Source organism: Labrus bergylta, chromosome 2, assembly GCF_963930695.1.
Source record: "Labrus bergylta chromosome 2, fLabBer1.1, whole genome shotgun sequence".
NCBI classification, from domain to species: Eukaryota; Metazoa; Chordata; class Actinopteri; order Labriformes; family Labridae; genus Labrus; species Labrus bergylta.
Window position 1 is genome coordinate 21,242,528 of NC_089196.1, and position 122,248 is coordinate 21,364,775.

At 39.8% G+C, this 122,248-nt stretch overlaps 9 protein-coding genes and 1 long non-coding RNA gene across 26 annotated transcripts; 5 read left to right on the forward strand and 5 right to left on the reverse strand.

Moving 5' to 3' along the window:
- Positions 1 to 1,030: 1,030 nt before the first annotated feature.
- LOC109997691 (uncharacterized) lies at positions 1,031 to 12,363 on the reverse strand. Of its 5 annotated transcripts, none has more exons than XM_065948583.1 (12): positions 12,201 to 12,363; positions 9,314 to 9,832; positions 5,709 to 5,756; positions 4,810 to 4,854; positions 3,932 to 4,267; positions 3,595 to 3,627; positions 3,339 to 3,404; positions 2,934 to 3,044; positions 2,604 to 2,708; positions 2,284 to 2,400; positions 2,075 to 2,165; positions 1,031 to 1,976 (listed from the first exon to the last, which is right to left on the reverse strand). In XM_065948583.1, the coding sequence occupies exons 1-11, from the start codon at positions 12,243 to 12,245 to the stop codon at positions 2,109 to 2,111; spliced, it is 1,482 nt and encodes a 493-aa protein (XP_065804655.1). In that variant the 5' UTR covers positions 12,246 to 12,363; the 3' UTR covers positions 1,031 to 1,976; positions 2,075 to 2,108. The 5 variants fall into 5 exon arrangements, with proteins under 5 accessions (XP_065804655.1, XP_065804644.1, XP_065804664.1 ...); XM_065948572.1 differs by having other exon boundaries at positions 3,339 to 3,407; positions 12,201 to 12,361; XM_065948592.1 differs by lacking the exon at positions 3,932 to 4,267 and having other exon boundaries at positions 12,201 to 12,360.
- Positions 12,364 to 21,780: 9,417 nt separating this feature from the next.
- Positions 21,781 to 24,117, forward strand: LOC136177180 (uncharacterized). Its single transcript, XR_010664815.1, has 3 exons — positions 21,781 to 21,946; positions 23,805 to 23,866; positions 23,977 to 24,117. It is a non-coding gene; the product is annotated as an uncharacterized lncRNA (long non-coding RNA).
- Positions 24,118 to 24,203: 86 nt separating this feature from the next.
- On the reverse strand, positions 24,204 to 41,548 carry erap1b (endoplasmic reticulum aminopeptidase 1b). 6 transcript variants are annotated; one of them, XM_065948615.1, is made up of 24 exons: positions 41,352 to 41,547; positions 40,281 to 40,801; positions 39,464 to 39,602; positions 39,125 to 39,259; positions 38,896 to 39,016; positions 38,153 to 38,307; positions 37,892 to 38,005; positions 37,617 to 37,748; positions 36,911 to 37,042; positions 35,723 to 35,806; positions 34,653 to 34,813; positions 33,770 to 33,849; positions 33,474 to 33,657; positions 33,068 to 33,224; positions 32,433 to 32,617; positions 32,151 to 32,312; positions 31,846 to 31,986; positions 31,286 to 31,367; positions 29,258 to 31,068; positions 28,986 to 29,074; positions 28,531 to 28,638; positions 27,116 to 27,194; positions 25,806 to 26,088; positions 24,204 to 25,663 (listed from the first exon to the last, which is right to left on the reverse strand). In XM_065948615.1, exons 2-19 carry the CDS (start codon positions 40,769 to 40,771, stop codon positions 30,898 to 30,900), a joined length of 2,826 nt encoding a protein of 941 aa, XP_065804687.1. In that variant the 5' UTR covers positions 40,772 to 40,801; positions 41,352 to 41,547; the 3' UTR covers positions 24,204 to 25,663; positions 25,806 to 26,088; positions 27,116 to 27,194; positions 28,531 to 28,638; positions 28,986 to 29,074; positions 29,258 to 30,897. The 6 variants fall into 6 exon arrangements, with proteins under 6 accessions (XP_065804687.1, XP_065804695.1, XP_020482029.2 ...); XM_065948623.1 differs by adding an exon at positions 27,309 to 27,369 and having other exon boundaries at positions 28,986 to 31,068; XM_020626373.3 differs by having other exon boundaries at positions 28,986 to 31,068; positions 34,653 to 34,810; positions 41,352 to 41,548.
- A 1,213-nt stretch (positions 41,549 to 42,761) lies between these two features.
- Positions 42,762 to 52,523, forward strand: naaladl1 (N-acetylated alpha-linked acidic dipeptidase like 1). The gene is made up of 19 exons (XM_065948648.1): positions 42,762 to 43,088; positions 43,467 to 43,639; positions 44,023 to 44,144; positions 45,661 to 45,780; positions 46,420 to 46,612; positions 46,821 to 46,914; positions 47,010 to 47,114; positions 47,592 to 47,677; positions 47,775 to 47,894; positions 47,979 to 48,064; positions 48,329 to 48,392; positions 48,879 to 48,946; positions 49,050 to 49,141; positions 49,524 to 49,617; positions 50,223 to 50,304; positions 50,520 to 50,693; positions 51,001 to 51,088; positions 51,195 to 51,287; positions 52,099 to 52,523. Exons 1-19 carry the CDS (start codon positions 42,889 to 42,891, stop codon positions 52,274 to 52,276), a joined length of 2,232 nt encoding a protein of 743 aa, XP_065804720.1. The 5' UTR covers positions 42,762 to 42,888; the 3' UTR covers positions 52,277 to 52,523.
- Positions 52,524 to 55,004: 2,481 nt separating this feature from the next.
- Positions 55,005 to 82,082, reverse strand: LOC109997698 (atos homolog protein B). Of its 3 annotated transcripts, XM_065948672.1 has the most exons (11): positions 69,102 to 69,770; positions 68,359 to 68,517; positions 63,075 to 63,261; positions 62,586 to 62,784; positions 60,777 to 62,123; positions 58,575 to 58,633; positions 58,106 to 58,205; positions 57,394 to 57,552; positions 56,411 to 56,479; positions 55,902 to 56,107; positions 55,005 to 55,597 (listed from the first exon to the last, which is right to left on the reverse strand). In XM_065948672.1, the coding sequence occupies exons 5-11, from the start codon at positions 61,947 to 61,949 to the stop codon at positions 55,444 to 55,446; spliced, it is 1,920 nt and encodes a 639-aa protein (XP_065804744.1). In that variant the 5' UTR covers positions 61,950 to 62,123; positions 62,586 to 62,784; positions 63,075 to 63,261; positions 68,359 to 68,517; positions 69,102 to 69,770; the 3' UTR covers positions 55,005 to 55,443. The 3 variants fall into 3 exon arrangements, with proteins under 3 accessions (XP_065804744.1, XP_065804735.1, XP_029136689.2); XM_065948663.1 differs by lacking the exons at positions 68,359 to 68,517; positions 69,102 to 69,770 and adding an exon at positions 81,697 to 82,082; XM_029280856.2 differs by lacking the exon at positions 68,359 to 68,517.
- A 1,840-nt stretch (positions 82,083 to 83,922) lies between these two features.
- cenatac (centrosomal AT-AC splicing factor) lies at positions 83,923 to 89,454 on the reverse strand. The gene is made up of 11 exons (XM_020652254.3): positions 89,184 to 89,454; positions 87,953 to 88,119; positions 87,583 to 87,681; positions 87,418 to 87,484; positions 86,803 to 86,865; positions 86,299 to 86,366; positions 86,078 to 86,192; positions 85,938 to 85,968; positions 85,005 to 85,106; positions 84,494 to 84,626; positions 83,923 to 84,270 (listed from the first exon to the last, which is right to left on the reverse strand). The coding sequence occupies exons 1-11, from the start codon at positions 89,298 to 89,300 to the stop codon at positions 84,156 to 84,158; spliced, it is 1,077 nt and encodes a 358-aa protein (XP_020507910.2). The 5' UTR covers positions 89,301 to 89,454; the 3' UTR covers positions 83,923 to 84,155.
- A 104-nt stretch (positions 89,455 to 89,558) lies between these two features.
- LOC136177186 (zinc finger protein 664-like) lies at positions 89,559 to 92,654 on the forward strand. The gene is made up of 2 exons (XM_065948718.1): positions 89,559 to 90,010; positions 91,050 to 92,654. The coding sequence occupies exons 1-2, from the start codon at positions 89,839 to 89,841 to the stop codon at positions 91,907 to 91,909; spliced, it is 1,032 nt and encodes a 343-aa protein (XP_065804790.1). The 5' UTR covers positions 89,559 to 89,838; the 3' UTR covers positions 91,910 to 92,654.
- A 426-nt stretch (positions 92,655 to 93,080) lies between these two features.
- On the forward strand, positions 93,081 to 96,833 carry LOC109997678 (oocyte zinc finger protein XlCOF6-like). Its single transcript, XM_029280848.2, has 2 exons — positions 93,081 to 93,365; positions 93,469 to 96,833. Exons 1-2 carry the CDS (start codon positions 93,194 to 93,196, stop codon positions 94,911 to 94,913), a joined length of 1,617 nt encoding a protein of 538 aa, XP_029136681.2. The 5' UTR covers positions 93,081 to 93,193; the 3' UTR covers positions 94,914 to 96,833.
- Positions 96,834 to 98,490: 1,657 nt separating this feature from the next.
- On the reverse strand, positions 98,491 to 100,788 carry LOC109997680 (zinc finger protein 234-like). The gene is made up of 2 exons (XM_020652253.3): positions 100,475 to 100,788; positions 98,491 to 100,332 (listed from the first exon to the last, which is right to left on the reverse strand). Exons 1-2 carry the CDS (start codon positions 100,644 to 100,646, stop codon positions 99,011 to 99,013), a joined length of 1,494 nt encoding a protein of 497 aa, XP_020507909.2. The 5' UTR covers positions 100,647 to 100,788; the 3' UTR covers positions 98,491 to 99,010.
- Positions 100,789 to 101,110: 322 nt separating this feature from the next.
- Positions 101,111 to 109,286, forward strand: LOC109997679 (gastrula zinc finger protein XlCGF57.1). Of its 6 annotated transcripts, none has more exons than XM_065948703.1 (4): positions 101,111 to 101,987; positions 102,146 to 102,550; positions 104,379 to 104,413; positions 107,972 to 109,286. In XM_065948703.1, the coding sequence occupies exons 1-4, from the start codon at positions 101,816 to 101,818 to the stop codon at positions 108,854 to 108,856; spliced, it is 1,497 nt and encodes a 498-aa protein (XP_065804775.1). In that variant the 5' UTR covers positions 101,111 to 101,815; the 3' UTR covers positions 108,857 to 109,286. The 6 variants fall into 6 exon arrangements, with proteins under 6 accessions (XP_065804775.1, XP_020507907.2, XP_020507906.2 ...); XM_020652251.3 differs by lacking the exon at positions 104,379 to 104,413 and having other exon boundaries at positions 107,925 to 108,764; positions 108,922 to 109,286; XM_020652250.3 differs by lacking the exon at positions 104,379 to 104,413 and having other exon boundaries at positions 107,925 to 109,286.
- Positions 109,287 to 122,248: the final 12,962 nt, after the last annotated feature.

Consider the following 122,248-nt stretch of genomic DNA (forward strand, 5'->3'; position numbering starts at 1 on the left):
TGGTTCAGTTGGTAGAGTTGTCATCTCTCAAACGGAAGGCCGGGGGGGCGGTTCGATCTCCCGCTCCTGCAGCGATGTGTTCTTGGACAAGACATTTAACCCTGAATTACTCCCGCTGCTCCGTCAGCGGCGTATGAATGGGATAAGTTACTTCTGATGGTCTCACTAAATAGCATCCTCTGCCATCAGTGTGTGAATAGGTAGGTGCGACATGCGGGTGTAAAAGCACTTTGAGTAGTCAAGACTAGAACAGCGCTATACAAGCTCAAGTTACCATTACCAGAGTAATGTTGAAATAGTTAACTGACAGTAATATTTACTGTTATGTCCACTCGCTACCTGTGTGCCTTGTAATCATTAGAAACTCCCAGAGGCTAAGCCCAGGGTTTTACACTTAACCTGTTTGTTGTCAAGCAGGGGCAGGCCACTGTGGAGAAAAACAACAGGAAGCTGGATTGTGTAAGTATTCAACCGGAAAAAAGGTTAAATGGCAATCTCCTGCAACGCATGAATCTGTTCTTCCTCATCATGGTGCACGTCAAGTCCACCAAACAATATTCAACCAGCTTGTTCTATTAGTGCAACTAGCTCATGATAAGTTTAGCTTGGGGATCACTTCATAGTCATGGAATAGATGAGTTTACTGCATGCCGTTTATATCCGCGACAGATGTACATGGGTTTTTTTTTTTTCTGTCAAAATGAAACGTTTTTTGTAAGGAACGTGCAAAAATGTTCCTTCAACAGTTTTTCTTCCCCTGCGTAAATGTTAGACACCACTATGTTCTGGCAACAATAAGCAATGAAAGCAGTTTAACTTGTTGGCTAGAACAGAACTGCAGTTATACAACCACGATTTTTTTTTCTTCTTGCAGAGAATGAATAAAAAGCCAACATGTGAGTGGGGTACAAACATGCAGCAGCTTTATATAATGTTATCTTTGTCATTTATATTGTAAACCTCATTCCTGAAACATTTACGTATTTTACAGATGAAAAAGTATAAAGAAAGTAAAACACGCAGTCTTGCATCATGATGAGTTACAGCTTTATTTCAAAGGTGGATCAAGTCAGTCTATCAACAGCCCTGTTCAACAGTGATACTCCTAACCAGGTCAAACAACATTTCCCTTTCAGGGCACAGACTTTGAATAAGTAACTGTAGCACATCATATGGTCTATACAAAACAGTTTAAAAAAGGAGAAAGTGAGACAATAATAACGGGAAAAAAAACAAGCCCTCAGCTCGTCCCCTCCAACTCTGTCATTCCCCAGGACTGATGGCCATGAAATTGTAAACTCTAAAGCTCCAGGATGCGTTTTAACATCTCATTAAACTTAGAAAGAATCGGCACTTATTGAGGCAGTGAGGAGAACTGGAGGACAGAGTGGAGGACAGAAATGAAGACAAGAGGAAAGATTGCAGTAGCGTCGCTGAGTGAAAAGGGCCCTGTGAGTGAAATCTTTGAGTTAAAAAAAAAAAAAAAAAGTGATCTTCCCGTTTTTATGAATGTAGGCTCAGGTATTAGCTATAGCCACAACTAGTTTTTTTTTACATGCAGTGAGTGTTTTCAGTGGAAGCAAAAGTTCTTGAGAGTTTGGACCTAATAAGAAATATCAGGCACTGCCGATTATCTTGATTTAGGAATCCAAATCACTCAAGCACGCCTGCGTCCACTGCCGATGCAAGTTCACTGTGCGTGCTTTTGGGGTTGAAATACAGAAAAATGAGTTGTTCGTTTTCATTTCCTCACACCAATGACAACCGTCTGTTCAGCTGCCTTTTTAGCATTTGGACATCTGGTTTGGTGTTTTGACAGGAACAAGGGCCGGAAAGGCACTTCATAGTGTGGATGTCCCTTCAATTTCCTGGCAGTTCTGTCGTAAGCCCTACAAAAAAAAAAAGGAAAAAGAAAAAAAAGTCGGCTGGCTGACTCCCTGTTAAGCTTTGAGTCATTCGGATGACCAAACGGGAATCTGAAAGAGACAAAGAAGCAGTAAGGGGCCTGCTCAGTGTTCAAGCTTTACATTTATAAAAGATTCAATCTTTAAAGGATGGATTTTGAGAAACTTACAAAGACAAAAAAGTTCCTCCAAGCTGATGTGTATTTAGCCCTCGATGGAGACCTCTGGAACAATGTGTCCATTCAGTGATGCCTCAATCTCCTGAGCAGAAAACAGGACAAACTGTATTATAAATTGGGATATTTGTACATGTGATCTTCCTAAAGGAAAAAGTTTCTGTTTTGAACTTTTTCCTTTGCCCTAAATTTAGTCCCCTTACCGTTGAGCCGATCTGCGTGGACTCAACAGCGAGCTGCAGCTGACAAGGCATCTCACAGATTTCTTTCTTAAACTCTTCTGTCATCACGCTGAGACACATCTGAGCAGCTGGGGCGTCCTACAAAGGAAAGGTGGAGAGAGAGAGGGTCACGTTAACCCAAAAAAAACTTTTTGGATTGGAGAATGAATGAAAACAGTAAGACAAGATAACACATAATTAGTATTCTGTCTACAAATTAACAAGCACTATACAAATCAAAACACAGTACAGCTATAGTAAGCCAGACAATAAAATGTTCTAGATAGTTGACAGTGACTCACAATGATAATTTCCTCCTCTGGGGCAGCAACAGGCTCAGGCTCCACGGGCTCAGGCGCAACAGGTGTCACTTCTAAAGTTTCTGATTGAGTGACTTCAATGATTTCCTAAAAAATAAAAAGCAGAGAGGCTCCTGTTCAGAAAACTGATCACATCAGGCTTCAAAGTATTTCCTTTATTGCATAAACTAACCTTTACACTAAATCATCTTTAGACACATTGGATCAGAGAAGCAATACGAGGGAAATATTTTGAACTTCAAAGATTTTTTTTTGCATCTTAATTTTAACATTTCTGTGTCTAATGATTAATTCCTTCTGTGCATTTCTCACCGGCTCGACAGCAGCAGACTCAGCGATGGCAACCTCCACTGCTGAGGCTGATTCTGTGACAACAAAGTCGTCAGCCAGACTCTCTGGGATTTCCTGTGTGGCGGGAGGAGCCTGGAGAACAAGAGGAACATAAGATGAGAGAGATTTCAGGTTTTATGCAAAACACGCCACATGACATAAGACAAAAGGGAATAGTTAGCAACACCCCAAGAGGAAAATTCCACTGAAGCCTCTGAGCTCCAGCATTCATTAGTGCACATCACAAATGTAAGAGCCAGATGGTGTATTTTAAGTCAAATTGAATATGGATAGAAATAGCTGGCGACCTTATATCATGATTCAGTTTACAGATCATTTTAATGGAATAACCCATTGATGTCTGATGCATCAAGGTTAGCTTTTTACCTCTACGACTTCAGTTACGGGGGCTTCAGCCTCTTCTACCGGAGCCTCGGGGAGGGTGACTGGCACCTGCTGACATGACAGAAATCACCTCGTTATTATTAGCTCAACTATGAAGACAATTTCTATATTATGACTAGGTATACAAAAGTTGAATTTCCAACACAAAGCTGCTAAATGTAATGAAAAGTAAAAACTGTTATCATTTCTTTCAACCTTAATATGCATTTCTTAATGAGTGAAAGTAACTTCTTCTCACCTCTGGGATTTCCACAGCTGGTGCGGGATCAACCTGATTTAAAAAAAAAAGATAAGTTACCCACCTAGGCTGTCAGTATTTAAAAATAATGTAGTTCTCTTATGTTTGATATAAAAAAAAACTACAGCAACACTCTTGAATGAAAATGAACTGCTGGAGAACTTTCAAAACAACCAACAATAACTCTTCATGCCACACAAACAACAAGACGCTCACATGATCAAAGTGTAAAAGACAATAAAGAGTCGAAAGCACACTTTGTAAAGCTTTCTGTTCTTATAGTGAAGCGTTCAAGAGAGAAGAAAAAAGGTTTTATTTTTTTAAATCACTGTGGCACCTCTGTTATCGTTTCAGGCTCAACAGGGACCTCTGGTGCCGCTTCTTCTTCAGCCAGAACTTCTATTTCTTCAGCGTCATCCTCAGGAGGAGGTGCAAGACAGACTGCCACCTCTACAACCTCAGGAATCACCTCGATGACCTCCGCTACTGTTTCTGTGACCTCATCTGCAATAGGCTCAGCAGGTGCTTCCTCCACTGGTGCTTCTTTCTCTTCTGTCTCTACTACGGTGATCTCTTCTGTGATGGCCACTTCCACCTCGGCCTCAATGACTGCAACCTCCTCTGCCAAGGCCTCGGCCACCACTTCAGTCTCTGTCTCGCAGACAATAAGAGTCTGCACATGCAAACCAACACGGCACACGTTAAAAACACATGCAACATGCAACAAGGGGACAAATGAAAGCCTGGCAGATATATTTTCTAAACCTGGTTTTAAACTTCAAGAAGTTCAGATTCCTGATTTCTGGCCAATGACATGTTTTTTTTACCAAAATGACTGCAAAGATTCTTATTCTGAAACAACTTAACTGAAATTGGTTGAAAGTAAAAATGCAATCTAATCTTAAATCCAAAAGACTGTGTCCTCAGCCATGTTCTGCTCCATGTACTGAAAACATTACTTTCGTTAATATTTCTGATGTGCCCAGGCATTTTTTCCCCCATTATACTGTAAAGTCAAATCTGCCAAGATCAGAAAACATACATTTGCATATTGATATATCATGCTGGGCCAACATCAGCCATTCAATATATCTGACAGGTAGGCAAGAATTTGTCAACATGATTTGATGTTCAAAAACAGGCTGGGTGGACTCTAGGATGTAAAATGAGATTTATAATGTAAGGCCATGCTGTGATTTGAGAAAACATTCTTACCTGTTCGGTCTCTGTGACTATGATCGGCGTCTCCTCTGTCAGAACCTGAAGAATTAGAAGAAATAAAAACACTTCAACAAACTGTATAACTGATGGACAGGTGAAAAGACGATAATTTAAGATCTTTTGATTTTCTGGAACCCTAATAACTTAAAGTAATCATACGATTATCTGAAAGCGCTACAAGCTGTAACTTTAGATTGTTTTGAATCATCTATTGAAAACCATTTAAGGTTACGACAATGACTGGATTTATGAGCCGTTTCGACATCCAGGAAATTTAACCGTAACTGCCGCCTTAGCTTCTGTCCCGTCTTGTTTTTCCTGGAAACATTTTGAGAAGGTGAGAGAGTTGTGATGTGAGACCTGTGTTATGTAAGAGAAAGGTGTGAAGCTTAACAGAAACACTTTTCTATGGAGTGGATTGTCTGTCCAGTTACTGCTGCTAGAAATGTATAAACCTGGGTGGAAACTCTAGAGTTACGAACACCAGAGTAAGTCATAAAGCATGAAACAGTTCATGCTTTATATAACTACATGGTAAGCTTGAATGGACACCAAACAATTGTACAACCGATTGCATTAGCGGGTAATGTCACTACAACAAAGATTTGTGTAAAATTAAGTTATTTTAATCAACACTGTTTTGTTTACTTTGCTGAACACTTTTAAAGTTGTCTTTGTAAGGAAACGGCTTCAAAATCAGAGCCGGTTTAACTTGAAATGTCTTCACGTTGAGTTCTACTCTTCTCAAGCTGACACCTGTGAAACAATTTGCCCCTGGCATCTACCACAACTAATTACAGCCCAGAGGAGATTTTTGTTAATAGGACAGAAAAGGGGCCAATTGTGAGTGTGTGTGAATATAAATGCAGGTTTGTTTGTTTTTGTTTATTTACCTCTGTCACTGCAGGGGCCTCTACGGAAACCTCAGCTGGGGGTGTGATCTGTAAAGGACACAAGAGAAAATTGTTAGGATCCATATAGTGACAGAATTCCACAATTAAAAAACAAAAGCTGTGCATGTTTTAACATCAAACATGAGGTGGCAGAGTACTTCTCATTAATGAGGCAGCATGGGATAACGAACTCTTAAAGACCACATTGAAAAATCTTTCTACACTTGATACATTTTATATGGCAAGTAGGTCAAGAAAATTTCTATTTATGGCAGAAGTTACCCAGATTTAAGATTTCCTGGAACACTGGGCCTAAATGGCCACTGGAGGCACCAAATGTGCATCCGAGTGTGTTGAGCCAAAGTGGCATCTCAGGGAGCAGCACATAAATATTGGAAACATCACAGTCTGACAGTGAATTATTTAGAATGTCCTATACTAGACTGTCTTAATGTAGGACAAAGCTTCTACTGCTAGCTAAGAATGGTGTATCAACCAAAGTCTATAAGAGTACAAAAGGCTCACAGAGCTCAGTGCAAATGCTCTAGTTTACACTCCATTTACTTGACCTGCTCCACCTCTTTCTATATACACTTTACATCTAGGAGGTAAAGAAACCTGTCCTCTGGGAATGCAACTACTTTTGAACAAAAGCCAAGCGAGCAGAAATGCATGTATGGTTGAGAAGGGTAAATATATACTCCTGCTATAGCTTTAGGGGGAGGCCGGGTATAAGGGAGAGAAAGGAGGAGGGATGGAAAGAGGGAGGGGTATACTATAGCTTCCTTTGCTTAACAAGGAATGACACACACCCGCACACGTTTACCAAGTACATTTAGTATACACTCCCCCCTCCTGTGGGTCCCAGCACCAGAACACTGTGTACAAAACTGATCTATGCACAGATCCAGCTTCAACAGTCTAACTTAGGAAGAAATTAATCACAAACTTAAGCAGATCTAGAAACAGCACATTTCTACACTGGCCTTATAGTGTTTTTTTCTACAACAATATAAGTGCGGAGCAGTTGCTATTAAATAATATTTGCTCTCCAGTCACTGTTAGCATGCTTAGAGTGGCTTTTTTATTGTTAGCAGGCTTAGACAACTGTACCCCAAGTCAGGCCTTCACAAAAAGTTTGTCATGGACTTTTAAAAAGGTTGTGGCAGCTGTCTGTAAGCTTCCAAAAAAACCAACCGAATACCAAAGGCTTAACTACACAAATGAATACAGATACACACAGACCAGGCACATGTGCGCCCCATGTCCAAACATAGAACTCAATACCCCACCTTCTGTTTAATTCCCAGTACTCCCAGCAAAGACCCAGTGATGGGTAAACGAGCGCACGTGCTCAGAAGAGTTAGATGCAATAGGACAGGAGGAGGGAGGAGAAGGGAGGCTAGAAGAGGGGGGGGGGGGAGGGAGCACAGAAAGGAAATGAACAAGTTATGGAGGGGGGAAGTGAGGAAGGGTGAAAAGGGAGAGTGATTTTACAAGGGAAAGATGGATGAGGGAGTGAAGGGTGGGGGTTGGAGCTGGGGGCAGCTGGAGCATAGACCAAGCAAGCTGGTACAAAATGTTCAGCCTGAGTGGCAGACACACCCCCCCCGCCACAGAAACATGAAGCACATTTAGGAAATTTGGGTGGTGGGTTTGTTCACACTCACCTGAGTCTCAGTGGTGACGCCAAGAAGCGGCGGAACCGCCTCTTTATCGCCCCAAAGCCAGCTGAACACAAGCCCCATTTGTACGTGCTCTGATTCTTCTGATCAACTTACAAGTAACTGACAGAGGGACATCCGACTCTCGTCTGACATGTGGTGGAACCTTTCTATAGCAAGTTATCTATTTTCTGGAAGTCTTAATTGAGAAAAGTAAACTTTGTTTCTACTGCATGTGTTTGCAGCTATGTCCAGTGCTGACTAAATGGCAGATTTGCAAAAGGACATCTGTGTTTGTAAGCGTCTGAGCTGAATCTGGCACATCTGCAAGCAGTGAAGGAGCAGAAGAAGCAAGGCAAGAAGGGAAATGAAAGGTGGTGTGGGGAATGAGAGAGGGAGGGAGAGAGGGAAGAAGGGAGGGAGCGAAGGTGGGAGTAATGGACAATAGGAGGGAAGGGGGGTGGATACTGCCACTGCTCCACAACCATACAATTCTAGGCACTTCATCCCTGAGAGAAACGTGGTGAGGTCCCATTTAGCCCCCAGTCATAGAGCATAACTCCTAAAGGTTACGATAAATCAAGTACGCAACTGGAGGAGATTACTTAAGGTAAAAGGTTTTAGGTAAAAGAGGAGGCACTAGGCACTAGGTGAACAGTTAGCCCAAATGTCCACACCACTGATTTAACCTCCCATCTTCTCTTACACCAGTCCTGGGCAGCATGCAACATATCATACATGTGACCAACATACATGTGTACCATATGTGGTCATCACTCAGTGACTGGGGAGCAAAGACCACAAATGCTGGTGTGTGCACACAGATGCATGTTACATGTATGTGAGCAGCCTGTGTGCGGGTTTGCACATGGCCTGCAGGCTACTGCATGGAACAGAACATTATGTTCCCAAATAATGTACATGATGGCTGCATGAATCCATGTGATGAAGACCATGTGCTAGCATTTTTAACTTGCAAACAGTAATATAGATTTTACAATTAATAACATAATATTGTATGAGCTATCCCCATTTGGTAAACAGCTCAGCATAAATGAAAGAGAGTACTTGTGTAGTTATTATGTAATTTCAAGTTACAATGAAATTGCAAAAAAGTCATGCATTTGGGACGGTACGATATTTTAACCCATTCTTCAATTGACTAAATTCAAAACAACCCTATAACAGTATCAAAAAACAAACTGATAAACATCAGCATTATCATTTCAGCTAATCTATTCTAGCAGAAAAACATTTAAAATCACAAAAATGCATCACAACATGCATTGGTTTGCTCAGACCCCCAAATATATAGACTACAATCTCTCTCCTACTTTCCCACTTTTTGCAAAATGGAACACGTTGTTCCCTCTGCCTTCCACCGCCAACTACGTACCCCTCCCCCATGAGGAACCAACTACAGCACACATACCATTTCACCACACATCTTATCTGGGCATCCTGTAAGAGTCACTCTTACAGACATACAATTTAAGGAATTAGCAACTCAAAAAGGCCTGTTCCCAGCAAAATTAAAGCCAATTTGTCAATCATTCAATTTACATATTACAATGGAAAAAGTAACCCCGCCTGCAAGTGCATTGATTTTAAGGAGGCTACATGGTAAGCCTGTGTAGCACATCTAACCAGGAATGAACCAAGTTAATGATTTGTCTCAAAAGGTAAAAGGCCAAAACTGCACCAAAACTGGAAGAACCAGGCAAGTACACTTTCAGAATCTCTCCATAAACAGTGTTCAACACCTGAACATAAGCATTCTGATCTCACAGGGTGTTTTGTTTCCAGGTCCTCATTGATTGGCTTATTTGTTGGAGGACTCCACTCAGAGGCCATTTGAGATTTTACTGAAAAATACAACACTTCAATGTAACCAATAAGTCTTCAGCATCCACCGCTGTTATAAAAGAAAACACTTCTTACCTCAGGGACAGGTTCTGTTTCAGGAATGATGGGTTCAGCCTCTGGTACTACTTCAGCTTCAACTATAGAGGACTCTTCTGGTGCTGGCGCAGTCTCAATTTCTGATGTCTCAACAACTGGTGCTTCTTCTGTGACCGGTGCAGGAACTTCAACCTCGACTTCTGTAGTAGTCTGTTCCACCACAGCAGACTCGGGCTCTGGTACCTTTACCTCGACTGGGACGGGCTCAACAACAGGTTCTATCACAACTGGTTCTTCTTTTGGTGTTTCAACAACGGGGACAGCAACAGGAACAGGCTCTGGGATCTTCACTGGAGCTGGAGCTGGTGCTGGAGCTGGAGCTGGAGCTGGTGCTGGAGCTGGTGCTGGAGCTGGTGCCGCTTTCTTTTGGACTGGTGCTGGAGCTGGTGCCGCTTTCTTTGGGACTGATGCAGGGGGAGCACTCACTGCAATAGCCGGGCTTGCTTTGGCTGGCGGGTCTGCTGCATGCTGCTCCTCGAGGGCTCTCCTCTGGGCCTGCTGCAAGAGGACAAAGACAAAAAATTATTAGAGATTATGAAATCTGCCTTGATGGGACTGTAGGAGCCACACGCTTTCTTCATACTGCAGTTATGACTGCTGCCAATAAGTTATTTTATGTAATACAATTAAAGGACTATATCGTAAGATTAAGTTTTTAGTGGAAAAATAGTAAAGACTTTTTGAGTTTTGTTGCTTTAGGTACTATAGAGTCCCTTATGTTGTTATTTCAGTCTGTGGTTCATTCCAGCACCTTTCTGTCTGCAGGAATACCAGGAATGCCACCACAGCCAGATGCAATGTGTTTTTTTCCCAACTCTGGACAAAACACCCTCAGGCTTTTGATAGAGGTTTTAGAGTGTAGACTGCTGGAGGGAGGGGCTGGATAACTGGGAGTGGTTCCAGCAAAAAAAAAGCTAGTTAGATAAAGGGAGCCAATTAGTTGAATAAGAATGGTCCTGACGGGTCTGGTGAAGCGGGAACGGAAACCGTACGAGTCAGCAGCACCACTGGACAGCCCGAGGGCCAGACGGTGGACCTAATCACATTATAATCAGGTTATAATCAGGTTACAATCACTCCCTGAAATGCTTTTGTTAGGCTGGCAGCAGTAAGCATTCACAGCACTGTAAGCCAACAAGGCATGTGCTGGTGTGTGACTGGATATGTCAATGTCCATCAACAGAGTTGCCGTCAAAACAACCCCTCTCGTCGCCAACAAATACCTTGTCAACTAAAAATTTAATTTGTTCCATTAATAGAAGCCAATTGTGTTCTTAGTGATGAGCGATTCAAGTCTGCGGGTGCTTGTTTTGCCATAAAAAAGCACCCTACTTGATGTCTTTAAAGGTCTAGCAGATGCTGCCCTATAGCTCTGATATCTTTCAAGTAATTGGTGATAACAGCCAGCTGTAAGTAACCCTTATCTGTCCATGGCAGACAGAGAGACACAATCTGGTAAAGTCCTTCCAGTCCAGCCACTACCATATAAAGTGGGTTGGTGCCGAGAGTCAGGGAGTATTAACTCACTGAGTCTCAAAAAGAGAGATGAAGTGGCTGAGAAGGAATGAAAACAAATATCTAAAAGCATACCTAAAAAGTTCAAGGAGTGTGCTTCAAGAGAGCTTTGAAATTAGATTAACAAAGCGTGGTTGGTAACAATAAATTAATATGACTGAATAGTTACTAGAGCGCAGTGTTTGGTGATGCAGTGACCTTTGCTCTCTGAGAAAAGGTATTTTGTGTGTAACTCTCACTCAGGATAGACCCCTCCTCTCACTGACACGCCCACTGCTCGTGTTTGGGCACTGAATGTTCAGAAGTAAAGTTTCTACCAGTTCCCTAAAAGTAGGGGGATGGGGCAGGAATCGCACATCATCATGGTAGTGGGCTGCGACTCAAGCAAATTAAATTATGCAATATGTGATGAGAGTCTACGAGGTATTTTTTGTGTTTAATGACAATAAAGCATATGATGCTAAATTCAAATCTGCATCGCATCATCGTCCCATTTTCTCAGGAGCGACAGCAAAACGCACGAGGTCCAATAAGTTTGTTTCTCGTATATTTGAGTACAGCCAGAAGCACGGGGATTGCTTACTACTGAAATCGATTACGAGTCTCTATTTCGTTGCATCTTTTTTTTTGTTATCGTTGTTTTGTTTTGTTTTTGGCACAGTTTTGTTTCTGAGAGATGTTGTTGCTTTTACGCACGGAGCTTTGTGCGCTCCTCGGATTTCAGTGCGTAAAAGCAAAAGCGAGTGTGTGACTTCTGTTTTTTGTTTCATTTGTGTTGTTTTGAAAGAAATTCTTGGAACAAATTTTCTTCTGATATGTTTTGTTTTTTTTGTAACCAAACTAGTAGTGTCTTAAATAATAAGATTTGTAACAAGGGTAGGTGTAATAAGCAAAAGCTTCAGCCTACGCCTTTTCGGTCAAAATGTTTTTGTTTTTTCTTGTGACCGAAATAAATGATTACTACTACTACTATTTAGAATGAATGACTTTAACTTAATTTTATTAACGCAATTTATTCAAACAATTCAAAGAAAACGTTTTTCGTTCAAATTCTCAAGTTACATTTGTGAATTCATTTCCATTTAAGCTGTCGTTAAGACGCTGAACATAACATAGCAGTTGTGCACCAATAGCAGGGAATTTTAGTAGTGTTACTCTGTTGTTGTGAGAGTGGATAGGAAAAAGGGTTTTTTGATTTTCTTATTAAATAGATGCATTGATATTAAAAACACTTCTCAAAAACTCTCCACATGGTATATTTTTGGACAAAATTTCGAGAGAAAATAATGTCTAAATTCACTGAAATCCGCGTGTTTTGGTGAAGATGAAATGTGCGCCCGTCTCCACTTACCACCCTCCTCATGCGGCGCTTGTTCTTCTTCCTCTTGCTGGGCATTTTGGTGGTGTGCTGAAGAAAACGAGACAAACCAAAGAGAAGGAAAGAGCAAAGAGGCCGAGTGAACAAAGTGGATCTTTATAGAGCCCCTGGTCTCTCTGTTACCTTTGAACCGAACCTATGGGAGGACTGGGATGGAAGATGGGGGGCGTGGAGAGACGCACAGAGAGACACGCATGCAGGCGTCTCCCCCCACCTAAATCACATGCACGTGCGCAATACCTTCAGTGAGATGGTTGTGTCAGAGTTCGGCTACCTATTGGCTGGATGGTGGGGGATGTTATGTAACCCCTCTATCCCCCCATGGACTCGCACAGTGACACACCCCCTTATTCTGGATCGGTTTGGAATATTTTTTTGACTCCAGCACATGGCGACGACACCACGTGCACCCTAGCAGTTTGTTATATATTTTCTTGTCCTGTTTCTGTTTTGATCTTGTTTTAGGATATTTTCATTTTTTTTTTCTAACATACAAGTCATAAAACAACCTGTTATTTCATAAACATATTTTTTTTCTTGAGATAAAACCTACAAAAGGAATTCAAAACAATGTGTGCCTTCATGTCATCTCTTTTGAATTCGTTAAAATGACGGAGCCAGAGAATAGTTTTCATTGTGCATGGCTCATAAGGAGAAAGAAAGCTTGTAAATGTGTTTACGCACACCGCCCCCTTGCACTGCATCAGTTGTGAGCTCCCATTGTCTCCAACTCATGTAATTAAGTCAATAAATGTGCGCTTTTCTTTGACATTTGTTCCTCTAATCGTACTCAAGCATTGGCATTTCATTAACATGCTTCTACACTTCACATTAAGAGGAAGTTTTGAATTCAGTTTTCATTGTATTGAAGGATGTGTAGTAATTGTTGTTAAATGCAAACCGAGCGTGCAACTGGATTCACTACAGCATGGTGTGAATGACGCACGATGCAGGGTGTGCATGAATTACAGCACATTGACATGCCACCTGCACCTACATATTGAACTGGTGAGCTTATCGTTGCAGCTGCAGAAACTAAATGACTGTCCCTGTGATGTTTTCAAAAGTCACTGTTACTATTAGCCTTTGTCAAGAGACCAAAAAACTATCAGAGTATTAATTTATAACTGTAAAGTAAGAGCTCAAGATAAATGTAGAGATCTTTCAAAGTTGATCATTAGAAAATGAATAAATAATAATTATAATAAAAAAAAGTAAATAAACATTTCAGGTGCGTTTTATGCCATGAGTTGCTTTACACAAGTCCACTGATGTTACAAAACATGTACGCTGGAGCAGTTTTCACCTAAATGAAATCAGCCTATCCCTTTAAAAGCCCATTAAAGTGCATTATTCATACTCTGCTCTTTGCTATCATCAGCCTGTAAATGCACTCTCTGAGTCTGATGCTAATACAGCTGCACCACATGCATCCAGTAATCATTAGAAAGGTTAGCATGCATAGTTAGCATGCTAACTGGAATTCATTTATTAGTTTTGAGATGTGGCAAAGTTTCAGATTGTGGTCTATTCTTAACTTGAATCATTTCATATGTAATATTTTCTTCCTGTGTGTTTTTCTTCCATTCTGTCTGTTTTTATTTGTTTACATTTGTTTCCACAATTTCTGTGAACAAAACTTGTATTTTGGTCAGTCATTGTTCCTTTATTGTTTGTTAATTTAACTATAAACCCTTTTCTACTCTACCTCTATACCACTTAGCGTTGCTTTGATGTTGTTGTTTTTTTAGCCCATGTGTCGTGTGCAGGTGCGATGGATCACGTACAAACCAATTGGGTGTCGGAATGGTATATGTTTACTTCTCATCCAACCACAATCAAATTCACTCTATCCGGATGGCGCGATTTATCCGTCTATAGATTCATCTGCATAGGTTGTTTTTTTTGTGTGTGTTTTTTTGAACGATGACAAGCCGGAATGAAAACAAGCCGAAATGAAACAGGAGTAACGAGGCTATTTTTAAAATGTAAGGAGTAGAAAGTAGGCTGCAGATAATTGTGTGAAAATGTAAGAAGTAGAAGTAAAAAGTCGGCTGAAAAATAATTACTCCTGTAAAGTATAGATACCCAAAATTTCTACTAGTAACTAGTAACGAAGTATTTGTACTTAGTTACTTGACACCTCTGATCGCTGTCACTCAGCGTCAGACACCACATATTTTAAATGTCTCTGTCTGCTTGATTTACTGTTTGAATTTTGCAGTCATTTGCAGATTTTGCATAGCACATGTTACAACTGCTGCAGGGACATAATTCCATGCAGAAGTCACAACCTCAGGAACAACCGCTTCCAAGCTTTGATCAGTCAGTGTTCAGTGGTTGTTAAACACTAATCTGGTTACCCACTGTTCTATTCAAACTTGCTCAGATTGTTGTCACATTTGATTTGGTTAGAGTACAGCACAGTAGATTTTTTTTTTTTTTTATCTTCAATGATATGCATTAAAGCGTCTAACCAAAAGTGTAAGATCAGTCAAGTGCAGAGAAATCTGCAACCATATTGGGGATGTAAACATAAAATAGACAGATATATGAACATGCTAAAATGCTATGGTAAACACAGTATGAACAGTGTAAACATTTGCAGTAGGTCCAGTGGGTAAAACCTGTTTACATGACTTTAGAAGGTTTGGCAATCAGTATTCATCACTCATGTGAGGATGTGTTTTACAGAGTAGATGAATTTACGGTAGAACAATGACAACAAGTCAATTCAATCACACAGGATTTTATAAAACAACACAGCTATTTAGAATTAGCTTTAACGGTGAGATCATTTTAATTCAAACACTTGAATCAGTCCAGTTTCCCTCCTCCAGGTTATTATCAGTGGACAAAGAACATAAAGTGTATGAGAGAAGTACTCGTCAGATTATTGTTTCACATTGTGTGCAGTCTCGCAGCCTCACCCCTTCACCACCCCACCCCACCCATCTATGTGGCTCACCACAGTGTGGAATTTCTCGGATGGCTATCACCCTTCTGATTTAGTTGATTGGGTCAATGTAAAGATGGTTTTGATACGCAAGTAAGTTAACCGAACTTTTTGCAAATAATTACTCCAACTATTCAGTAAAAAATAAATTAAAAGTGCTCTTTATTGTTATGGAAATTACTATATTAGTAATTAGTTACTATAGAAACTTGTTCTTTGTAGCAAATCCTGCAAACATGGTAAACACAACCTAAAACCTTTTTGAGAGGGTTGAGCCAATAAACCATTAACCAAACAAGTAACCAAACAACCGCCTCCCTCCCTTTGTGTTTGACCAGTTTATAAATGAGTTAAAATCACGAGAAAATGTCCTTCACCCAAAACGCTGCCATTTTTTTCCGTTAAGAATGACAAAAGGAAAGCACAATACTGGTGTTGTTTGTTTTGAAATGTTCAGGTCCAACATCAAAACCTGGTCCGTCATCAATCTACGTGTGTCACATAAGAATGTTCTGCTGCTGAGCAGTGTCAGTTTGGCAGGTTTGTCAGGTCATACAGCTGGAGGGTTAAAGCCGGGGTATACAATTTGGGAGAAAACCGTGAAAGTAAACAAGTTTTGACAAGTTCTTCTCTTCAGAAAATAGAGACTTTTTGGATAAACTGTAAACTGTTTTATTTAAAGCTAGAATTCTCCTAATTTGTTCTGGTCGAGGTTTCAATCCCACCTCAGGTCTGTTTAACAGACACCTGGCTGACCACACTACATACGTGGAGAAGAAACAGCCAGACTCCCTGCTCAGCATTCTGGGGGATTTTAACACAGCAAACCTCACCTACTAACTTGCTAACATACAGATAGCATATAAAGTGTTCCACCAGAGACACTTAACACGCTGGACCACTGCTACACAGCTTTAAAAGGTTCATATCCCTCTGTTCCCCATGCAGCTTTTGGACTCTCTGATCACCGTTTAGGTCATCTAATGCAGACCTACAAGAAATTAAAATCACCTAAGCCTTAGTGATGATGGTTAAAGTTAAAGGCCTGCTTTGTCTGCACTGTTTGGAGTGGTTTTGAACTCACTGACACTGTGACATCATGCATAAACTTTTGTGAGGACGTGTGTGCAGACCAGGACCTTCTGCACATATAACAACAACATACCAGAGTCTACACCACATCTCTGGCAGCTGTGTCACACCAAAGAGGAGGCCTACAGGAGTGGGGACCTGCTGTACAAGCCGACCAGAATCAAGCTGACAGAAGTGATCAGGGTAGCTAAGAGGAGCTACAATGAGAAGCTCAAACAAAGCTTTTCTGCCCATCAACCATTCCAACAGTTTGGAGAGGCCTGCAGGACTTACAGGAAACCCCCACGCAGATAACAAACAACGGACTGGTTGAAAACCTGATTCTGAACAGTTTCTACAGCAGGTTTTCGCACCAATCGCCAACCTCATCCCAGTCCACACTGCTCAGCCACTCCAACTTTGATCTACATGCTGAGGTATCTGCATGTTGAAAACAGTTGCTTAATGCCCCCCTGTTGATTTGGGAAAGTGAAAAATGCTCATTTGAAATTCGTGCAAAAAACATTATTCTTGGGGACCTAAACACAGCGAACCTCACCACGAAGTGCAAACCCGAACACTTTGACTGCATTGCATTTTATTTTTTTTTTAAGCTACTGCCACAGACCTTGACGAACTCACTGACACGCATACTACAGCTTTTGTAAGGATGTGTGTGCAGACCAGGACTTTCTGCACACACAACAACAACATACTAGTTTTCACCACATCTCTGGCAGCTGGAGGCTAAGGAGTGGGGACTGGGACCTGTACAAGCAGACCAGACAAAGGAGATCAGGGCAGCTATGAGGAGTGACAATGAGACGCTCAAACTAAGATTTTCAGCCGACCACCCTCCAAAAGTTTGGAGGGGCCTGCAGGAGTAACTTCAGGAAACTACCATCCCCCCACCCTGCAAGTTACAATAGACAGGTTGAAGACCTGAACAGTTTCTACTGCAAGTTTTCCACACCACCCAGCCCCTCCAACTGTGATCTACACGCTGAGGTGTCTGCAAGTTGAAAACTGTTGCTTGACACAGCCTGATGATTTGTGAGAGTGAAAAATGCAAATTCGAAAAATCCTGCAAATGTTTATCATTAGCAACAGAGACGTTTTATTTAAACGGCAGGAAAATGAGGAGGAGAACTCTCCTTTTAAAACAGTGGAAACGTTTGCTTTAAAGGTTTGTTAATTGTGTGTTCTTTCAGTATCCAGGCAGAATAGTATTACGGCCTCTGCAGGCTGGTTATGGAAAGAATGGAATGTTGGTCGTCAACCAACACCCCTCTCAGGTCAGCTCCTTAGTTACCACCCCCTGCCTAACAATGCACACACACGCACGCGCAGACATGCACACATGTAGAGTATAGTAAACAAACTTTACCTGAAGAGGAGTGGCATTTATGAAATTATCTATCTCAAACAGTTTGAATAACTAGACTTAGTAAGCAGAGTGTGTTCGTAGTATTTAACTAATCTTTTGACAGTGTCTGTGTTCTGTGTGCACTAATTTCACTTCCTATTGTTTTCATCTCTAATATTTTTGTTTTTTTCATAGTTAACTGTGTGGGATTTCTATGTTTCAGATGTTCTTTTTCAGATGAGATCCGACGTACTGTCCAAAGCAGTGCCTGAGGCCAGGTAAATAATATCAGCAAGTAAATAAGCAAACTCCTCAAAAACATAGATTAAAAAGTAGTCCGCTTCAACAAAAAGAAGACTTTAAAAGTCACTTCTTTGAGATACGACTATGTGCAGACAAAAAATTTCAGTAACACTTGAAAGCGACTTTATTTCATAAAGACCAAAAAACAGCAGCTGGACTTTTCCAAAGACCCTCAGTGGCCCTAATGCCCACCCAGCCTAACGTAGACCGAACATTATGTTAATGCACAGTCTACAAATTGAACTCATTGAATCACATTAATAGAAATGCACACATTTTTACAAAGCCTGCACATGCATGATCATTATCCAGTGTTTTGCACATTTCTTTCTATAGTTTCAACACCATATAACTTTCATTTCTTTTACACATGACAGTGTTGACCTTTTTTATGTTCTTGACTTGTGAAGTGCTTTAATTTTTTGATTCTCTAAACATGCCTATTGTATCCATCATTATGCGCAAAAGTCCCTGTAAATCGTACCCCTGTTCCAAAGAAAGATGATACCCCCTTGACCTCTCTCCCTCTCTCATAACCAACCCCCTTCCTTTCCAGTGACCTCTTGCCCTCTTGAATTCCTCAAACAGGGGCCCACACTCAAGACTTGTTGCACATACATGGTGTATGAGCCCGAAAGTGCCACTATTTTTGTTTTGACGTGAGAGAAAATATCACATCAGACTATGGTGCCATCATGATGTCATCTTAATGTTAAGTCTGAATGTTGTCACTGATTCCAGTTCAATTCTTAATTTCACATAAAAAAAACCAAGAAGGATTTTAATTGAAGGTTATCAGCAATAGCACAGACAAGAAGGGTGAGGACAGGTTATACCATGAACTTGGAAGGTTGGAATCCTTTTTTAAAGAATTGAATAGAACAAAGTCCCCCCCCCAGCCACACACACACACACACACACACACACACACACACACACACACACACACACACACACACACACACACACACACTGGGCTGAATAGTTGAGTCAAACTGTCAAGTGACGAATTTAGAACGGCTCCACAAGCCAGCCAATCCCCATGACAACCAGCCAACCGTTTCTATTTTTTCTTCTTTGAAATTCTACTCACCTGTTGTTATCATTTACAGAAGACTGTACGGCTCCTGCATGGAACTTTTGGTTTGTTTTGATTATGGTGCCCCCCTTTAACAAAAAATAGCATCTTGTCTATTTTCACTAGTGTTTTATTAACCAAAAGAATCATGCAGCTTTGGTCATCAACCAACCTAAGAAGAAACTTATGGAAACTAGGTCATATGCTAACTAATGACTTCGAGACCACAGTTTTTATAACTGTTTGTCAACCCCTGGCCAAACTCTCCATTCCATTGCAATCCTCTCATCCAAATCTAGTAATTTCTCTCTCTCTTGGAAACCAACCAAATACTGAGTACGTGTTACTAAAAGGCAGAAACCAGTGGCCTCAATCCATGATTTATACATTACTTTTTCTTTGTGTTTGTAGACCATATATTAAAGTTCACATGAAACCTAAATAGTTGTTAAAGTTTATATATTTATCCTACATGTTACTGAATTCATACAACAGTATTTGGCCTGAGGTTTTGTAGGTGTTGATTGCAATATTTTGGTTTTTGATTTCAAGAAAAGTTGTTGACTCATGCAGCTCCATTGAAACGTGATCTCCCTCCCCTATCACAAGTGACCTACAAGCCAGTTGTCACCCCTTTTGTTTACCTTTTAATCTTCCCACATTTAGTCTCATTGGCTTCTGTTCATGCCAATCAATAGCTGCAATAAAATAAAATCTTGATTTAAAATAAAATCGTAAATATGCACAATCAAATAACATTCATGAAAATGTGTAAAAAACAGTAAAGATATTCTGCTAAGCAAAGCTGTTGAGATGATACTGCCTTTTGTAAATCAACAAAGGGTTACAAATAGACAGATGGTGCTAAATCTATATAAGCATATATCAGTGTAAGTCATTTGTCTATAGGACACATTTCTGTTGTTTTGATACTGAGCGAAGATACACACTTACAAACCGCACATGCATGGACAGCTCAGAGTGTTCATAAATAGCCACAGCCAAACTGGTGATGGTGATGAAGTCCAGACAAAGACAACAGTGTGGGTGCAAACTCATTGTGAACGTCATCAGACAGTGTTGTGCCAGGAACTTCTCCAGTCCAGTGTGTATTCATATACGATAGAAGAGTGTGGAGGAAGACCAACTACAGAGGAGAGAAGGAAGGCGTAAGGAGAGAGATTGGCCCATCCTGCAACAATAGCAGTAACTGTCCAGAGTTATCATTCAACAGAGAGCAGACTAACACAAACACAGGCTTACAAACATTCCTTACATAGTGCATATACCTCCAGCAGCTCTGTTGCTCGGACACTCTTTTATATAAGACTGACACGCTCACATGCACAGGCATAAAAACATCCCCTCCATTCCTTTTATTATTATCCATGCGTCTCTCTGCCTCTGCAGCCCTCAGGGGGATTTCTCCCTCTGAGTGTAATCTATTCTTGTGTGCTGCTTGTCTTTACCAGACCAGAAGTATTCAAAGTCAGAGACACCAAAGCACTCTGATAATCTGCTACCTTTTTGCAATACAGCAAATGAATGTGAAAAGACTTTAAGATAAATGACCTTTATGATGTGTTTGTTTCCAGCCCTGCAGCTTTGCTCATTTGACCATAGAGCAGGATTTCTGAAACACTGATAGACAGACTTCTCTGGAGCTTGAAGTGGACACACTGACCTCGTAAACTGCCCACATGTGTGTCATTATCTGCACACAGGCTCTTGCACAGGCCATGCGTCACTCAAGCACACAGAACAATGTTTTGAATTGTGGTCTGACAATAACAAGTCCACTAAACGATACAGACAGAAACAAAATCCATTGTATGGACAGGACATCAACATAGGGCAAGCACTGTTACCATAGAATAAAAAGTCCTTGAACGAAGTGGTTCAAAGGGCTTTTGGAGGAAACCTCGAAGTAAGAAAATATTGAAAATATGAACACTTTCAAACTTCATTCTGCCTGTAAGAGTTAGTTCAACTATACTGTGTACACAAGTGTGAATGAACCGAAACAGATCCAACATCATACAAATCTGTTCACCTGTGTGGATATGTTTGGAGGGGAAGGAAAACCTTTCTTATATTGTATGTGCTAAGAAGAATACCCCCCATCCTTTCACTTTTGTTTATTTATAGACAAGGGGAGTGCTTGATATGCAAACGGCCCTGTCCACAGCTACCAAAACAAAGAACATAAGGAGCTTGGATTACAACACAAACAGAGGGAGGGTGACTTCATTCTTTACTTAGGAAGCCATAATTCCTCCAATATATCCCTACATGGCCATTAGTTGTTTGCTGCTAAATTGAATGTTCCAAACATAATATCTTTGAAGCTACAAGTTGTTTTGATATAACCAAGTCTCAGAAAGTCTGAAAGAAATAGAGTTGCAGGGTAGACCCACAAATGTTCAGGAGACCATTTGTGGGCAGAGAGTTCAACCCTTTCTGCTTTTTCAGTGTGTCCCTCTTCCTCCTTCAACCCCTTTCATATATAGGGGGTGTGAAGGAGGAAAAGAGGAGGAGGATGGATCAGGAGAGAGAACGAAAACAAGGATGAAAATGAGAGAACGCTCACAACACCGGTGATGTCCTGGCTCTTGCTGCCCAGCAGTCCACATGGTTGAGTAGTGGGGCGCCATGTGGTAGGATATGGTAGTATCGGCGTTTTCACCGGCTAGAGCTTGCATCAGCGTCTGTTGAAGGAGACAATGCTGTTTTGATTGTTGTGGCAACTAAGGGCCATATGTAACTGGGAATAGGGGCATACTTGGGATGAGGGGCATCTTCACTAAGCTCTTATTCTTTTATAAGGGCACAAGTACCTTATGTTTATTCCAAATCAAGTGTACAACCATATGGCTTTGATGGAGAACAACAGACATGAAGAGGGAGGCCCAGAAAGAGAAAGGAATATCATGAGAAAAATAGAGGTAATGTATGAAAGTTGATGAATTGATCCCCTGACCTCAGACAGCCCTCTTGGCTGGTGGGAAATGTGTTTGTTCTCTGTAATTATTGATTAATAATATAAGGTAATTGTGTACTTGTCTTAACATATATAGTCATACCCTTAAAACAAGGCTTTTTCTATTCTCCTTGTGATATATCATTGTGAAGTGATATTAGTGCAAAAAACATTGCATCATTCATAATATAAAAGGTCTAACTTTTTCATTCCAGTTTAGATTTGCATCATATTTACCTCCATGTCTCCAACTGTAGTATTGCCCCACAGTACCATATGTTTTAAAAAGATATATATAAAAGGCATCTTGTATGTGCTGAAAATCTGTGTAGCTGTCATTAAATTCATCCCTCCTCAAAGCTTTGGAAAGCTAGACCTGCTAGACCTGTATTTTATTTACTGGTGCCTGCCAGAACAGAAGATTTCTGCCTTTTAATAAGGCAGTTTTTTCTTACCGCTGTAACTTTTTGCTGCTTTGCTAAAGTGCTCATGATGGATAGGCCGGATCTTTGTAACATAATAATGAGTAAGGTCTTTTTACCTGCTCTTTTGTAATGTTAACAGACAAAGAGTAAGGTATTTTATCTGCTCTTTGTAGTGTCTCGAGATAACACTTGTTATGAGTTGATGTTATACAAATACAAATTGATTGAGTGATTGAACACTTGCACACACCCTAACATTGCCCTCTAGTGTTTGATTTGCAGATTGTGAGACATTTTAGAATTATTTTTTAAACAAAATAAGTGAAATATTTTTTTTTATTTTGTCTGAGCATTTTCAAGATAATTGCAAAAAATGTATATTTGAGTATATGAGTTTATTTTTGATGTGTCTGAATAGATTACGGAATCATCTGCTAAATGTAGCTAAATGTCTCTCTAGATTGCAATATGTCTTGAAGATGAACAAGAGAACAACAAATGTATGGCTGCGACAGTATGTACGGTTGTTTCCCCCCAAAGACTTGCAGAAAACACTCAGCTCAATAACATTATATTTAGATCCATAGAGCTCAACTGTCCCAGAGTTTGCTCTTGTGATCAGGAACAGCTGCATGTGTCATACAATTACGATGAGTCTAAAAATGAGCACAGGAAGAAAGATGCTCTGGGATGTGCACAGCCACATACATACACAGTCTTACACATGCTTACCACACATACAAACTGCTCTTTATGTGTAAGGAATAGTACAGATATTTGTAAGACGAGAGGACTTCTCCTGCAGAGGGTGGCAATGTAGTCGCCTTGAAACAGAGCGAAAAGACATGTCATCGACCTTTTGACATATATAGGATTTCAAATCATGTCCAAATGTCCGTGACACATGTTGGTCCATGTGTGGCTGAATGTCAGCCTGCTGACATAGACATTTTCTATTTTTTTTACACTTTTTCATTGCTATAAAGCTCCCGTGAGAAGTTTTTAGCAGGTAACGAAAATTATTCAATAAATACCGATGTGTCTTTATTAGCTACATAGGCAAACAAGACCATCAACAACAAGATTGATCATTTCGTTATAGGATTTTTTAATGTTCGTATCCACTGCTGCTGGGTAGGTGTGGGACAACAAGAGTTTCAGCAGTTATAGAAGAAACTGCCTTTATTTATATTTCCCACAGCAAAGATTCACAGTGGGTGATACATTTGACTAACTAAGAGACCAGGAGAAACTATACCATCATAAAACATGTCTCACACATGTACACATGACCTGACTTATTATTTAACCAAACACAGGCAGGCCAGATCTATTCAGCAGGCCAGTCTGTGTGAAACAAGTGAATAATTTATTTTAAACACGACACTTTCTCTACAGAGGGCAGGACGCCATGGTGCTTGAGCCCCTTTTTTGACTGTGTGCACATGCCTGCTTCTACAGTATGTGCACTTTCATTCGAGCAGAAGGGTTTTTTCTGTTTAAAAGTTACAACGAAGGGCTTATACTTGCATTTAACGTTTCTCTGTCTTGTCGGCTTTTACATTCACAGGTATCATCAAATCTCCTGTGAGGACTTACAGTTTGTGTGTCGATTCTGGCGCCCCCTGTGGACAAAGAGTTATCTTATTTCGATGCTGATCATGCCCATACGCACATGCATACTACATCAGTGTGATGATGAGTTACTCTAAAGAGCCTTTCAGACAGAACGCGGTGTGCAAAAGTGCATCATCTGAAAACAAATTAAAAAAACAAAAAAACACTGAAACACTCCACTTCAATAAAAGTGCCATATTTATTGTGTGTAAAAAAACAATTTCATAGTATCATCACAGTGAACATCTTATATATCCACATAGAAGTTTTGTATAGAATAACAAGTTATTCTTATGTTTAACCTTTATTTTCCTAAAACTTTCAGTGATACTGACTTTGGAGAGACACAGTTGTTTAGACGCTCAATTCAGAGATCTGTCAGTAGACCAGCTACTTTACATATATCATACAAATTTGTCCTGAGAATTTAACAATTCCAGAGGGATAATTGCTCAGTCAACATTTAATATAAAACATTTTTATTGTTTGATTTCAAACAAACTCTCCAAACAGCACTCCTCTCTTTGTGGACTGTTGCAACAATACTGCTTAAAGGGAAATACTGTGAGCCACCAGGACAGAGTCGAGCGACACCGAAACTAAAATAAAGATAACAAAGGGGAAATAATAGTATGATAAATGAAAAACAGAAAATTGCTGTCAAGTTTGTCCCCCTTAGAATACGTTTTTTGCAATAAACCAAGAAGTTTTCCTGAGAGTTGAACGGCTACCCTGAAGAACATTGTGCTTCTCAAAAAGCTTTGTCTCTCTGGGTTTGTCTGAAGTTCAATAAAACTTAAAGTATATAATGCATTCACTTTTTACACATATATTATTTCTTTCATTACACAAAATACTCTGTATAACTATACAGATCAAAAACTTTACTGAAGATGGCCTTGAATGTGTAATTTCCAGATGATATGAAAGGATCAAACATTAGTTGAAGAGGCAAGAAAACGTGTAATCAAAAATATGACTTATACTATTAAGAAGAATGGATTCATATTTGCACCTGACCGTAACCATATTGCATAGAATTAGTAAATGTAGCCCAATGTCAAACTCAGGGCTTGGGAATGGTAGTCAGGGTGGCTATGCCCACTTCTTACACAGTCAATAATATTCACCTATAATATCATTAATACTCCTACAGGGATTTTTGACACCTTGTGCTGATGTCACAAAACAACCATTCAAACCAGAAGCATAACCTTTCAGTTGGCTGTCATAAAAATGTTCCAATCATCATTATGTGGGGATAAAATCTATTTTTGGGTCTTAAGTGTTTTATTGGTTTGGAGGATGTGCTGTATAACCATCCATATACTTGCCTTAAACCTGATGACATCTCCACAGTTTTGGTTCCCTCTGTTTCATTTTCATAATCTTTAGTATATTTATAATAATAAAAACAACTTTGAAACATTAAGAAATGCAAGCTCACTCGAGTCCATGAGGCAGTTCAATGATCAAGAGTGTCCATGATCTCAACACAGGCACAGTGTAAGAGTCCTGGCTTATTGTTGTGTCTGTGTTTGTAGCTGAGCCAATTCTACGTGAGGCGGAGGTGTGATGGGATGCACAGGAGCGCTGTACTCTGTGTAGGCAGGTGGGAGATCCTCAGGCTTAAATGCCAGCTAGAAAACAGAGAAAACAACACAAAATTCAAAATTAAATAGCAGGACATAAAGAATCAGGCGGATGTTACACATTATTTTTCCAATGAAGTTGAAAGTGCATCAAAGTCAGGCTTATAAAGCTTTTTGATTTTGTTTTGACCTCATTATATGAAGGTGGTGGCCCGCTGTTTGCAGCTGTGCTGTATCTTGGTGGATTTTGGACCTCCTGGCTGTATCGAGGTACCCTGAAGTGGTCTTCAATGTCCTGCTGCGATATGCTTCTGGGGAAAGGGATGAAATATATAGAATGGGGACGGCCTTCCTGCTCACTACGTCTCAGCGTCTCTGCCTCTATCTGCTCCTCCCTTATGCGGCTGCATGCTCTGCAGAAGGTGGTGCAGAACAGGACGGTGAGACCGAAGCCTAGGAAGCCAAGGAATATCCTTGAAGAGGAAGAAAAGGTGTAGAATGAGAAAGATGGGCATGGGTGCAAAACAGAGGAATAAAGAGAGAGTCATGATGATTTTCGGGTGAAGAGTAGATGAGGGTGAAAGGAAACACAAGGAGAAATATTAATTGAGAAAGTGTAATTTAGAAGTACAACATTTTCTACACAATGAAGCAGAGAGTATGTAAATTAAAGCCTTTTTTAAAATGAAAAATTCTTTCTAGATTTTATGTGAAGTGCTATAAAAATGGCGCTAATTTCAGGGTCCATTGCAGGATATGATGCATAGACGACATTTTCAGAGCATGAGACATGTACATCTTTTATAATGATTTAAACCTATTGAAGTGTATCTTAGTGCTGCTCAACTTTAACCTCTATAATTGACATAATCGGTCCTTCCCATTTCATCATCATTACATTTGCAGCTGTTAATATTAGACTGATCAGTCTATTATCATACTCAGCTGTTACTGCTAATACTACTCTACTGTACACATCATTTTACCATTATAACTGACACTGTATGTAAATATCTTATTTGTTGTTGCTCTGCTTGTCTCTATCTTTCTCCTTCTTTCTGCATCTCCCTCTGCAATTTTCAAAGCCCAACACTGCTTCAGCCGACTGTTGTTTAATGTTTGTCTGCTACAAAGATTCTTTAAGGGTAGGGTTTTAAAAAAAAAAAAAACAGAATCCCACTGTGACATCAGAAGGAGAGGAAATGTGAAACAGAGCTCTTTTCTCTGTGTGGTAAGACTTGTGCAGACCACCAACAAAGGACTGGGTGGATTTATTTCACCTTTTGTGGGTCTGTAGACACTTACCTAAATATATGTTCAAAAACACTACAAAGGTGGATTTTTCACAATATGTCCCCTTTAATGTATTATTTCCATCAGCAGTATCAATGGCACAGCTCAGCTTTGTTCGGTATGTGAAACAACTCAATATAGATGTCAACCAAAAAAACGTGTTGAATAAAACCCCAAAACATAAAGATGAAAAGACAAGCCCCTTACTCTAGAAAGGGGAGTGGCATCCTCAAACTGTGAAGACAAAGTCTGGATCCAAATGAAGATGTAGTCAGAGACACAGTACCTGGAGGAGGAAACACACATTAAATATTCATGTTGCCTTATATTAACATAATTTATCACCTAAAGGAATATTTCACCTCCATATAGCTGCTTAACTTTATAGACTTGAACACACCCTCATGACGACTGCGTCACAGACGGCTGATTGATGCTCTCTGAAACTCTCTTGTCTTCTCCTGGATCAACAGGGAAACATACTTTGAACTTAAGACCCATAAATATTCTTTTTTAAAGACACCAAAGTCCAAGATTATGTTATGACCTAACTCTACATACGGGCAACAGACTTACAAAAGCACTTCTTGGACAGGAAAAGAGTTTTCCAGTAACCTCATATATGGTTTTAAAGTCCATCTTCATTACTGCCCTAGTTGGTGATATCATGTAATAATTTAATGATCACTTTAATCCACTGTGCGTGGACACATATCAGGTAATCATCAGTGACTGTATATTGAGGCCATAAAATTGAGCACATTGAGATGATTTCTCAGCAGGTTTTCCTCAGGTAGCGTTAACCTAAAGGGTCGACCAATTCACTGTTGACAAATGTCTGATCCAAGGTTGTAGATTTGCTGACAAAAAGCAATCAAGCAGATAGACATTTTTTATTTTTTAGAAAATGTTAAAAAATGTTCCTGGCACCATCTTAACTTAATAATATATAATATTATAAAGTTTATTTATAAAGCGCTTATCACAACCAATGTCACAAAGTGCTTTACAGGGTCTAAAAATCACCAGCAGTAAAATGCACAATAAGAAAATCCTATTAAAAGCATGAGAATAAAACAAAAGCCCAGCAATCACCCAATTAACAGAGAAGTAAATAGAAACAACTAAGACACAAATTGGCTACAGTTAACAATAAAACAAATGCAAGTAAATAAAAAATCATGGATGAAACAAGGATTATAAGAAGACCGTTCGATAAAAATGTGTTTTTAAAAGTGATTTAAAAGAAGACACTGATGTTGCTAGTCTGAGTTCCTCAGTTCCACAGCTGAGGAGCTCGAGCTACAAATGCTCTGTTTCCCTTGGTTTTTAAGTTAGTGGTTAGACATATTTCCAGCAGGTCCACCATTACCAATAATTAAATGCTGAATATATTATGAATAAAAAGTGAGCAAAACCAAGACATAAACAAATCACATGAGAGGTGAGGTCAAAATTCACAACACATGATCAGAGAGCACATTGGAACAGGGGTCGATTGTGTAAATACTGACTAAACAAACAAAGTGTCCAAGCTCAAAGTATGTCATTTTTGTGTACTTCATAATACATCCGATTTAGGACACCGAATTTAAACAGAAATAAAATCTTCAGTCTCTTACCTTTAGTCTCTCCTCAGGTCTTTGAACTGAGAGGGAAAAATCACAGGAGCAGAGTGCAGTCTCTGTTGTGGGTGTGCTGATGAGAGGTTGGTTTGTTTCTTTGTGTGTCTGTGTGTACAAGCATGGCAGTGAGTGCAAAGCCCAGCATTCACATCAGCCCCTGTTACACCTTCAAAAACTCAAATATTCTTTGTTATATGAAGAGCGTGTGTACGTTTGTTCTGTCTTAACAAAATAATATGTATGAATAAATGGTGAAATATACTGGAATGTGTGTGTTTTATTAGTATGTGCTAAAGGTCCATCACAAGCATTTATGACTAAGTTACAAGACTTAAAGTGACAGCTACCGCTCTTTGAAAGGCTTCAGTGGAGAGGTAACCAGTGGAGAAAAAGCAGTGAAATAAACGTTTTCTTTACCAGTTTTCTTTAAATAGTCAAAAATCAAAACTTACCTGGATGTTCTGGAGAGTAAAGGAAATCAAGAGCACTCTCTTCTTAGGGTCCCTCAGTGTTGTCAAGAGCACAGAGCTGGGACGGGTGCCTTAGTCAAAGCAGCAGGTCAAGAGTTTAAGATGTGTATGGAGGGGGCGCTGATGGCCTAACGGTAAGGTTCCACCTCATATACGTAGGCTATATCTGCGTATATCTTTAAACTCAAGCAGTTAAGCCCTGATGACATCACAGACACCATAAAAGGTTATTTCATCAGAAAACACACATTCACCGCCAGTCGTGTGTTGGTACTGATTCCTCAACAAATCGTATAAATGATACTCCTATAGGGGCAGCCCTCCAATAACTCAGAAGTCTTCTTCTACTGCCGCAGAGAAGCCCTTCCTCAGTGGACTGCAGACTTGAAATCTCTGTTCCAGGGTAGTTAGTTTGCACACAAAATTCATCACAAAAAAACATTTGCCAATCCCTTATGTTTGTTCATATACTTTGTGAGCCTGTGTGTCTGTGTTTGATCAAACAGAAGCACTTATAGGTAAGCAAAATGACTGTAATATAAACAACAGTCTGGCAATGATCTGCCATCAGAGAAAAAAAAAGGTGCAAAGGTATACTTGTAACCGTCAGGTTTATCAACAAAGATAAGAAATACACATGAACATCACTTAAAAATGACTGAATTGATGCAGTTTTTAATTCATAAAAAATCATTCTGGCTGTAAAACGCCAACCTCTACTAAACAGAGGAGGGGGTTTACAGCAGCAGATAAATAAGACTAACATGTTATTCAGTGCACTTGCTTTTGCCATCTTTAAGAAAATCAAGAAATGCTACCAAGAAGAAGCAGTAGTCTCAGAATTCATTCTTATATAACCAGTGTTTCAAACTAAAGCAAACAGTGCAAAACAAGAGTCATTGTGATGTACCGTCTTTTAGGTAGTACAAGCTCTAACAGCCTTTGTACCAAAGAATGGCAGAAGGCCTGCTTTTTGGTTTTCTTCCTAAAGAGGAGAACACTTTTTTTTTTTAATGTTGTTTAGATTTTCACATTTGTTAGATGGAGTGGTCTGGTGCCAAAATATTTCTTGAAGATGAAACATTTGTTGTACAATTCTTCTTGTACGACACTAAGTACAGATTTGAAGAATGTTCATGATGCTTTCTGCTGCACAAATGAAAATTACATCAACAAAAAAAAACATTCACAAAAGGAACTTTTCATTCAAATTTGTACATCCTTAGGCACATTTTTTTTTTTTTTTAAATCACACGTCAACAAACTAAACAAACACAGAGACACCCTTGATCCTTAGGAGTCATGACTACCACAGAGTGCCTTCATTAGAAAACTAAAATCCCAAGAATAACCTTCATTTTTTAAACAGAAAAGCGAGTAACAGCTCTTTGCCATTAGGATACTCTTTAAGGAAATCTGTAATTACTTAGATCCCTTGAACCTGGGAAAAAAATCTCTGCCGGTAAAAAATGCTTTCAAAGCCACAAGTAAGTATTTAGTGACTCGTCAGTCAGGTCTGTCCAGGATAAGGTGATTTATTACATGCAATGAGGTGTGTGAATGGGTTTGATTGAGTATGTGTGACCTGCGGTGTAAAAGAGCTTTGAGTAGTCAGAATACTAGAAAAAGTCAATTTCCCATTTACCAGGTGGCATGAGTTTAAAAATGATTTCTTTTTTTTGGTTTCCTATTATCTTTATGGGGAAATCCAGAGTTGCTGGTGCTAAAATCAAATATAAAGTATTTTTGTCCTCATACTTAAAGTCATCAGTTTTTGGGCTTCAAGTCTGAGATGCCCTAATTCTGCCAACAAGCTTTCAAATATCTTCTGGTTTGTGCCTTTAACAACACAACTGTCCAATTTAGACTTTAATTTAGACTGTTCCACATACGGCTATAAATCTTCATGCAGGACTCTGTGGCCACGTTTGTCCAGCCAGGCCTGAAGTAGAGGGACGTTGGTGTCCATCCAGCGGATGTTATCCTCGATGGTCTCGTAGGTCTGCCGGATACATCTCATCTCTGAACCCGTCTCCTCAGTCAGGGAGCTGAAGAAGCTTCTCACCTGAACAAAGGTTGGTTGGCTTAAAAACATATCCAATATTTGATATGACATCCAAAAATAAGCCTAATCAACAACAGTGACTGATAAGAGCAGAAAGATAAACTTACTGCATTAAGTCATTAAGTCAATTACAGTGTCCTTTTGTTTCACTTGCACAGGTTAGCTTGTGCAAAAGCTGTGCAATCATTTTCTAAATTAGGCCCATAGCCTGGCTTACCTCATCTAACTTCTCCCTGGTGGAGTACTGGTTTGTCACCCCAGTCACAAGGTATGATATGGTGCTGGAGCCCAGGTCAAATCTGTGGCATCAAAGTAAACAGAAAGTTTAACACACACATCTCTGCTAACATGTTGTACAAAACAAAGATTTTGCATACTAATTGGAGTTAGTAATAAAGACATTTTTTGGAGTTTTCAGTAAAAGCTCTTGAACTAGCTCCCTATGATACTTCTACTACAATGTTACAATTCACTTAGCAGACGTTTTTATCCAAAGCGACGTACATCATAGAGTAAGTACAACACTAATCCATTCATACACCGCCACCGAAGCAGCGGGAGCAATGCGGGGTTAAGTGTCTTGCACAGGTTAGCTCAGGCTCAGCTGGGGATCGAATCCTCGACCTTCTGGGTGAGAGGCGACGACTCTACCAACTGAGCTACAGCTGCCCATAATGCTGCCTAATATGAAGTATTTTTTTTGCTCACACATAGTTGCTTAATACAGGTTAAATCAGAGAGGGAATATGAATGATATGCATTATAGGGCCGACTGACTTCTTGATCATTGTGTGCCAGTTGGCTTTCAGGAATTCCCAGCCCAGTTGGTAGCCATAAGGGTTCTTGCTGACAGTGACGATCACATCTGGGAGGTCCTGAGTTTTCATCACCTCACCTTGGAGGCTCTGCTCCATCATCCTGCAGACAGGAAATATAAGAAAAGCAATAGCAGAGTAGAATGCAGGAGAAAACAGGAGGAAAGAGGCAAAGAAAAAGTAAATATACAAAATGAGTGTCAGAGATCAGAGAGGAGCTGAGATGGATGACTAAAAGAAAAGGGAAGGTACAGTAAAAGTACCCACCACTGGAGCTTGTCCTTCAGCGGACTGTACGCCATGGCAGACTTCATACGGCTCCTTACAGACATTTGCAGAGAACTGCGATACTTCTCAAAGAGGAAGTCCCACCCCTCTGGTGTTCGAACTCCAACCATAAACACTGCCATAGTGACGTCGACAGGGAGGCTAAAAAAGAAAGAAAAAAAGGATTACTCTCTTCCAACAAATGATTATAAACAGACACAAGTTCAGCTATTACTGCATAAGAAAAGCTAAGACTGATAGTTTGCTGTTCAGACTCCTGACCTCATTTTGCCATCCGAGTCCTTCCACTGGCTAAAGAGCTGGGTGGCTTTCTTAACACAGGGGGCGTAGTTCCTGACACAGCCAAACAACAGCAGGTAACTCCTCAGCATGCGCTCTGACACCGAACCAGAGTCAGTCCACTCCTGACGATCCATCAGCCCGTGGAACAAATCCACAATGTAGCCCTGAGAAACACCAGCAGTCGTTTTATCAATCAGAGCTGTGCTAAGTAGACACACTCCAACATGTGTATCCAAAATTGACACAAACTGTAAGTTCCTCACAGGAGCTTTAACAACATGTTAACTTGCATTTTGTCATGACTTTGGACACTATACAGGCAATAATGTTACATTTTCAAATATTTTCCAGTTTCAGGCCTACATCCATCCTACATTTTATACTATAAAAAAGCTTTTTTTTTTTCTTTTTTTTTTTAAAGAAAATAACAAATATGAAGATATTTATTAGAAACTAGAAACTGGAAACTACTCATTTGATTTCAATTTTTTTTTAACGAAATGTGTGTTTGCATTGTCGTTTACTCTCTGAGACGATTTTGTCTCATGTTGGCCCACAAATCATATTTTAGATTCATTACATAAATGCATGTATGCTGATATGTCTTTACTAACCTTCATCTGGTTCTCCAGAGCAGCCATGTCTCTCTTCTCCATCAGTTTGTAGAGAGGAACGAGTTCTCCAAAGCCCTGAGTCACAGCCATGATCTCAGTCTCTCTGGACAGATACAGAGACAGCTCCAGAGCCGTGTCCAGCCTCACCTTCCCGATACTGCAACACACACAACAGGGCTCATATCAACACCATGCTGAGGTCTTGTCTTGTCAATCATCTAATTACAGGTAACATTACAAAAGACAGATTTGGGGGACTTGAGCGAAGGTTTTGCAATAAAAACTTTTACCACCGAGTTGGTATTTGGACTATTCTTCTTGTGGGAATGATCACCGTGATCGAAATGTTAATCCCTGCAAATCAGATTCCTTCCCTAAACTATTAAAAGTAAGATACATGACAGACCTGACCAGCTGGAAGACATTGTGGATGAGGCTTGCACGGTCATTGCTGCTCAGTGCTGTGTGGTTGTGTTGCAGCACTTTGATGATGGAGTTCCATCCCTGGCCTGTGTAATGGACCATGTAGTATCCACTCATGTCCACATTGAACTTCACCCAATCCACCTCCTCGGGCAGGTACAGGACGTCTGTGTGGAGGAAGAGTAAAGACAAGCTTTAAAGTAAAGAGACGTGTGGTTATAATGGATATATGGATAAACATTTAAGAATCTGTCATATCACACTGAGAGAGACACTCACCAGTCTTTGTCTTCAGCAGGAAGCGGTGGATAGTGCTGGAGGCGCTGGTCATGTAGGTCAGTGGGATCTGCCAGAGGAATCTATTCAAACCAAAGGATAATCCAAAGAAAATTAAAACTTACAAGTTCAACATTGAATATCTAAGATGATAAATATAGACTTAACATCATGTGTGTGAACTATGTATTAAGTGAAGATGAATGTCGGCGCTGAAAAGTTTTTCTTTGTAAGAAGTTTCCACATAAAAATGTATCACTCTGTCAATACATTTATCAACTTCTAAGTTAAAGCAATACTGTGGAGCGCCATATAAAAAATAACTAAGGGGGTGCACTAAGTGGTTGGTACTGTGGTCCCCCCGGGTGGGTGGTCTGGGTTTTGGTCCGGGTTCTGGACCAGCTTTTTCCCCACATGTTGTCACACGCTCTCTCTCTTCCTAGTTTCTGACTATCCACTGTCCTATCTCTGAATAAAAAGCATTAAAAGCCCCAAAATACACCTTAAAAAAGTGAATGAAGTCATACCTTTACATGAATAAAGTCTTAAAATTACAAGATTAAAGTAATAATACAAGAATCAAGATGTAAGAGAGGATTGACGTAGTCCGACAAGAAAAGCGTGATAATGTTATGAAAATAAAGTCTTAAATGTCCAAAGTTTACAACAATACAGTTCGTAATTCAATGAGAAGGAAGTTGTAATTTTATGTGAGAAAATGTATGCTCTGTTAGCGATGTTAGCTTAATGCTATTTTGCAGGGTAACATCAGAAGACAAGCCGACCACCTGCACTATAATGAAGAAGTTTTTTGTTATTTTTAAATTTATACAAGTTTATTATAATTCAATAAAACACTTTAGGACTTTGTACTCAGACATTTTACCCTTCAGTGAGGGAGGGGTCATCTGTCTTCAGGTAACGCTCCTGACTGAGCCTGACCTCCCGACCTCTGACCTCCACGGTGACCAGTGGGAAACCTTCCTGCAGTGTCCAGGTGTCCATGATGGCCCTGACATCCAGCTCGTCACCAGAGAACCATTTCTGCTTTTGTTACACAATAAATGATTCAGCATCATAAATACGGACAAATAAGGTAAACTGTGCCATGGGTATTTGATTAATTTGTTATTTTTGCAGTAAGAAACAAAGAATGATTTTTGTGGGATAATAAAAAGAAAGCAAAAACTGTATTTCTGCTAGAAACAATAAAAATGACATGTTAAAGGGGCTATATGTAACTTTTTACATGTATAAATCGTTTTTTTTTATCGCCCATTAATAAGCGAACGGTTAACTGATGTGAAAAAGTAGATGTTCGCTGTCTATCTGTGTTGCCTGTATAAAAACAGGGTCGTATTTTCAGAGAAAGCTCCAGGAAGTGACATTTTATGCACGTTCTCACCGTCCTCCTCACTCCGCTCCACTTACAGAGATCAACAGTACAAACTCATCACACACTCCCGGTCTTCACCTCCACAGCCAGAGGCCGTCTTCCTCACACTTCTATCCGCCCTAGGAGATCTCAAAGGCAGACAAACTCATCACACACTCCTGCTCTCAGTCAGTGCCTGCAGAGACTGTCGTTTGTAGGATGGCGAATGAATACAGACACACAGACTCCTTCACAGACTTTCACATGTGTATGACCTCTTACCTCCTCTGTAAACATTATGCCGGTAAATATCCAGTGTTTCACGGCCGATGATGATGCTCGTTTGTGTACGTAAGAGCACGTACGACGAGCACACGAGGGAGAGCGAGCAACAGGTAACTGGTGCAGTTCGCCTAACGGCCATGCGGTCTCACTACAAACGCAGTATTTTTAAAAAGTTACATATAGCCCCTTTAAGTTTGACAATGTTTGATCACAGTAGTAGTATAGACGGCCTGGACTCTGTAAGCTGAGTCGAGGAGCTTTGTTGAACATGGTTGCTACAAAGCATGAACACTTACAGAGGCTCCGGACAAATGGTTACGTTTGGAGCAGAATTCTTTGAGTTTCTTTCCTCCTTCATGCAGATCATCAGAGTTGCAGATCTGGTGGAGAGATGCCACAAAAAATCAAAACACAACCACCATTGGTAGACACATGTATATGGAAGCAAATAAGAGACATAATTGTTTGAATTTTAACAGCCACTGAATGTTAAATATTTAAATTTAAACACCACTGAATTCATAGCCTTGAAATGTTTTACTTTGAAAACAATGTATCTGAATTTATTTGTCCTGAAAAATTCAGAGCCAAAAATTCAAGTGACATAATTTCAACAACAAAAAGATTCAGTTTACTCAAATTCAGATCTAAAATTACAACTTGAAAAAATTCAAACTATAACATGAGTTCATCTGGTCAAATTCAGATCCAAAAAAGCCCAGTATATAAAGTGCATGTTCTGTTGAATTTCAAAATGCATACATTTTAATACTGATCCATTTTCTTGAGAAAGTCCCTCAGAGGTTAAAAGATGAGCTTTAAATTTGGGGTTTGAAAACCAGAACTAGTCACTCAGAATGTGTCAGTTGATGGGAAGTATTACAATTTCCCTGAAAACCATCTCAAATGTGAATAAGTATGTTTCAATTATGTTGTACGACTGTTAAGTATGTATGTTAAATATGTATGTTAAGACTGTGTTTACAAGTTTGTGCTACATGTATGGAAGCAAATAAGAGACATAATTATTTGAATTTTAACAGCCACTGAATGTTAAATATTTAAATTTGAATTAATTGAACTGAATTTATAGAACTGAAATATTTTACTTTGAAAACAATGTATCTGAATTTATTTGTCCTGAATTCAACAATTTATAATTAAGATCCAAAAATTCAAGTGTCATAATTTCAACATTAAAAAGATTCAGGTTACTCAAATTCGATTTGTCAAATTCAGGCCTAAAAATTCAAGTTGAAAAATTCAGATCGCAACATCCGGGCTACCCAGGACCGGATAGGCAATCGAGCCTGAATGCAATCGAACGGACTTCTGGCCAATCAGAGTGCGGTCTGTCAGTCATTGTGATCCACGCATTGTGAACATGCACTGTATACACTGGGCTTTAACAGGGACGAACTATATTTAACTCAAATCTAGCCAATCACTGCTGTGTTTACTGTACTCCATCACACAACACTCACATCAGTCAGGCTCTCCCACAGGTGGCTGTTGACAGTGTTTTGGTAGCTGTAGCGCTTCAGGTATCTGATGATGCCAATCTCAAAAGCATCAGGAGTCAGGAAGTCCCGCAGCATATTCAGAATACAGGCTCCCTGACAAAACAGACAAGGCAATAACTTTAGTCATATAACAACTTTAAAAAACGATGTTTACAAAGTGCTTTGACGGACAAAGCAAGGGTGGGAACTCAGGACAACAACACAATAAATATTAACAGCCAGGCCAAACAGAGAGAAGTCTACAAATTAATATAGATGCAAAACACAGGAATAAGAAAGATACAACAGGCAGGTCTCAAAAGGCAGTTCAAGCGATACAATTAAAGGCAATTTGATGATGAATGATAGATTTCTGTTTTGAAATGTTATTTTTAGACTTGACAGGTAAGGTTCACTTTAGGAAGCATTAAATAAAATTATGATGTATAGAAATGACTCCCTTTCAGTCTACTTTAAATCAAGTTCGCAAAGTTCAAATACCGCACTGCATCAACACCATACAGCTGGTTTTGTTGCGGCATTTAATTGAATTTTTATTGATAGGGAAAATGCAATTAACACAGTTCTTTTGAACTGATGTGTTGCACAGAGAGTTTAGAGCTTTTTGTAATTCTAAACTGCTGCCCCTTGTTGGGTCTTTACACACAGTGTAATCAATAAGGCCGACCTTGTCGTATGACACATCGTCAAACATCTCCTGGATCTGTGTTGGGTTTTCCACGTGGGTAGAGACTGGGTGGGAGGAGCTGAGGGAGTCTACCTCCATGGCCTCAAAACATTTCCCCAAGAAGAAGTCATCCTGGAAGAGAGTATAAGTTTACATACGTTTGAGTTTCTTTCTTGTTTACTCTAAAAACTCCCTAAAATGTTAGACAAGAGATATATATGGAGATAGAGTATAATGAAGAGGTTAGTAGTCAGCTTTCTATAATCGGCCCTCACCACTTGCAGCTCTGGGTAGGTGATGTCAAGAGAAATAAACTCCATGAACTTTGCAAAACCCTCGTTCAGCCACAGGTCATTCCACCACTCCATCGTCACCAGGTTCCCAAACCACTGCACAAGGAGGAAAACATGTAACAAGAGTTTCATTTCATCATGTTCAAGAAGTGAAGTGCTGTTTAAACTGCTCTCAGGATAACTGATGAAGTTAATAACCAACAAACTTTACTTCTAAAAACTAAAAGGACGCAGACGAGCTACCTGGTGTGCGAGCTCATGAGCGATAACTTTGGTGATCCCCAGTTTGTCTGAAGCCGAGGACCTGTCGGGGTCAAAGAGGAGGCCCGTCTCTCTGTAGGTGGTCAGACCCCAGTTCTCCATTGCACCCGACTGAAAGTCAGGGATGGCAGCCAGGTCTGCAGGGAACAGCGAGCAAATCAATAAATCAAAACGTGGTATATTTCTCCTCACCAGCTGGCTCAACTAAGTGTTGTTTTCCCTCCAGATGAAAACTGTTCTCCTATTTCCATCCATTTTCAGGAATTTCTGTAACATTCCTACAGCTTTTCCATTCCATGAAGACTGTGACATGAATACATGCTAATTGTGGGCATGTTCACTGTTAAGAGCCTTAAATAAAGTTAATATTAAATCTCATTTACACATACACTATATGCTCTCCAGTTAACGTGCCTAAAAAAGTGGCTATGTTGGTTATGTTCTGTTAAGTATTTTTGGCTGATAACATTTAACAAGTCTCCTCTTCAGCTTCAACATGCACATCACAAAAAGATAACTTAAAAAACTTGAATCCAATCTTTAGAAGTAATAACAGCAACAACAGGGATAATGCAGCCGCTCCCAAGGCCGCACATTGGGGGGGGGGGGGGGGAGGGGGAGCTTTGGGCCCACATCAGTAAAAACATAATCCATCCTAAATTTGAGCAATGATAACACAAGTTTGATTTACACCTAAATACTGATAGTTATGTATTTCCACTAACCCTGTTTAGGAAGAGGGTAAGGAATATCAAAATAGTCATCATAAAAGTCCAATAGCTTCACGGCAGCATCCAGAGCAAAGGCTGTTTGGTCAATCTTCTCAGCTACAGCGTAGACTGAAATCTAATGGAAACCACAGGAAAGAACAAAGTGAAGAAAAAAAAAAATGTGGAAAACCACGAGACACATATTTATGACTGTATAGCTTTAAGTAAAAGAACTCCTTCTCACCTTGACACCGTGCTGGGTGGTTCTGCTCACAGACGAGAAGTCAGACACAATGTAGGCCACCAGGTAAGTGCTCATTTGAACTGATGTGTCAAAGTGATCCTCGAGCAAACCACCAGGCAACTCCACTGTCTTCACCTAAGAACCACCGGATGTTGGGAATTAAAAGGGCAAATCAGCAGTTCAATTAAAGATAAAGTACAGTGAATTAATTCCCTTTTAAAAACGTTATGCCTCTCTGATGTAATGTAAGAAATGTTAACAGCCAATAGAAAGTAAGGTATTAGCAATAACTCCCCATTAGAGCTGAAAGTCAACAGATTTGTCTTCCTCCTTGTGTACCTTGGGCATGTTGGACATAGCTATGTGGCGTGGCTCTCGTATAATCCTTATGGTGAAGTTGGCTTTGAAGGCGGGCTCGTCGAAACAGGGGAAAGCTCCACGGGCAAAGGTGGCTTCAAACTGTGTGGACGCCAGAACCCTAAATGTGCGAGTGGAAAATAGTTTAAAAACAAGAGATATTTCTGTTTACCAGACAGGCTGTGGGAAGACTGGAAGTATAATTAAAGCTGCTATACGTACAAAACATTTAAAGAAGTGCTTTAGCCGCACATTAAACATTAACACATGAAATGTGTTCAACATTACAAACAGTATCTGTGTTTGTGTCAATTGTAGAAATGTGTCAGAATATCATGGTCTATTATATGTATATATATCCCTTGCGCTTATATTCTGGTATGTCATGTTTTGGGTTGTTGGACACTTTGCTAGTTTACAATTTAAGCAAAGGTGGGAACGAGAAATCAACAATGGAAAAGCCTGAAGTTGTTCAAGGCCACCTACTATGTGAAGCTACGATGGCCGTTTAAAACAAATACTGCCATTTTTCACACTAATGAAGTAACTCACATGGTTAGAGATCAGTTTGAGAATCACTTTATGACTACATTTCCCATTAAACCTGGGAATCAGGTGGTACATTTGTCTACAAAAACAGCACAATCACATTAGCCTTATTTTGAAATATGCAACAAAACATGTGTATCAAATCTCTTTTTTTAAGTTTATATTGGTATGTCAAACCAATGTGGCCCTAATAAACTGATGTCAAGATGCTTTTAAGAAACATAGAATAGTGTGTCATTATTGCCCTTACCGATCCTCCCCGCTGCTGGTGCGGTAGCTGCCCTTGTAGAAACCATGGAAGCTGTCAGACAAGTTTGCAGCAAACTGTAGCTGAACTTCATACCTCCTCCCTCTGGTCAGAACAGAGTCTGACCGCAAGGCGAGCTGGTGGAAAGGAGGATACTCCAACACCTGCAAAGGCCTCACGCCTTCAGGTGCAAGGAGCAGCACGTTGGATATTTGCATCTTCTTGGCATGGAGCACGATTGTCCTGGTGTCTTCAAGCACGTTCAGCTGGATTCGAACAATGCCTGTAAAGTCAAGAGTGGTGAGGTTTGGGTGGATGGAGAGGTCATAGTGGAGGGGGGAGACAGTTTTAGGGAGTCTCATGTGGTGCCAGGGGAAGGGCTGTCCGTTGGTTGCCACTGGGACATGCTTGGCTTGGTTTTGATTGGGTAACTGGGCACCGGATGAGGGGGGAAAGGGAAGTGAGAGCAGCAGCAGGAGAGGAGCCACAAACATGGTGATGGAGAATGCAGGAGGTTCTCTCACCTATAAAACAAAAATACAAAACAACTTCATGTTTATCTCAAGGAATACAATTTTATTTTAGCCTACAGTTTTTACATTTTAGATAATAGGTGGTCCTCAATTGGACCTGGTAATAAGCGAATAATTCTCAGATGTTCAATCATTGATTCCTCTATTTTTAGTAAAAAAAAATATACCGATAGCTGACAAACAAACAGCTTTTAACAAAAGGCCAACGCATGTTAAGGTCGAAGTGCAACACTTTCGATTTCACACGAATTTCCATTCATTATAGGTCAGGATTCCTTTACCGGAAGAACAACATCCTAATTCACCAAGCATTTATGCGTTATTGTTTTAATTATACCTCTTACCATTGTTCAATAATGTGAACTTTAGTGTAACGAAAGTTAAGCTTACCTACCGTGTTTTTTTTCGGCACACCGTTTCAGGCACAAAGAAGTGAAAATGAAACTTAGGAAGCAGGAGTTGCATGCTGGGAGTTAGGCTACCACAAAGAAACGTCAACAGCCTATCACTTAAGGTCGTTTAGTGTGTCATTGATACTTACAGCTGTGTGGATAAAAACGGTAAATTCAACATTAGATGCTTCCAAGATGTGTTTTCATGTCGACAGCTCCTACAGACAACCGACAAAAACATGAATTATAAAAAGCAGTGCACGACCGGTATATTTTCCATCTTCACATTAATGTTTAATCTCCATTAGTGGTTACTAAAGGACATCAAAGAAAGAAAGCTACTGTGTAGGAAATAGGAGGAAATTAGACCTTCCAACAGGAAGTTCCGTGTTGTATTGGACTGCGATGATTTCACCACTAGAGGGTACTATTGCTGTAATATACAATATTTTGTTTTCTATCCAATGACAGTCCGTTGTCAGGACTCGATGCATTTTATATTAGAAATCTATGCAGGGCTACGTATTTTATAGATTCATTTAAAAGGAGGTAAAAAAAAAAAAAAATTCAAGGTATTTAAATGTAAGAGTCAAAGAAAAAAAAAAAAATAAAGATGGTTTAATTTTGAATCAATAAAGTAGTATCTCCTAAATTAAATACTCCAATTAAGGTCAATTTCCAGTAAGCCAAACAAATTACACCTATCATACCTGTTCATACAAGGTGTTTATGTAAACATTGATCATTTAAAAAAAGAAAATGTTGTTGTTCCAATTATCATCATCAATTATCAATAGTTTTTAGAAAGTAGATTTTAGTTACAGGTGTACTGTATCTTAAATTAAATGTACAGACACACAGAAAGACCATACAAATATAATAAAATATAATAAAAGTATTAATAAAATGAGAATTGCAACAGAACTTACAAAACAAAAAGTTATTATACTCTTTAATAATTTTAAGTACATTTTTAGACATGTTTTATTTTTTTCTAGCTTAATTAACTTTTTTTTTTTCAAGTAAAAAAGCAACTGGGTTTTAGAATAGTCAAAATGTGCAAACAGTTTTCTAAATCAGTCCAGAATACCCTGGAACAAAGAAAAACAGAAAGGAAATGCAAAGTGCAAGACTTTGATTGCTGTCAACATGATAAGAGCTTTGATTCTTTCAAGGCAAAGTTTCACACGATTCTCATTAAACAGGTAACATATTACACTTGAAAAAAAGAAGTCACAAGCCATCCTAGCAAAAAAAAACATTCAGGATCCACGGCACATAATAAAAGACTTTGAATTGCGTTGCATCCTTAAAATTACTACAAGAATGTGTTTCAAAATGAAATCTTTTTTTTCACTGTTTTATTTATTTGTTTTTAGTTTTCTTCTACTTTTGTGTTGTCTTGGAATCATTATCACACCAAGTATCAAATATAGTCCAAACATTTAGAGCACAGTCACAGAGAATGAGCGCTGACATTGAAAATACATTGACAGCCTCCCTCACAATCATACACACAAGGACAAAGTCCAACCCATCTGCAAACATTAATTAGTAAACGTCCCAGTGACTGCTTCTATTTCTCCTGGGAGCTGCAGCTGTACTGTTACAGCCAGCATTCTCTCACATAAGTAACACCAAAACAATTGGAGGACGCTCCCTGTCGGGACAACTTTCAAGAAGAGAATGATGAAGCAGGTGTTGATTGGGATTTTGTGCGGAGCTGTCATACTGACTGTGGGGATTCTTATTGGAAACTATGGTATCGTAAAGAGCAGCAGCTCTGCACCGTCCTGGGTCAAAGATGTGGTGAAGGATGTGGATGAGAGTTTTATTGAGAAGTTCTTGTCTGAGGTGGACAACATTCAGATTCAGGAGAACCTCCGGTGAGTTTATGAATGACAAAAGTTGGATTTTGTTTGGCACTTAGTTACGATTTTATTAGGTTTTCTTTTTTGTTCAAGCTATTATAAATATGTGAGACCAGAGAGTCTAAACAGGAAATTGAGAAAAAAGATAATTGAACAGCCATGTAGACCAGCTTGTGTGTAAGACTAATACGGCCCAAAACTAGAATTCAGGAGGGTTCTTCTATATCTGTTATAACATATTTGTAAATTTTCTTGAAAAAATACAAGACCATTGAAGTGTGTGGTTGTTATAATCCTCCTTTGGTAATCTCTTTAGATTATTTATTGCCCTTTTAGTTTTTAGACAGTCAAATATTAGAAACATATCAAACCTCTACCCATCATCCTCCACAGGGAGCTGACCAAAGTGCCCCACATGGCCACCACAGCTGGAGACGAGCAGACCGTGCAGTATATGCTGAAAAGATGGCAGGACCCCAAAACCGGTCTGGATGAGGCCTGGAGAGAGGAATACATGGTCTACCTGTCATTTCCTGACCCCAAGAAACCCAACAAGGTCACTGTAGGTGAGTTACATCTCATTTCTTTATTTGTGTGTTTATTTTAATTAAATTATCCTTTTGCTACAATTTAAGAATGAGACGGATTTACAGAACACAGAGACACATAAATAATGTTGTTATCTGTTTGAAAGCTGCAGTTAAAGTGACATGAATAGCCCAGGAGGTTGAAGTCCTCAGGGCAAAGTGTTACATTTAGACCACTCTTCTAATCATCTTTCCTATAAAACAACTTTTTCTGGAAGCTATATTTCAACCCAGCTTACTAAACAAACTGGAACTAATCTTTACAATTGTCAGACATGGTTGTTGTTTGTTTTTGTACCATTAGTGACCTGCTGATATTCACTGACCCCCAAACAGAATAGTGACTAGATGTTTGATTTCAGTGAGCCCGTCTGAAACCGTGCTGCACACCGTCAGAGAAAAAGAGAAGAGCTACACTCCAGACCAAGATGATCCTGAGGTGGTTCAGCCATACGCTGCATACTCCCCTGCTGGAAACGTAATGGTAAAAAACCTGCATCCATACAGATCTGAAACACTGTCTAAAGATCTCTTAGAGATGCCTGACACAATTCTTCCATGGGTCTTCAGTGGAATTGTTTCAATATATTTTTAGGAACAAGCCGGAGAATTCTGTTTGGACAGATATAAGTGCAAACCAAACTTGCTTCACAAACAGAGTGACTGGTGCCAGCTGTATGCTGCTTGTTTTAATTCCAGCCATTGTTTTTGTAATCTAAGTTATTTTTATTGTGTTTTTTTATTGTACTTTAAGTGATTTTATTTCTTAGGAGGTTTTTTTTTTTTTTAGGTATGTACTGTATATGTCTAAATGTTCTTTTATGTCACACTGCTTGGGGCTGGGAGAACAGCATTTCATCTTTTTTTTTCATGTATGCAGATACATAAGGAACATGACAACAAATAACAGAATTCTGAATCTTGAATGTCATAAAATTACATATCAAACATAACAAAAAATACAGTTAGGCTGTATATGGCAGGATAGATAAAAGGAGAAGTCTGTTTATGGGAATTCCAGTGTCATGAAGCATACAAGCTGGAAAGTCGGTTAGTGATATTGTAAAAATCACATGATTGTCACATCTCTGAGTCACACTGCAACTTACCCATCACAACCTTTGATACCTGTTTCTTAACTGGTCACCCTCTCTCACAGGGACAGAGAAATGTCACTTCTCTGTTAGTTAAGTGTCTGTGTTTGATGCTCATGTCATTATGCTCAAGGAAGATAAGATCTTTAGAAATACATGTAAACTCCTGTTTTAAATAATGTTAAAGTGTATCTTAAATATGTAGATCTAAAGCGTGATTAAAGCTGATTTTTTTCGATAAACACTGAATCTCTGTGACTCCACTATTCGATGGGTCATGACAGTGTCAGAGACTGTCTTGTGTTGTACGTAAACTATCCTTACTGATGACTTCTGGGCAAGTTAAAGTTCCCATGGAAACCAAGGTCGGAACAGGAACGTTGTAGACAAAATAATCTGCCACAGATTTGGTCTCTTAAGGTAACTTTTTGACATACAGCAGACTGTAGGTTAAACAACTGTTAATGATACTTCATACAGAGAAACACTTCGCTGTTGGACAAGACTATTCTTCTTGGCCAAGCTACAATAAATATTTCAGTTTAAGTCATCAATGTGTCCTCGGCATCTTAGAATCCTGGCCGGGGAAAAAATGTATGCCTTCTTTCCATAAACCATTTTTCCATAAAACCTTTCAGTATTGAGTTAACTTAAGTCAAAAAGTAATAAAATATTTTCAAGGCTCCATACCAATTTTTTTTTTTTTTAGCTAAAGTCATAATACTGGTTTATCAGTGGAGCAGATTTGGAACCAACAAGACAACGATAAGATAAACTCTACTGTCATTGTAAGGGTTTTTTTTAGTTCACCTTTCTTCTGCAAAAAACTCCATGTATTCTGTGGAAAACTTCATTATTACCTATATTGCTTCTTGATCTCTGATGACTTTTTTCTGCTGGTTTTAGGGGAAATTGGTGTACGCCAATCAGGGGAAACTAAGTGACTATCAGGAGCTGAATAAGACACTGGACCTCAGTGGAACCATCGCTATCACCAAATATGGTGGAGCAGGAAGAGCTGATAAGGTGAGTTTGTGCTGTTAAGTGGATGTTCTCTATTGTATTATCCTGTTAAAGTCTGATTATGTTTTCTAAAACATGAGAAAAAATAAACAGTTTTTTTTGCCAAAAGTGGCAGTTGAGCTCTGAGTGCTTTGGCAGGTATCATCAACAAAGTAAATATCCTTGATCTTTTAAAGACATTTTTATTGAGGTTATAAAACATGGAAAACAAAGAGGTTACATTGTCTTTATCTGTGAGATTTTATTATTATCTCTTTTCGTAATTACTACCTACATTTAAAGCTCCCTATCACTCCCAATAAGGAAGCTTTAATCACGCCAAGAAGTTGGATTGTAAAAAACAATTAGGCCCGTTTTTTATTGATCCTTAGTAAATCATAAAAACGTTTACTTTGAAAAAGAGATTCAGAAAATTGTTCACAGAATGTTTCAATTGATGAATCTTTAAGTACACAAATCAGCAAATGGCTTGTAAATATTATTGATTTGCTAAATATTATTGGGATAAACGTTTTGTTTTTAGCCTTAAAAAATGATTTTTAAAAAGTTAAAAAATTCTGATTTTGGAGAATAAATGTGTGAATTAAAAAAAGGATCTGAAGAGGAGATGTTAAAATAAAAAGCCATGTGGGTCTCTTCCAGGCCATCAACGCAGCACCCTTTGGCGTCGTTGGTGTGCTCGTTTACACAGACCCTCTGGACATCAACGATGGTCTCATGTCTGACATTAATGAGACTTATCCACACTCATGGTATCTGCCGCCCTCTGGTGTGGAGAGAGGTTCCTTTAACACTCACTATGGAGACTTACTCACACCCTACCTGGCAGCTAAAGGTAAGCAGTGACATGTGTAATTGTGGTTCACAATGTGCAGGTTCACAGTAGTGTTATAAATAAATGAAATGTACATGATGTATGTCTGTAACTTTGTTAAATTGTGCTGCTGACAGTCTTGGCTGAGACAATCTTGTAAAAGAAGAAATAGTTTTTTAAATACACTTTAAGTAAATAAATAATTGTACTTTCTTTACTCATTTCTCAGAGAAAACCTACAGAATTCCAGTTAAGGACATTACTGGGATTCCTCCTATTCCAATTCAACCAATCGGATTTGAGGATGCCTTCATACTTATCTGGTTTGTGAAAAGACAAATCTGCTTGTAGAATTAATTTGGCCCAAAATGGTTGTTTAAGAACTTACTCTTACATGTTTTTCTATTGGTCAATTCAGTGAGCTTGGCGGAAAAGCAGCACCCAAAACATGGCAGGGAGGATTCAACTGTACCTACAACTTTGGAGGTCCAGGGTTCAGGAGTACATCAGATTTTAATGCCAGGTAAGCAACTACATGACAAGTTTATGCATTAGAGGAATTCTTATCTTAACTAGTAATATCATTTTTTCGAACAAATGTATCCTTTGTATCCCAAAACAATGTTCAATAACGTTTTAACACAAAAGCACAACAAACGGCACTCCCAGGTTAAGTGAAAACATGACTCGCAAATGAACCATTTTGTTAGAGTGCTGAAAGGTATAAATGGGCATTCAGAAAAAGTTTTTAATTTTACAACATCATTAAAAATATGTTCCATATATTTTATATGCTTTAAAAAAAATTATTTAAATAAATGGAACACCAATTATTTACTGTTTATTTTCCGTTCCAGTAATATTTCAGAACTTTTACATCTTGGATATAAGAGCGTGAAATTTAAAAACTTCCACATACCTCCTGTTAGAGATTGCAGCTGTATTGGAAGTCTACATATCTTGCTGTCTTATTGCTTCTGAAGTTGAATTTCTGTTCCAGTGATGTGAAACTGGATATCTTCAACTATGGAGAAGTGAAGAACTCCTCCAATGTGATGGGCATTATCAGAGGGAGTGTAGAGCCAGGTGAGACAGGTCACAGACTCCAAATCTGCCCTCAGATTTCAGCAGTTTTTGTTCCAGGTTTTGATTTGCTCTGTGGCTGCTCTGTGTTTGTGCTCAGACAGGTATGTGATCTATGGGAACCACAGGGACAGTTGGGTTCACGGTGCCATCGACCCCAGCAGCGGGACGTCGGTCATGCTGGAATTGACAAGAGTACTGGGCCAGATGGTGAAGCAGGGTGAGGAGGAGAGTCTTAGGTAGTGAATTATTTTGTTAATTGTGCTGGATTAAGAGTTTATATTTTTTTCTCTCTCTGTGGCAGGAAAATGGAGGCCTCGCAGGTCAATGATCTTTGGAAGCTGGGGAGCGGAGGAGTTTGGCCTTATTGGGTCTGCAGAATACACAGAGGTGATTGCAATGAGTCTGCAAGATTAGACATATATTTATTATTGTGAAATATGAACATGTTTCTTTTAAAGCTTGAAAAAAATAAGCAAATGGAAAGATTGAATCATAAGCAACAAAACACACAACTATTCTTTATTTAAATCTCTTAGCCATTACCAAATCCATTAAAGAAGTTAATGCCTTTTTTATGCTAGGATTCTCTGCAAGTTTTTCTTATATGCTTACAGTGAAAAAACACATTTTCTCTTATTTTTTTCTCTTTAGCAATACTTCACAAAGCTGAGTGAACGCACCATTGCTTACATCAATGTGGATATAGCTGTCTTTGGTAAGAAGCTCTCCTTTTACTAACTGTCAGAAGTTACTGAAAATGTCTTGCATTTAGCCCAACAACACACAAAAGTAACAAAAATTCATCATTAAAAACTTAGATTAGAAAAAGATAGGTTGTGATGACTTTTCAACCACCAGAAGTTTGAGCTAATAGTACGTCATTTTGATTTCTCTGTATAGTCTATTTAGATACAATGCATGAAAATAATTGTCTATATGCTTTATATGAAGTTTGTTGCTGACTCATCTCAGGTGAAAGCTGTGGTTGGAGTATCTACCTGTTTATTGTGTCATGCTAATCCCAAACTTAAAAGCTTTAAGTTGTATTTAAATTGACACTTTATATTTAGGTTAAAATGTTTTGTTTACTTGCACTGTTGTTAATTTACTACTCTGTGTGCCTTTCAATTGCCCCCCGGGGACAAATAAAGTTTTTTGAATTGAATTGAATTGAAACAATCCTATTTCCTGTCCGTTTTAGCCAATGCCACCCTCAGAGCCTCGGGGATGCCATCAGTACAGAACGTCATCTTTAAAGCCACAAAACAGGTGAGCTCTTGTGTCTGTTGAAATGGGTCTCTGCTGCCCTGTAACTAAAAGTGTTGTCCTCAAACCATCCCGATACTGCCACATGAAACTGTTTGTCCTCCAGGTCAAAGCACCTGGAAGTGTCTCCTCGTCTGTGTACGACAACTGGCTCAAGTATTCCAATCGGACAAGCCAAGAACACGGAGTCATTCCCAAGTAATAAACTACAACTTTCCCCTTTTTTACAATGCATCCTGGGAGATAATTGACCATTTCTGGCACATCTCATTTGTTGTTAGCCTTCATTCATGATTTCAAATGAAGTACATGGCTTTAGTATGGCTTTAAGTATTTTGTGCCACTTTAAAAGAGCTTAGGCCTACAGGCCAACACCAGCAGCATGCTAAACAACTTTTGCTACTCTTCATATAAGTAGAACGTGGACATGCCAGGACTTATCTTTATCAGGTACACCATGTAGTTTATCCTTTTTGGTTTTTGGTCGTGATTTGCATTATAGTGTGTGCTTCCAATTAAAAACCTCAGGCTTGTGATGCTTCCAGAAAAACCTCCCTTTATTTTCTTTCCTCTTTGACAGGATGGGATACCTGACAGGAGCAGGGAGTGACTATGCTGCCTTTGTCCATTACCTGGGAATCACTTCCATAGACATGTCATACACATATGACAGGGTAAGAAAAAAGTCTGCTGCCTATAACTGTGATATTTTTTTTGAGTTCTGTCGGATTTGGGAACCTTGTATGATAGCAACTCCAGTTTCCGAGGTTCTTTACCTGTAATTCACTTACATTTTTACAGCAAAGTATATAGGGTTGGCTTGCCATATGAGGAAGCTGCAAAAAGCACAAAAATATCCTTAATTACTAATGCAATGCTGTGGCCTTAAATGAAGCCTTGTTTGTTAATCCCTCTGCTGTAATTTTCATTTGGACAAAGACATTCCCTTTTTTCTGTACTGCTTAGCGCTGCATCAAAGACTGTTTATAAGAATTGGACATAGTGACTTTGACATCACTCATGGGTTTGTCAACATTTGTAAGTATAGCGTTTTGGCATTTCCATCTTTTTTTTTTCATCAATCATTGGAGTCGCCCCCTGCTGGCCATTAGAAAGAATGCCGGTTATAGAAACTTCACAGTGGCTTCACATTTGAAAACAAGAGATTACTGTACGTCTGCTTCCTTTATGCAGTCTATGGTATGAACATGTTTAAGTAAGCTAGAACTTATTTAATTGGTTATGTAAATCACATCATGATTGTATTTTATTCCAACAGAGTAAAACAAATGCTCGGATTTATCCTGCTTACCACACAGCCTATGACACCTTCGACTATGCCTCAAAGTTCATTGATCCAGGTGAGAAACCTCTATTCTCATGTTTATGTTGAATCTCAATGTACTGAACATTGTGTTCACAGCCAATGGCAGAAATTCCGCTCATTTACATTTTAGTGTCATTGTACAATGTTTTTTGTAAATAATAACCCAAATTCTATTTCTCAGCTAAAAAGTTGGTACTTGGATATGTTATCTTCTGTCTTAGATTTCATTGTACCACTTCTTTCTCTCAGGGTTTACCAGTCACCAAGCTGTTGCCAGGACAGCAGGAAACATCTTGATCCGATTGGCTGACAGCCTGGTATTGCCATTCATCTGCAGTGACTACTCTGAAGTCTTAAAGGCCTACCTCAATATAGCATTGCACCTATATAAGACCCAACTGCAAGCTAGAAATATTTCCATGGGTAAGCACAACAAAGTCAGAATTGTTTCATAATTTAAACATGTGTGTATTCATTCTGAGTTAATGCAACTGGATAAATCACTTGACTTACTTCGATACTTAAAATGGTCATACCAAAGACTGAACATTTATCTGTTCAGCACCTGGACTGAACCATCCTTGTAACATGAACACACTGCGATAATGCTAAAAACATCTCCAGGCTGGACTAAAGAATAACACTAACAACAGTAGCATCAGTTTCACAGCCACACAAGATTTGATAGGTGCATTTTTTTTATGTATTTAGGATTTGTTTCTTGTTTCAGAACCACTGGAACGCGCAGTAGAAAGCTTTACGAGTGCAGCATCTCATTTGGATCAGGTGATTCAAAGCTCAGACCTGGCAAATGAAACGTAAGAGCACAGACGTAGAGTACCAACATATTGTAATGCCTTTTCTACGTGAACTGAATGCGATGAATAACCCTTGTCTGTCTTTCTCTATCGCTCTTATGCTTAGACCACTGAAAGTCAGAAGGATTAACGACCAGCTCATGCTGCTGGACCGCGCTTTCTTGAACCCTCTTGCATTCCCAGATAAATATGCATTCAGGTAAAAGATGATGAATGCTTTTTTAACAGAAGAAAAACAAGATAGGAAAGGCTATTGGTGTATCTCTGAGGAAACATTGGCATTCATTCTTGTTTTGTGAGATTATGCCTTAATCATATATCTTGTTACGGATTAATGTCAGCATTGTCATGAAACTATTAATGTTTTTATACTTTGATTTAAAAAGTAAAGAGCTAAGTAGCCTATCGTTTGCTGAACATCATCAAGTTGTAGGCCTACAGGTGCCTTACAAATAATAATAATTTCACTGAGAAGCCAATGACTGGTGAAAATTGGAAGGAAATCTGCACTAGATGATAATTTAGATGATCAGACAGCCAGGCCTGCCATACAGGAGGTTGCTAACGGCTAACATTACCTTTTTGTTGTATTACTACCAGAACAAAAGAAAAAATGTAATTCCTAGCTATTGTAATGTAATCTCAAACACTGTATTATTGCCTTATTGAGCAAGAATAAAGGACTGTTAATGTAATCAAACAAGATGAATAATTTAAGCAAATAATGGGTCATTATAACTCGGCATGCCATCACACTGTCAGCATGCTAAGAGAGGGATGAATAAGGGGAGCATTACAAAATTAGCATGTCATTGTTAGCATGTTATTCTGCTGGTAGGCTACTAATATTTATTTCAAGCACTGCTTTGCTGAAGGACAGCCCCACAGACTTGTAAGCACAGTCAAAGACAATATAGGTGAAGGATATCGATCATGTATGGTTAGGCTACTTGTGAAGTTTCAACAGCCTATTTTTGATTAATCTCTCTATTTGCCTTTGTGATTCACAGACATGTAATCTGGGCTTCCAGCAGTGCCGGAAAGCTAACCTTTCCTGGTCTTGCTGATGCTTTTGTCAAAGCTGAGTCATCAGGACAATCCAGCGACTGGGACAAAGTGCACTACCACCTGTCAGTACTGAGCCAGGCCATTGAGGGCGCCGCCAACACACTGGTGGATGTAATATAGGGGAGGAGAAGGAGGAAAAAAAGCTGCTATAACTCAGGGATTTCTTTTAATAAAACTCAGGGACTTTCAGCCAATGAGAACCAGTTAGACAGTCAATGATGGGACTTTTTTATGGATGATTTTAAGTGAAGCGGAACAATGATTAAAGGTCATGAAACACTTTCATGAATGATGTCTTGACACTGCCACAAGTATAAAATGTTTATAAATGAAACTTATTAAAGTGCTGCAGTGAAGATGAACCAAAGTCTGATCTTCATTTGCCCCCACAATGTTCTGCAGATAGAGCTCTCTTCTTCCTGCATTAAATGAAGTGCTGCTTTGGCAGGTCTGGATAATGCTTTTTTGCTGCCACCAGGGGTCAGAATATGCTTTGAGACAGTCACATGGAAAGTTTCAACATTTGGGATTAGAGGTGTTGGTGTTACAAACATAGAGGCAAAAGTAGATACAAACCCAGTCACCCAATTTCCCACCTCCGGATAATGCTGCGGATAATATTCTTCTGCCTTTAAATAGTATTGTTAAATGAACAGATGTTAAAGAGGGTTGGAAAGAAAGAGGCAGCATGACAATCTGTACCCGGTTCGAGCTCTCTTTCCTGTTCAGGCTCTGGTGTAGATACAGGACTGCTGTTTTTTTTTATCCTGGTTAAAGTTTATTGAGTCAGTCACACCCATATGAGCCGCTGCAGAAGCCCAGCTCGGTGTGTAAATGAATAACAGTCTGTTTGTGTGGGTTGGTGGATGAGATGGGTGAATGGGTTCGTCTATTTTTAACCATTCCTCTTTAAAAAGGATGGGCTCCTGGTTATTCTCAAAATTGCGTAGACCGATATAGATATGACGTTAGATTTGTCAGGATTGCAAGGTTTGAGAGATTCGATTGAGGCAATAAAAGACACCTCAGATAGGTAAGCTAGAGGGGAATGAGTCACACGAACTGCAGTATAAATGAGGCGGCGCCTGCAAGCTGGTTCAGGCAGACCACTCATACTGCACTGATTTCACACTTGACATGTGCAATATCCACAATCACCTGACAACACCTTCTAATTGATGGTCTAAGTAGAGGAAGCCCGTTAACGCTTAAATGTTTATGTCATACTGGTTTTAACGGCTTCTTTTTTGTGACTATGATAGCATCGTTTTATGCATTACAAGATTAATCATATGAGCAGTCCAGTCTTTGTTAAAAGTAATGAACTTTCTCCTCTTAACACTTATTTGCTTGAAAAAAATGCACACAAATTCAAAAGCTCATACTTGATGTAGTCGTAATCAGCAACTTCTGTAAGCGTGATTAAAAACATTTTTTTTTAAACCCATGTTAGTATTGATGATTTTCATTTAAAATCATTCGTTAAACAGTGGAACTAAAAAAAAAATCACAAGTATCTGATTATATGTTTCAAGCACTCCTTAACAATAATTATCTTTAATGGGGCACAACAACAATTTTCCATATAAGGTTCAGTTAACTAGTTATGGTTGGAAAATAATGTTATCTGAAGCAGCGGAGAAGCTGTTTTCTAGCCCAAAAAAATAACCGTGATGGCTTCAGGGTTTCCTTTATAACAGAAATCCTGTATTGTGCATTGGTCCTGGTAAATAAAAAAAACTAGATATCTTCATATATGCTGTTTCTCAAAAGTTTCTAAATACATTTTTACATTATAAATAATGCTGGATTACTATGAAGTAAATATTCATGATCAAAGATTCACTATAGTAACCTGAGTATAAATATATGAATAACACCTTAAATAGTAAGACTGTAGGTTAAGACTCTCCAACAAAAAACATTAAACACAAGTACTACTCGCCAGTCGCAGGGTTTATTCTTTTAAATATACATAGACTTTTCCCCCAATATTAAATACCCCACCACCCTCCCCTCCCTCATCACCCTCCCCTCCCCTCCCTGCTCTTACTCTCACTTCTTCACTTTCTCCATTCCCCACTCCAAAGAGAAAAGCTCGTCCGGCTGACAAAAACACACTCTACTTTGTGCAGCATATTGCTTTTTAAGACATTTGCGAAAACATAAATTAAAATCTACTACAGCTTGTCGTTTTTTTCATTTTCTGCTTCAACATCAGTCTGTTCTGAACAGAATCTAAAAATAAAAGTGTTTTTCTAAAATAGAATTCAGCACAGTGTCCCTCAGTCTGGCTACATAATATGAACTGGATCCCCCTGTTTTCATGTCCTGGTGTGCCCCTCCTGGTTTGAAGGGTACACAATGGTATGTACCAAGATTTGGGGAAATGGTGAGAAGTTAAATGTATTCTTTAACAGAGGTCCTGAGTTTTGTCAAATTATGCAAGTATTTTGTTTATAGTTATGTTTTAAATAATAAAAACATCCAATCAAGATGGCTGATTCCATTTCAGCCTTTCCAAGCAAAAGTATGCTAGTGTTTCTGTCTTTTCTTGCCCCCTTCTTGTCTGGTCAGAAAGTGTGTGTGTAAAGTATATGTTTGGAGAAAGCACCCCACAATCAGCAGAGGCTTACAGTTTGTTGACAGTGTCAATCAGAGGTGTGGAAATTATTGGTCCAATGAGGCGGCTGGAGTTGCAGGCAGATTGAAGGACAGTGTGATACGGCACTAGAGGAAAAATTCAGGTGTTTAAGTCAAAAGGCATGCATGTTAACACTGAAGAGTCGCCACCACAAATGAATAGTATGTGCTGTGTGTGTGTTTATGAGTCTTGTCAGTCTGTTTGGTGTGTGTGTGTGTGTGTGTGTGTGTGTGTGTGTGTGTGTGTGTGTGTGTGTGTGTGTGTGTGTGTGTGTGTCTTTTTTATTTTTGTACACTTTAAGGTGTTGTAAAAGTCCTGCTTTTGACTGCATACAAGCTGCATTATTTCTAATCTTTTTACACTTGATGGAAGATACAAGGAATGCCCTGGTTGAGTGTCATTTTCTTACATTTGTGTTTTACTTTGAATGCAAACAAATGCACAAAAGTAGGACCTCTACTCTCACAAAAACTGTATCAAATGTGCATGTGTGTCTCGTGTGCATGTGGCGTGTCTCATCAAGTTTAGTCAAGTTTTGTGTCCATCATTCTTGCAGTCTGTTTGTTTGTTTTTCTTCCTCCTTTAGGGAAGCACAGGAGGGGCTGCATTGACGTTGAGGAGGGTCCAATGGGTCAAGCTGGGGTCACACGCGGGGGGAGTATTTAGGGTTTCTTGGCACCTCGGTGAAAGATTTCAGCTCATAAGGGATCCCCGTGTCCACTTCAATGGATTTGCGGGAGAATAGCAGCCGGATATCATTGTGCAAGTAGATCTTTCCAGATTTGGAGCTCTGGAATCTGGGAGGGAAGGAAAAAAAAAAAGAGATAAAATGTTGGCATCTGGAAAATAACTGCACATGCACAAAAAAACATTTGCAATTACTCAATGAGACATTTCCAAAGTCGTTATGTACCTACAAGTGTGCAACATCATAGAATCATTGAAAATGTACAGCACATTTTGTTCAAATTAAAAGGCATAACTTAATTAAGTTTTTTAAGTTCTTATTGTAAATCTATGAAACATTACCAGACATCACAACACAAGTTAATGAAGCGTTTTCTTCGAAAGAAATGCCAACAAATGAAATCTCCGTCATACCTTAGATGCATCAGGTAGCAGAGAATCTTCTTCCTGTCTTGAACTCCCTCCCCTGGCGACGCCTCGCCTCTCCCCTCAACCCCCTCCTCTACAGGCACCAGGAAGATTCTGTGGCGCAGGAAGGTCATGTGATTGACGGGCATGTCTCCGAAGTTGTAGGTCACCAGGAACATCTTCACCACAGTTTTGTTGGGATTAAATAAGGTCTGTGAACAGATGTCAGATCACATCAGCATTTTAAACAACAAAATACAAATCTGGAAATATTTTGTACGTTATGAGTGCATTTCTTTTTTTCCATTTCCTTATATAACTAAAGTTTACTACCCATAGTTTCACCCTTGCAATGACAAGTAAAAAGTAAGTATGAACATATCAAAATAGTCCTTTGTGATCTATTTAGAACATGGTGGTAGCACAGATTTAATATCTGAAAGATTTTTCATTTAATAAGCAATGCGGTATTTCTATTTTTTTTAAATGAGGATGAGATGGAAAGACGAACTTACCACTTGTATGGTCCCTGCTTTGGGTATGCTATATCCTTTCTTTCCAAGAGGCTCGAGAGATACCACCCCCTGTGAGGCAGACAGAGAAACACAAGCCAGAGATTAAATGTTTTACTCACTGTTGACTTCTACATAAGGATCAAAACCTGAATTAAAAGTGCCATTTTGAAGAAGCTGTATGACATTAGTATGACTATAATCCTCAGATACATCTGGATAGGTAACACACTTGAAACCAGATGATTAACAAACACAATCAATCTCCCAAAATACAAAAAGATCTATCATTAAAACAGCAGCTACACAAATCCTCCTAATAGCAACTGTAAAATCTAATTTAAAGTACTAAGAAGTTAACGAAATGAGGCTTCAAATTCTGGTATTGAACAACAACAGCTGGTATCCAATGTTCCAGTGTAACAACAAGGCAAATTTACACTTCTTAGAGACATGATGAAGGTTGTTTAAAACATTATGGCTGGCCCTACCTTACGAAGGACTTTGTAATCTTCTATACTATAATTCCTTTGTAATGAATATAGTATTCAGTACTGTTGTTGACAGTTGTTGAAAAGGCCTTCAAGACGATAAACCACACCACATATTTTATACATCTGGCTCTGAAGAAGCAAGCCAGCAGCAACCTTGTTCTCGCCAATTCTATATTTGTTTTGGGTGATTGTTCAGATCTCTTTGATTTTCTTTGGATGGCTGTATGATTTGCTTACAAGCAAACAAGCAATCGCTCATGTGCAATAAAACAGTGTCTGTTTTTATCTTTGGTTTATTGTTTGTTCTTGACTAAAGCTGCACACACACACACACACACACACACACACACACACACACACACACACACACACACACACACACACACACACACACACACACACACACACACACACACACACACACACACACACACACACACACACACACACACACACACACACACACACACACACACACACAAAAAAACTGACCAGGAAGGGTGAGGGTGCGCTGTGCTCTGAGATGTCGTAGTATGTGACCTGCACAGGCAGAGTGACGTGCTGTGGGCAATAGGAGCCACTGGCACCGATCTCTGCAGTGAAGCCTTCGATCCGTCCAGATGGGGAGAACCTTCCTTTCAGTATGGACTCCTGGAATACACAAGATACAGAGAAGAGGGTATGTAGACTTGAACTAAATCTTAACTAGCTGCACTCCGAGTGTAGTTTGGACAGACACCCTGCAGAATCAATGCAAAATCCCAAAAATATATTTCATGTATTCATCCTGATTAAAACCAGAGAAGTGTTGAGGTTATTAAGTACACATCTGTTTTCCGCAAGAGCATGATCCAAGAAAAGTTCAATCTTTCAGAATTTTTTTTTTATAACAAACAGAGCACTAAAGTCATCGTTCGATGTTAAGTTGTACTTGACTACTCCTACATCAAGAGGTGTTTGGCAGATTTTTTCCACCCATATCCTGTATCTTAATGTGGAATACAAACCAATTAGAAGCACCATTTTGAAAGTTGAAGATATTGAAAGTACCAAGACTCAACCACTTCCAGCCGAAATGGGTTTAGGCTAGTTAAATTAGATTTGCACCTTGGTCTCTCAATAGAGAATTGACATACCGGTAGGTGATGTATATGACCTGCAGTGTCTCAAGGAGTTATCGAAAAATAATCTTTAAAACGTGTACCTCAAAGTTGCCAAGGAGAGCTCTGCTGATGGAAGATGAGGGCCAACTGGAACGCGTGGAGTGGCCGGTTTGTGTGTGTCTCCCGCTGCGCAGCTGCCGACTGAATGACACCGCAAACACACAAAACAGACTGCTGGTTAGTGGTGAAGATTACACTAATTTTGTCTTAACCGACATTTCACATGCCTCAGAGCGTGTCTGAGTATTCAAGTCCAGACAAAGTACCCTTTAATTTAGAATAACTGGCAAACCTACGCTGACTCCCTTCTTTCCCCCTGTTGACTTTGTTGCAGTGAATGTGACTAACATGATCCAAATGTGAGCATGCCCTAACACACACACAAATACACTAATCTAATGCACCTGCTGGAAGTTAAAATATGTATTTCTCTATCCTTTTAAAAAAGCCCCTTTTGTAAAATTCATGATTTAATGATAGAACTTGGTCTGAATTAGAGGCAGCGCTCACCTTTTTAGCCGAAGCCCACTTTTTAGCCGTCTTCCTGGTCGTGTGCAGTCTGTGGAAGTCTGAACAAAGAGAGTACAAAAATGAATTAGTTTTCCTCTTTTATATCAAGATTTATGTCAGCACCTAGCTATTACAGTATAAGCCCATTGCTTGAAATGTTTATAAATTCTCTTTACGCAAACTGCAACAAAAAAGAAAACCAAGGATTGGGCTTTTTCTTTTCTTTTCTTTTCACATCATGTGTCTCCATGAGAGAAATTTAAACATTACATTTTTTGTTTTATGTTTCCTCTTACTTACTGAGCTCTGACCGGTGGATGTTGTGTCAGATGCGAAAACGTTCCCCATTTCCACACTACCATTCATCATAAAGGCCACCCAACTGTCAGGAGACTCGTCACTTGCCAAACCTATGCTACCTACTAGCCATTTGCTAACAGCAAAATTGTCACTCATGGTTAGCTTGTTGGTATAAGCTCACCTTGGGTTACACTGGCTCTCTAGCCCTAGCTCTTTGTCAGCTTGTCATCTTATTGTCACCGCCGAATGAAAACGCAGACAGCATCTTTGCCAATCCTCCTGTTGCCACTTTCTGTCTTACTTAAAAATATATTTAATTTACTCAAATACCACTGATGACGATACAGTCTCACTCCTGTTGTAACTCTTTATTCTAAAGTTTCTGTCTCTAATTTGACTCATCAAGTCTTTTTTTTACATGTTTCTGTTTCTCCCTGTGTTTCCCTATCACACACACTAAACAACTGTGGTCACAACGTTTCCCACGACTGCATGAAACCTAGCTAGTGAACTAGTGAACCCCATTGTCCCTTTTAGCAAACTCGCATTCTGGCCTCTGGTTTTTCAAAAATGGTCAGTTACCTTCCAGAACCATTTTTCCGCAGTCTATATGTGTATGTGTGTGTATGTGTGTACATGTGTGAGACACACTGCACACTCGTGGGGACACAATGAACCCTTCCTCAATGGGCTTTATTCTGGAGCTACTCAGCCTGTTCCAGCATGGTGTGATCATGAACTGGCCTTCACTTCATTCTTTCACTTTTATTCTTTGTCTTAGTTACTCTATATTTATGCCTCAGCCTTGACAGTCTCAGAAAAAAGGCTAACAGATGTCTTACCATTGAACACTATTCCTTTTTCAGAATTCAAAGCCTTAGAGGCTTCAGCATACGATGGACTCAATGTTTGTCACTTTATAAGCACAGTATTTGCATGCAAATGTGCGCATGCTGTGTTTTTAATGTATGCTGCAATAAAAACTCCAAGAGCTTCCCTCAGGTGGTGGTTATTTAGGGTTGGAAAATTGCATAATCTGGGCATTACATTTTTTTTAGCCCAACTGCTATTTCCCTTCTAATTTTTTTACCATGGGTGTCATGGGAATATTTGTGTTATAGTTATATATTTTAGAATATTTTTATAAGGCAACACTTACTAAGTTTCTGCTATCAAAAAGGCTTCGGTCACAGTTCCTGATTTGTTGGCAACTGATCTGTTGTCCACTACACATTGGCTAAGCCAGGGGTTTCCAAACTTTTCGGTTCATGACCCCTTAAATAAGGGTGCCAGAGGGTGCTCCTCTGTCCCTAGAGGTGGTTTTAGCATATAAATGTGCACAGCCATGTTTAGACACTAAAAGGCCTAAAAACTATTAAATTAGTTCCATGTTTAGACCATAGACTGACTTTAGCACTGAGTGGACATGCATAACTTGATAGACACACAGGTGTGTGCATCTTTATGTGTAAAGAGCAGCAGACACCTTCATTCTTGCTGTCAAGTGCAAACCTATATTTTAAGTTTTCTTTTACATTCATTTTATTTTCATTTCACTTAATGATATGGTTTTATTTGAAATTGATTTACTTCTTGTGACTTATTTTCTGTATATACTGTATTTATACAATAATGGGTAATATACACACATTTTAAAATATTTTAAATTTGTAATAGTTTTTTGGAAGGCATTAGGATACCCCCCTCCCACTTTTGGAACCACTGTGATAAGATAACTTTTGAAGTAGCTAACCTGTACACCAGATGTCACTGTCTTTTCGTAGCAATAGAATTAATAACCGCATATGTAAGGTATTAGCCGGTTCAGTGAAACAATCTATTACACAAGATGAAAATCTGATAAGGATGCACAGATGTGTGTGTCTGTGTGCGCGCACTGACCTTAGGCCGGTCCCATGCAGAGGGCAGTAGATGGTTCCAGTAAGGTGCAGCTTTAGCATCAGTGCTGCGACATGACGCCGGGCCCAGTCCTGAAGCCAGCAATGACAACCTGCTTCTCTTCGATGTGGAGGGTCCCTCATCTTCTGAACATGACTCCCCCGTGTCGCTCGGGGGCAGCAGCCTCTTTTTGGCCGGCCAGTGGCCTCCAGAAGACAGACGGTGGCTGTTACTACTGGGAGTTTTCTCCCAGGAAGCCAGGCCAGTAGAGGGGGAGGCTGCAGCCTGGGTGGCACTTCGCTCAGGTGGAGAGGATTCAAGTCCAGCTTCCCATTCAGTGGCCTCCCCTGGCTCCTGCAGCTCTGTGTGGTGTGGGGGAGAGAAAGGGCCTGGAGGGCTAGTGGGGCTCGCAGGGTTGGGGGTCTCATAGGTGGACACATCAAATAAGTGGGGACTGGGCTGGCCTCCAGATGAGCCATTACTACTGCTCTCATTTGTATGGGTCGGTGTGTGGCTCCCGTTGGGTGTCTCCGTTCTAGCTGAGCTCCCGAGGGAAAATCCCTGGTCAGGGAGGTGACCATGTGGGTCACACAATTGGGGGGATTTAGGAGAGAGTGGAGCAAATACATCAGGGACCGGCCTGTCATGATTGTGCTGCGTTGGGCGTCGGGAAGGGTTTTGGACTGGGGAGAGGGAAGGAGACCTTGGTGACAGTCCTCCTTCAGAGTCTCTGTGCTCCACTGGTGTGCAAGAATAAACTGAACCAAGCCCACTAGGGCCCGTCACTAACCCCATCCCAACTCCTTGAGCTGGGGCAGGCCCACACAGCACCCCTCCCTCCAACACATCCTTGTCTGAGCAATCCCCTAAATTGGGACGCTTATGTGTCGCCTGGGGTTCCTCTAGCCCCCTTTTCACTGCCAACCTGACAGGTCTCTGTTGGGTATCAGCGTGGGATTCTGTGGAGCTAGAAAATCCCCCCAACTGGGAGAAAATGGAGAGCTGATAGACCTTTTGGAGCCGCAACTCCTCCTGGCCATAGTGCCTGGGCGCCCCAGGTCTGACCCCAGGATCCAGGCCCTGTAATGGGGGTGTAGGTGGAGGCAGGTCTCCCTCCTGGGCTGGAAGCTCTAATGGAGTCTTTTTATGGGCTAACTCAACGTGGATGTGCCGCATGGTTTCTATGATGATGGATAAAAGTCTTTACTAAGTTTTTTTTGTAACAGGGTCAAATTGGTCCTGAATTGTTTGCAGAGGCAGATCAAAATGTTCCACAGGATTACAAAGTCCTATAGTTCCTGCTGTGATGGTGTCATACAGTGGGAATTGGGAAGCTGAGCTTCACAGCACCTGAGAGGAAAAAAAGTCATTATTTTCAGTACAGATTTTTAAAAAGTGATTAATTATAACAAAAATAATGAATGCTGGAAGCTTAACACCTATCATCTGCCTTCTTTATTTTGACTGCGAGAATGGCGTGCTTCTCATTGGTGATTTTGAGAAACAGCCTTGAAACTTATACGGTGTCATGACTTCACGATGTCTTGTTGGCATTTGAACAGTGTGAAAGTGTTACTACTTTGACTTAAGAAAATAAAATGCCACAAAAGCAAAGGCTAATAAGGTACTTATCATAGTTTGATTCAACATAAAATCTAAATGTTAGATGGGATATTAATATTTCAAACAAGAAAGAACTACAGAACAGCCATTTCAAAGAATTCAATATAGGTGAGGCATATGCCTAATTTGTCTAAAGTCTCAATGAAAAAGGCGGTGTTTTGAAGACAATGTCAATGATCAGCGTCTCACCTCTGTGCCTGTCCTTCTCTAATTCTGCCCTTGTGGACAACTTGCATCTGGCCCAACATCTGGAGGTTGTTTCTAAAAAAACCTACTAAAGGAACTAATGTTTCTCCATGGCAGCTGCCATGAAACCACGCCAACATCCCAAGATAGGAAATGGAAACAATAAGGAATCGAGGAGGAGAAGGAATGAAGGAGCTACAACCTAAGAAGAAAAAAGAGGGTTGGTGTTTTTTTTCATTAAACAAATTTAAGATCAAATAATACTATAACAGACATTAAAGTTTATGACACAAAGTTAGTTAATTGGGCTTTTATACGTTGCAAATTTTGTCTCCATGCTTGAACAGTTTGGCCATGAGAATGATTTGTTTTAATCATAAGAAGTTGCAAACATTTACACAAAGAAAAGCAACCAACACAATAGGTTTGTCAAATAAGAAAGACATTTAAAACAAATTGGTCTGCAGACGGCATCCTGAGGCCTAATCTCACCTGAGAGGTGGAGTGTCAGTGATGCAGGAGGTCGTAGAAAGGAAATTTCTCTGAACAGGATTTTGAGGTAATTCTATTAAGGATCCATTTCTGATTGGCTAATAACCAGACACACCCTCGTTGGTCACCTGGGCATAGGTTTTGGCACAGCTGTGACATCATGACAGAGTCATTCCGCCATATATCCCTGAAGAGATGGAAAGACAAAGAAGCAAAACAAACTAGTGGTCAGTGTTTTATCTCAGCACTTAAAATGAATCTATTACTCCTAAAAACACATGATAGCAGATATAAATATGTTCACATTCAAAATGTCAGATTGGAAAAACCCTAAGAAGGACATAAACCTCATCACTGTGCTTACTGGCACACACTATAGATGACAGTATTCATACTGCACAAAGACAGTTGGGTTTCAGAAACGATTACAAAATTACAGTCCATTGTTGAAATTGAGGGGAAAATCACAAAATAAATAATGAGTCATATATGGAAAAACAGGAAATATTACTGAAAAAAAGCCAAAACCCTCCAGGTGGAGGATCAAATGTTGTAGTTTATCAATCGAGGTGGAGCCCCCAGAGAGTTGATAACAAAGGCTCTAACTTGGCACTAAACGCTGCAAGGCCAAGAGAAGCAGGACATTTACAGACCCACTTGGACCAGAACTTGGGAATGTTGAAAGAGGGGGGGGAAATCACAGTGAGCTGTCGTTATGGCAACCAGTAGCCCAAGGATAACGGCTCCTTTGTGTTTGTCCACAAAGAGGGAGAAAGAGAAGCAGAGCTAGAGAAGAGAGGAGGAACGGTGGGGGGTGTTGGGGGGGCAGGGATAGACCCGCAAAGATGCTCCTGCAAGAAAATAACTTCAAACACAAAAAATGGCTGCCCTCCATGAGGTGTGTACAGCCAGCCAAAAATCTCAAAATAAAAGACTTTTGTGGTGTCAACGTAAAGCTAGCAAAAGAATTTGACTGAAGTGCTTACAAATTTAATCCAAAACTTGAATTTTTAAATTTGACATATGGAGGAGTATTGGAAAAAGCCAAGAAAGCTAATCTGACAAACACCCATCTGGCACCCATGTAAATCTGTAATGATGAGAAATGCAGTCAGTTCCCATTTAGACCAACATTACAGCAACCAGCTACTTCACTTTTTTCTATTTCTTTTTAAATCATCATGACAAAACTTTGATGACACATGACGAGATCTATTACAAGCACAGATGTAGTTACATGTGTCTTAAGATCACGCAAGAGGAAGACAAAGGAAATGTAGGTAATGCAAGTTGTTTTTAGGTGTTTTCCATGAGGCTGAAACACAGCCGAAATGTATCCACTGGAGGAAGTATAAGGGTTGTTGAATGAAATCCCCATAATGCATAAAAAATTTGTAACACTGAAATAAGTTAGTTGTTATAGAGGGTAACAACTGCATTCAATACAATCTGTGGCAGGCTTGGCTGACAAGCAAGTGTTTGTACGGCCAAGTTTCGTGTTTCACTCCTTAATTTCTCCATTCGGATGGGACAATGCACTCTTCAACCTTCACAAGAAGTGGGGATGTATGTCAAAGATGACATAAGATCTGGACAGATGGACATAAAAAAAGGGAAAAAATTCAGACAGACCCTCGTGCATTTTGACCTAAAAACATACAACTGCAGTATAAATGGTATATTATCAATTCATAATGCCTTTCCTACAATACTAACAAAAAATTGGAAGGAGATGATGTGAGTGAAGGCTTCATCACCTGTATGCAGATGATTTATGGTCCTTTTGCTGTCATAAAACTCTACCTTTGGGAAAATAAGCCAGGTTCTGCAGTCTTCCACCAAAAACATGAACATCTCACCCATACTCACAACAAAAAAATTTCAGTAACTCAGAAATATCCATATTATATTTTTAAGACCCTAAATTTGGCTTGATACTGTATGTTGGTTTTTTTTAACCTGTTTTACAAAACAAATACAACATTAATGAAGACAAATCTAATGAATTAGACCAGTATGAACAAAGGGAAAAAGACATAACTGTCTACCCCATTCAGTGCATTTAAAGGACAAATGTTGCTGCTTTGATTTACATTTGTTTATTTCACTGATATTTCTCAAGTTGGGGGGACACCCTAAAGCCAACTCAGAACTGTCCTAGTCAAACAGGGATTTCCAGTTCATATCATTACCAAGTCAAATAACAGAAAACAGGCAGCATGACTTATACATGGGACCACTCAATCAACACAATACAAGGAATCACCTTAACCTGTTTTGTCACCCCCGAAGACAGGTGGCGTCAACTGTGTAAGCCCCCAGGGGCTGGAAAACAGGGAGTGGGGGATGAGAAAAGTATGATAGAGGAGTCAGCAATGAGTATTTATAGTCCTTTCCTATATTAGAGCTCACTGGGAGTACCTAAAGAGTCCCTGCAAGGTCCCACTGGATTTCTGACCTTATTCTGAACCAGCTGAGCCAGAGGCTGGCAGAGACCGCCCAACCCTTTTCAGGCTTGATCCATGAGCAAACAGAGGAGCGTAGGAACACCCTGGCTTTACCCAGAGAAAGACTTTGGGCTTCTGGGTGTGTGTGCCAGCTCAGAAATGAGTCTATAACTGCTTTGCTTACATTATGTTTTATTATATTGGCACCTGCACTTTTCCAGTGCCAACAGTTAAACCGTAATTCTACAGATAAGTGGTGAGTGGACTGATTTGGTGGCCTGATATTGGAAAATAAAAATGAATATCATCAACAACAATTAAATATAACCAATGCATTATTATAGCCCCAGTGTTTGGAGAGGGGCAGTGCCCAATTACAATATTACACCTCATGGATTGAACACTGCTGATGTGTGGCATGAACACGTTTACACATCAGTGGCAGGCAAGGTACAATCTTAATGTGACATCTGCAGCATCTCTGGAAGTGGAGCAGTCAAAATGAGTGGAGCGAGTGTAGAAATGGTGAGATGACAGACAAAGGAATGAGAAACGCCCAACTACAGGGAAGCTGCCAGACTGAGACGGAGACAAAAAGAGAGAGAAAAGATGAGGAGATGAGGGGAACAGAGGGAGAGTACAGCCCAGCCAAAAAGCATGAGGAGGGTATAAATACAGCAGCAGCAGCAGGTAGAAGTCTCCAGTGTTGGCGCCGACACAGTGTTCATGGATATAAAAAAACCTGTAGATTTGGGACTTCTTATCTTCTGGCATTTTTATTAAAACGTACTAATGGGTAACTCTTTGGCATATTATTGAACCCTTTTTTAATAAGATGTATTTACAGCTATAGATTTTTAGCTTATAAATGAAAAAAAAACTTAAGAAGCATTTTTGGTCAGTACGCAGGAAAATTATTTTACTAAATGTGCAGATCCGAATAACACTGTAAAAAGGAGTACCTTAACATGGTCACAGTTTGAAATAGGTACAAATTCCACAGAACAAGGATCTCGTTTCATTCCAGATCAAATGTATCTCAATATCGGGTGCCATATCTGTAATCAATGATTTTAAAAAATAAATAAAAGATACATTTTTGGTAGTGACAAAATGCCATATTAGTCAGGCTCCAAGTAAATGATTCAGACATATTTAGTAAAGAATAAAATCCCATACAGTTTCATTTAACTAATCTATAGCTACATAAAACATGGAAGTAGTCTTGACTGATGTTACCCATTGGTTTCTAAGGAAGCGTTATGAAGCCCAATGATAGCGGTCGCCATACTGGAAATGCTATAAAGTTTTCAGTTCAACAACAGGCAAAGGAGACGTGCAAATAGCTACAAATCATCCATCTGTAAGTAACTCATCAGGGAACTGTTCTTATTTGGATAGTCTGTTAAAGTCAATAAGCTGATCTGGCAACTCAATGGTTTGAGTAAAACTCAGAGTTCATAAAGACCTCATTAAGGCATGCTTTCTGTCTAACTAACATATTTTGTTCAGGGGATGGTCCCTCACGGAGGATAGCTTCTAATGTGTGCCAAAACATTTACAAGTACGTGTGTCCTTTAGGCCAAGGAATACTGTGTTAAAGAAGTCAAAAGGCCAAAAGTCCTGGGTCAGATGACCTATCAGGGGGACAAGGGGGTCTTTCATTTGATCATCATGAGAGAGATGAGGTTAAAAGGCTAACACACAGACAAACAAGGCACTGATCTACATGTAGCAAACTGTTTACAACCACCGTTGGTATCATACCCATTCAACAGCCTAATAAGAGCTTTGTCATTGGATTGGCAACTGGAGCATTAGTTAGCAATTCAAAAAAAATCTACAAAAGAGATAGATTGTATCCTCAAGACCCTGTTGGTCCTTGTAAACTCTGAAAAGTTACATCAAACAGAGGATTGACATAAACATGTCAATGAGAAGTATGCTGACGGCACTGGCCTAGAAACCTGCTCTTCATACTATGTATGAAAGTAAAGGGGGGCAGAGTTCACAGCCAGCAGCTATCCTCAGAAAACACCCTGACATTTGACCTGTGCACATTCATCACAACACCCATGTGTCATGAGGACACAAAAGCCTACACACTCAAAGCTGCATCTCTGCCTCTGGCTATCAATTATTATTTAAAAAATATTTTATCTTGAGTTTAAAATCCCCCATGAGAAATTTAAATAAATACCACAAGTGCATAATTCCGTTTTTTTTCCTGAATTAATTCTGCACTCCACCTCAGCTGCTCTGTTCATAGCTATCTGTATTCATGAGGACTTGCCAACTGTCTTTCTTGATGCTATTGTACTAATATCATACAAATCTTATGCTAATCTTATATCATGCGTGAAGACTGTAGATGCACAACAATAGTAAAACAAGTGGCTCCCGAGGGAAATTACATGCATTTTCCACATGTTGTACTTCCCTTAGGGTATACTTAAGATCCAGATTATTCTCAATGATTTAACAATGTTCTAACTTAAGTCACTCACAACAAGCTTATTTGCCTTGGACAGTCTCTATTCCTGACATTCCCTTTTGCCTGACACTTAGAAGAAGTGCAGATGAAGTGTATTAACAAATGACAGCGATGAAAAATGTTTTCTATAATCGGTTACCAAAGTATCTTGCACAGCACATACAATTTTTAATTCATTTTTCTTGAAATCTTTTGCTTCTTAAAGAGAGGCCTTTGTCAGCTGCATTTGTGTTTTAGGTAAGGTTTGTTCTCCATCCTGTTATGGACTATCTGACATGACTTCTTTCAAGTAGTGAGATAAGCTCCACATGATCTTGAATGGGCCTTTTGTGCAAATAGTCACCTCTATCTGCTCAGATACTCCCTCTGTGTCTTCGGTCCACCCTTTTAGGTGTGATTGCATCTGCATGAAGTTAGCAGCCTCCCAAGAGCCCCGATTGTCTCATCAACTCTCAGCAGCACTCCGCCCGAGCTACTCCCAGGACTGTGCTGTGCCTGGAAGCTGATAAACACACAAACACACACACACACACTCGAACAAAAAGTTGCTAAGTGCTCCTGCAAACAATCACCTGTTGATTGGATTACAGGAGCTGTCTGAAGTTTGGAAATCGGATGTCACTGTGTACAAAGTGATGGGATTACAGCCGCCCCTGATTGTGAGTGTTTTTGAGGATCAGACAAATGCAGAAGACAGGAAATAAAAAGAAAGACAAAAAGTGACAGAAGGCCTCATAAACCTTTGAACAGACAGTTTTACAAAAAAACAAACACATACACACACACACACACACACAGTACTCTGACAGGCAAGTTGAGGCAGTCTAAACTAAGCTGGCTCAGTGACATAGTTGCTGAGAATGCTGTTTGACACTGGGTCCCTTTCTGTCTCTCTCTCTCTCTCTCTCTCTCTCTCTCTCTCCCTCCCTCCCTCCGTCTATCTGTGTGTCTGCCGGCTCTATCCGTCTGTCTGCCTTTCATGTGGCCATTTTAGGAGACGTTGAGTCAGCCCAGGCCCAGCTGACAAGATGACAGGAGGAACATTAGTACAGTGGACAAAACAGCAGGACAACTTGTGACACTCACCCTATTCAGAAAGCCGGGGTTTTATCTCGCTGTCTCTGTCTCTGCTCTTCCTTCCTCTATTTCGTCTGGTGGCTTGATGGGTGCCTCTGCTGCCTTTTCTTTCTGTCCTGTTTCTATTTCCACTGCCTTCTTTTCATCTCAACTCTCCGGTTGTTGTCCCTCTGTGCTCCCTTCGTCCTAAAAAGGTGGTGTTGAAAATGACAAATAAAAGTCAAGTTCTCTCTACCTTCCTGTGCTTGTTTTGTCAGGAGGCCTGACAGCATACACTACCTCTCCCTCACTCTGTGTCTTGTTTTCTTCCTGTCTACCTCTCTCCACCCTCACACATCAAAAACCCATCGACAACTCGAACCCCCCACCCATCTCTCGTGTTTTCCCTCCCTCTCCTTTTCTCTCTCAAGCTCCCCCTCCTGCCCCTGTTTCTTCCTTTCTCTCATTCGCGCCCCTCCAAAATATCCCGAATACAAAAGCCACTTCACATGCTAGCGTTCCCCCTTTCCCCTCTCCTCTCATTTATCCTCTACCTCACCACCCTTCCTCTATCAACTCTCAGGCCCCTCCTTTCAACCCCTTTCCTCTCTCTCTTGCTCTCTCTGTGTTTTCTTTCTGTCGGGTTTCCTCTCAGCTGATAGAGCAGTGCATGCTTTGCTCACTCAGCAGTGAAGGCATACAGGGAGGAAAGAAAGGTGGTGGTGGAGGTGGTGGGGGTTGACGCTGACAGCTGATTGGTTGGAGAAAAGGGGGGTCAGCTGTAGTGGCTGCGGTCCTGATTGGCTCTGGGCAGGAAGCGAAGGGTGGGAGGAGATGTGGGGAGTTGAAACCACGCCCACCTGCTCCTGCTCGGCCTGTTCTGCTGTTAAACAACCAAACAGCACTGTGTGTGTGTGTGTGTGTGTGTGTGTGTGTGTGTGTGTGTGTGTGTGTTTGTTTGTGCGTTAAACTTGTGTCCTTGACATCTCCAAGCATGTTTTGAGTTAAGTGTTTCAATTGCATAATCTAGGCACATGTGAGTGTTTGTTTGAGAAAGAACAACAGCTGATAGTAAAGGAGTTAATGCCTCAGAGAATAAAGATGCAAATAACTATAAACACACATCCTGTCATTTCATTGCTCTCTTTCTTTTTGTTCTCACACAGGCACTCTGTTGTACACAGCACCTAACACACCAAACACAAACATGAGCGAAGAGGACTTATCTGCTGCTGGAGTACAGATAAAGACTGAAGTGCATGTGAAAAAAATTTATCAGCCGAGTACCAGGAGTTGCCCTCAGCTGTATGTGTGTGATTGTTTGTGTGTATTTTGCCATCTGTCAGCTAATAACGAGCAGCATGTTGACTAGGCAAGAACTATTTTGAACAGAGTGGTGTGGTTAAAATTTACACCACGTATTTACACCATGTATGTCACTTGTTCTTTTACCTCTCACACACACAAACACACATTGTGGGAGGAGATTATACTGTGCACACTTGAAGCTGTCAAGAACACATATTTTATCCACAACTTGACCCAGCCCAGACAAAAACACACCTACAGACTTGTGCTTTTTCCTTATTGAGGAAACCATGGTTATCACATGAGTGCCAGTCGGCATGTGAGACAAACGTATTGATAGCTCTCTGTTTCTTTGTGTCTGAGTCACCGTCTTTTTTTCTCCTCTACGTCTTTTTTCTCTCTGTGTTCTATAGCAACCTGTGCATGTTACCAAAACAGGATGGAAATAGTATGGTTGCCAGTTGCTGTGGGGCTATTAGGTTATCTATTTCCTGCAGAAGAATGAAGAAATGTTTTTTTCTTCTTAACTAAGTCAGCAGTTTGATTTAATATAGGGTTATATATTGTGCAGATTGTAAGTCTTTCCAGGTTTAGGACATTTTTTAGTATTATTTAAATTATTTTCAAGGTGTTGTTCTTGTTATTGTCACAATAATTGTGACAAAATAAATTCAGCGTTTCATGTGTTGGGGGGGATGCACTGATTGACCAATGTTTATCTGTGTCATATCAATGTATTGCTGTCAAGCTAATATACCCAACTACTGACTCAGAAAATAGTTTTATTGGGCAGAAAAAGTCACCTGTTGGACAAACTCTGATTTGATTTATGGTCAAACATGAAAGAAAATGTCTGCAGAGTAGGAGTCTTAAACATCTCTAGTAAAAAACAATGATCAATGTCCAACATATCTCGGTGATAAATGTGGTCAAACTTATTTTACAAGTTTCACTCCAAAACCCAGAATGATTCAATTATATGAATGTTAATTACATATGTTGTAAACTTTTAGCATGAAAACTGGTAAACAATAACTGATTGATGAATATTCTCCACTCTACATTTAGTCAATCTTTAATGACAGATGCAGTGTGGGATTTGGGTGAAAGTATGTCACAGTTGTTTTGGTGCACGAGTATAGACCCTGAGCACAGATGATGTATGAAAAACAAGACTGTCTCTAGCGACACACCTCCAAATATAGAGATGTGGACAGGGGAGGGTGAGGAGGGGGTTGAATGTGAAGAAGACCGAGACAGCAAGAGGAAGACAAACTGACAGAGAGACAGCTGAAGATTGAAATGAGGTTAGGGGTCTGTTGGAGAATAGGTTTGACAGCTGTTTTTGTTTTTTTTACAGCAAAGCCAGTAAAAAAAAAAATGTAATAATGAGCACTTTCTGCTCCAAACCAGCACTGTTATTTAAGATTTTGTGGTTCAGCATACACAAACACACACTCACACAACTCTGTTCCTTTAAGAGCCCATGTTGCATTCCATATATGGGAGAAGGGGTGTGTCTTATTCATGAAGATCCTCCCTCAAGGGCACTGTGAGTGCAGCTGAGGAGAAAGAGGCATTGAAAACACTCACATTCCATCAAACACATGAATTAATGCAATTTTGACTAGAGCGCATGACACTGTTTATTTTGGTGTTTATATGACAACATTGGGGCTTCATTTTTAACTATGACAGATTACAGTACATGACACACACTGACACCAGAACACCTTGTTTTTACTGACCTCTCAAAGTGACACCAGCTGTGCTTGGGGGGAGATTTCACCCAGCAGCACCGAACAGTCACAGCCCTACAACACAGCAGAGCTTTGATTGTTTTGACCAAATCCTTCCTCATCAGTTATTCAAGAGTTAAAATGAGCAGTTCAGAAAATCCAAAAACAAGGTCCAGTTCACCCTCCTCTTCAGGGAGGAAGAGAACAAAAGGAGGAGAGGTGGAGGAAGGGTGGGAAAGGAAAACTTGTGTGAAGGGGGACACAGTGTGTACTGGACATGTTTAAAGAGGCATGGACACACGTGTGTGTTGGTTTCTATGTCTACTGTAATGTCAAACGGTGTGTGTAAGTAGCACACACATATGGAGAAGAGTGTGTCAGTGGGTTTTCAGGGCTGTGTTGACTCAGAGCCACTGCATTTTGTGATGCAATGTTTCTGGTTTTATTGTAACATTTAAACCAAGTGTGAATCCTAGTGAATGTGAGTATGCAGTAGGCCAGACATATTGTATGATAGCTGACATTTATAGTGACAACAGTTAGTGTACTTTTTGACCCACTTGGATAATTAAAGCAGGTTTGAGCCTTTTTTAAACTCTTCCCTTTTTTTGGTGTGACACCACTGATATATCGCTAAATTAAAACTGACTTTCACAATTTTTAAAACACATGCTTTCTGAGTCTTCATTTTCTATTTTGGCAGCCTATTTTCTATTTTTTGGTTACAACACAAACAGACTATATAAGATGTCTTTGCACATCCTACTTTCTTCTTCAGTCATCTGGATTAGACAGTTGAACAGAACCTCTTCTTCATTTAACCAATCCAATCGAAGATCCCAGAACTAAAACTTAAATCATCATCAGGCAACGGTTTTCTGTTCCTCAGGGATTTCTTTATGTTTACATTTGCAGAGCACTTTAACAATATGGTGAGATGAACTCTCTCTCTCGGGAAGGGAATGTTTGAGCAGCTGTGGGTTGATGAAAAAAAGTTCACAAATCTTTAAAGAGACATTTCTATTTAAGTCTCAGTATTAAAATAAAATGTGCTCATGCTTGTGTTATTATGTACTTGCCTTTTAAGCAAATAAGTTAAGATTCCCATGACCATTAAGACCCTAATACTTTATTTGGATTGTACAGTTTAATACTTTACATAAAGGGATTATAAAATGCTGAGTGGTTTAATGGTGTCTATCTATAGACACGGTTAAAGAAGGATTGGGTTGGGGTTTGTATGGAGCAGTTGCAGAAAAATACTTTTCTAAATAAAGCATAAAGTTATTTGGTCCATTTTCCTTGTATAACTTCTGTGTGTTCTTAATCTTAATCAATCCACTGTATTGTGTGATAACTCAGTTCTGTATGTATCAAAAATGTGTGTTATGTCATCACTTACATTACCTTTTAGAGATAAAAACAATATGGTTATATTATTCAATATGCATATTTACCCGCTGATTGACATCTCCTGATTTTTAAAATAAGGAGTATGTGTGATGCCTTTCAGTGTCTTGCCTGAAATGTTTGGACAAAACACTCCACAGTTAGCTCACTTTAGCAATAGACTGCAGTAAAAAGGAATCAGAAAATGAAGTCATGTTTAATGTACAAGGACAAAAGAGGGAGACAGAGTATAATGGGAAGAAATGCAGAGATGGGGAGGAGTATGGCACCCTGAGTCTTGGTGGCTGACCGGGCCAGCTCAGAGGATGGAATGTTCCAGAGAAATATGTTGCCTATTCATGGAGGACAGGAAATAAAGCTCTCCCTCTCTCTCACTCGCTGCACCTCCCCTGTCCCCCCTCTCGGTCCTCAATCCTTCACCCGAATTCAGCTGCCTGTCCTTTTACCTCTGTATCTTTACCCCACTCCCTTTGTCTGTGTTCCTTTTCTCCCTTCTTCTCTCCTTTCAGCATTTTTTTCTGTCCATTATCCCACAATTATAAAGTAATTTCTTTTTTCTCCTTTCATGCTTGGAGATCTCGCACAGCATGGTGATGTTGAACCACTAAGACTGGTAGCTGCTGACTGTTAGTCCTGTCGACCATCTGGGCAGTGAAACAAAAAGAAAGGAAGAGAAAAATCACTTTCTTTTATAATTGCTCACTAAACCATAACCAGGGAATACTGTCACTGTGTTTGAGAAGTGAATGACTGCAACTTATGACAGTGTTGCTAAAAATGCTTCAATTGTGGTGTCAGCATGGCAACTAAAGTATGTAGTGCTGCTGTTAGTGCTGTAGTTAAAAATCATATGGCAATATTTTTTATGTATTTGATTTCATTTTGTCTGTTACCTATACTTTGTTATTCCTCTATCTGCGATGTAAAGCACTTCGGATCGGTGGTGTTGTGTGTAAAGTGCTAAAGTTGAGTTTCAGAGCTCATTTACACACACATTTGTAAACGCTGTCCCAACAGCAAAATGACTACAAAAGGAGAAAACAAATTAAAACCACAAGCGGTGATGAAGGGCCCTCGCACCCCTGTGCATGTCGGTGGTGTGTCGCAACCGCGGGAGTGCAGCAGCAGCAGGATTTGGCTAAGCAGCTGGGCACACAGTTCGATTTGTGTAAAAGTCGTATTACTGGCAAGTTCAAAAAGGCAACGCTATGAGATTCAGAGAATATTGGTATGCAGAGCGGTTCATGCCGGAACTGTCATGATGCACAGCGGCAGTGTGCTGCTGTATTGGCGTCTTTTGCCGTTTTTACATACGCACCACTGAAAATATGCAGATAATAGTCATTTAAACATCTGTAATCTGTAATTTATAAATTCTGGGCTACAATGAAATCAAAATTCTTTACATTAAGTTTTTTTTTTTAAAAGCCGTAAGACAATAAGGCCATCAATAAAGCCTGTTGGGGATCTTAAAAGAAGCATCTCTCGGACTGGAGGAGGCTGGCTGCATCCCAGCCTGAAATGATCCAAGAAAGAGGAACGAGTTGTTTCTTTCATGGGTTCAGCCTCAATATCAAGCACAACTGGGCTGCACAGGCTCCCTTCTTCTCTTTAATATTAGACTAAAAGAGATGATTGAAAACCTGAAACGTGTTGCATCAAATGGATAAAGTGTTTGACTAAATGTTGTGCGATGTGCATTTCTCATCTGAATAGCCCACTTTTCAAACATAAGAATTTAACACTTACATATAGAAAGGTCTCCGTCTTACAGAAATTTTTCTAATGTCACATGTAGAGTGGTCTAAGTGTGCTGGGTGCATTTATGAATATAACACTTCAGCATGTTATTGATTATTTAAATCTCCTGACATACTGATTAGTTATGATCTAAAATAGTTTTCTGTATGCTTAAAGGGGTCAGCTGTTACACACAAAGCCCAGGTTCATACAGTCAAATAGTTTGGAGTAAAACAGCCGTTCGTGATAAATACTGAGCTCAATCGCAGTCGTTTAAAAAAAACATTTCCTCTTTCAGACGCTGAAAGTTTAATTTAGTTTCCTCTGGAGGTTTTTCTGTCCCTTTAAAGTAACTGATTTTAATTTGCATTTTTTTTTGCAGGGATATTCCTGTGCCAAGAGAGCGTTTACTGAAATATTCTTTGTAGTGTAATATTTTGATAGACTGTCATCATAAATGCATGTTTTGTTTATAGTAATTCCATACTACATTTTCAAGGGGGCGCCACTGAGCCATTTAGCCATGCCCACTCACTTCACCCAAATGAAAAGTTTTACTTTGCCACTGGGATGATGTCTATGAAGTGTTGTGTGTATACGACCATGTTAAGCCCCTCAAATAACAATTTTTGTTTGATAGCGAACGACGCGTCCGCATTTTTCACCAGACCTGATAACCTTGCCAATTTTGGTGAGTTTTCACGCACGTTCAGGTCCTCAAATACGAGTTGAAAGACGCGGAAAAATCATAATCACCCTAAGGGTTACAATAGGGTCCTACGCACTTGTCAGTGCTTCGGGCCCTAATAACAACTTTACATCGAGCCTGGGGAGAAGTGTCAAATGAAATCTAAACTCTAGTGAAGCTTGCACCATGTGCACTTTGCTGAACGTGGACATACACAGAGAGCGGCTCATCCATTTTGGTACGCAGGGGTTTAAAGGGTGAAGGGCAGAGAGAGGTTTGGCTGGGGTTAATCCTGAGGATCAATCCAACACAAACACACATATACGTACAGACACACACCCTGGCAGCCGTTAAGCAGCAGTTAATAACGGGAAGCTTTGGTTGATACTCTGCGTTGGAGTCAAAGGTGGGGCAAAAACCTGTCTGTTTAATGTTGACATCTTTATCGTCACAAATGTATCACAGTGGCGCTTTGACAAACACATAAAACTACAGTTTATAGCCCATAACTGGCTCTCTGGGTATATTTTTGTTACAATGAGGGGCTAAAGTGAACTTAGGGTGAGGCTAGTTCTCAACGACTACACTGCAGCAATGCTCACAGCTTCATGTGGCTCTATGCTTATACGCTAACATCAACATGCTAACATTTAGGAGCGCTACTCCAACTACGAGGCTACGAAATCCTCTGTTAAGGATTTCTACAGAAAGTTCAGTCGATACAATAAGCCTGTGATTCTAACTGGTCTAGCTTAAGGTCCACCACCAACTCCTCCATGAAACTTGCTTATTGGTTTACAAAAAACCAATAAGATTTATTTAATGAAAAATGTTGCTGTTAGGACATTAAGCGTATACATGTCACATGAAAAAGACACAGAACAAAAGAAACAAAAAGTGCATCATAAACTTTTTCCAGGCACACCTTCATGACCCACTTTTGGGTCCCAAACCACCAGTTGAAAACCACAGCAATAAGCCACAAAATGTATGAAGTTGCCCCATATTGGAAGCAAAGCACTGCTTACATGAGGTCAAATATTTACAGGAAGAATTGAAATAAGTAAAACAGCCCTGCAAACATAATCAATAATAAAAGTCTACTCACCTTAATTACACACACGACAACCCCAAAGGAGTCTTATATGTTGAACTCTGTGAGTAACCTTGTTAGCTTGTCATGTGACACTCAACTATAGTCAAAACACTGACGGATGGTGTCCTCTGCTAGTTACAGTTTGCCATAAACATACTTCTAAGGACTCAAATCGCTGCACAAAAAAAACTCTGATGAGATGCACAAGACAGGACAGGTACACACAAACAAACATACACACAAACTAACTATGTATACCCACAAGACACATATTCACCACAACCTCAAGTGTACAAATAAAGGAACAGATAAAGATAAACAAAGGGCTTCAGGGCTCTACTTCTTTTTGTAAATTGTGTGATAAGCACTCACTTCCATTTGGTTTATTAACTCTGAAAAACGAAAAAACCACACACGCACAAGTTTATGCACAGCCCTGTGTACCCTGCAGGCATTTCTGCGTACCACAGCTTTAGAACTCTCTGGGAAGACATGAGACATACTAATGCTTTCAGGCCTGCAGCAAACACACAATTGTGTGTTGTTTTAATATTGCAATAACATTGCAGTGCAATTTGCTTGTTGAACAGGTCCCGGTCCAGCTTCAACTCTACAAGACAACATCAATGCAAGAGAAGGATATACATTGGTTTGCTTCCCTGAAAATTATTATTGTTTAATTATTGTTTTTTAATCCAAATATAAAACTCTAGTCTGTTAAACTAAATAAATGACCTTTCCACTGAGTGGTTGTCACAGTTTTCCAGATTTTATTTGTTCTCTATGAAAATCAATTTAAGTGACAGATGATGCATGCAAAGGCCCCAAGCCTGCCATACATTCTCAGCCTCTACAAGATGGAGCGCTGTGAATATAAGCAGCACAGAGAGATGGGGTTGGGGGGGGGGCATTCATGCAAGGCAAGGGTAATGACACAAATGACATCGTATTGGAGTAATGGTTTGAGGCAAAGAGGCAAGGTCGAAAGGGAGAGGAGCGGAGAGTGTACAGGTCTTAGTTTGATAAGCTTTGTGCTGACCTGACCTATATAATGAAGTGAGATACATCTGCCTTCCGACATCTACTCATCGAGTCCTGAGCTTATATATGGAAGCAATTTCAGCAGACTGGCACGCTGCAGGTTATGATATAACATGTAGAACGAATGTATGTTAGACACTCAAAACTCGAGATTTGACTACAGCAATTTGTTGACACCCAAAAGGTTGTCCTGTATTTAACTTAAAAGATTTAGTCAATATGACAAAAAACTACAAATCTGCTTAATTGAGAAGCTAAATAGGAATACAAAGCTATAAAAATGAAAACTGCATTATGATTTCAGCTCTACAGTAAGTGTTTTGCATTTTCTCTTGAAAAGTTATTGAATGTAAGTTTACAAGTGTCCACTGCCAACACAAGGACAGCTAGAGATAACTCAGCCTGTACAGAACTGGATATCACAGCGCTTTGCCTCTCAGGGTGTAATGTCAAACCATGCTGATTTATTCAGCAGGTGGTACTGTTGCTGTGCCATCCTACTCCCTCTCTGTGGACTTGTTAGGTGAGTTTTGGAGGGAGAAGGAAGAGAAAACTCAAGATGTGGGATGTAGGGTTTCCTACTAATAAAACATGAGTGTGAACAAAGAAACTGGAGGAAGTAGTGCAATCTTTCTTAAAGAATTTTTCCATCCACTTACATAAAGTAGTATTTGACATATTAGCTTTTGGTTAATTCTCAAATGCTGAAGCACTGATTTATTCAGTCATCATAGGTATCCACCCATGACAAGGTCAATCAGAAGCAACACTCCTGTGTTGGCTTTTAAAGACAATAAACTTACACGCTCGATCACCTTTTATATTCTCACTTATTCCAAATATACTGTACACCATTGGCATTACCTTCAGTTCCCTACACAGTCATTAACCTATTAATAGCAGCAAGTTAACGTAAGAGAGGAATTACCAACAAATGGACAGGTGTAGGTTTGTAAGAGGACTAACTAGTTTCTGTTATTGACAAACCTTTAAGTAGACTAACTTTCATGGTAAGCCTGACAGTCGGTTTAGTTATTGTGTGTTAAAGGAGCAAAAAGGTGACAGAGTGAGGGTTTCAGGCTTATAGTGGGATCAGTCAAAGCTGCAAAGGGGGCTACTTCATAAACAAGCTGGTATTAAGAAAGAGAGTAAACAATTTGAGACCGTACACTCGCACACTTCAAAAATCGTAATTTATGAAAATTACTTTAAAACAGATGTTTAAACTAGAAAATTGTCACTTCACTGTCTGTGTATAAAGACTAACAGACTAACAGAAAGATCTAAAGGTGACACTGTTAAATAAATAGGCCAATAAGACAAGTTGTATTTTTAGTTTATTTTGTCAGACAAGACTATTGTATCTATTTTCCTTTTCCTTTCAGTCTACTGGTTGGCCCTAGTTCTTCTTGATAAATGAAGGTTTTGTATTTAATAAACGTTTTCACAATGACACATTTGTGAGAAGCCTATTATCTTACCCTTAACGGCTAAAAAGCTCTTTATGCAAGAGAGGTAATTGGGCTCTAACAAGGATGCAAGTACAATTCATGCAAACACATACACACTGGAGATCAATATAGCCCCAGAGCCGGAGCACCGGAGTACTGGATCTAACCCACATAATCATGTGTAATCTCTGACATCAAATCCTGCAGGGACACATTGGAGGGCTGACAACATGCCTTCATCAGCTCAAAGCATTTAATAGCCACCCCCACCTTCCACACACACAGAGCACTGCCAGGTTCAGGCACTAAAAAGGAGAACTGCAACCCTGAACCATAACCACTCAGTCATATACGCATTAACAGACCACAGAAGGTATATTACTGTTGTTTAAACATTGATTTGGGTGCAGAGGACAACAGGATCACCCTTAACATTCAGCCCTTATTATCAGTGAATATCACCTGAACTACACATGCATAAAACTGTATTCTGTCTGAACTAAAGGTAAGAAGAGCTGCTGGCAGGCTAATGTTTGTCAGAGGATGTAACATTGTTAGTCTGGACTTAATCTAGTCAGGCATAATTAGGAGAAACGGGGCTCTTGGAGCCTGACAAGCCTCAAGTTAGTGTCATGTTGACCATTGTGCACTCTTCTTCTAAACAGCCTAACAAGTTACCGATGGCTCTATATCATGAAAACATGCTTCCACCCGTGACCACACTCGCTTAACTTGTAAGGCAAGGAAGTAAGCGCTGAAACATACAGTGGAATACATTTCCCTGAGGTTTGATATTTAAACATATTGAAGTAAGCAAACAGACAAGTGACCATAGGGAGTTCCTGCTGTTGTATTCCTTCATGTTAAAAATGTGCAACACTCATCCTTGCTGAGTTTTTGAGAGGATTCTCTAAGTTTCTTTGTCTCTTTTGAACAGTAGAGACAAATCCCTGTGTATTTAATCACATATTAGAACTGATGTCAAAGACTGATTGTGCATTGGGAGCAAGCCCAGATCAAGGACCCAGGCCAGCATGCACCTCGCCTTCAGGGTTGGTTACTGCAAAGATCTGCATGACGTCACACTCAGCTGAGGACAAAGCCCACTGGTTTCTCCCAGACAGAGAGGTGGGAGGGGGGGGGGGGGGGGGGCTGTCAGAGAAATGATAGGACACGTAGGAGAGGGAGAAAAATGTGGACTTGCAGATGGATTTTGCTGCTGCAATCTAGATGTTTTCAGAAATCCTCAATTTCCATACATTTGAGACAGCTGGTGAAATCCTATTCACGTGTGCTGTATGGGCGATATAGAGTGAGAAGAGCTGCATACACGTGTGCCTAATGTGTAATGTCAATTAATGCCCTGCTTTTCAGGACAATGGGAGGCATTGCATTGCATTGCAGCAGGGCATACAGTATAACACTGTAATAACTGGCTATGCTTTAACACTCCATCTATTTAATATGTGCTGTGCCAACACAAATATGCTTTCTCCATTACATGATGCAACGCAACTCCAATGGAACAAAGCTCCCATTTCACTCAATGCTAGCCACTGTCCTGTAAGCTTTATAGTGATCGTCATCATTCATCCCACTGAGATTCAGTCAATAATCTCAGACAGCCTTTATGCTAGAGTTGATAGAGCTTTTTTTTTTTTTATGCACATCCCATATAAGCCACAATGACAAAACTATAAATATTGTAACACACGCCTATGCATTTCATTATTAAAGTGGGATTTTTTTTTTTTATCATTTTGTCTCTAACCACCACTGACTGTATGCATGCTCACACACACAGACACACAGACACACACACACACACACTAGGCAAGTGAGCAAGTGTGTGTTGAGCAGACAAAGCAGGGGAACGCCCCCTACACCCTGCAACCTACTGTCAGGCAGGTCACCAACTGGACTAGGCTGGATTCCAAACATGCTTTATTCAGACCTATAGATTACTCAATCAATACATTGAATGATGTGACTGCCCGCGGGTTCAGAGTGCAAACATTTGTACTGTAATAATCCAGATAGCAATTAATAAATTAACCGGAACCGTTGTACAGCTATCTTTAAAGCACACACACACACACACACACACACACACACACAGATTATTAAGAGAGAGTGTGTAGAGCCGACTCACCTCATATAAAATAAAAAAAAGGGGGAGGAAAAAGACAGCCTCGTAGCTTGAACTGACGCGTCCTTGTCGTCTGGTAGTTTTGGCCTTTTTGTTATCTCTCCACCAGGTTGACTGCTGCGTTGTCGAGTTCCAGGTTGCTAACGTGAACAAGCGAACCTCGACTAAAAAGCCCTTAGCAACGCTGCACGGTTGACTTCTAATGGGTAAATAATCGGGCAGATTCAGCCTCGTCCTCCCACTCTGTCTTGCCACATAGCTTTCTAGTTAGCTGACTTCGTTCCTTCCTCTCTCTGACTGCCTTTTTTTTTTTTTTTTGTGTGTGTGTGTGTGTGTGTGTCCTCGCAGCTGTTTTCGTTGTTTCAACCTTTGCCTGCAAATTTTTTCCTCCTCTGTCCCTTTAAGCAAGAACGTTTCCGGGGTTTGCCCGTTTATATATATATAGGAGGCGGGGCTTCACGGCCAGCTGAGCGCCTGTCATTTAACGGATTGGCCGCTTCCACTCCGTTCAACCAATCACCGCTTGAGGATTACGCCTTTCTCTAAAACATGCAGATTTATTCAAAAATACAGACCCGTGATTGGACAATGGATTAGCTATAGTAACGCCCAGTACACGTGCTTTTTCTCCCCTCCCATTCTTTGGTGCAAAGGATGGTCGTTGTGCTGGAGCTCCGGCCCTTGATAGACACTTTAATATTTTTTAACAAAATGTGTAGGCCTACATCAAATCGGAGCTGACATCAATCAAGAACCTTAACTAGTATTAAATCACTGACAAAAACTAGTGTTGCCGGTTTATTGCCACTTTTATATTCGCACTCAGATGTACAAATGGCAATCCCCTTTCTTTTCTTCCCTTTGCACTGAATCGGCTTTGCTTTAGCCATGTTGTCACAGAGCTAAGAATAGATCAGCCACACGTTGTATTCCCATATTGTCTTGCAGCTGTACTGAGCTCCACGCCCATCTTACCCAGACTACACTGAGGCAGGATTATAAAGGGCAGTGGAAAGGATGAGGCCTACACAGATAAGAGAGAGGCCTAGTGAAAGCTCAGGGTGTGGAATGCATGATGTTTTCTCTAAATGTTATTTACAGCATTATTTATTGCACAAGATTAGTGATAAACACCAGGTAATGTCAGGTAATTTGTCATTTTATGCATCATAACACTCTGCGTTATTACATTTATTTGAAATCATAGATTAATTCAGGATAGCAGACATAGGAAAGGATGCATGCCTTTAAAGGTAATAATATAAAATTGGTCATGACCCATGCCCTTTACCTGGAATTGTATGGAGATATTAAGACTTTCATCAAACCTGTTAGGTGCACACAGTAACAGCAATTTGTGACTAATTCTTGGTTACTTCCCTCCAAGCAGAATTTTGATTTCTTGTCGGGCTATATTCACTACTGAACCTAGAGAGCTGTAGCATCCATAATCACCAAAGAACATGTGTTAAAACCATAAACTGTTCATATTAACTAACTTCCCTTTTTCAATGATAGGGGATTTGAAACAGGCTGAAGTCTCAGTTCTCAGCGCTTAGTCTTAAATGCAGATTCTGTGAAATCGAAACATAAATAACAGTGACTGTTTGTAACAGCTATAATCTTTGTATATTTAATCACATTTTCTCTTAAAGTGACACACCTGTCCAGCAATTCATTATGTAGCATTAGAAAAGGGGAATGAAAGCTCATCTAAAGTGTAGTTTCACTACAAAATAGATGATGTGTTTATCAGTGAGAGCTGCTGATCATGTTATTGATACATTCTTAGATAATACATCCTCAAAACGTCATTATGAAGTTCATTTTTTTAACCAGCTTGTTATCTTTTATGTTGGCATCAACAGATGGCCTTTGTCAAATCTTCCCCTTTGTTGGTTGGGTGTCCTGCGCCCCCTGCTGTTTCTTCTGAGAATAGTCATATTCATATCTCAAGATATCTCAGAAGACAAATTGCTGATTCAAATCTTAAACTTGGTAAGAAAAAATTGCAAGGAAAGTCCATCAATAACGCTTTCCCCCCCTGTGGTGGATGTTGATAAAGTGTTTTCCAATTTTTGTTAAAATTTCATATGAAACAGGGTTGTTGAATGAGTGTTCCCCTTTTAATTGGTGCATTATGTTGAAAGGGTTTTGTGAAGTTAGACCAACTATTAACATATTTTCAACATGAATGGTACATACAAATAAATATACAGATATCCTTAATTGTCATAAATCTTACCTTTAATGCAAACTCTCCAAAATTGTAAAAAAAAAAAGAGGAAGCTTAACATAAACTCTGACTTAAACACATAAAAGCTCTGCTAACATGATTAGTCAGCTTGAGCTTTTAACCGATGACAGCTCTTGAGAAGCTTTGTATAAAAATTAAATTAGTCTACATACGGAAAACTATATACATACACAAACTTGTGAATTCTCACACATCATACTGAATGTTAAGTGTCAAAATTTGCCACTGGATCTGCAGATTTTGCTTTTTTTGACGCCTCTGTGCTATGCTCCTCCTTCTTCTGCCTCTTCTTCTGCCCCTCCTCTTGTCTGAACTGGTGCCTGTTGAGAAATAGTCATACATTTTTTACATATAGCAAGGGAGAAGAAAGGAACTTATTTATTTTTTCTGATGTGTACAGTATTTCACTTGAAACTGGAGTGTCATTGGGGATATCAAAGCTTTAATGTCTGAACTGAAATGAATGGGAATAGGTGAGCAGAGTGTTAACATCTAACTATGCTAGATAAGTCTCAGGTGTAATAAACTGTGTTGAGATCTCACCTGGATTGCCAGCGCCTGCCACTGTTCCACACTCTGCCAAAGGAGGGGAGCCAGTTGGCATCTGTCTGCGAGCTGTGATCAAAGTTTGCCCCCACTCTGTTTGGAGGAAGCTTCTTCAGCTTCTCTTGCTCCTCTGAAAAACGACAAATTAAAACATGTTTAAAAAATACTACACCAGTTTTTAATGGGATGTTTTTTCTAAGGGTTTTAAATTAGTGACCATGGTATGTACATAACCACTGTGTCAAGATCAGATACCAATAAGTTGATAGTACTTAAGTGCTTTAATTCTCAAATGCACAGCAGCCCTTTTTTGCAGTGGCAACAATGGCAGCAAAGCAAAATGCCCTCTTGCATTAAAAGTAAAAAAAAAAGCTGAGCTTGTTAATCACAGCTACCTGGTAAACTGAACATATGAGAATTATCAACAAGATTCAAACAATTCTTTAAGAGAATATAATATACAGCTTTTAGCACAAAAACAACTTTAAATATTCGGTGTGTTTCTTACTCTGTTTGAGGAACTCTTGGAGCGATGGGCCGATCTCTGAATGAGCTGGAGCTCCCGAGGTTCCCTCCAGAGGATCGTCCTGGAGCCAAGGAGGGACAGCGCCTGTGACACACACACAGGCTATGTGAGTATGCTTTATCAATCATACAGTAAACTAGACTGTTAACAATGATATGAACCGGGATTCTGCACCAGCTTTGGAAAGCAAGGACAACACAACATAAATATAGTGAAGGTTTCATCAAATAAGCCAGTGTTAGATGCTTCATTTAAACATATCTACATTGTTTCTTTCAAGAACCATGTAGGATACAATGTGATATGATGTGAACACAGACTACCCGAAGTGAAAGAAAACAATTAAATATTACAAACACAACTGTTACATTTTAATTGATGGTGTTAAAAGCTAAATCTGAGTTGATTTCCAGATGTGGCTTTCATATATTTTAATTGTAACACTTAGAAATGGCTGAAAATTAAAACATATCCAACTACATTTATACAGTCTTCCCCACAGTAATTTTTTTGAGGAGGCAAATGTTAGACTTGAAAAATAAATCATTGCTTATTTTTGCATATTCTTTTTAGGTCACAGAAGAAGTTAGGATATCTGTATGAAGTAACAGCCGGCTTACAAAGCCTCAAGGCAAAAGTCAGGTGGCCCTGCGGCACACACCTAGGGGCAAATGTTTAATTCACTGTCTTCTACATACACACATAACAAGAAAAGATCAATAATTGTGTCAAAAAATAAAAACTATTAAACCCTGCAAATGGGCTGGCAAAACAAAGATTTTAAAAATACAGAAGAGTGGTTATTATTTTACTCATGTATTAACTTATTTGGTATTTTAAAGTAATAACAGTTCAACATAATTTCCTAAAGGTTCTGCGTTCTTCAGCGTTACATCAACTCAAACCTGACTGTACCTGTATGAACATTTCCAATGTTTGAGGAATCCTGCAACACAGAAATACAGTAATGAGGTGTTTTGAAAAGTTTTGAGGAGAAAACAAAGATAATTTGTCATTTTCAATAAAGACGTTGTTCAGGTGATGTGTTCGTTTACCTGACAACCAATGTAAGTCAGACCCAGTCCTGCTGCAGCCCGTCGTACTTCAACCATTGACTTGATAGAGCCGCTACCCGCCTGCTGGTTGGATCCTTGAGATGTGGAATGAGAGCTGTTCCAAAGACAACAAGAGGAGCCCCAAACCAAACCAATCAGATCAGATCAAGGGTCATTAATAATACAATGCACAAAAGGGTATAAAGGGTGGACCGCGTTACCTGACAGCGACCTCTGAAGACGTGTCTGCACCGTTGGATCCATTGAAGAACTCCGGCTCTGCATCACGCTGATATTGATTCAGGAAAAGCCAACAGTGGTTCATAGAGGAAGTCTGAGCACTAGTCAAGTCGTACATCTGAGCTTTTACCATCATAATCTTAGATCCACTCTGTATTTACACTTTGGTTTTTCTATTTCAACCTCAATCCAAATTTGACCATTTTCATCTCAGCCCGTCATCTTAACTGTAACCTGATGAGGAAAATTACCCTGTTCTCAAATCACCGTAACCACAAAATACATAGCTGCACCAGCCATAACTATTTTGGGATTTAAACCGGATCTCGAATAGACGATCCTCGGTCGTCTACTTCTGCAGTTTTTTAGGCATTTAGCTGAATAATGGTGATATTTTCTGATCTCACATGGAACTCTTTATCTTGACAAACAAACAGTGTACGCCACACTGACGGATACAGCCACTGCATCCCTGGAAAACAAACCTCTAAAAGAGACTGAAGGACGTCTTGACGATGCTTCTCCTGAGTCCTGATGTGATCAGCTTGCTGAAGACAAACAGGGGGGGAAAAAAATAAAATAAAAATCACACATCAGCAGATTTCTGTCTGTTAAAATAGAACAACTGTTTTAGTCACGCTGGAAGAAAAGATTTTGATGACAGACGTCCACCACATTCGTTCTTTTTGACATATTTCAAGAACAGTGGAATAGACTCCTCCAAAGTTTGATACAGACATTCATGGTGGACTGAAGGTGATATTCTGACTTACTTTTCCTGTACAGACACCGGCAGGCATACGTTTAATTAGCTAACAGTCTATTCTAAAATATGTCAGTGTCTTGAAGATAGAGTGGCAGAAATACTTCTTCATAATAACCATGGTGAACAGAACTTTCTTCCAGATAATTCAAAATGTATCCTATTGACTTAACTTCTCGAGCCAGCAGCTAAACAATTATGGTTTAAAGTGTAATGTCACAACAGCTAAAGGACAGATTGCCATGATCTATACACACGTGCAGAGAGCTGCTAGCTTCGCTGCAGAGTCTAAGTCTTGTTTGTTTCACCGAGTTTTTAAAAAGCGACTTTGAGTTACCTGTTTAATGAACTCATCCTCGTTTTCCACAAATGACTCCAGTGCGTTTGCGACCTCCGTTTTAAACCTGAGAACAAAACAACACATGATAGTAGCGGATTATTATATATTTTTTAAAAATCTTAAATAATACAGACTTAAAGCTCATCAGGCTAACAGGCCTACCTGTCAGTTTCCTCCTCTGCGATGATGAACTTGTCTCTATATTTCTGGTCGGCCTTATTTTCCCACCAGAACTTGTGAGTGTTCTTCTTGTGTTCTTGGCTGAAAAACAGATTACATCTTTTAATAAAATGTAAAAACAGCTGTCAAAACAACTTTCACAAAACTAAAGAAAAAAAACAAATCCCTTTGGTTTTTTAGATGAGCTGCTTGTTGATTGCAGTATAAGCTCCAACATATCTATTGAAGACGGCAAAAACAATCTCTTTTTCCTTTCAAATGCAGAACACAGATTTGTGTGTACTTTGTCAGTGTTTTTTTATTTCCTGACTGTCTTTCATTTTGTTCTTTTTTGTATTTCAATACAACTTACGTGGCCATGTGTTCTAACAAGCCCCCGTACAGCACAGTCATGTTGCCATCTGTTACATTTCTTTCAACTTCGAGATCACAGCAGTAGCACCAGAACTTCTGCTTGTGTTGTGTACAGTCGAACTTCTCGACTTGGGGTTTCTTAAGTGTTCGGCGAGCTTCTTTCACCTTGAAGACAGTGGATGAAACAAACACAGGACATTAAATTAGACACTCATTTTAACTGATTCAGACTAGTACAAGAGCTCTGCAACCCATCTTAAGGGTCAAATGTTGTCTGGCCATAATATGAAGCTTTACTTTGTGGTTTTGTTTTTCTCCTTTTTAAGTATCAATGAAATAAATAATATCAGGATTGTTGCACTTGTCATAAGCTTAAAGTGAGACAAGATAACGTGTCAAAGAATCACAGCCGAGGGAATCAAAGCAAAAAAAATAAAAAATAGTACACAATTAATAAAGCAGGAAACTAGGAAAAACTGAATTGAACGAGTTACATTACCATGGACTGCAAAAACACAGTTTAATTAAATAATAATAATAATAATAATAATAATAATAATAATAATAATAATAGGAGGAAAGGTCCTTGTTTAGTTCAGACAGCCATAGTGGGAGCACAACTAATGATCAAAACTGATGGAATCACATTCAAGAACTGCAAAGACTGTTACATATACGAATGCAATACAACTGTAACAGGAAGTCACACTCAGTGTCACTGAGAGGTACACACAACATATTAACTTTACATTAAACGTTAGTTTGAGGCTAATCTTAGCTCCAGGACTGTCAATACTGTCCATTTACAACTCTGTTTTTGCACATTTACATTTAATCTTCCATATTTAATCTTCCTATTTAAGACTAGTAATGCTTAGTTAAATCCTGGTTGTATATATTCACATTCTTAGTTTTTATATTTTTAGTACTTATTTACTTTGTATTTAATATTATATTATGTTTAGATTTTTTAATATTGTGTTTTTTACTCATATTGTGTGTTGGATAACCTGCTACTTGTAAACACACAATTTCCCAGTTTGGGATCAATAAAGTAATTATATTTTATTCTATTTAACAAAAATATAATCAGCATGTTGAAGAACATAAGAGTATCAGTCACATGTGTACCCATGGTGTTGTTGGTTCATCAGCCCCTTGTTTGTAAGACAAAAAACAATAATAAAAAAGCAAAAGTCTGTTTAAAAAAGAGAATATGCAAACCTTACCTTTTCTAAGAACTTTAGAAGAACAACTCTGAGTCTGCTTTGGTGATGTTTCCCGAAGATGTGTCCCTTACCTTTAAATGTTGTTTGCCTACATATGGCGCAGTAATGTGCTCCCATTTAGACAGTATTTAAGACTGAAACGATAAACTAAAGATTACTCCAAGCAGCTCCTCTGATATCGCCCCAACATGTTCATTCAGTCAAGTCTGTTCTTCTTCTTTTTCGGGGGAAAAGGACGCCAAGCTTGCTCAAGAAAACAGGAAATGGTGCCGTCGTGAAATGTTTCCCCCCCGACATTCCCCACCCGGATTGATCTTCTTCTTCTTTAGTGTAATTTGTGGTTGGCAACCAACTCGCAGGTGAAATACCTCCATCTAACGGACAGATGTGTGGAGCAGAAAAAAAAAGGAGAATCCGTTTCCTTTAGGTGTTGTAAACATTTAAGGTTTAGCTGGTATGAAATCTCCCATAGAGACGGTGAAACGGTTGTCCCTAGTGACGCAGAGTCAAATTAATAGAGCATGAAGGCCACTGAGCGCAACCTGCTGTCGGAACTTAAAAGTGTAACACCCAGCGGAACACAGCGGTAGAGTATCTTGACTGAATGTGTCTGTCGGTACAACCTTAGTCTCCCTATTATTACAAATTAGCAAATATGTATTCAGTGGATTGTTTGAGAGAGTTTGTGAACGAGCGTCTGACCGCTGCTGCTGAGGAAATATTCGGAGTTTTTAAAAGAACTATCGTCGAGTATGAAGAAGAGATCGACCGTCAGCGCAGACTGCTGGATATCGTTTTAAATCCCAAGATACAGTTACACAAATTAGGTTTGTACATGTTTTTTTTTTTTTTTTTTTACATGGTTATTCATCATATGATCTCGGTGCTGTTAAATGTGCAGCCGTCTTAAATGAAGCAGTCAAACATTTATTTATAGCTTACTGGTGAGATCATTGAGGGGGGCCACGCAGTCCTATTTACAACTATTTACTATTTACAACAATGTTGAGTAAATAACACGTGAAAAGACAGACAACTAAGTGTTACACCTGTTTACCTCTCCTCTTGATTTTATCATTTTCTTTCAGTTTCTGTCTGTTCTCTTGTGCATGTTTTTTTTATGTATGAAAGTGAACTGCGTCTCTCTACAATTCACTTAGCAGACGCTTTTATCCAAAGCGACGTACATCAGAGAGTAAGTACAACACTAATCCATTCATACACCGCAAGCAATGCAGGGTTAAGTGTCTTGCCCAAGGACACATCGAACACATCGATTAAGATTAACTTTTTTATTTTTATTTCAGTTTTTACACTCTGTAAGTCACGAACACATACATATATATATATGAAATATATACACACATGCAGAAACAGGATCCTATGGACATGCACTAATGGAGTGAAGCCAGAGTGACGGAGCTGATGGTGGGGAGGGGGTGTGGTGCCTTTGCTCAAGGGCACCTCGGCAGTGCTCAGGAGGTGATCTAACACCTCTCCAGCTACCAGACCAACTTCCATATTTGAACTTGGACTTGAACCGGCAACCCTCCGGTTCACAACCCAAGTCCCTACAGACTGAGCTACTGCCGAACATGTTGCTCAGTTGGGGAGCCGCCCATCTCAGAGGACGCAGTGCACATTGAATCGTCCTTTGCACCAAAATAAATGACCTTAAGTGATTCGTGTGCTCCAGTATTTTCTTTGGATTCTGACTGTGTGAAGGTGCCTCTTAAATCTTTTTTTTTTTTTTTTTAACTCCTCAGGTCCTTCTCTGATAGCACTAACCTCCATCTGTGGAGGGTTTGAAGCGCAAGTGTTAACTTCTACAGTTTGGTTATAATTTGGTTTGGTTTATTCCACCAGAGTTCCAACATCAACATGTCTTCAAAGAGGAGGTGGAAGTTCCTGCTGACCAGATGCTCTACAACCAGGAGGATTGGAACTACACCTTGGACCAAAATGACCCAGAGTCTCGGCAGATTAAAGAGGAACCGGAAGAGCTTTGCGCCACCCAGGAGGGAGAGCAGTTTGAGCTGAAGCAGAAGACTTCTACTTACGAGGAACGTCAGCCGAAGCTAAGAAGTGACAAACGTCTCCTCTCTCACAACCCCAATGTTGCTGAGAAGATAGATGAAAAATATAGAGAGCATGAATCAGTCAGAGGATTAGAAAGAAACTCTGAGCCAGAACCGAACAAATCACAGCCTCAGTCAAGCATTCAAGCAGATGAGAGGGCTCATTTGTGCAAAATCTGTGGAAAAGATTTGAAAAGTAATTCAAAACTGAAATCACACATGAGAACACACAAAGGCAAGAGGCCACACCTTTGCATGACCTGCAATAAAAGATTCCGTGACAGTGGAGGATTAAAACGGCATTTAAGAATTCACACAGGTGAGAAGCCGTATCCGCGCGAAGATGTCAGACACGATAACGGCTTAAAAGTGCGCATGAGAATCCACGCAGAGGAGGGGCCGTACATTTGCAATACATGCGGGAAAACATTCTGTTACTTTTCCGCTCTGACGAGACACAGTCGAAGTCACTCCGGTGAGAAGCCGTTTAAATGCAAGACATGTGGGAGGGCTTTCCAACAGAGCAGTTCCTTGAAAGTCCACATAAGAAACCACACCGGAGAGAGACCATATATCTGCAAAACATGTGGAAGAGGCTTCAAGCAGGCTAGCACATTGAATGTTCACATGAAAACCCATACTGGTTAGAAACCCAACACCCATGGGGATAAGTACTTCATTTTAATGTTTTTGTTCAGTGTTAACTTTTGTGTGTGTGTTTTTTTATTTTATTTTATTTTATTTATTTTTTTTACAAAGATTAGTACTCAATATCAGAATAATAGAATTTTCACAATTATATTGATTAACTTTTATTTCTGGTAGTAACACTATTTCTATAATATTTGCCTGGAATAAGTGTAAAAAAAAAAAAAAAGAAGCTGTTAAGTCAATGGTGTTATCAATTGATTGTCGTCAATGGCGTGATATCTATGGTTGTTTTTCCACATCTGTATGTGTCAGCTCAGGATAAATTTGAATTTAAATTCAGATATTCTATTAAGTTGTGACAAAAACCAGAGTATTTCCATACAAGAAGACTCATTAAATGCGAGTATCGGACATGTGATGACAGAAAGACAATAGTATTGCATTTTTGCTTTACAAATGACTCTGAATGTTAATCATTGAAATTCTGCAACTAATTGTATGAAGCCATACATTAGTAGTTCACAGTTTGAGGTCTAAGAAGTCCAAAATGGATTTACAATTCTATCAAAAGAAATGAGATTGTGTGTGTGTGAAACCCCCTTGTCTTGTACTGATCAGAAAAAAAACATGCAGCTGTGTCTGTCTTGAGTGCAGAGAAGAGCCATCCTTCTCAACTGCTTTATAAAACAAAAACAACCTATAAAGTATAATTAGAGAAATAAAGATAACTTCAAACAAGAAATGCGAGAAGAGTGTCAGTAATAAACAAGCATAGAGTTCATCCATTTCCCACTGGCGGAATTTAAGAGTGTGACACCAAGCGGAAGTAAACAAAGCAAAACTAATAAACGTCAAATGAAGCAAATTACATTACATTGTAGTGTCACCGCGGTGTAGTGATGTATTTCAGCAGTCAGGAAGGAAAGCAGCTTGAATTGAAACAGGAGATTTACACCTTTTATTGTTAACGTCATTTTCCTCAACTGCTTACTTTTTTATTTATTTATTTATTTTTTAATTAAAGCTAGGACATCAAATGAGAGAAGTAACAAATGGTTATTACTTAGAGTGCCAGTAATAAACACTCACTTCTTAAATACACTGAATCATTTCAAGCGAAAAGTCCCGCCACATTCCTCTGACGGAATTTAACAGTGTGACACCAGGCGGAAGTAAACAACAAAAAAAAAAAAAAAAACACCTTTTACCTCAGAGCAAACGTCAACTCAAGTAGAGGGCGATATCGTGGTGTTATCGTGGTTGTGTTCATGTATTACTACAATGTCATCGGTTGATTACCTGAGACAGTTTGTCAGCGAGCGGCTGACCGCTGCTGCTGAAGAAATATTCGTGGTTTTTGAACGAATAATCGTCGAGTACGAGGGAGAGATGGACCGTCAGCGCAGACTGCTGGGTGTCGTTTTGAACCCCGAAATAAAGTTGAACAGAATAGGTGAGTAAAACGTAAGGTTCTTACAACACTCAATAGGGAGAAGAAAAAAAAAATGACTATCGCTGTTGTATCGTATTGTCTGTGTCCTTCATCCCCCCCACAGAGCTCCCACAGCAGCATGTCAGTACAGAGGAGGGTCCCGTTAAGCAGCGGCTCTGCAACCAGGAGAGGAAGTCCAGTCTGGACCAAGAGGATCCACAGCCTCCACAGATTAAAGAAGAAGAAGAAGAAGAAGAAGAGGAGGAAACATCCAGCAGTCAGGAAGGAAAGCAGCTTGAACTGAAACAGGAGATTGACACCTTCATTTTTAACCCTCCTTATGATGAAAGTGACCACGGTGAGGCAGATCTGAACGTACGCCAGGTGGACCTCTCTCGCAGCTCTCGTGACGTGAAGAGCCAGAATCAGGAAGAGGATCAGTTTCAAGACTTTGAGTTGTCAAGAAACGAAGAGCAACAACCAGAGACCAGCTTGAGTCACGTTTTCAATGTATACAACTCTAACTTGCCAGAAATCCACCCTGACACACACGCAGGTAAAAGGTCTTTCCAGTGTGACACGTGCGGTAAAGATTTTTCATGCATGTCCAAATTGCAACGGCACCAGAGGACCCACACGGGGGAAAAGCCGTACCTTTGCAACACCTGTGGCAAAGGGTTCTGTGACCTATCGGTACTTAAAAGGCACATGAGCGTGCACACTGGTGAGAAGCCGTGCTTTTGTCCGACCTGTGGCAAAAGATTTAGCGACCTCTCGGTGTTGAGAAGGCACATGAGCATCCACACGGGTGAGAAGCCGTTCACTTGCAAAATATGTGGGAAAGATTTCCGCCTCAGCAGCGTCATGAAAGTCCACATGAGAACCCACACGGGGGAGAAGCCGCACGTTTGCAAGACCTGCGGGAAACGATTTTGCGAGCTTTCGGTTTTAGCGAAACACACGAGAGTCCACACAGGTGAGAAGCCGTTCACCTGCAAAACATGCGGGAAAGAGTTCCGACAGAGCAGTTACTTGATAGTCCACATGAGAACCCACACGGGAGAGAAGCCGTACGCTTGCAAATCTTGTGATAAAAGATTCAGCGACATTTCGGTATTAATACGGCATATGAAAACCCACACAGGTGAGAAGCCACACCTCTGCAAGACATGCGGTAAAGGATTCAGCGACCTTTCAGTGTTGAAAACGCACGCGAGCATCCACACGGGGGAGAAGCCGTTCACCTGTAGAGTATGTGGGAAAGATTTCCGACTCCGGTGCGTTTTGAAAGTCCACATGAGAACCCACACAGGCGAGAAGCCGCACCTTTGCAAGACCTGCGGTAAAAGTTTTAGCGACCTGTCCGTTTTGAGGAGGCACATGAGCATTCACACGGGGGAGAAGCCGTTTGTCTGCCAGACATGTGGGAGAGCTTTCCGACATAACAGTTACCTGACAGTTCACATGAGGACGCATTCGGAGGAGAGGCCGTTTGTCTGCAAGACATGCGGGAAAGATTTCAGACACATGAATTCCTTGGTGAATCACACGAAAACCCACACGGCTTAGAATCAATCCCCCCTGAAGCGGCTGCGGAAGAAGTAATCTTCCTGCACTTCAACTGGCATAGCATACACAATCACATAAAGGCTTTGTAATTGTTGAACATGTGTGGAACTATTTACTTCCCCTGTTTCACTGCTCAAACGCATACTGTACAAACTCACAGACATGAACCTCATGAATGCGGCACTAGTGTGAAAAGTTTTACTCTGGTGTTTTCAATGAACATATTTTCAAGGTCATATATTATGCAAAATACACTTTACCATGATTTTCTAACACTAATATGTGTCCCTAGATTGTCTACAAATTAGGCTTGGGTGGTATTAAGGTATACCACGGTATTTAGAAATCCCAACGGTATGACTTTTAATGCCGTCGAATATACAAACGCTACTTTTTCTGTGAAACTGACGCAAATACAGCGTAACGTGTTGAGGCGAGGAGTTGTAGTGCACAGCACGCGCCAGCAGGGGTCATTCAACTGCACATGAATGAATGAAACCTTTATTGCCCCTAGGGGAATTTGCTTTGCACAGAGAGCATGAAAAAAAAAACACAATATATTTACAGGACAGCACATAAGAACACAAAAACACACTAAAGCGTCACATGATTCAATCTCCGGAGCGGTTCTCCTGTAATTATCTAGATATTATCCGGAGTGCGTATGTGAAATTTAGGGGGATTTATAGACCTGATCAAATACAGGATCAGAGTGGATTTATAACAAGAAACTTCACAGACATGTTTTAGGGAGCTCTGAGACTTATTTTAACTGGTTGAAGAGGAGGATCATATGTCACCTTTAAATAACCACTATAAACAGGAAAGCTGAAACTCCTGTGGTTACATGATCACCTTCTGACTGAGATGCACTTTTACAAAATCTGCAACTTTGTAATTAATGTAAAATGTTTACTATATTAACTGAAATGTCAATATTCTAGCGTCAATGTTCACTAATCTTCATCTCGTGTATTTCATATACTCCATTTTTTACAAAATTGCATTTCTGGGCAATCATTGAAAATATTAGTCAACTGGATAACAAAGCAGTGTCTCTTTAAGTGATGGTTTGATCTAGATGATTTTTTTGGCCATGCCAATACATATCACAATGACATACTTTTATATCACAAATATAATCCTAGTTGTTTAAACTTCTATGAGGATTTTTTGAATATCTATGATAGAATAATCTATGAGGAACCGAAACTGTCAATATATGTCTGATGCCTCTACATGACAACTGAGCAGTAACTCCTGTAGACACATGTTCATGAACTGGAATACACTTTTTACATTTGCAATATCTTTCTGAATGAATGTGCATCATGTAAATGTAAAGTTTCTCTCCATATGACTGTAGCAGTATGGATTTCTTTTAAAGAGTATTTCTATGACAATCAGAGTTTCATTAATAAATGGACATTTTAGGTTTTTTATATTGAGTGCAAATAATGTCTGTCAAACTAAGTAGTGTAATGTTTTGGTGGTTGATGGTTTGCTTAATCTCTATTTATTATTGATCTTGTAATCGTTTTAGTTTTAAATGTTATAGGTATTCAAAACACGTGTTCGTCAATACTCTTTGCAAGTCGTATGAAGCCTCTAAAACATCTTTGCAGGAAGTCAGATTTTACAATTGACATGGCTGACACAACAATCATATCTAAATGCAGAGGAAGCTCTGTTGAATGTAAATGTGCCTTCTTGAAATATTGATACATGTTATCAGTCTGATCAACTTACTCGATGCCAAATTTGTGAGAATATTGCTTCGTAAATGCCTTAAAATCGATTGATTGTCAAAGTAGTTGCCAGTTACTGTAAATTAATCTCAAATAATAGCAAAGAGATGTTGTAGCATTAAAGAGCCAGAACCACAGACGAGACTTTCAAAATAAAATATCCACGTTGTGATGTATGTTGAAAAAATAAAATGAAACACTTGGAGGGGGGAAACGCACAGGTGGGGGTTGTGTTTCTGTTAAATAGACAAGTCCCAGAAGATTTTTGCCATTCAATAAATATACATATCTGCACGTTTCTGTGTATATATGTCTTTTTTTTATATTTGTACATTTTTGTATCATTAATTATTTGGGATGAGTACACTTCTCATGATAAGAAGGTTATAAATAACAATACTTAGGAAATGAAACAGAAATTGTTTTTTATTTCTGTGTAAAGATTTGAACAGCTTAACTTCAGCTTTTCTTTATTGATGTTTTTATTTATTTGTAACTCGATGTCTGTAAAGCATCAGAAAATGGGGGCATCTTTGGAAAATGTAAGATGCAAGCTGTCCTGACATTTTCTACACATTTTCAGGAGTGCAAATGTAAAAGGGGCAAAACACTGTTTCACTAAACTAACATTTTTTACCTACATTTAAGGGATTGTTCCAGACAGAAATACAAACACTTTAGTCCTCTTAAGGTAAACTTCCCACTTTGGCATTATATGTCATTATTTAGGTTAACATTTTCTACGTACAGTAGTTACAGAAAACACTGCTGCAAATGTGTCAGTCATACAGGTGGTGAAAGTATTTCTGCTGGAGTGTTGGCTCAATGGTGTCTCATCTCTTTAGTGAGCCATGATTTGAGTAAAACCTCTCCATAAGCTCCCATGACAGCCTATGGACAGTGGCGATTCTAGAGCCTGTTAGGGCCCATAGGCAGAATTCAATTGGGGGGCCCTCCAACCAGTGTTCAGCAGAGTGAGTGATTCAAAGTTAACTTGGGTAAAAAATATAATAAAACCACTTCCACACTAAAATCTAATTACAAATCAGTTGCTATTTAACCTTTTTAGTCTTAATTCCTGTCTATGAACCTTTACCTTTGTCTTCACTAACCATACGACTCATCTCTTATGGAAAACAAAACATTATTTAAAGTTGACCTGTTGATATGAAAACAGTAGTTTACATAGAACCACAATCACTGCTACGCAATCAGATCAATTCAAAGGCAATATTAGCATCATGATTTCAGGAACAATTTTAAAAAGCATCTAAGGACACAGAAAAATATCAAATATGCGGACCACACATATATAAATAAACAAATATAAATGAGTAATTCCACATTACCTGAAAAATCTATTATAGTAATTCATATTGTTTAAAAAACACGTCAAAGATATAACCATCCAAATGCATGTGAATATGTCTTTATTTGTGCGCTTTTGACCTTTCTGTGAAATAAAAAAAGTCCCAGGAAATAATGACGACAGTAGTCTGATGAATAATGTTGTTTGAACACGGCATGAGGTATGAAAACAGAGACAAACACATTTTCAAAACTGTTCAATTAACCATTTACTGAACCTTGAGATTGTAACTGGAACCTCTGTGCTGCAGTGGTAGAGTTACACCTGAGACTTCTCTGTGGCCTTCATCGAACTGAACTCAAATAAACAGCCTCTCACCAGTGTGTATGTTTAAGTCTCTTTATTTCTGAACATATTTGTCTTCCTACATAGACTTTCCAGACATATATATGTAGAAGTGTACAAAACCTGAACAAACAAGGACCTGCATTTAGTTGGACTTTTTTTCCTCAAAACATTGATGTCAGGGTCTCTCAAGTGTACTTACTGTATTATGCTACAGGCCTCGTATAGTGTTCTCTAAAATACTGTGTAAGGTACATGGATGTTACATAATTGAAGCTTAGAAGAAGAAAACATTTCTAATTAAAAGACATTTGGCACAAGCAATTAGTCTGCACTCACTTTGAAACTAACTCTTTCCTTTGAATATGGAGAATGTTAAGTATCTTGTAAAAATGCTGCTGGTATATATACAAGTAAGTCTGAGAAAATGTAGAGAAGGCTAGAGGAAGGAACAGACCAATCACAGAATATGGCAAACACTTCAGATTTGACTAGAAGATGTTAAGCTTTCTTAAGAGAATGTAAAGAAATCTTCAAAGAGACTCAGCTGTTCATATTGTCATTCAGGTGTTTTTTTTTTCTTTAAGGATTTGAAGAAGAAATCCTTTCCCACAATTTCTGCATTTAAGTGGCTCCTCGCTCAAACCCCACGCTGAATCGTGCCCCACATACTGTGGGTATGAGAAGCAGCGTTCTCATTCGTTTTCAGTAATTATGCGAGTTAGCGAATTCTCACCTATGTGGGTTCTCATGTGGCTTTTCAGGTCACAATTACGAAAGTGTCCTTTCCCACAGATGTTGCAAAGGAAGGGCTTTTCCCCAGTGTGAGCTCTTCTCACGTGCACTATCAGGTTTTCATTAAAGCTGAACGCTCTCCCGCACGTCTCACAGACAAACGGCTTCTCGCCAGTGTGGCTTCTGATGTGGATCTTCAAAGCTGACATGCTGAAGAATCCCTTCTCGCAGGTCTTGCACACGTACGGCTTCTCGCCTGTGTGGATTCTTGTGTGTTTTTTATAAAATGACACGTCGCTGAATCTTTTCCCGCAGGTTTTGCAAAGGTACGGCTTCTCGCCTGTGTGGATTCTCATGTGGACTTTCAAGGCACCGTCGAGTCGGAACTTTTTCCCACAAATCGTACAGTTGTATGGTCTCTCCCCCGTGTGAATGCTCACGTGTCTCTGCAAAAGTGACACGAACCGGAACGCCCTTCCACACGTGTCACAGGTGTATGGCTTCTCACCTGTGTGGTCTCGCATGTGGCTTTTCAAAAAGGAAATGTTCGAGAATCTTTTCTCGCACGTCGTGCAAACGTACGGCATCTCACCCAGGTGGATTTTTGCATGTTTTCTGAACATCGACACGTCGCTGAATCCCTTCCCGCAGGTTTTGCAGATGTACGGCTTCTCACCTGTGTGAATTCTCATGTGGACTTTCAAGGAGCCTTTCAGTCTAAAATCTTTCCCACATGTTTTGCATGAGAACGGCCTCTCACCTGTGTGGATGCTCATGTGTCTCTGCAAAAGTGAAACATACTTAAAAACTCTTCCACATGTGTCACATTTAAACTCACTTCTAACCGTTTGATTGTCACAGTGCGTCTCTGACCAGTTGGAGTTATTTACATTGTCATTGTCACTTTCATGTGAGTGGTATTTAGTCCCCGACGGTGACTCTGCATTTTCAGTCGATCCTGAGACTTCAGGCCTGCCTCGCTGTTGATCTTGGCTGTAAAGTACGTGACAATTGTGAGAGAGGAACTGGGGGTCACTTTTCGCCTCTGGATTACTGTCGATACTTCCCTCGTAAGTAGGGGTGTATATGAAGCTATCAATCTCCTGTTTCAGTTCAAGCTGCTCTCCCTCCTGACTGGTGCTGAGTTCCTCCTGCTCCTCTTTAATCTGTGGAGGCTCTGGGTCCTCTTGGTCCAGACTGGAGTTCCTCTCCTGGTTACAGAGCAGCTGGTCAGAGAGAACCTCCTCCTCCTCCTCCTTACAGACATGTTGCTGTGGGAGCTCTGGAGGGGACACAAAACAAAATGATACGAGCCTACTTTAATCATAAGAAAGTGGACATGAAAGCAAGTGGTACCTTAACAACTGGGAGTATATATAAATCAAATGACGTTTGCTGTTGTTGTCAAGAGTTTTTTTCCCCACCTATCCCTGCTATATTTATTTCGGGTTTCCAAATGATATTCAGCAGTCTGCGCTGACGGTCGATCTCTTCTTCATACTCGACGATAGTTCTTTTAAAAGCTCCGAATATTTCCTCAGCAGCAGCGGTCAGACGCTCGTTCACAAAACCCCGCAAACACTCAACAGAAGACATTTTTTTTATTAGAATATAATAAAGGTGTAACGATGGTTTTCAAATGGACTAAACATCAGCAGTGTATTCATGCAAGTTACACGACAGGTCCAGGACAGCAACTCGTCGTATATTTACTTCCGGTGGGTAGTCTTCTTATTTTGTAGATAAACGACGTTTGTTAAAAATAAATGAAATGAAAAAAAGAAAAAAAAAAGGAAAATAGCTTGTAGGTACACTATCACCATCTACTGGAGCGGAGTATACATCATACTGTCTGTTTCGTTTATTTACACACATCAAAGCTCGATGAAGTAAAAAAGAAAAAAGAAAAAAAGTACAAGTAAATTCTCCTCATTATTGCAGCCCACCAGAGTGACTGAAATCAGAAGTCAGAATACCAAAAATAATGACTTTTTGGGGGTTTTGAGTTACAGTAGTTAGTGACATCATTTGGTTTATCATCAAGTAGGCCTACCAATGCAATGTTTGATTGTAACTACATGTTCTCAAGTCATGCAACTAAGTAGCCTACATCTTGAGGGTCCTCAGGGTGTTGAAGATTGCTTTTTAAAGTCCACAGAAATCTCAGCACTTCCAAAGTGTGAGTAAATACTTTTATTCGTTGATAGCTGTGATATAATGTCCTCGTACAGAGTTTGCATTAGTTCAAAACTTTAGCTTGTAACACATCAGGTCTTGTAAAACTGTAACCCCACCATAAACTGTGTCTGCATTTATTTTTTTTTATTTGTTTTTTAAAGTGACCTTTGGAAATCTTTTGGTTAAATACTGATATAAAGGTGTTTGATTCTGGTCGTGTTTTCAGTCTATGACTCCCACACACAAAAAACTCCACCTGCCTACATCACATTTTTTTTTTTTTGACAAAATGTGGCATCTTGATAAGTGACCTTTGGAAATCTTTGGTTTAATACCAATATAAGTTGTTTAATTATGGTGTCAATAAAATGAAGCATGAAAGAATTTTATTTTTGAAAACGGAACGAAAGTCTAACTCATTTTCCCTGTCGGAGTTTCACAAGAACAGGAAGTACACAATGCAGGCGCTGCCTATTAAAAGTGTTGAAAAAAAAAAAAAAAGCTCTAGGTAAGGAACTGTCTCAGACCATGTGTTAGTTGATGCTTCTAACAATATTTTTTTTTTGACATTTACGCATGAAGCAAAAATGTCTTCTATTGAGTGTTTGCGGGGTTTTGTGAACGAGCGTCTGACCGCTGCTGCTGAGGAAATATTCAGAGTTTTTAAAAGAACTATCGTCGAGTATGAAGAAGAGATCGACCGTCAGCGCAGACTGCTGGGTGTCGTTTTAAATCCCGAGATAAAGCTGCACAGAATAGGTTTGTGCAACTTCCATGAACTATTTACACAATTTGTTTCAGTGATTGTCTTAATCCATCGGTATTGTCTGCATTTCTGATCAGTAACGTTATCAGCCTGTCGCAGTTCATACGCCTACTATTCATAATATACCTGTCCCCCCTCCCCCCCTCCACAGAGCTCCCACAGCAACATGTCTGTAAGGAGGTGGAGGTTCTCTCTGACCAGCTGCTCTGTAACCAGGAGAGGAACTCCAGTCTGGACCAAGAGGACCCAGAGCCTCCACAGATTAAAGAGGAGCAGGAGGAACTCAGCACCAGTCAGGAGGGAGAGCAGCTTGAACTGAAGCAGGAGGCTGAAACATCCTTAGGGACTCCGACTCGTGAAGATTGCGACAACACTGATGCAGAACCAACGAAAAGACATTGCCAAAACAACGGTCACTGCAACAATGTGTACATCCCGAACTTGCCACATTTTCAGACTAATCCTCGCTCAGAGAAAACATGTAACAGCTGTGACACATGTGGAAAAACGTTTAAGTATAAGTCAAGATTGCAGACACACGTGAATGTCCACACAGGTGAGAGGCCGTATTCCTGCAAAATATGCGGAAAAGATTTCCGATTAAGCGGAGTGTTGTTAGTCCACATGAGGACCCACACGGGGGAGAAACCGTATACATGCAAAACATGCGGGAGAGATTTCAGACATAACGGTGAACTGACAATCCACATGAGGATGCATACGGGTGAGAGACCGTACAACTGTAGCACCTGTGGGAAATCGTTCTGTCGGAAAGCTGAGCTGACTAGGCATGTGAGAATTCATACAGGTGAAAAGCCGTATTCTTGCGAAACGTGTGGCAGAAGTTTTAGAATCAGTAGTGATTTAGGGATGCACATGAGAAGAGTTCACAATCGGGAGAAGCCGTGCATTTGTAAGATCTGTGGAAAACGGTTCTTTGCTTCTTCTGATTTGGCAAAGCATATGAAGCTGCATGCAGGCAAATAGGCTTATATTTCTGCAAACCTGGGATAATGTAGAATATTTCATTGAACGTAATTACATTTTCAACGAGAAACGGTACATTCTGGAGGATTCCTTTAAGTTTAGTCAAACCTACCAAATGGATAGTATTTTGGACCCCTGTTTGTATATGTAGTAACAATGCTTGCCCTGATTAAGCAGTATGTGTTGGGGGAGGGGGGGAAGCATAGAATAATCAGATCATATAACTTATTTCATTAAAAGAAAATGTCCAAAATCAACTCTTTTACATGTCTTACTTTACACATCCCATTTTCACTGTAGTGATGTTTGTTTAATTTGCAAACTTAATGAATACACAAATAATTTCCCTGATAGATTTTTTTTTACTTGAACAGTCTGAAATGTCCACCACTGTCATGTTATCTGTAGCAGGTGTGAAGCCACACTCCTGTAGCAACAGTTATTTGTACAGTATAGCCCTCTAAGTAAAAATTTTTTTTTTTTAATTCTATAAATAAAAAAAAAAGTAAGAAGGAATAGATTCAGATCTACACAATGCCACACTCTCTGTTTCACTTACAATAATCACAACAACTCCAGTCTGGACCAGTCTGACTGAGGACTTGTGTGTCTTTTGAAGGGACACTTCGACCCTTCTTATTTTGGCTAGATGGATGCAGGGCCATTCCTTAAAACTCTTAGATTAGTGCTAGAATCTGTTGGAGAATCCACACAAAAACAAAAGAGATGATGATGATGATGATGATGAGACTTGAAGATGGGACATATACTGTAACACACTTATCATTCAAAAGGTTTATAACTTACCAGGTCGGATCCTGTAAATAGAATTTGTTTACTATTGCATGTTTCCTGCCCGATAGGTGGCGGTAATGCGCCTTAAGGCTGGTATGCCATCCGCCAATCTAAACAAAAAAGAAGACGGAACCAAAAAAAAAAAAAAATACTACAGCACGTTCACTGTCGGTACTTAATAGTGGGACACACAGCGGAAATACATAATTAAAGCACCAGTGGCTCTTTTGAATGGGGTTAGATGTTTGAAAAATATTCTCTGGTCGCACCTTACCTTTTGGAAAAACAACCTGTAACACAAAAACAATGGCATCCGTGGATTGTTTGAGAGAGTTTGTCAACGAGCGTCTGACTGCTGCTGCTGAGGAAATATTCAGAGTTTTTAAAACAACTATGGTCGAGTACGAGGAAGAGATCGACCGTCAGTGCAGACTGCTGGGTGACGTTTTGAAACCTCAAATATGCTTACACAGAATAGGTTTGTTCTACCAACATTTTTTTTTAAAAAGAGCTCTGTTTAAAAATGTGTACAGACTCTAATCTGCCTTTTCTCTCCCCTCTCAGTAGTACCTTAATACTTCTGTTCTTTGTCCCCCCTGCAGAGCTCCCACAGCAACATGTCTGTAAGGATGAGGAGGTTCTCACAGACCAGCTGCTCTGTACCCAGGAGAGGAACTCCAGTCTGGACCAAGAGGACCCAGAGCCTCCACAGATTAAAGAGGAGCAGGAGGAACTCAGCACCAGTCAGGAGGGAGAGCAGCTTGAACTGAAGCAGGAGGCTGAAACATCCTTGGGGATTCCTCCTTATGAGGAAAGTGACCACAGTGATGCAGAACCAGACGGGGACAACCAGCTCCTCTGTCACAACTCTCAAGTTTCTGAGAACCAGAGAGTCAAGCCTGGAGACTTAATATCAACTGGGAAATCAAAATCCCCCGATAAAAGAGCCAAAAGAAGAACTAACAAATCTAAAATATCAACGATTCACAACAAGCAGGCAGACACTGTGTCAAGTAGAAATTTGATAGGGACTGAATGTAATCCTCACACAGGCACAAAGGTCCTCGATTGTGACGTATGTGGGGAAGCTTTTAAGAACAACTCAGGGTTACAGACACACATGCGAGTTCACTCCGGTAAGAAGACGCACACATGCAAAACTTGTGGTAAAATATTCAGTTTTAAAAGTTTACTGGAAACACATGCAAAAATCCACACATGTGAAAAGCCTTTTCCTTGTGAAAAATGCAGCAGATCTTTCAGATTAAAAGGTGAATTGACCGCTCACACGAGGACACACACAGGTGAGTATCTGTACTCCTGCTCCTCCTGTGGAATAGGATTCATTAGAAGGGACGGGTGGCTCACCCACATGGGAATTCATGCAGGAGAGAAGCCACACACTTGCAAAATATGTGGGAAAAGTTTCAGCAGTGATTGTAGTTTGAAAGGCCACATGTCAACCCACGCGGGTGCAAAGCCTCACTCCTGCAAAACATGTGGGAAAGGTTTCTTTCTGAAGTCACAGCTGACGACACACTTCAGAACTCATACTGGTGAAAAGCCATTTCCTTGCGAAAAATGCAGCAGATCTTTCAGGTTAAAGGGGGAAATGACGGCTCACATGAGGACACACACAGGTGAGTATCTGTACTCCTGCTCCTCCTGTGGAAAAGGATTCATGCGAAGGGACGGGTGGCTCAACCACATGAGAATTCATACAGGAGAGAAGCCGTACACTTGCAAAATATGCAGCAAATCTTTCAATGCAAGAGGTAACTATTTAAACCACGTGAGAAGACACACAGGTGAGAAGCCGCACTCCTGTCTCACCTGTGGAAAAGGATTTTTTCTGAGGCACGATTTAATGACTCACATGCGAATTCACACTGGGGAAAAGCCGTTTCAATGCACGATCTGTGGCAAATCTTTGCGAGATAAAAAAAGCTTGAAAGACCACATGATGAGACTCCACAATTCCATGGATCAGCCCTAACATTAGGACCACCTGCCTAATGTTGTGTACTCAAGAGTCTCGTCAGGTCGTGGTCAAAACTGCCGTAATCTGTTGAGACATGGACTTCACTTGAGCTCTAAAGGTGTGCTGAGGTATCTGGCACCAAGATGTCAACGTAGATCCTTGAAGTCCGGCAAGTTGTGCGGCTCAGTCTACATGGAAGTCAGAAACCTTGAACTTGTTAGTCAAAAAGTGTTACTTCAACTTTTCCTCCTATCCCTTTTCATAATATAATAATTTATATTTTATGAATCCTGTGATGGGAAATTAAGTTTTACACTGTGATATTGAAAATGCATCACACACATTGAAATACACAAACGCACAAACAGGATCCTATGAACATACGCTAATGGAGAGATGTCAGAGTGAGGGGGCTGCCTACAGTGGGCGCTCCTGAGCTGGTAGGTGGGTTCGGTGCCTTGCTGAAGGGCACCTCGGCAGTGGACTGGCACCTCTCCAGCTACCAGACCAATTTCCAGACATCATCCACACCAGGACTGGAGCCGGCGACCCTCAAGTTCCCAACCCAAGTTCCTACAGACTGAGCTACTGCTAAAGCTAGCTCTTTAACTGAGTAGAATGCCAAATGGAGCAGTAAGAAATTCAGCAAGTCTCTCAGATGATTGGAGTAGATCCTGAAGTATGTACTGACTCCAAAATAGAATCCATGTATCAATGAATCCAGAATTGTCTTTAATCAAAAAAAGATTCTAAATCGAATCGAAATTGTGAGACAACCAAACATTCCCAGCACAAGTTTTCACATCAGTCACACTTTATCAAACGTCTCCTCTTTAACACAACCGCTTGCATATCTGGTGACAATGTTGAAGTCACCAGATATGCCCCCCCCCCCCCCCCTATTATCTTCAGTTCAGTCATATAGAAATATATATTCATGTACTAAGGCACCTGTAATATTTTAGGAGGTTTATTTGTGGTTCCTAACTGTGTCTAATAATGTGCAGAATATTTTGTATGATTGTTTGAGTAAGAATCACAAGCAGTGCATCATGTTTGAGTTACATCATGTTTGTGATACACGTGTGTACTTGGAATAAAAAATAATTATAATAAAAACCGATGCACGCTTGGATGTGCAAGTGTGCAACACTAGTCCTGTTCTAACACAGTCAAGCGACTATGTCCCTTTATCATTCTGTCTGCTTACGCACGGGGCATGATTAAGCCTTTGAAAGGGAAGAGCTGGAGTTAGATAGCCAGGGGTCTTTATCAAAGTCTAGTTACACAATAAAAGTTCTCTTTTTATAATCAATCTGCTCAGCCTCATTGTGTAAAACAGACTGAAGTTTATAATGTTGAACTTGTTAATGAGTGTAAAACACACCGTCCCTACAGCAGCTGGACCGTTGTGTACAGATGAAGCAGTCACTGTCCCACACAAAAGCAGTGAGACACTGATGACTCTTTGTTGTTTCTACTCTTAACCACCCCAACTATGTGTTCCTCCTTTTCCCTCTTCTCACTAACCAAAAACAACATGACTACAATAAGCTAAAGTTTAACAATAGTTCCTAAATAGATACAAAACACTTACCGGGACTGAAGTTGCGTTTCTATCTTTAGAAACACAGTATTAATGTATTTTCTGTCCCTTTATACGTGTGTGAGCAAGCAAAAGGAGAAATTGTTGTCTTTATAATTTATATCCAGCCCAAAGTAATTTAATGTATCAGGGTGACATTCAGCGGACAGGTCCAGGAGGGGGCGGTATTCCACCAACAGCCAATCAAATCAAGGTAAGAAGAAGACACCAAGCGGATGTAAACAATACAAGCGATTGGGATCACGAGGGGATGATTCTGTAGTTTTACTGTGGATCAATATATTTATTTTGCCAACAGCAAACATGTCTTCAGTTCAATACCTGAGAGAGTTTATCAACGAGCGACTAATCGTGGCTGCGGAAGAAATATTCGGAGTCATAGAAAAAACGATCGTCGAGTACGAGGGAGAGATCGACCGTCATCGCAGATTGTTTAACGATGCTTGTAAACCTGACATCGAATTACTCCGTGAAGGTGTGTAAATCTCAAGTTTTCAGTGCATATTATTGCGATTTGATTTATGCATGATGTAGTTGTGTCGCTTGTGTCTGGCCCTGCAGAGCTCCCACAGCAACATGTCTGTAAGGAGGAGGAGGAGGAGGAGGAGGAGGAGGTTCTCACAGACCAGCTGCTCTGTAACCAGGAGAGGAACTCCAGTCTGGACCAAGAGGACCCAGAGCCTCCACAGATTAAAGAGGAGCAGGAGGAACTCAGCACCAGTCAGGAGGGAGAGCAGCTTGAACTGAAGGAGATGACCGATGCGTTAAAGTGGACTCCTGCTCATGAGGAAAGTGACCACAATGAACCAGAGAAGAAAAGTGACCGCCAGCCGCTCTTTCACACCTCTCATGTGACTGAAATCTACGATCAGACACCTGAAAGCACAGAGTCAGAGCCACAGAATATGTGTCATGAAAGCAACGGTGATAGTGTTTACAACTCAACCGCGTCATATTCTAATTGTATTACTCACACAAGTACAACACCTTTCAAATGTGACACATGCGGAAAAGCTTTTAAGCAGAAGTCCAGTATGGATAGCCACCTCAGAATCCACACGGGCGAAAGGCCGTACCCCTGCAGCACCTGTGGGAAGAGATTTTCTCGGATGCCGGACCTAAATAGGCACATGAGAATCCACACAGGTGAGAAGCCGTACTCGTGCGAAATATGCGGGAAAGGTTTTCTGCTTAACTGTCTCGTGAAGAACCATATGAAAATTCACACAGGCGAGAAGCCGTTCCCCTGCAACAGCTGTGGGAAAAGGTTCTCTCGAATGCCAGACTTAAAAAGGCATCTAAGAATCCACACGGGTGAAAAGCCGTATACCTGTGACACATGTGGGAGAGCTTTCAGGTATACAGGCGACTTGCTAGTCCACACGAGAAGAGCCCACACTGGTGAGAAGCCTTACCTTTGTAACACCTGTGGTAAAAGATATTTTGATGCATCTCAGCTGGCAAAGCACACAGTATTGCACTTAGTTAAGTAGCCTTGTGGTTATTATTATTTTTTTTGAAAGATGTCTTTTTTTGGCTTTTTGTCTTTATTGGACAGTTGAGTTTGAAACCAGTGAGCGAGTGGGCGGAAAGACGTACGGGAGAGGAACCACAGGCTGGTCTTGAACCTGTGCTTTCCACTTGGAGGACTATAGCCTCTGTACATGGGGTCCAACTGAACTGTTAGGCAAACTGTGCTCCGTAGCCTTGTATTCGCAGCAATGATGGGAACTGCTTCAGTTTAAGTTAAAGCTAAATCTCCGGAATCTCCCTTCACGGAGAAGTCAAACACCTTACTGAGTGAGGAGTAAATTATTAACTATGCCATGAGGATTTGTGCAGTGGTTTTGAGATACATTCTTTACTTTGACTGCTTTCCTGTGAAAAACTGATCCCTGAGACAATAAAATGTCTGAAAATAAATGTTGCTGTTACGATTTCTTAATGTAAATTGAAGAAGGTTTTAGAGAGATTTATTTTCACATATATCAATTAATCAATCTTTTAGGAAAAGAGCAGCTGTAGACCTTTTCTTTTTTATATTATTTACAAAGACTCAACATTAATTAAGCATTTAGCAAAGTAAAACTGGCAAGGAAAAACTGTATGTAAGAGGCAGAACCTGACTCATGTTGAGCAGCTGTCTGCTAAAACTGAACAAATGAGAGCACATGTTGTGCCAGGTAATCTAAATGTGTAAGAGAAGAAGACATATGCTGTACTCTCCATACAAGACATTTTGTAACCTCGGTCACCTTTTGACTGGCCGATAATAGTCGATCCAAAGTGAAAGAAGATACCCAGGTGTGTTTTTGTTTCTTCCAAAATCAGATTAACATTGTATCTAGCAGCGTTATAATAATTTCCAATCCGTCATACGTTTTATTTTATTATGTTTTTACTATTAGTTTTAAATGTGTGTGTGGAAATGCTTAGTTTTAGTTTATTTATTTTTTACAAGGTTTTGTCTCAGATTTGGTTTTTGTCTTTGTATTGTAAATGTTTCAGAGAGAGGTATCAGGTAACTTATTTAAAAATACCCTATAAAATATAGTGCAAGTAAAGGAGACAACTTCTGACTTCTGCAGTCAGCAAGCTCATCCGAAATTGAAAATGCAAACTGCAGTGTCAAGTGTCAAGATAGCTGTGTCACTCAGTGTGCGAGTTTCAAGGACTACAACTAATGACATTTTCTCTATAATTTTATTTTAGTTAGTTTTGTAAATAAAATACAGTTTCACGTAGTTTTTTTTTGTTGTTGTTTTTATTTTAGTTTCAGTTAACGAAAGTGTTTTTTTACATAACAGTTTTCTTTATTAATTGTAAGGGAACTGTTTGATATCTGATATGAGTTATACTTTAATTTATTGGACTAAGTTCACATATATGTAAATTATTATTTTTAAGTATTTATAAAGAAAACGACTTGAGGGATAAGAGATAACTATGCATTAATTTCTTATAAAATGTAATGTATTTTGCCTTTGTCCTCCTCCACACCAGTAGGGGGCTGTAAGGCGCTTTCACGATGTCTGCCAGTCGCCATGAAAGAAAATAACAGGACCTAGCAGTTGTAGAAGAAGACGACGAGCCTGGTTCAGCTAGTACACCTCAGCCTGTGAAGTTTATTTACACAATGGAGTTGGCCTCAGTAAATTGTTTGAAAAGTTTTGTGAGCGAGAGACTGACAGTTGCAGCTCAAGAAATATTCGGAGTATTTGAAAAAACTTTATTTGTATACCAAGAGGAGATCGTCCGTCAGCGCAGACTTTTAGATGCCGTCCTAAAACCAGACATTAAACTACAACGGACAGGTGTGTAACATTTTGGTTTAAAAAAAAAGAAAAAAGAAAAAAAGTTGATTATTGATGCTTTGGATAAGAAATGTTCCTAAATAGCATCGATAGATTGTATCTGCAATAACAACAGTTATGACCACGCTGTCCTACAGACTAATAATTGTAGTAACACAGAAATGTAGCTTCCATGTTATCCGGGTAGATAAAATAGCATGACCACTGATTTGGTCTTACATATTCTGTATTTTGTTTCTACAAACAAACATAGCACCTAGAGTGCGCACTGCCTAGGTCAAACCCAGTCCAGATGTGTCACAATACCGAACAGCATGGTTAGCTATAGTAATGATGGAGGTCATTCTTTTGGCCTCTTAGAAATGTGTGGTTGTATTAAGATCCTGAAACTAAAGAGTACACACTTTGTCCTTGCCTCCAGATGTCCCACAGCCACCAATCGGAGAGGAGAGGGTTCTTCTTGACCTCGAGAGTAGCACCTGTCTGGACCAAGCAGATCCAGAGCTTCAGATTAAACAGGAAGAGGAAGAAGTCTCTACCTGTAATGAGAAAGAGCTATTTGCACTGCACCAGGATACAGAGGCCTTTAAGTTTAGTCCAGCTCGTGAAGGAAGCAACCCCAGTGAAGATGGGACTCTGCTGTTGGATCCTCATCAAACTCCAAATATTACAGAGCAAGAACCGCAGTCCACTTATTCAGATGAATGGATACAATCTGAATTTCAAAAAACTGACGCAGACCTAAATGTGGACCAGCATTTTCCAACAGGAGTGGAGCAGTACATGTGCTGCATTTGTGGGAAAAGTTTCAAAATGAATTCAAAATTGAAACTGCACATGAAAATTCACACAGGGGAAAAGCTTTTCTGCTGCATGTACTGCAACAAGGGGTTTGTTTTCAACTCATCGCTAACAAGGCATCTCCGCGTGCACACAGGGGAGAAGCCCTATGAGTGTGGTTTGTGTGGGAAAAGATTTAATGTCAGTACAACCTTGAAAGTCCACTACAGAACCCACACAGGTGAAAAACCGTATCAATGCAAGATGTGCGAAAAGGCTTTTACCACCTGTTCAAACTTAAAGAAGCACATGTCTTTACATCAATGAGGTGGGAAGTAGGAGATTGTGCAGGAAATGATAGTGACAAATACAATGCTGCAGGATGTAACAACATCTGCACATTTTATATTTATTTATTGATGTACTAGTAGTTCAGCCACAGGCACACCAGGACTGTTGTATGGTATAACATGTTTGTATGTTTTTATATCAAACAGAATTCTTGGAATTAAACAATATCTTTTATGTGTTACAGCACAACATGCAACATTTATTTTGAATCATTTGTGCTATGGACTGAAGATTTATTTTATTATGATTTTTACTTGATTAAGATATCAAAGGTACCGGTTGCCCTTTGCTAAGGGTTTAAAGTGAAACAATACTTTGCAGCATTCAGCATGAATAACACGTTTATTGCACACAAGGACTCGTGTTCGGTGGTGTAACATTAATGTTTTATACCAAACATCATGGTTAACAGCACGGTTTAGTAAAACAACAATTTCTAATTGAAGTAAATGACATGCACACATATCAATCATAGGTCAAATGTTGCTTACATTGGCTGATTTAATAAAAGTCTAAATACAGAGCTGAAAATTACGTGTTAATTGAATATTTTTATTATTAAATATGTTTCTTATCAAAGTTTTGCTCACTTGTTATTTGTACAATATCAACTTGTAACTGATGGTTCATTTCCACAGAGTGACCTCAATTAGTTTTTAAAGTCATTTTATTAAAATGTACCCTGACAATAAGTATAAGTCCATTAAATGACGGAATGTGTAGCACAAAGTACAAAATTACAATTTCAACACTATAAATAGACCTACTGGAAGAAATACTACTGTCTCTACGCTTAAATGTGGAAACGCAAGCAAGATCAGGGTTTACCGTACCAGACCATACCAAACGGTACTGAACCAAAACAGACTATTTGGTGGAAACGCCCAAAGAGTTGGGATCATCCGAGGGAGAGGGAATCATTCTTAATGCGACAATGTCCTCGGTCCGAAGTATGAGACAGTTTGTCTGTGATCGACTAACGGCAGCTGCTCAAGAGATACTGGGAGCCTTTGAAAAGAATACAGAAACGTACGAGGCGGAAATCGCTCGTCAACGCAGACTTTTGGAGTCAATCTTAACCCCTGAGATAAAGTTACATCGGGCAGGTTGGTACATTCAAAAGGTTTTTTTTTTTTACATGTCAGTTTTGTGTAAGACCACGCTATTTGGCGTTGCATTATTATTACATGATTAGCTGTGTAACTTAGCAACTTTACAGTCAGACCAGTGAGGCAGGTTTGAGGGATTCTTGGAATCGGTGTTGTAACTTAACTGGTTACCTTTGTTTACAAACGTCAAAGAGTCGTCATGGCGACGGCAGATGTTACAATCACAGAGAGGAAACGTAGCTGACCTGGCGAATGCCTGAATGATTAAAGGTTATAATTTAACTGATTCCAAGTCGCAACTCATATCTACTGCGGTAAATATGATTGTATGTATGGGGCGCCGATTGTAAAGTTGCGCACACTACAAATAACAACAACATTTCTCCACATTTAGCCCTAAAACATCACTTTCTATTCACATTTAGAGAAATATGTGTGAATTTTGTCATATTTACTTTTGTGAATAAAAATGTAAGATAATTTCATTGGCAAATATAAATGTTAAATATTATATCTAAATGTTGAATGTTTTATCTAAATGTTAAATGTTATATATAAATGTTAAAAATACATGTCCTGATTCTAAATATTTAGCTATGTTTCTAAACATTTAGTTTACATTCTATATATTTAGCTAAGATTGTAAATATTTAGAATCAAAGCTAAATATATAGAATATAAACAAAATATTTAGCAACGACTTCTAAATATTTAGCTGAGACTCTAAATATTGAGCTTTGATTTCTAAATATTTAGCTAAGTGTGAGAAAGCCTGACTAGAGTTAACGAGCCTGCTCAGACACGTGGCGAGCTCGGACCGTATAAAGCACGTGGCTTACATGCTGCAGAGCGGAGTGTAGGAGGAGCAGAGCAGCTGCAGGAGCAGCCTGGACATTTAAGTTACATGTTTGTGCGTTAATGCAGAAAAGAGTAAGTTTGTTCATATTTACTTGATCTAGTTTCATATATGTACTTACTAAAGTTATTATCTTCATTCTATTCCAGCTAAATTGCATCAAGTTTTTCTTTGATACATTTTTTAAGATTGGTTGTTATTGCAAAAGGGACATCATATATTGTATGTGCTATGATGTACATTTGTGTTACCTACATATATATATTTTTTCCTTCTTTCCTTTAGAACCACACACACATACATACACACACGAAGATACGTAGATTGATCCTCATAACTACACGGAACCACGAATGAGACACGAGACACAAGATATGCCAATCTCCTTTGTTCAAAGTGGCCTCTGTAAATCTACGTGTCTGTCACGGAATAAAACCCTTGAGCTGTGAATCCTCTCTGCTGTCCTGATTCTCTGACCGGAATCATTTTCCATATCTGCCGACCCAAACTAAAGAACTTTCCAAAGGTTCAACCTTTATTTCACTAAGACTCTAAATATTTAGCAACGATTTCTAAATACTTAGCTAATATGCAAATTCACTCTACCGCCCACCGGAAGCACCAAAATAAAAGTTTGAGGAAGCGATCCTGTGGCCGACACCGAAGAAGTAGTGCTTTGAAAACCCTGAATTGCGGCCAAAACGGCCCTTCCAATATTCTCCGCTAAATCATTCGACTAATCCCTCTAGTCTCCTGTAGGAGACAATGGTCGGATCGCTTCCCCAAACTTTTATTTTCAACATCAAACAAAAGCAGAAATGAGGGACACACAACATCCGCTGCAAGTGTGGAACCGATACCCAACTGTAGAGATAATCATACGTCCACAACATCAGCTCAAGGCACAGAGCTAGGAGATGAAAACCCAACTTTAAAAAGAAATGATGAGAAAACGCCAAAGAAGGAGGAAGAAGTACTGAGTACTGAGCTGGCACCGAATATAAAACTCAGTAGTGAGAATCAAACATCAGCTGCATGTACTGAAACAACACAACATAAGAAATGTACAATATCAAAGAAGAAATGTGCCAAAGAGACCACATCATCAAATGACAGTTCTGAGGTAATGCCAGCCAATAAAAGCAACAAAAGGAGCACAGCAACAGCTAAAAGTAGTGAACAAACAACAATTAAAAAAGGCACTGAAAAGACATCAACAACAAGTGAAGGAACTGAAAGTAAACTGAACGGGGAAAGGAATGTTGAGAAAGGAATATTAAAAAGAAAGAGTAAGCCAGCACTGAAGGAGAAAAGCTCAGATGGGAGAAAAATGTCAAGTGAAACATTAAAGAAGAAGAGTAACGATGAGAAGACAAGTACAACACCAGCACCTACGAAGAGACGCAATATTGTGAAAACTTCTGTTGAAATTGTTGAGCCAACATCAACCAAAAGAACAAAACAAAGCACAAATAAGAAAAGCAGTGATGGAAAAAGAACTTAAACAAGGACTAAGACTGCACAAAGCAAGAAACCAAATGATGGGAGCACGACGTCAAGCACGAGTAAAGAGTCAACAGGAAATAAGAAAGCTAACAATGTAGCAACAACGGCTACAAAATCAACCCCAACAGAGACAACGGCTCCGAAATCAAAGGCATCAACCCCACCAGAGACAATGGCTCCGAAATCAAAGGCATCAACCCCACCAGAGACAACGGCTCCGAAATCAAAGGCATCAACCCAACCAGAGACAAGGTCTACGAAATCAAAGGCATCAACCCCACCAGAGATAAGGTCTATGAAATCAAAGGCATCAACCCCACCAGAGACAACGTCTACGAAATCAAAGGCATCAACCCCACCAGAGACAACGTCTACGAAATCAAAGGCATCAACCCAACCAGAGACAAGGTCTACGAAATCAAAGGCATCAACCCCACCAGAGACAAGGCCTACGAAATCAAAGGCATCAACCCCACCAGAGACAACGTCTACGAAATCAAAGGCATCAACCCCATCAGAGACAACGTCTACGAAATCAAAGGCATCAACCCCACCAGAGACAAGGTCTACGAAATCAAAGGCATCAACCCCACCAGAGACAGGGTCTACGAAATCAAAGGCATCAACCCAACCAGAGACAAGGTCTACGAAATCAAAGGCATCAACCCAACCAGAGACAAGGTCTACGAAATCAAAGGCATCAACCCCACCAGAGACAGGGTCTACGAAATCAAAGGCATCAACCCAACCAGAGACAAGGTCTACGAAATCAAAGGCATCAACCCCACCAGAGACAACGTCTACGAAATCAAAGGCATCAACCCCACCAGACACAACGTCTACGAAATCAAAGGCATCAACCCCACCAGAGACAAGGTCTACGAAATCAAAGGCATCAACCCCACCAGAGACAAGGTCTACGAAATCAAAGGCATCAACCCAACCAGAGACAACGTCTACGAAATCAAAGGCATCAACCCCACCAGAGACAGGGTCTAAGAAATCAAAGGCATCAACCCAACCAGAGACAAGGTCTAAGAAATCAAAGGCATCAACCCCAGACGAGACACAGGACGATGGGATCGCAACAGCTAATAAAGCGCGGTAAAAGTAGCGCATCAGCAAAATGGCAAGCAGAACGTCAGGAGCCCTCGTACCACAGCTTCTCTTCGATGGATCCGAAGATAAGTATGACCTGTGGGAAACAAGATTCCTTGGCCAGCTACATATTCTGAAACTTAAAGAGACTATTTTACATGAGCCCATCGGCAATAGTCAGGAAGAGCTAGCCGCAGATGCATCGAAGAATGCCAATTGCTATGCTGAGCTGATAAGACTGATAGATGATAAAAGCCTATCGTTGATAAGACATGATGCCGCTGATGATGGAAGGAAAGCCCTGAAAATACTGAGAGAACATTATTCCGGGAAAAGTAAACCACAGATAATAAATTTACACACGTCGTTGACCAGGCTACACATGGCAGACAACGAGAATGTTACAGACCACCTAATAAGGGCATAGAACACCATTACGGCTCTAAGAGATGCAGATGAGACCATGAGTGATGGACTAACCATAGCCATGATACTAGGCGGGTTACCAGACTCCTTCAAGCCACTAGCCATACACGTAACGCAAAACGAAGATAATGTTACATTTACAGACTTTAAAAGAAGACTACGTGTTTATGAAGAGGCGGAGAAAATGAACACGGCAGGATCTACAGATAATGTGATAAAGACATATGTAAGACAAAGCAGTGGCCCCACCAAGACACACACTAGCAACAGAAAAGATGTGTGAAAAGAAATGTGACTTGTTACAAGTGTGGAATTAAAGGGCACAAGTCAAGAAAATGTTTTTGAAAAGTATGGTGCATCTATTGCAAGAGTAATACACACCATGATTCTGTATGCAAGAAAAAGGGTCAACAAGACAACTTCAGAAAAGTTGCAGAGGAAGAAAATAAAGACAAAGACTATCTCTTCAAAGCCAAACACCTGAAGAAAGAGAGACCACCTGACAATGTAAAAATGAAAGGCATCATGGTGGATGAAGGAGCGACATCCCATATCGTGAATGATATTGGAAAGTTTAAAAGCTTTGATGACTCGTTCCAGCCGGAGACCCATTCAGTAGAGTTAGCCGACGGGACCAAGTGCAATGGAATAGCACAACGGATGCTGTGCTGAAAAAATGAAAGATCCAAGAAAGTACAGAGAGGCAGTTGGAAGTTTAATCTACTTATCCACATGTACTCGACCAAATTTAAGTTTTGTGGTCAGCAAACTTTCTCAGCAATTTGCTGAACCAACTGAAGAACGCTGGAACACAGTAAAACATGTGTTCAGATACCTCAAAGGTACAGCAGAACAGGAGTTATGCTTCAAAAGAAGTGACACAGAGAAACTAGGTCTAAGAATATACTGTGATGCTGACTGGGCATCAGATGTAAAAGACAGGCGTAGTATAACAGGATATTGTGTCAGTTTAAATGAAGGAAGCTCTCTAATCTCATGGAAAACAAGAAAACAACCGACAGTAGCACTATCTACTTGTGAGGCAGAGTACATGTCCTTAGCATCAGCCATACAGAAATGTATTTACTTGGAACAGCTTCTCAGAGGTTTAGACGAGTATGAATATGCACAAACAAAGGTGTACAAGGACAACCAAGGTACTATAGCACTTGCCAGAAACCCAGTAAACAGACAAAGGTGCAAGCACATTGATATCAAGTACCACTTCATAAGAGAAAATGTAAAGAATGGAAGGATAATCTTGAAATATTGTCCTACTGAGCAAATGATCGCTGATGTGATGACAAAACCAGCCAATAAGCTAAAGTTAAAGAGGTTTGCTCAATACATGTTTGGTACTTAAAAGTGTAAGTGTGTTTGTTTACACTGCTGAAGCAAAAATGGGAAAACTCTGTTATTGTTTTGTTTTCAGGTAACTCAGTGAGCTAAGAGTGAGTGGGGGTGTTAAATGTTGTTATTTGATTGCGCCCTTTACACACTGTATTTACGGTAAATACTGCTATGACGTCATCACGTTTACAGTACGCAGCGCGTCAGTCGTCAGATGACATGAATGTTGTTTTTTTTTCAGTCTGCATGAGTCTCATGCATGTGTTCATTGAATAAACAAGCCTAAAGGCTAAAGAGAAGACACAGGCTGTGTCCGAAATCACTCCCTATCCACCATATAGTGCACTATATAGTAGACACGCCATTTTGTAGTGCTGTCCGAATTCTGAGTGAGCATGGTCATACCCTATATAGTCCACTAAATGTATCCCACAATGCATTTTGAAAAGTAGTGTATGAGTGATGGTCACTATGCAAACAATATATACCATCATGCATTGCGGTTCAAAAGATTTTTACGAGCGGAGAGTGGCGTTTGACTCGACTGCTCTCAAACGGACGAGAGGAGCGACCAGCATGAACACAGAAACTGATTAAAGTTCATATTTAGAGTGTTTTACTGAAATCTATGATCGGTTTTAATCAACAGTCAAAGATCGTCAACTTTAGTGATGTTAGATTGTCCTAATGATGATGACAGATGAGAAACCAGAGTCTGTCAGCATAAATAATTTAGTTTTGGTTCGAAAATATGTCTCAGTATGTAAAATTCAATATTTTATAAGTATTTATTATTTTTAAATTTTTCGTGAAAATACACTCAGTATAATATGAGTTATCACTGAAATGCGTGCTGTTATTTACCGTTGTTATTGATCCTCAGCCGTTGTTAAGCTGCGCGTTTCAGTTGCGCGACAGCAATGACGTCACTGTCAGTGGCCGGTGAGTGAGCGAGTAGTGTCCGAAATGTTTTTTTTATTTTCCCGAGTGAGTGCACTATATAGTCCATTGCATTAAACTCACTATATAGTGAATAGGGAGTAGGGAATGAGTGAGTGGTTTCGGACACAGTCTCAGAGTCAAGTTTCCGAGGAGCACGTGAATGCAGCATAGGCGGAAGTAAACGGTAAACAGACCGCAAGTCAAGCTATCACAAATAAGACCACGCTATTTGGCGTTGCATTATTATTACTACATGATTAGCTGTGTAACTTTACAGTCAGACCAGTGAGGCAGGTTTGAGGGATTTTTGGTATCGATCATAGACTGTATCGATAGATGATCGTATCATGTCACTATAAGCGAGCGTGATGTTTAAATCTCATTATCTACAGTTAAATGTACTAAGTTGTTGCTAGATGCTAACAAAGATTAATGTTTACAGTCGACACCACATCGCATGCGGAAGTAGGCCATCTGCTGTACTTTGGCCCTGACTCTATTGGGCATGAACACACGTGACTTCTCCCTGTCAACTGGTTGAATAGAAAGGTGTGAGGATGTATGAATGTGCGTTGACTCAAGCATGGTGTTTTGCTTACACGTTTGAGGTAGCTTTACATTGATTTAGCATTTCCAATGTATGCATTTTTATACTAAGTTATAATCCACTATATCCAAGCCAAATACTATCCTCTCTTTGTCAATTTGAAATACATTTAAGTATGTATTGTTATTGTATTGTATGTATATCAAAACTGGTTATGGTTAATTAAGGCTTACACCTTGTTGTTGTGTTCTTCTCCTCCCTTTAGAGCTCCAAAAGATACGTGTCAATTAGGAGGAGGAGGTTCGCCTAAGCCAACAGGAAGTCTGGAATAATGAGACAAACTCCAGTTCAGAGCCATCCGATCCTCCACAGGTGAAAGAGGAACACGAGGAAATGTGCGTCACTAGGGAGGATGATGCCCCTAACTCCACCCCAGCCTGTGAGGAAAGCATCCACAGGAAACACTCAGCCGTCAGACCCCAACCGAAGTGCAGCAAATAAAGATCCACAATGCAGTGTCTCAAACAAAGATGTAACTTCTGAATCTGTCAGGGGAAAGTTCTACTGTATCTGCTCCGACCAGTGACCAGCAGGTCCTGTCTCACAACTCTAGAGAAGCTGGGGTCCAAGATCATGTAACTTGTATCCCTGAATGTGTAACAACAGTTAGACACATTGAGTCAACATCAAACAAAAGCAGAAATGAGGGACACACAACATCCGCTGCAAGTATGGAACCAATACCCAACTGTAGAGATCATCATACGTCCACAACATCAGCTCAAGGCACAGAGCTAGGAGATGAAAACCCAACTTTAAAAAGAAATGATGAGAAAACGCCAAAGAAAGAGGAAGAAGTACTGAGTACTGAGCTGACACCGAATATAAAACTCTGGAAGCTCGGAAAAAATACTTGGTGGACACAGAGGCTTCGTAGTTCAGCCCTGTTGGTGCAATAGGTCCGATATAGCCTACTGTAGGCTATCTTTACTGTGTCATAGTCTATACTTAATTATATCCTAATGGTTTCACAACTATTTTCATTGATAAATACTTAGGCCTATTGCCTATACGTGAATAGCCTATGCCATAAAAATGATTTCCCTTTATGATTTAATGTTGACATTTGAAGTGTAGGCCTATCTATCTTTTGCCTTCTTTCCTTCAGAACCTGCTAAAACGTCAAATCTTGGAGAGATTGCGAAGCAAGATGCAATATATGGTTAGCTGTCCTAGGTTTGCATCTTGATTATCATCATTTCATGTGCACCCATGAATTATTACTCCTCAATTCATTGGCAGAGCAGATGGAGTTGCCATTAGATATAGTCAATGCCATTAGAGAACTCACAAACCAGGTCAGAAGTCAGGTAGACAGTGAGCAACATTTTATTTCTCCCGATATACAGACAGTGCAAGGGGACGACCAAAATTAATAATTGAGCAAGAAAAGTTACAGGCCTTGATAGATACTCAGTTGTCTATACCAACAATTTCAGAACTGTTGGGAGTCAGTCAAGCTACATACATATTTCGGAGAATGGCAGAATTTGGGATTTCTGTGACAGGGTCCTACAGCACAATGTCAGACCAGGAGCTTGACACCTTAGTGTCTAACATTAAAGCTGAAATGCCAAATATTGGCTACAGATTTGTAATGGGAAGACTGAGATCCTTAGGCCACAGGGTACAGTGGAACAGAATGAAAGCAGCTATGCATAGAGTAGATGCAGCTGGGATTCTTGCGCGCTTGACACAGTTAGGCTGTGTTGTGAGAAGAAGCTACTCTGTAAGAGCCCCCCTATCTCTTGTGCATGTGGATACTAACCACAAACTCATAAGGTAAGTTGCTTTCACATGAAGTTGTCAAATGAATGAATCATCTTTAACAAACGCATAAATTTGACTTTCTCCTGTATAGGTACAACATAGTCATTTTTGGGGGCATAGATGGCTTTTCCATAAAGGTATTGATTCAAATAATATACAGTATTTTGTGACGCACAGGTTTATGGATAATTTCTCTATGGTTCCATGTAAAACTATTAAATGAAGCCGTTTCAACAAATTATGCTTAGACTTCAGTCATAGTATTATTATTAAAGTGGTACTTTTATGATCTTTGTCCAGGTTGGTGTAGGTTTGGATGTACTGAATAATAACTGTATATAGAATTTTGTATCTTTTAATACCTCTTCACATATTTCAGGATCAGAGGTGATCAGGGTGTGGAAAACATCGATATTGCCCGATTCATGTTTGCTGTGCGAGGAACTGACAGGGCAAGTTACATTTCTGGAAAAAGCGTCCACAACCAAAGGTAAATTACATCAAATGTTTAGCAAGATAGCCTGAACATTGACTCAGCATAATTTATCACTGCGTGCAGTTATCAAGACTATAGATATGATGCACTTAATTAATTTAACAACATCAATCTGAAAACAACTTATTGCCTTATCAGCATATTTAAAATCCATATTAACAAGGGGCTGATTCCATTCCCCAGTACCCCGTTGCCTGAGGATCTCAGCCTCCTGGTCTGACATTGTATTGGACCCTGACAGAGAAATTCCAAATTATGCTATTTGATGCAATGCTAAAAG

What these genes read in the sequence shown, in the direction of transcription:
- LOC109997691 (XM_065948572.1), bottom strand. Translation starts at nt 12,245, where the DNA reads ATGCCCAGCAAGAGGAAGAAGAACAAGCGCCGCATGAGGAGGGTG. An exon ending in TAGTCACAGAGACCGAACAG is followed by an intron (nt 4,268 to 4,809) that starts GTAAGAATGTTT and finishes TTGCATGTGCAG; the next exon opens with ACTCTTATTGTCTGCGAGAC. An exon ending in AGCCTGAAACGATAACAGAG is followed by an intron (nt 3,628 to 3,931) that starts GTGCCACAGTGA and finishes TTTTTAAATCAG; the next exon opens with GTTGATCCCGCACCAGCTGT.
- erap1b (XM_065948615.1), bottom strand. Translation starts at nt 40,771, where the DNA reads ATGTTTGTGGCTCCTCTCCTGCTGCTGCTCTCACTTCCCTTTCCCCCC. An exon ending in ACCAGCAGCGGGGAGGATCG is followed by an intron (nt 39,603 to 40,280) that starts GTAAGGGCAATA and finishes TCGCACATTTAG; the next exon opens with GGTTCTGGCGTCCACACAGT. An exon ending in ACGATGTGTCATACGACAAG is followed by an intron (nt 37,043 to 37,616) that starts GTCGGCCTTATT and finishes CTGTTTTGTCAG; the next exon opens with GGAGCCTGTATTCTGAATAT.
- naaladl1 (XM_065948648.1), top strand. Translation starts at nt 42,889, where the DNA reads ATGATGAAGCAGGTGTTGATTGGGATTTTGTGCGGAGCTGTCATACTG. An exon ending in TGTGGATATAGCTGTCTTTG is followed by an intron (nt 48,393 to 48,878) that starts GTAAGAAGCTCT and finishes TGTCCGTTTTAG; the next exon opens with CCAATGCCACCCTCAGAGCC. An exon ending in TCTTTAAAGCCACAAAACAG is followed by an intron (nt 48,947 to 49,049) that starts GTGAGCTCTTGT and finishes TTTGTCCTCCAG; the next exon opens with GTCAAAGCACCTGGAAGTGT.
- LOC109997698 (XM_065948663.1), bottom strand. Translation starts at nt 61,949, where the DNA reads ATGCGGCACATCCACGTTGAGTTAGCCCATAAAAAGACTCCATTAGAG. An exon ending in CTGCATGGGACCGGCCTAAG is followed by an intron (nt 58,634 to 60,776) that starts GTCAGTGCGCGC and finishes CTCTTTGTTCAG; the next exon opens with ACTTCCACAGACTGCACACG. An exon ending in AAGCAGGGACCATACAAGTG is followed by an intron (nt 56,108 to 56,410) that starts GTAAGTTCGTCT and finishes ATCTGTTCACAG; the next exon opens with ACCTTATTTAATCCCAACAA.
- cenatac (XM_020652254.3), bottom strand. Translation starts at nt 89,300, where the DNA reads ATGGGAGCACATTACTGCGCCATATGTAGGCAAACAACATTTAAAGGT. An exon ending in AGGATGAGTTCATTAAACAG is followed by an intron (nt 86,866 to 87,417) that starts GTAACTCAAAGT and finishes GTTTGTCTTCAG; the next exon opens with CAAGCTGATCACATCAGGAC. An exon ending in TGACTTACATTGGTTGTCAG is followed by an intron (nt 85,969 to 86,077) that starts GTAAACGAACAC and finishes TCTGTGTTGCAG; the next exon opens with GATTCCTCAAACATTGGAAA.
- LOC136177186 (XM_065948718.1), top strand. Translation starts at nt 89,839, where the DNA reads ATGTATTCAGTGGATTGTTTGAGAGAGTTTGTGAACGAGCGTCTGACC. An exon ending in GATACAGTTACACAAATTAG is followed by an intron (nt 90,011 to 91,049) that starts GTTTGTACATGT and finishes TTATTCCACCAG; the next exon opens with AGTTCCAACATCAACATGTC.
- LOC109997678 (XM_029280848.2), top strand. Translation starts at nt 93,194, where the DNA reads ATGTCATCGGTTGATTACCTGAGACAGTTTGTCAGCGAGCGGCTGACC. An exon ending in AATAAAGTTGAACAGAATAG is followed by an intron (nt 93,366 to 93,468) that starts GTGAGTAAAACG and finishes TCCCCCCCACAG; the next exon opens with AGCTCCCACAGCAGCATGTC.
- LOC109997680 (XM_020652253.3), bottom strand. Translation starts at nt 100,646, where the DNA reads ATGTCTTCTGTTGAGTGTTTGCGGGGTTTTGTGAACGAGCGTCTGACC. An exon ending in AATAAATATAGCAGGGATAG is followed by an intron (nt 100,333 to 100,474) that starts GTGGGGAAAAAA and finishes TGTCCCCTCCAG; the next exon opens with AGCTCCCACAGCAACATGTC.
- LOC109997679 (XM_029280845.2), top strand. Translation starts at nt 101,816, where the DNA reads ATGTCTTCTATTGAGTGTTTGCGGGGTTTTGTGAACGAGCGTCTGACC. An exon ending in GATAAAGCTGCACAGAATAG is followed by an intron (nt 101,988 to 102,145) that starts GTTTGTGCAACT and finishes CCCCCTCCACAG; the next exon opens with AGCTCCCACAGCAACATGTC. An exon ending in ACACGTGAATGTCCACACAG is followed by an intron (nt 102,551 to 104,378) that starts GTGAGAGGCCGT and finishes TCCCCCCTGCAG; the next exon opens with AGCTCCCACAGCAACATGTC.